This window comes from Cornus florida, unplaced genomic scaffold (assembly GCF_030987335.1).
Source record: "Cornus florida cultivar Cherokee Brave unplaced genomic scaffold, ASM3098733v1 CherokeeBrave_3.0.0_Hap2_Chr04, whole genome shotgun sequence".
NCBI classification, from domain to species: Eukaryota; Viridiplantae; Streptophyta; class Magnoliopsida; order Cornales; family Cornaceae; genus Cornus; species Cornus florida.
The window spans coordinates 19,865,407-20,009,585 of NW_026775574.1; the positions used below are offsets into that span (position 1 = coordinate 19,865,407).

General features: G+C 37.2%; 2 pseudogenes; both read right to left on the reverse strand.

Annotated features, from left to right (window-relative positions):
* Positions 1-20,743: 20,743 nt before the first annotated feature.
* LOC132304806 (pleiotropic drug resistance protein 1-like) lies at positions 20,744-111,652 on the reverse strand (annotated as a pseudogene).
* Positions 94,044-94,142, reverse strand: LOC132305943 (small nucleolar RNA R71; annotated as a pseudogene).
* Positions 111,653-144,179: the final 32,527 nt, after the last annotated feature.

Genomic DNA, 144,179 nt, shown 5'->3' on the forward strand with positions numbered 1-144,179 from the left:
TAGGCATTTGATTTGAGCAATGTCTTCAGGATAAGTGTTGATGTCGCCTTAGAATTACATGATTAGAGAAGATGAATGTGTGATTCCATTGAGGAATAATATGGGTGATTGAATTTGGTTTTGAGATCTCAGGTATGAGATAGTCACATTGTGTGTTCTAAAGAAGTAAGAATTGAAACGAGTGATTTTAGGGAGTTGTTTACATGGTATGGGTTCTATGAAGAGATCATAGATCTTATGCGTTGGTCGATGATTATGGTGCTTGGTGTCGTATTATTTTTAGCTTTTTATAGGTTGTGTGATTGAGGTATCATCAAATTTTAAAGCTGGTGTGACTGTATAGTTGTTGAGGTTATGTAGAGCGATGGATTGATTAGAGAGTGGATCTCATGGTTGTTTTGTGGACTGTGTGGGGCTGTGTTTGAGGTTTAGACCAGAAGACAGGAACGACGTCTGTGTTGAGATCAGATTGATGATGAGAATGGCTTGGCCAACCATTTCTCCTGAATTACTCCCTCTTTAGCACGATATCTAGTCAAAGGTCTCTGATTGTTTCGATTTATCAATAACAGTGAGAGTACGGTATTGCGCGATGTGTCGGCGTGACAGTGTGGATTCAAATGATTTGTCTCGGGTGACGAGGTGTGTTAGGTAGGACCAATTGTTCGATAAAGGTTGTGGTTCAATTATTTGATCGTTAAAGATCTTATTTTGAGAATTTGTGTCCGGGGCATAGGATTGTGCATTTCATTATTCTAGTGGTTCATGATTATGTAGTTGTTGGGAAATCTATTGATTAGTCATCTTGAAGTTATTTAGTATGATGATTGTCGTATAGTGTAGTTGGTAGTCATTGGAGCGGTTATGCGATGGTGTAGCTATGCGGTGGATAGTGAGTGTTTGGTCTAACACGGACATGTAGATTTGAGTTTTTTCTTGATTGTGAGATGGATGGGGAGGAGGTTTTGTGTGTCATTTAGAGGATGAGTGGAGTTTGGATGTTGGTTTGCTCAGTGGTCTTGTGACCATTCTTCTTTCGGGCTCTGAAGCCTTGTGTAGCAGTGTAGAGGAGACCAGTGTTGGTTTTGAGACGAGTGTAGAATCTAGCGGGTTTTATGTATTTTCACGACCTAAAAATTCTAATAAAATTCTCGATTTATTTAAATCCAAATACATCAAAATACACCCATTATCATAAAAAATGCCCTCTTTTATACAAATTAATTTCCTCAAATATACACAAAATTCTCCAAATAAATGAATTAAATCTTGTAACGCCAACTCTTCCACCTAAACACGAAACTAGCAATCCCCGTTCGTCTTCGGTACCTAAAACTAGAGGGTGGTGAGATGAAAAGTCCCAGTAAGAAAAACCATAACAAAAATTTCATGGAGGTTTAATAAAAACAGCTTCACAAAATATACATATTCATATGAGTATATAAACAAAATACATATGCATTTAATTAAAACATTTAATAAAAACTATTGAAGCAAAACCACTCCAAGCCATTCAAGGTATAGAGAACCCTACACTGAAAAAGAATTTTTGTCACTGGATCACCAAGACCTCAAACCTCCGGCCTCCTCTGCAACCTCTCGGCTCTCTCTCTGCACTCAAACTCTGTGTGTCTTCTCTCGACTCACTCTATGTGTCTCTCTAATTTTTTTTTCTTTTCTGTCTCTTAGTCCATACACACATGAAATATATAAGGCAAATCTACCGACCTCACACAAATACTCACCACGCAAACAAAGTATCAAATTCAAAGGACAGTGGACCCCGCCATTAACTTTATTTTCTTTACTTATCTTATTAGTATCATCATTCTATCTGATATCTCTTAAGCAACAGCCCACGTGAAATTTCTGAGCCAAGGAAAATTGGCCAAAAAATCACTTCATGGGTCCCGCCAAAACACCTTTCCAATCTTTTCTTTCTTTTCTTTTTCTTCCTTTTTCCTTTCTCTTTAATTTTGCCACCTAACTCATTCTCATCTCTATCTTCTCTTTTCCCAATTCGACTAACATCTCATCTCTTCCATCGGATGCACCTAATATGTGTGTATATATATACATATATATATACACGGGACAAATATCAAAACCCATAAAAACTCTTTTACATCATTCAAGTGGACCCCATTAAATTACCATTTCCATTAACTTTTTCTCTTTCCTTAGGCCGACCACCTTCCATTCATTCAACACACCAATATATATATATATATAAAACCAAACTAAACCAAACCCATTAAATGGGACCCGCCAATAACAAAACCCATCTCCATTTCATATATATATATATAATAACAACAACCACACCTCCACTAAAACAAACTCAAAAATAAAATTATAAATTAAAAACAAAAAAAATCGGGTTATCACATTCTCCACCACTTAAAAAGAATTTCATCCCCGAAATTCAGATCTAACAGTTTTTGTATACCCGGAAACACCAATAACTACACAACAAAATTCATACCCCAGGTGATGTGAGATACCGTGATATGTAAGACGTTGTGGTACCTGCCAGTGCTAGTCACCCGCCCAAACACTCTATAACCATTGTGGTAGCTAGTCGATACGTCACCCACCCACTAAAAAAAACAATAACAAACCCGGGCTACCTCCCCAAATCACACTAACCAACCATCCCAGTAGCTACCAGTGAACGCCATCCGCCCACACACACTCGGCTATGAGTGGTAGCTAACCAGTATTACACACTCACCCACTCACACCCGTTTATATCATCACTACACTCACACTTCCGGCTGGGTATAGGCTCTGATACCATTTTGTCACGACCTAAAAATTATAATAAAATCATCTATTTATTCAAATCCAAATACATCAAAATACACCCATTATCATAAATAAATAAAAAATGCCCTCTTTTATACAAAATCAATTTCCTCAAATATACACAAAATTCTCCAAATAAATAAATTAAATCTTGCAACGCCAACTCTTCCACCTAAACCCGAAACTAGGAATCCCCGTATGTCTTTGGTACCTGAAACTGGAGGGTGGTGAGACAAAAAGTCCCAGCGGGAAAAACCATAACAAGAATTTTATGGAGGTTTAATAAAAATAGCTTCACAAAATATACATATTCATGTGAGTATATAAACAAAATACATATGCATTTAATTAAAACATTTAATAAAAACCATTGAAGTAAAACCACTCCAAGCCATTCAAGGTATAGAGAACCCTACATTGAAAAAGAATTTTTGTCACTAGATCATTAAGACCTCAAACCTCCGGCCTCCTCTGCAACCTCTCTGCACTCAAACTCTATGTGTCTTCTCTCAGCTCACTCTATGTGTCTCTCTAATTTTTTTTTTTCTCTTCTGTCTTTGTATTCACTCAGTCCACACACACATGAAATATATAAGGCAAATCCACCGACCTCACACAAATACTTACCACAAAAACAAAATCTCAAATTCAAAGGACAATGGACAATGGACCCCGCCATTAACTTTCTTTTCCTTACTTATCTTATCAGTATCATTATTCCATCTGATATCTCTCAAGCAACAGCCCACGTGAAATTTCATAGCCAAGGAAAATTGGCCAAAAAATCACTTTGTGGGTCCCGCCAAAACACCTTTCCAATCTTTTCTTTCTTTTCTCTTTCTTCCTTTTTCCTTTCTCTTAATTTTGCCACCTAACCCATTCTTGTCTCTATCTTCTCTTTCCCCAATTCGGCTAACATCTCATCTTTTCCATTAGATGCACCTAATGTGTATATATATATATATATATATATATATATATAAACATGGGACAAATATCAAAACCCATAAAAACTCTTTTGCATTATTCAAGTGGACCCCACTAAATTACCATTTCCATTTACTTTTTCTCTTTCCTTAGGCCGACTACCTTTCATTCATCCAACACACCTATATATATATATATATATATATATAATCAAACTAAACGAAACCCATTAAATGGACCCGCTAATAACAAAACCCATCTCTATTTCATTTTCCTTTAGTCTCTTCAGCAGACAAAACAAACAATTTTAAATAACAACAATCACACCTTCATTAAAACAAACTCAATAATAAAATTTAAATTAAAAACTTAAAAAAATTGAGTTATCACATGTATGATGTTGTGAGTGATGAGTACCCTCATAGGGTGGTGAGCATTGGATTTTTCTGGCGGCAGTGTGTGATTGCTTATTGGCGTGTGAAGGCAATAAGGTTGGAGACCTCATAGTCTTGGGTTTTTGTGAAGTGTTCTCGGGAAACTGTATGGTTGTGGGCCTCCTTTATTAAGGAGGGTAGATTTCGAGGATGAAATCTCTTAAGGAGGTTAGAATGTAATGTTTTCAATTTTTACCATTTTCTATTTTCTGATTTTTATGAGGGTATTTTCGTCTTTTCTCATTTTATGTGCTGAACCTCATGGGGTGTGCCGGGTGTGTCTGAGAGTTGGTCGAGGCATTCCATTGAGTTCAAAACTCTTAAAAATGCACTAACTACCATTTTGGCATTTTTCTATTTTTTTGGGCCGGACGGTTTTAGGTGGAACCCGCTACCGGAATTGTTGTGTACGGGGGGTTGTGCCTCGGGTCCATTGCATTCATGCATAATTTTTTTGTGCATACTTAAATTTTGTGACTTAAAAATTTTATGGTTGGAAATTGAATTATATATATATATAGAAAAAGGTGGGATATTTTAATTTTGGTGGGGCCCACCATTATTTCCCTTTTAATGGCCAAGAGGCCATCATTTGGCCTCATTTTCTTTCTCTCCCGTCAAAGCTCTCCCTCCCTCTCTTTTCTTATTTTTTCTTTTTCTTTTCATCAAAGTTTTGAGCCAAGATCTCTTTCTTATCTTTTGGAATTTGATAGTGCCATGAGATACCCATCGGATCCGAGACACGGGTTGATTAGGCCCAAGCCCAAACCCGAGGGAATATCAAACAATTAATATTTTATAATGAACACGGAATACAAAATAAATTAAGAAATGAAATTAAAGCTGGAAGGAACTAAAAAATAGAATCCGCAAAATATTATAATTATTAAAATCCATCAAACCCAAACTCCAAAACTCCATCAGTTTACAACTTGGGAATCCATCTCTAGTGGACCCTTATTAAACATCTAAACGGAAGATAGAACAACTGTAATAAACGTCCAGAAATAAAACTATAGAGAAAGCCCTACATCGTCGGAAGAGTGAATAGAGACCTCTGCTCAGCACGAGCACGTCTAAGCCTGGAACTGTCGTGTACCTGAAAAATAGAAGTGGGTCAGGCCCACGCGCAAGTTCTATACTACTACAATCCAAACAGAGGCTCGATACGCATGTACATCCTAAACAATTCAACAATAGCTAATAGTCCGTAAATATATATATAGTCACACTAAAGGACTGTCACTGGACTACAGGCCGGTCTCAACCTGAATAGAGGTAACATGCTAAAACGCACACGAAGTGGGCATATGTACCTATACCTAAACAGGGTACACCTCTAACCATCGTAGCCAGCTACACATCCCGATGCATATACGCTCCCTAGCCATCGGTCCTGAGGCTCAAGCTCATACCGAGGCACCATAACAGTACATATATAAAATCAATCCAAAATCCCTGGTATTGCCGCTCAACAAGTAGTTGCCATGACAATACAAATCCACGGGACTTAACTTTTAGTTAATCCCATCCTTATTCCAAGTAGGTGGGTAATGGTATTGTTTTAAAAACCAAACCCATCCTTAGTATGCCACCGTCCCATACCGGTGCCTACTTTCCAATCCTCCAGTAGTCAATAATACCAATAAATCAAGTATATATCAACTAAATTCTAACATCCAACATTCAATGTTAGCAGTGATAAAATAAGCATTGATAAACAGGGTCACAACAACAACATATACATGCCCAATTTAAGTTGTTCCCTTTAGTCTGATATAAAGACAGAATTAATAAAAACTTCCATTTAACACCTTACAAATACCAATAAATCAAGTATATATCAACTAAATTCCAACATCCAACATTCAATGTTAGCAGTGATAAAATAAGCGTTGATAAACAGGGTCACAACAACAACATATACATGCCCAATTTAAGTTATTCCCTTTAGTCTGATATAAAGACAGAATTAATTAAAACTTCCATTTAACACCTTACAAATGACATACAGATATGTAGGGTATGTATCACAAAATCCTAACCTCCACAGTTGATACTAACTGTGATAATGTAAGCATCAAAACAATATTCACAGTATGTATGTAGACATGCTCAAATTATAGTGTTCCACAAAACTGATCTAGTGTTAAACTCAAATCCTCCTAGTATTTAAGTTCCAACAGTTGCTATTACAGAAGTTAAGATAGCTATCATCTAGACCCATCCTTCCAATAATTTATACTAGCAGTGGTAAGGAAAAACGTGAACCACGGAACCACAATGCATCCACAAACATGCTTAGTCTAGGTTGAACAAGCATACAACACTACTGTAACTACCAGTTTCATAGCAAAACAGATATCATTTTAGTTTGGTTTAATCTTCATTAATCCTGGAATCATTTAAGAGTGCAAAAAGTATGAAGCCTAAGGGAAAGAGTAAGGCTAAAATCTTACCTCAGAAACTTTTGTTCAAAGTTTCAACGTCGTCTTCTTAAAAAATCCCGGCGAGTTCCAAAACCTGGTTACTGTTCACGGGTACGAAACACTATTCCCAAACTCAAAATCTAATCTCCACCGTTCAGATTGTGCGACACTGAGTCATGAACCTATCCTCCAAATTTCAGCTCGATCGGACCACGGACGATGCAGGATCGGATGTTTGATGAAATCTGGGCAGAATGGAAAAAAACCTGTGCGACCCAGTTACTGTTCATGAGTACGAATCACTGTTCCCGAGGTCAAACTCTGATCTTCACCGTTCAGATTGTGTGTCACTGAGTCGTGAACCTCTCCTCCAAAATTCAGCTCGATCGGACCACGGACGAAGTGGGATCAGAGCTTTGATCAAACCTTGGCAGAATGTGAAACACTGCGTTTTTCCTTCTCCACTTCCACAAAACGTGTGCTTTGTTTAAAAAAACCCTACACAGACGTCTACCTTATACTTATAGAGTTTTCAAAAACCCTAGGTTCATTTAAGTCCAACTCACAATCCTAACCGGCCCATCCAATTAATATAGAAACCTACAACGGCTATAATATAAAACCCTAATTTATACTGTAATTAAAACCCTAGTTAGATGTATTTACCTAATTACCCTATTCACCATTAAATACTTAACAAATAATCTAATTGAACAAAATAATAATTAGTAAACCCAATTAAACCCAAATAAGACACATAAAATAAGACACACATAGAATAATTAAACCAATTACACTTAAACCATTAATGGCAATTAAATAATTAAAACATTAACAAGTAATTCCAATCAAATAACTAAACCAATTACACTTAAACCATTAATGCCACTTAAATAATTAAAACACTACAAAAGAAATAAATTAAATCACCACAAAAGAAAACAATTAAGCACCTAATAAAAAAAAATAATGACATATAATCAAATAAAATGCACTTAAATAATAAATTAAATACCATTAAATACCAGGAATATCCTTTTTAAAATTAGGGGTATTACATTCTTCCCCCCTAACAAAAGGAATTCCGTCCTCGGAATTCACTTTTACCTTCTTCCAATATTTCAGGAAACCGTGAGCGAATGACATCCTCTCGTTCCCAAGTGGACTCAGACTCATTGTGATGACTCCACTGAACACGAACCAAAGGAATAACCTTATTACGAAGAATCTGATCTCGTCGGTTGACAATACGACACGGTGGCTCTAAATAAGTTGCATCCGGCTGCAACGCATCTCCCCAACATCGATATGCTGATACCGATCCTCATCTCGAAGAAATTTCCGCAACATGGAAACATGAAACACGTTGTGGACGCGATCCAAAGTATCCGGAAGTGCCAACCGATAAGCAACAGCTCCAATGCGATCCGTAATCATGAATGGACCAACAAATCGCGGTGACAACTTCCCTTTCTTCCCAAAGCGCATAACACCCTTCATAGGAGACACTTTGAGTAGAACCTGATCCCCAACCTGAAACTCCAAAGCCCGAGTACGACGATCAGCATAGCTCTTCTGCCTACTTTGGGCAGTATGCATGCGATCTCAAATAAGAGCAATCTTTTCAGAGGTATCCTTGATGAATTCAGGACCTAAGAATCGATTCTCTCCAACCTCCATCCAACAAACAGGTGACCGACACGGTCGACCGTACAATGCCTCAAATGGTGCCATACCAATAGTCTTCTGGAAACTATTGTTATAAGCAAACTCTACAAGTGGCAAATATTCCTCCCAGTGGCCCTTGAAATCCAGAACACACGACCGAAGCATATCTTCCATAATCTGATTCACCCTCTCAGTCTGTCCGTCAGTCTGAGGATGATAAGCAGTACTAAGGTGTAACTCCGTACCTAAAGCCTACTGAAAACTCTTCCGAAATCCAGATACAAAGCTCGAATCCCTGTCCGATATAATAGACAATGGAATGCCATGTAGCTTCACAATCTCTGAAATGTAAAGCCTCGCCAACTGCTCCAAAGTGTAGTCAGTGCAAATAGGTAAGAAATGAGCTGACTTGGTCAACCTATCCACAATGACCCATATGGAATTATGCCCCTTGAAAGAATTTGGCAACCCTTCCACAAAATCCATAGATATGCTCTCCCATTTCCACTCCGAATTTGGTAGTGGCTGTAGAGCTCCTGGCGGCCTTTGATTATCAATCTTAACCATCTGACAAGTACTACATTGAGAAACAAAAAGAGCAATGTCCCTCTTCATACCTGGCCACCAAAATTGCCGCTTCATATCTTGATACATCTTATCGCCTCCTAGATGAACAGAGAACTCAGAGTGATGAGTCTCAGTCATCATATCCTTCCTCAAATTATCAGCAGAAGGTACCACTAACCGTCCCTTGTACCTTAAACCTTCATCAGCCCCAACATAGTAGAATGGAACCTCTCCGGAAGCTATCTCTACGACCTTGTCGACACACTGCTGATCGGTGAGTTGTGCTTGTAAAACCTTGCAAATGATGGAAGGTGTAACCACCATGCAAGCCATAAAAGCATCCAATAACTCATCCACACTCTTTAAAGTATTCCACTCAGTAGTGAATAGAGTAGAAAGACTACCAACAGGTCGGCGACTGAGTGCATCCGCCACTACATTCGCTTTCCCTGGATGGTACTGTATAGAAAAATGATAGTCTTTTACAAACTCCAACCACCTGCGCTGTCTCATATTTAGCTCCCGCTGAGTGAACAAGTACTGCAGACTCTTGTGATCACTGAATAATCTGAAGGACTCACCCAACAGATAATGCCTCCAAATACGCAAGGCAAAGACCACTGCTGCCAACTCCAAATCATGTGTTGGATAATTAAGCTCATGAGGCTTAAGTTTTCGAGATCCATAAGAAATCGGTCGCTCCTCCTGCATCAATACACATCCAAGACCCTGCAACGAAGCATCCGTGTAAACAAGATACTCTATCCCGCTCTGCGGAGTAGCCAGAACCGGTGCAGAAGTCAGCTTCCTTTTCAGCTCATCAAAAGCTCGCTAATAGTGTTCATCCCACACGAACTGTACACCCTTCTTGGTCAGATGTGTGAGTGGTCCTGCTATCTTGGAGAACCCCTGGATGAATCTCCTGTAATATCCTGCCAGACCGAGAAAACTCCGAATCTCAGTAGGTAATGTAGGCTGTCCCCACTCAACCACCGCTGAAACCTTGGCTGGATCCACTGCTATCCCCTTTTCTGACACCACGTGACCCAGAAATTTCACCTCCCGCTGCCAAAATTCACACTTCTAGAACTTGGCATATAACTGGTGCTCACGAAGCGTCTGCAAGATTATGCAAAGATGTCTAGCATGATCGTCCTCCGACCGAGAATAGATCAAGATATCATCAATAAAGACAATAACAAACTGATCCAAATAAGCCCGGAAGACTCTACTCATTAAGTCTATGAATACTGCAGGTGCATTAGTCGTCCCAAACGGCATAACTCGAAACTTATAAGAACCATATCGCGTGAGAAATGCTGTCTTAGGAACATCTTGCTCCCTGACCCTCAGCTGATGATACCCAGAACACAGATCAATCTTGGAGAAATACGTGGCTCCCCTTAACTGATCAAACAAGTCATCAATCCTGGGCAAAGGATACTTGTTACGAATCGTAACCTTGTTCAACTCCCTGTAATCTATACACCGAAGATGACGCTCAATGTCCTATTTCCACTGGTGAGCTGCTCTCGTATCGGTTGAGCCTGAGAACACAGGTGGACTCCCCTTTGTGAAAGAGCTCCTAGCCTTTCCCCAAGAATCCGTCTGAACCACTGGTGCTGGTACAGGTGCCGGCTGTACCTGAGGCTGATTCCGAAGTGCAGCTGTTACCCCAGCCTCTATAGCCCGAGCAACGAGGTCATTGAGGTGAGGAGGAATCTCTGGATCTCTGACCTGGTCCAGAGTCTGTTGAACATTCTCATGTTCCTCCTGAAACTGATCCATGTCATCTTGAAACCCAAGCCTTTGCTGCTCTTCCTCCATTTGCTGACGCCGTAGGAGATATTGTTGCCTACGTGCCGTTCTCCTTTCCTTCCTAGTTCCTTGCATGTTCTGTCAATTTCTAGCGTTAACCATCTATTAACACGAAAAGACAGACGTCAGTACCCTTTCTATACGAACCATAAGGAATATAATGAATCCTAACTTAAGCTCTATTCAAGAGAAAACGCTACGCGGAAGACTTAATACGAAACATCCTAGAGACACTTGAACCTGGAGTGCTCTGATACCAACTGAGATACCCCTCGGATCCGAGACACGGGTTGATCAAGCCCAGGCCCAAACGCGAGGGAATATCAAACAATTAATATTTTATAATGAACACGGAATACAAAATAAATTAAGAAATGAAATTAAAGCTGGAAGGAACTAAAACATAGAATCCGCAAAATATTATAATTATTAAAATCCATCAAACCCAAACTCCAAAACTCCATCAGTTTACAACTTGGGAATCCATCTCTAGTGGACCCCTATTAAACATCCAAACGGAAGATAGAACAACTGTAATAAACGTCCAGAAATAAAACTATAGAGAAAGCCCTACATCGTCGGAAGAGTGAATAGAGACCTCTGCTCAGCACGAGCACGTCTAAGCCTGGAACTGTCGTGTACCTGAAAAATAGAAGTGGGTCAGGCCCACGCGCAAGTTCTATACTACTACAATCCAAACAGAGGCCCGATACGCATGTACATCCTAAACAATTCAACAAAAGCTAATAGTCCGTAAATATATATATAGTCACACTAAAGGACTGTCACTGGACTACAGGCCGGTCTCAACCTGAATAGAGGTAACATGCTAAAACGCACACGAAGTGGGCATATGTACCTATACCAAAACAGGGTACACCTTTAACCATCGTAGCCAGCTACACATCCCGATGCATATACGCTCCCTAGCCATCGGTCCTGAGGCTCAAGCTCATACCGAGGCACCATAACAGTACATATATAAAATCCATCCAAAATCCCTAGTATTCCAGCTCAACAAGTAGTTGCCATGACAATACAAATCCACGGGACTTAACTTTTAGTTAATCCCATCCTTATTCCAAGTAGGTGGGTAATGGTATTGTTTTAAAAACCAAACCCATCCTTAGCATGCCACCGTCCCATACCGGTGCTTACTTTCCAATCCTCCAGTAGTCAATAATACCAATAAATTTAGTATATATCAACTAAATTCCAACATCCAACATTCAATGGTAGCAGTGATAAAATAAGCATTGATAAACAGGGTCACAATAACAACATATACATGCCCAATTTAAGTTGTTCCCTTTAGTCTGATATAAAGACAGAATTAATTAAAACTTCCATTTAACACCTTACAAATGACATACAGATATGTAGGGTATGTATCACAAAATCCTAACCTCTACAATTGATACTAACTATGATAATGTAAGCATCAAAACAATATTCACAGTATGTATGTGGACATGCTCAAATTATAGTGTTCCACAAAACCGATCTAGTGTTAAACTCCAATCCTCCTAATATTTAAGTTCCAACAGTTGCTATTACAGAAGTTAAGATAGCTATTATCTAGACCCATCCTTCCAATAATTTATACTAGCAGTGGTAAGGAAAAACGTGAACCACAGAACCACAATGTATTCACAAACATGCTTAGTCTAGGTTGAACAAGCATACAACACTACTGTAACTACCAGTTTCATAGCCAAACAAATATCATTTTAGTTTGGTTTAATCTTCATTAATCCTGGAATCATTTAAGAGTGCAAAGAGTATGAAGCCTAAGGGAAAGAGTAAGGATAGAATCTTGCCTCAGAAACTTTTGTTCAAAGTTTCAACGTCGTCTTCTTAAAAAATCCCGGCGAGTTCCAAAACCCGGTTACTGTTTACGGGTACGAAACATTATTCCCAAACTCAAAATCTGATCTCCACCGTTCAGATTGTGCGACACTGAGTCATGAACCTATCCTCCAAATTTCAGCTCGATCGGACTACGGACAAAGCAGGATCGGATGTTTGATGAAATCTGGGCAGAATGGAAAAAACCTGTGTGACCCAGTTACTGTTCACGAGTACAAATCACTGTTCCCGAGGTCAAACTCTGATCTCCACCATTCAGATTGTGCGTCCCTAAGTCATGAACCTCCCCTCCAAAATTCAGCTCGATTGGACCACGGACGAAGCAAGATCGGATGTTTGATGAAATCTGGGCAGAATGAAAAAAACCTGTGCGACCCAGTTACTGTTTACGAGTACGAATCACTGTTCCCGAGGTGAAACTCTGATCTCCACCGTTCAGATTGTGCGTCACTGAGTCGTGAACCTCTCCTCCAAAATTCAGCTCGATCGGACCACGGACGAAGCAGGATCGGAGCTTTGATTAAACCTTAGCAGAATGTGAAAAACTGCGTTTTTCCTTCTCCACTTCCACAAAACGTGTGCTTTGTTTAAAAAAACCCTAGACAGACGTCTACCTTATACTTATAGAGTTTTCCTAAACCCTAGGTTCATTTAAGTCCAACTCACAATCTTAACCGGCCCATCCAATTAACGTAGAAACTTACGACGGCTATAATATAAAACCCTAATTTATACTGTAATTAAAACCCTAGTTAAATGTATTTACCTAATTACCCTATTCGCCATTAAATACTTAACAAATAATCTAATTGAACAAAATAATAATTAGTAAACCCAATTAAACCAAAATAAGACACACATAGAATAATTAAACCAATTACACTTAAACCATTAATGCCAATTAAATAATTAAAACACTAACAAGTAATTCCAATCAAATAACTAAACCAATTACACTTAAACCATTAATGCCACTTAAATAATTAAAACGCTACAAAAGAAATAAATTAAATCACCACAAAAGAAAACAATTAAGCACCTAATAAAAAAAAATAATGACACATAATCAAATAAAATGTACTTAAATAATAAATTAAATACCATTAAATACCAGGAATATCCTTTTTAAAATTAGGGGTATTACATGCCACTTAAGGCAAATTTAGAGAGCTTGTTGAGCTCTTCATTTTGATCAGAGCAAATCACCATTTGGCTAACCTTGGGATTTTCAAAAATTAGGGCTTTTGTCTTCAAAGAGATAGAGTTGTCTAACTTGCATAGTCCTTAAATTTTGTAGTTGAATCCATGTTTTTTTCCCAATTTGTACATGCCAATTTGATGTCAATTTGGTAATTGCATGTTAAGGTTTTATTAAATTAATGATATATGATGATTATGTGATAAGAAATTTCAATTGTTGAATGGACTATGTGGCTAATTGTGAGCAAGCATGCTACTTGATATTAAATTGACATTTTTAGTGTTCTTGAAATGCACTATATGTTTATAAATTTGCCAATGTGAATGTTTAATTGTAAAATTCATACTATTGTGGTTTTAGTGATCATATGTTGACCTGTAGAATAATTATATCATTGTCAATGCCATGTATATTCATAATTTGATGATTGTGTAACAATTCATGTGGAGGTAAAAATTACAGCTATAAGTGGGCAATGATGACTGTTGAAGTTCAGGGATAATTGTGAGCATTGCATTAACATTGTTGCATTGGCATTGAGCATTGGGTGTGTTGTGAAGGAAAATTTTGGTGATGTGAATTGGAAAAGTTTGAAAAAAGTTTTTGAAGAAAGGTTTTCCAAAACCCGGTTTTGGGGAGGTACCCCCTTTAATCGGCAGTGCTAGTTAGCTAATAAGGATACGGGAGGTACTCGTGAGTAATTTAGCTACCTTGGGCCCCAAATGGTACTTAGGAGTCACCCTTTTCCATGGACGACTAGCAAATTCTCCCTAAGGACGGCGGGGGTACCAAAGTCCGACTAGTTAGTATGTTTTCGGTGTGTGAGAGTGTGTGTGTGGAATGTATTGCATAAGCCTCATGCATTGTATTATTTCAAATGGTTGATAGTAGATTGCTTGTCAATTATTGATGATGTGTGATCCCAGCATAATCCTTATTCTCTTACTCTATTTATTGACGTGTTGTGATACCCCTCGGATCCGAGACACGGGTTGATCAGGCCCACGCCCAAACCCGAGGAATCTCAAACAATTAAAGTATTTTAAAGCGAACACAGATGACAAAATGAATTTAATAAATAAAGTTTAAGCTGGAAGAAACTAAAAGTAAAATCCTTTATAATTAAATACTTAGAATCTGATAATCCAAAACTCCATCAGTTTAACAACTCGGGAATCTATCTCTAGTGGACCCCTAATAAAAATCCCAAACTAAATGAAAGTAAAAACTGAAAATAAAATCCAAATCTAATATTTGGAAAGAAGTCCTACGTCGTCGGTAGAATGGAAGATCGTCTCTACTCAGCACGAACAAGCTCTAGACTGGAAATGTCCGATACCTGAAAAAATGATGAGTGGGTCAGGCCCACATGCAAGTTCTATACTACTACTACCTAAGCAGAGACCCAATACGCATGTACATCCTAACCAATCCAACAATAGCTAATAGTCCGTAGATAAATATATATATATAATCACACTACAGGACTCTCACTGGATTACAGGCCTGTCTCAACCTGACTAGTAGGCACCATGCGAAAACGCACCCAAAGGTGGGGATGACTACCTAGTCCTAGCAGGGTACACATCCAACCATCATAGCCAGCTATGCATCCCAATGCATATACGCTCCCTAACCAACGACTCTGAGACTCAGGCTCATATCGTGGCATCATAAAAATATATTTAAATTCCATTCCAAACCAAAGTGTCACTCAATTATTTATTAATCTGACACAGAAGACAGGTAGGACTTAACTTTTGTAGTTAATCCATTCCTTAATCCAGAGTAGGTAGGACTTAGCATTTTTGAGCTAATCCCCCTAGTATGACACCGTCCCATACCGGTGCATACAAACCATCCATCCAGTATTGATAATATATATATGATAGCATAACATATCAATATCAACATATCCAATCATAAGCATAACAAGAATGTTTAATTAGCATGCTTGTTCCATACATCTAGTACCTGATTCTCTAACAAATTTTTAAATGCAGAGAAGAAATATAACCATCCTGTAACTCACAATAAGCATAATAATAATAACAATAGTATATACATGCTTACTTGTAATTATTCCACAACATCCCATAAGTTGACATAAATAAATTCTTGGTAACATCAACTGGTTTCATATTAAGTATTAACTGAATTTATATTAGTTAATAGGCTTAATCCCATACCACTGATATATGATTTACATATCAAACTCCTAATTCAATTGCTAAATTAAAATTAAACAACTTGAATCATCCGCACAAGGCAACCATGTAAACTTTCTTAACAGTTTCATAACGTCCCTTCTACTAACCTTCTATGGTATAATATGTATTTTCATGCCTTCTGAAGTTTTAGAATAATTTAAACATCACTGAGAACCTCTAATTAAACTCTCAGTTGCCCCTGGAAACCCATTAACCCAAGCACAGTAGCTAGCAGTCTCGCAGAAAACCAAAAAAATGAAAACCCACAAAGGAGCCGGCTCCACCCAAAGTGGAGCCGCCTCCATCTCCAAGTAGAGCCGGCTCTACTACAAAGTAGAGCCTGCTCCACTTTTTAATTGAGCCTGCTCTACTTGAAATAGAGCAGGCTCCTTCCCCTGTGCGTCGTTTTTCCAATTCCGGCGGTGTCCGGCTGTGTTGATCCTCCATACCAAATTTCTTGCTGATTAAAATTAAGTCCTTGGGTGTTCAAAAGTTAATTAACTTCCTTGATTAATAATCACATTCAGTGGGAACAAAAATTAAACAAAATAATTTAAAAACGATTAACATGCACCTAAAAGAAAACATGCTGTTCAACTTCTTCTCCAACTCCAGCAACTTTGTTCCTCCAACCCAAGTTTCTTGTTGATTTAAAACTAAGTCCTAGGGTATTCTAGAGTAATTTAAATTCATCATTCATTAATTGAATTCAATTGGAACAAGAGTTACACAAAACAGCTCCTAAGTGGATTAAAACCCATACAAGAACACATGTTGTTTCAGGTATCTAGCCCTGCTTCCCAGATTAATTTTAAGATTTCCCATTATGTTTTAGAACTATTAAAATTCTTAATCAATCAATTGACATCATTAAAATCATGAATTTAGTAAAGCAAAACAGTAAAACAACAACACTGTAAAACAAACAATTTAACAGATCATAAACATATGTTTATTAAACAATGCAAGCATGCGAACCAGATTTGTTTTAATCCTTATTTCATCCTGAGATTGTGTTAGGGATGCAAAGAACACAGGTCAAAGAGGTAGAGCTAGTTATAAAACTTGCCTGTGAGACTCGGTTCAGAAATCTCAACGTCTTTCTTCTAAGTTTTCCCGGCGCCCCTTTGGTTTTCCTCCTCTCTGTTTCTTCTGTCTCCACAACGTGGTTAGGGTTCTAAACCCTTGACAGCCTTATACAGATATATTTATAGGTTTATAAGTTTGCACAAAACCCTAGTTTAATTTAAACCCTACACTAAATCCTTAGTCGGCCCATATGAAACCTAATTAATGCTTAATTATGTCGGCTACATACGTGACGTCTAAAACCAAAACCCTTAATTAATCCTACTAACATAAAACTCTATTTAAAGAAAATCCATTTATACTAAAATAAATCATTTAACAATTAATTCAATTTTAAGAAAAATAATTAATTCTATTTAAAGAAAACAATTACATCCAATAATTAAAACCCTATTAAATAAACAATTAAATAAAACAATCAAACAAAAACAAGTCATTTAAATAATTCACAATTAAATCAACAAATTCACCACTAAATCAATAAAACACAATTTAAATAATTAAATAAATTCCAGAATTATCCTTGTTAAATTAGGGGTATTACACGTGTCTAAGCATGCGTTTCGTCTATAATTTTAGGAGATGCCCTTTATGCAATCTCTAATGGGCCTTGTGCTCATTCTTGTACATTTTTGAAGACACAAAAAGGAAGTGGCGAACGACAATCCACCACAAGCTTAGTCAATTTGAAAGAGACTTGAACTTATTTGATGCTTGGTGTGTATATTACCCTTTTGTTGTAAATTGTATTAGGTGCCATTTTGTATCTCATAGTCTAATTAAAATTCCAAAACTCATGCAAGGCCTTAAGGCCATATTTTGATGTATGATGGACTTATTAACTTTAAATGGTGTAATGGACTCATGTATGGTTTTATTTGAATGTAATCTCACCTAGTTATTTTAATTTCACCATCAAATGAAAGTTTTAGGACAGGTTTAAACTTTAAGTAAGGTCACAAAGGGACAAAAGGAGTGCCTATATACACAAGTTCAAAATTTTAAGCTTTCTGGGGCATTTTCAGGGTTCTGGTCATCTTGAACCGGTTCAGCCCTATTGAAACGGTTCAAGGTTGTGCATTTGGTTCACAGTTGGGCACACTACCCATCTTCAATAGGTTCAGCCCCATTGAACCGGTTCAAGTCCCCCAGTGCACCCTTTTGGCTTCCTCAATTTGACAGCTTGGATCATGTGACTTTGGGCGATCATAACTTCTTCATTTCAAACCCAAATTAGGTCATTCTTGAGTCCATTTTCAAGGATTTCGAGTTAGCTTTCTAATGAGACCAACCTCATCTTCAAATTCCATTCATGTTGAGAGTTATTATTGTTTTATTGGAGTAGTGTCAGAATTTTTCTTATATTATAAAATGACCATTTTATCCCTAGTATGTCTTCGGGTTTGATTAAGGACCTAGTTAGTGATTCGGACCCCCGGTTCGGGTCATTACACAACATATCCCTTTAATAAGGGCATGAGTTTTACAAGCTTCACTCAGTTCACCCCTCTGATAAGGGGAGTAATAATTTCAAGCTTCTCCTAGCCCGCCCTTTTAATATAGATTTAATTTTTATGAGCTTCACCCAACTCGCCCTTTTAATAAAGGGTTTAATTTTTACCAGCTTCACCTAACTAGCCCCTTTAATATGGGGATGTTGTGTCCGAGCTCGCCCTTTAATAAGAGAATGGACCTTTTTTTTTTTTTTTTTTTTTTTTTCATGAGCTCGCCCTTTAATAAGGGTGTTGTTTATGTTTGAGGTTGCCTTTGTGAGGTCGTAAATTAATTCTTCTGTCATGTTTCTCTGGAGTAAAGTAGTAATAATCTCTGATACTAATAACATAGGTCAGATATGGGCATTAACTCATCTACAACTATCTCTGAGATATTAGTCATACTATTCGACGAGGTTGAGCGCACCTCTCTACATAGTTGACCAATATTAACCTGGCCGAATGGCCTTGCAAGGTTATGGCCTCCCCCGGACCAGCCCAATTCTGAGAACATGTTCTGAAATCTCCTGGCCTCGTGGCTTTAGATCTTCTTGGGCATTGGTCTTGGATAACCAAATCTTAGTACTTCTTGGAAAACTAAACCTTGGTTGCATGAGGAATTGGTGAAAGAGATTAGACTTTGACTGGCTTTGTGTACTGAGGTTGATGCGCCAGGCTTTTTAATCCTATTATCATATATAGATTGTTATCATATTGATTGTTATCACACGATTTATTGCTCTGCCCCCAATATGATAAATTGGGAGATCTTGAATAGGGACCATTCTTTAGGTACACAACTTGGCATCCTAGACGGATGATGGCCTGGAGACTTCTAAATGAGTACCTCATTGGATGTGGGAATCACTCTGGACTTAGAGAATTTCTCGAGCATAAAGACCTCCTTAGACATGGGGATCTTGAGAAACATTATTGGGTGTACAAACCACCTTGATGGCACAGATGAACGGAGTAATAGGACTTCACTGTTGGTAGAAACCTCCTTGCTGGTAGAAGCCTCATTGGTTGGTAACAGTCTTTTTGGTAGATAGAGACATACTTGTTAGTGGAGACCTTGTTTTTTGGTAGAGGCCTTGTGGCGGATAGAGATCTTCTTATCTTAGTTGAATCTTGCCATAGGAGACTTGACGGCTGTGATACCCCTAAATTTTCACGTGTTGGTTGGCCAGGCACACACCCGAAAACACTGGGATATAAAAAATAATATGGCAATAAACGAATATGAAATACAAGAAGAATAAAAAGAATAAATAATTTACTAAAAGAAACTCTATTTCTAAAATAAAACCTTCTTTACAAAATTAAAATCAATAAATGTAGATCTCTAAAATACAACTCGAGAATCCATTAAGTCAAGGACCCCTAAACCAAAACTATTAATCCATCAGTTCATACATAAATAAATTAAGCCATAAAAATAAAGCGTGGGTTAGACCTACGAGCAAGCTGCCTATATCAAGCCTTCGAAAACTGATAAATAAAACATCTCTAACCAAAATCATTCTAATTAAAGTTTTAACCCTTAATGTAAGATGATACATACATATATAAATAAATTTACAATATAAAGGTCAAGTCCATTTAATATCTTTCCTAAATTCCAAAACCACTAAACAATTATTTATCACATCGATCCATACCTAAATCGAACCATTAAGTACATTCCCTTTTAAGAGAAACTCCTTTAATTTCCAAATTCCCCTTTTAAACAGTTAATTATCCATTATATAATAAATAACAATTTAAGATTTTATTTATAAAATCTCATAGCAATAACTTATGCTTTGGAAACTCATCCATACCGCCACAAATATTATTTTATTCATACTATAAAATAATATATTATCATTTAAACATTAGTTTATTCTAATGTAAGAATGTATATCACCTCTAACTTATAAACACAATATGTATAGATGTATATTTAATCATCTAACTTCTCATGGCCAAGACATATTTAGCATTGTTTACATTAATAACTATTTATTGGTTGGAATGTCGGAATTTACACCACTATATGTCTCCATTCTTCCAAAATTCAGGTGTAGAAAATCTAAAGCTTTAACAAACTATAGCGTTGACTTTATTTCAGTTTTCATATAATAGGAATTTAGGTAAGAAGAAATGGAAGAACCTTACAAATTAATAAGATGACTAAATAGGAAGCACTGCGATTTAAAGTGCTTATAATATTCTTAAACATCCTATGCATAAAAATTTGAACCACTTCCTCAAGATTATCATATCTAATGCTTTCTGTACTCAAATGCTGAGAGGAAGAGGCTGATTTGGAGTAATTCCCTATCGTCGTTGGAAATTGAACGCCTTTATGGATATAACAAAGATGAAAGCAAAAAGAACTGTAAGACCAACATGCACGCCTGCTACCACACCTACAAAATCCTCTTTGAATCCGAATTATCTATCCAAGTACTGTTTCACTGTTTCACCTGTGTTTGTATCGATCACATCGTTTATATCTCCAAACTGCGACGCAACCAATCCATACAAGGTCCAAGCAATGGGACATGCCCAATAGTACCATCTCCACCATATAGGAATCCTCTGTTATTGGCGAGGAAAATGAGAGACTAGTTAATGTCTTGTTCTCACTACTTGTATAATTATTTATCACAAAGAATAATGAGATTGGCAGAACTTACAGGTCGCAGGATTATAAATCCTTAAAAGAGGTTCCACATTTCATAAAATGCAGCAGCAATGATGGCAGCGACGTGTTGGTTTGGAGTCACAGCCACAGGCATCATGCCATAAAAGGTGAAGTATAATAGTGTGAAGTACATGAAGAATAAGTACCAAAAGAATTTGGCAACTGTCCATTCAAATCCAATCATTGCATAAACTATAAGACCATATACCACAGCTTGTGCAAATATATAAGGAAGCTCAATAAGAACCTGCAACGGAAGAAGAAACTTCATTAAGAAACATGAGCATATAATTTAATAATACAAGAGTTTATGGTAAGAGAATTATTGTCACCTGAGCAAAGGCATATGGTAACTGTAAAAGACTGTTCGTTCAATAGCCACCACTGGCTGCACCGATGAGGCATTATGGAACCCAAGGAAGAGAACGGCAGCATACATAGAACCCATAGCATTGCTCAGATCTTGTTTCCTTGACCTGAAATGTACAACCTACATTAAAATTAAATTGAAATGGAGATAAGAGAAGTTCGAAGTTGTAAAACTGAGTTTCAATTCTCTATTTGTGGCTCTCCTCTTGGATCCAAGGTCCCAGAAAATCATCTCAAACATCAATGCAATGAAGGTTGTGAAGAGAAATCTCACCGCAGTATATGACGGGTTGCGCCAGTATGACCAGTGTTGTTTCCACAGGCAAGCCATACATTGGTCGAAGAAAGGCTGTGAATACTGAGTGGGAAAATAAAGGTCCTTAGAATCCGGACGAGGGGCGCTTAATTCTTTGATCAGGGCTTTGTTCCTCCTGCAATGTGTAGTTCATACATCAGAAGAAGATCTAACCACAAACTTGAGATGTGCAAAACATTCTTCAAAAAGAAGCATACATGTATAAATATCTCAATCTCGATCATCATGCATATTTATATTAGCCGAACCTGTACAATTCTGAATTTTTGTAAACTTCCGTGAAATCGATCCCCAGAGCTGTTTCCTGTGCTGAAGCAGTAATTCCAACATCCAAGTTGCTGGATTATAACCATCTTTAATTTTACTTACTCCCCCATTTCCTTAGTTAAAAGAGTATGTCATTTGTCAGTAAGTACATTATTTCTAACCAATTAAAGACTATTAGTATAATGTATTACTGCTTGTAATTATATATTGATTCTTCATTTCATCTAACCTCGAAGTACTTGATTAGATGACGAGAATGGTGACCCAATGGCCCCACATATATCTTTTGTCCTCCTCGCTTCATTAGGAAAAGCTGAAATCCAATGATTTGTGTTTCAATAGCTTGTAAATAGAAGGCATGCAATTCATAGAGAAGCTAACTCTAATAGTGAAGTAACAGTTCTTACCTCATCAAAAGCTTCAAATATGTCAATGCTTGGCTGATGGATGGTGCATACAACTGTTCTTCCCGTGTCTACAGTGTTCCTGACTGTTCTCATCACAATAGCAGCAGCTCTTGCATCCAACCCTGAAGTTGGCTCATCCATAAATATTATGGAGGGGTTTGCCACCAGCTCAACTGCAATGGTTAGTCTCTTGCGCTACTCGGTTGAGAGACCACTCACACCTGGCAAACCAACTAGTGCTCCCCTTAATGGGGCCAGTTCCACAAGTTCCATGACCTCCTCAACGAACATCTGCAAAAATTTACGATTAGAGATTTTTTCTTCATCCATTCTCCACCAACTTAACTCCTAAAATATTTGAGAAATTGTAAGAATGAATTTTTATTTCTTCATTTAGGAAAGTCCTCAGATATGCCTACCTTTCTTGTTTCAGAATTGACATCAGGAGATAACCACAGCCACGCTGAGTAAAGCAATGACTCGTGGACAGTAACATGAGGAGAGTGGATATTGTTTTGGACATGAAGTTCAGTGAATAGAATGTTTGTTCTAACCAACAAGACCATTTCTGGCAACAATTCAAAAGAATGGTCTTCTTGTTTCTGCTACAAAATTCAAGTTATTTCAAACCAATATTAGGTTTCTAGGTAACCATATCTATCAAGGCCAGATTCGTCCTAGGTCTCTTCAATTTGCAGATAAATTCCCAGACCAGATTTTAGAAAAATCACAACTCCAGCACTTCTTAGGGTCTCTAAATTACATTGCTGATTTTTACAAAGATCTCGCAAGTAATGCAAGCCCCTCTTTGATCGTCTTCAAAGTAACCCTCCTCCATGGACCTCTGTCCATACTGATGTAGTCAAATCCATTAAGCATTATGTCAAGTCATTGCCTTGTCTTGGCATTCCAACTACTGATTCTTTCAAAATAATTGAAACTGATACCTCTAACATTGGTTATGGTGGCATCCTCAAGCAACGAGTCAGTCCAAATGCACCTGAACAATTAGTTCGATTTCTTTCCGGTGTTTGGACAAAAGCACAAAGTAATTATAGTACTATTAAAAAAGAAATTTTATCTATTGTTTTATGTACAAGTAAATTTCAAGATGATATTTTAAATCAAAAGTTTTTTATCAGAGTTGATTGTCAAAGTATAAAATATGTTTTAGAAAAAGACGTTGAAAATATTGCTTCTAAACAGATTTTTGCCCGATGGCAAGCTATTTTAAGTATATTTGATTTTGATATACAACATATCAAGGGAAGTAACAATTCTATTCCAGATTTTCTTACAAGAGAATTCTTGCAGAAATCTGATGGTAGACCAGCAGCCTCCCCCGAGGCCCCAACTAGTTAAACCATTTGATATTTGTTCCAGCAAAGCCCCAGTCACCAGATCCTAGACACAAGCTCAATCTTCTGCACTAGCAGTCACCAACAGATTTTAGCCTCTTGCCTCCCTATCAACCTTTAAGTCAGCCCTGGTCAATCCTCCACCAGACCCCTTTCAAGTTCAAGTAAAATATCAAACCCAATTCCAAGTTCAAGTCACAACTACAAATAAACCTCCAAGTCCCTATGTAGAAAAAAACCCCTAATTCCTTGTTCTATATTGAGCCACACCTAAGTCACGTCAAAGACCCAATTGAATTAGCTCGTTCCTATTTCCCAAGTAACCTACACTATGCTCCAAGCCATCCTCTTAAAACTCTTTGGTTTTACAGAGATATCCTGTACAATACCAACTCCATCACAGTCAAAACTACTTTTGATAAACATGATTCTACCAAAGTCATTTACCATTCCCTGTACATCTGTCGAATAATTTCCATGGAAGAATGGGGTAGTCATCCTTCCCTACCACAACCATTACCTGATTATACTATCCAATTTACCTATTATGATTATATGACAGCCTGGTCATCTGTGCTCCTATACCAAAATGAGTCATTTACTCATTCATGGTTTTTTAAATTTTGATAGTCAATTCAAAATTCAAATCCCTACCTAGTTCCTGAGATGGTGGTCTCTTTATGGTGCTATTCATGAGATCCTCCCTCTTGCCCTTGCAGAAGAAGTCAAATACTTTTCCACTATCCACAAAGTTAGCAAACATGGTTCCCAATTTCCAGTCCTTCTGTTATTTTGCAGCAAATACAAAGTTCCATAGATATTCAAATGGCAATACAATATCCAGGACAACATAGTTATCCGTCGCCACTGTGTCAAATGGTGGGACATTTTCAAATTTGACAGGATTATTGGGTATGTTGAAGGTGATTACCCCAAGCAATCCTCAGTCCAAGTTACTTCACAAACACAAGTCATTCCTCCTACAAAGCCAGTTATTCAACAGAAACAGCCTTCCCCTACTAGTTCTGCTGTTTCCACAAAGTCACGGGGCTGGCTCCCAAGTACGAACAGTCTGGTCTGGGATCGCACCCATCTATGGGATGGGTGTGATCCCAGACCAGACTATTCCTATTTGGGTGCCAGAAATGATTTCAAATGTTTCTAGTGTTCATCAATTGACTTGGAATAGATAAGAACATCATCAATATAAACAATGGAAAAATGACTATAAGGATTGAAAATATCATTCATGATATTTTGGAATTCACTAGGAGCATTTTTCAATCCAAAGGGCATTACTTTCCATTCATAATGACCAAATGGAGTAGTGAAGGCAGTTTTATACCTATCTTTCTTTCGAAGGCGAATCTGCCAAAATCCTGACTTTATATCAAATTTGGAGAAAATAACTGCTTGACTGAGGCGACTAATAAGATCTTTTTTATTGGGAATAGGATACCTAATCCATTCTAAGACCTTATTTAGAGGCTTGTAATTGATAACTAGACGAGGAACACCTCTTTCTATTTCAGAGTTTTTCTGGACATAGAAAGCTGGACATGACCAAGGGTACTTGCTCTTTCTAATAATCTTTTTACGTAAAAGATCAGAGATTTCCTTTTTGCAAAATTCCATGACTTCAGGGCTCATTTGGATAGGCCTTGCTTTAGTGGGAATGTGTCTTCTCCTAAAGCCTTTAATGTAAGGTAACTTCTCAGAATGTCTTTTTTTGTGCCAAAAAGCAGTTGGAGATTAGAACAAACTGTATTTTTAATTTGTTGTTCAAAATTTTAAATTTTTGTTTAGAGCATTGGATGAGCTAACTGATCATCAATGCGTTTGTAATTAACTTCTTCCTTTAAAAATGCTAACTGCTGAGTTTTACTTTGAAGTAGGTTTATAGACTTGGTCACAGAGGAATCAATTACAGATTTTAATTCTTTTCTGGACTGAGGACTGAGGAACTTAAATTGAACTTCACGTCCAAAAGGTCGAGTAACTAATCCTTCATTGTTAGTAGTAAAGGGATAGAGGAGGTAGATGAATGGAACTCCTAAAATTAGTTTATCAATCATATTTTTTACCAAGACAAAGGATGTCTTAAAACATACATTGTTTTGGCAAATATGAGCTTTAGATAACCTGTATTTTATGTCCATTTTACTTCCATTAGCTGAGCTTAGCCTTTCAGAGATTTTCTCATAGTATTTAGTTGGTATGAGACCTTCCTGAATGCAATTAAGATCAGCTCCTGTATCAATCAAAGCAACGACTTCAAGTTTGAAATCTTTGTTGATGATAAGGGTAACTTTAACATACCATTTTTGAAATGAAATGTGACTTAAAGTTTGGAGTTTTTTAGAAGATTCTGAACATCCTGAATTTTTAGAGTCTTCTGAATGATCAGAGGCTTCTTCATCAGATGATTCTTTTCCTGTGAGGGAAAAGGCAGGATTCACGTTTAACTCCTGAAAATTGTTCTTCATAACTTGGTATTCTGACTTGAGATTTTTAATCTCAGTTTTAATTATCTTAATTTCTGCTTGAAGGTCTTGAATAGTGACTACTTTAGGCTTATTATTAAACCTTTCTAAAGTTTTATATAGACTAAAATTGGGTTTACTGACAGTCGGGGGTTCAGGTTTTGAGTTGCCTAATAATACCTTAAGTTTTTTAAGATATAAGGTTTTTAACTCAGGGTCATCTACCTTACTGATTAAATCAATAAGTAGATGTTCTTGTTCATCATTTTTTGTAAGAACATTAAGTGACTTATTCGGATTACAACAACTAACTTTACATCCTAAAGTAATGTTGGGAGAACTAAGGGAATTATCAGATGATTGAGAGGAAGAACTAACTTTTGGGTCACTACTACTATCATCAGTTTCTTTTAACTGGAGAATTTGGAAAATGGATTCTTTAACTTGATTGGAGATTTGTAGCTGACTGATCTTTTGCTTTGCATAGCAATCTTTTTCAAAGTGACCTAGTCGACCACATTTGTAACATTTGACTTGATTAACATCTGTGGTAGCGGGGTTATTCTTTTTCTTAAAAGTCTTTTTACTAAATTTCTTTTTAGGTTTAGACTTTTGAGAATAATATTCATTTTTTGGAAAGACTAGTTTCCTGTTTTTGTAATGTTTATGATAACCTTTGTAACTCTTCCTCCGAGGTTTAGGATTTTGTCTGGAGGGAGCTATGGGTGGAAGACCATATTGTTCACAAAAGGTTCCAATTTCATAATTAGCTCTTTTCCTATCATCCTGTAACTAGTTACTAATTTTCATGTCAATACACATCCTTAATCCTTCCTTTTAGATTAAGCTGATGATATTGCCATAAGTAAGGTTTTCATAATCAATACAACCTGTGGCTTTACTTAGAGTATCTCGAATCTTATGGGCAAAGAGATTGGGTAAACCATTAATGAATTTTTCTTTCTAGAATGGTTTGTTACTATCATCTCTAACATGACTCTGGATAAGAATACATCTTTATACCACCTAAAATCACTCATGGTTGGACAAGTGAGATTGGTAAGTTGGTCATGTATTCTGGAGGTGATGTTGCTTGGAGTACCTATAAAATGGTCAACTATCTTGCATATTAATGTGTTAACTCCCTCAGGGATACCACATCCTATAACTTCATCAAAGATGGGAAAACCATTATCATCTCTTTGAACAGCATTTTTAATGTTATTGCGAGATTCTTCAGTGTGATGTTTTTCCCACCAGGACTTTAACACTCCTGAGAATCTCGAAGTGAACAAATCAACAATTTCTGGTTAACTTAGGTTATGGGTAGTGACATAGTTATTGGCTACCATAGATATATGACTAAGTTTATTAAGAATCTCTTGTTCAGATAATCCATCTATATTCCATTCATAGAGTTTATCTGAAGAGACAGAGAACTGATTTTAAATATTCTTTTCCTCAAATTGGAGGTCTGGAGGAGTGGGTCTTAGATACCAGTTTTTGGTAAGACTAGTAGGGTTGACTCTTTTGTTGGTAAGACGATTGAGTTCAAAATTGGAGAAAGCAGTTTCAATTTTCTGAATATCAGAAGGGTAACTGGTATTATTAGAAGAAGAACTATCAGAACTGTTAGGATAATTCATGACAGTGAGAATTTTCTCATCTTTTTCTTCTTTGACTGTAGTTTTAACTTTTTCAAGGGACTTGAGAATAGATTCAATTTGATTGATAACAGAAGGGTCTGGTATCCAAGACCCAATATAGAACAACGAAGTAAGAAACAGTGAATAGTTGGGTAGAACTGGATCAACAGATCAATATGAGGAAGAGAAAATGAACATTATAAATTACTTAAATAACCACTAAATGGCTCTGATACCAAAGGGGGAAACGCACATTAACTTAAATAAGTAATAGCATTAAATAATATAAGGCGGTGTATAACCGACCAAGATATATATAGTAATAACAATTAAAATAACTGAATATTAAACTTGGATTACAAATAATAATTTCAAAAGAGAATAACTGAAAATAACTTACAAATTAATGTAACTGATATATGTTTGAAGTATACAGCATACTGATGTTGCATTAAATTATATAAGGCGGTGTGTAATTGACCAAGATATATATAGTAATAACAATTAAAATAACTGAGCAAAATAATTGAATATTAAACTTGGATTACAAATAATAATTTTAAAAGAGAATAACTGAAAATAACTTACAAATTAATGTAACTGATATATGTTTGAACTATGCAGCATACTAATGTTGTATTACACTCAGAAAATAAAACTAAAATTGAACTGAATATTACAACTGAATATTTGGAAAATGTAATGAAGCCTAAAATCTCTCGAATGAAGCCTGATCTGCACTGAGACTGGGAATTGCTTTTATAACCGAGCTTTGTCACTGTTCGAGGATGCTTCAGCGCGAATCTTAGCTTTTAAAAAGTGACTTTTTGCTTTTGACTGTAGATGAATAGTAACTTTTACTGTGGATGAACAGTATCTTGTCGGGGTACTGTAGAAACAGTGATTCTGCCGACATTTACTGTTGAAATAGTGACTTTGACTGGTTACGTGGCTTTCTTAACTTTAACTGTAGCAAATAGTAATTTTGACCGAATAGTAACTTTGACTTTTCTTCATGAATCCTTATAAAGGTTCTTCAAAAGGATTTTGACTGTCTTGAAAAATAGAGTTATCATATAAGTTTACTTGCTAACTGGGAGTAGCAGCAGAGGAAAATTCTTCTTCTACTTCCTCATCCCTGGATAGCACTTGAATGCGATCTGTTAATGAAGTTGCGATCTTCTTGAGTTCTTCAAGTTTGGACTTGGATGTATTTTTTCGTGACTTTGTGCAAACAGCAGAACTAGTAGGGGAAGGCTGTTTCTGTTGAATAACTAGCTTTGCAGGAGGAGTGACTTGTGTTTGTCAAGTAACTTGGACTGAGGATTACTTGGGGTAATAACCTTCAACATACCCAATAATCCTGTCAAATTTGAAAGTGTCCCACTATTTGACATAGTGACGACGGATGACTATGTTATCTTGGATATCATATTGCCATTTGAATATCCATAGAACTTTGTATTTGCTGCAAAATAACAGAAGGACTGGAAATTGGGAACCATGTTTGCTAACTTTGTGGACAGTGGAAAAGTATTTGACTTCTTCTGCAAGGGAGAGAGGGAGGATCTCAGGAATAGCACCATGAAGAAACCACCATCTCAGGAACCAGGTAGGAATCTGACTTTTGAATTGACTATCAAAATTAAAAAAACCATGAATGAGTAAATGACTCATTTTGGTATAAGAGCACAAATGACCAGGCTGTCATATAATCATAGTAGGTAAATTGGATAGAATGATTAGGTACTGGCTGTGCTAGGGAAGGATGACTGCCCCATTCTTCCATGGAAATTATCCTACAGATGCACAGGGAATGGTAAATGACTTTGGTGGAATCATGTTTATCATAAGTAGTTTTGACTGTGATGGAGTTGGTATTGTACATGATATCTCTGTAAAACCGAAGAGTTTTAAGAGGATGGCTTAGGGCATAGTGTAGGTTACTTGGGAAATAGGAACGAGCCTCGAATATGACGAGAGCAACCGTCACGCCTGACATCAGCATCAATGAAGCGTTCATCTATCTGATCACCTCATGGTCTGTCTGACTTCCTTCCCTGCGCTCATCCGCTCATGCCGCACTGCTCATGCCCATTGCAGGTCTTACTGTTTGGATCTTGGACTTACTGTTTGGATCCGGACTCACGGGAGGTGGTCTGACGCCACCACTTTCTCAGCAACCATAAAACTCATCATCTTCACAGCTGAAATGGGCGTTGACTGATCGCCACTTGGCTCTGATACCATTTAACAAACAGAAGATCGTCGGCACACAAGATGATGACATTTAACAAAAAGAAGATCGTCGGCAAACAAGATGATAATCTAGCCATCCGGAACAGGATCTGGTCATCTTGTGCTCGGAAGAGAAATGACTGGTTTCGGCCTACCTTGGCCTCATTAGTGGAATGGCTCCAGTTCCCGACCAGTGTTGCAGAAAAAGAGAAAGTTACGGGGTTGGCACCCAAGTAGGAACAGTCTGGTCTGGGATCGGACCCATCCCATACTATCCCCTCTCGAAATTTTTCCCCTAACCCAAACCCATTCCCTCCGCAAGACACTGAAGGAAGGGAGCATCCCCATTATAGGACGTGGCAGGTCACATCAAGAAAAAGCTTTCACCACGTGGGCAAAAGCTGTTTGTCTTTTTTCTCCACCGACAGCAAAAAGCATCTAAAAAAAGAAAGATGCTCTGCTGACATCTTCTTTGCTCTGTCATCTATCAATGATGAATGTGACAAGAGCAACCGTCACGCCTGACATCAGAATCGATGAAGCATTCATCTATCCGATCACCTCATGGTTTGTCTGACTTCCTTTCCTGCGCTCATCCGTTCATGCCGCACCGTTCATGCTCATTACAGGTCTTATTGTTTGGATCTTGGACTTAATATTTTAATCCGGACTCACGGGAGGTGGTCTGACGCCACCACTTTCTCGATAACCATAAAACTCATCATCTTCACAATTGAAATGGGCGTTGACTGATCGCCACTTGGCTCTAATACCATTTAACAAAAAGAACATCGTCGGCACACAAGATGATGATCTAGCCATCCGGAACAAGATCTGGTCATCTTATGCTCAGAAGAGAAATGACTAGTTTCGGCCTGCCTTGGCCTCATCAGACAGACCATGAGGTGATCGGATAGATGAACGCTTCATCGATGCTGATGTCAGGCGTGATGGTTGCTCTTGTCACATTCATCATCGATAGATGACAGAGCAAAGAAGATGTCGGCTGAGCACCTTTCTTTTTTCAGATGTCTTTTGCTGTCGGTGGAGAAAAAAGACAAACAGCTTTTGCCCATGTGGTGAAAGCTTTTTCTTGATGTGACCTGCCGCGTCCTATAAAGGGGATGCTCCCTTCCTTCAACATTATTTCAAATTATTGGTAGTACCAAATCTATTCACTGTTTCTTTTCTCTTCCCTATATTGATTTGTTGATTCAGTTCTAACATTCTATTCACTGTTTCTCACCTTGTTGTTCTATTTCCCTTCCTGTGAGTCCGGATCCAAACAGTTAGTCCTAGATCCAAACAGTAAGACCCGAGAGAGGCCTGAGCGTTGCGGCATGAACGGATGAGCGCGTGGATAGGATTTAGATACCACTAAGAGAGAACCACAAAGATAGTCTGTTTTAACTAGTCAACCTATCAAGCATAATGTGAGTTAAGCAAACATGAATAGGTTATTTAGATCTTCCTCTTTTGTGAGCTCCAGATCCAGAGCCAGTACTAGTCTTCCTCTAATTCCAAACATAGTTAATGAAGAAGATTACCGAGTTGAAGATGTTACTTTAGATTTTAGTGATTGGAACATCCCTAGGATTCCAACCAGAGAAATCTACAAAACCAGTTTCTTTAAGTCAACCTTCCTTAGTGATTACGCAATCAAAATCATAGAATAAAGTTATTCATTGTCTAAGGAACATGAAAAATGTCAGTTATTCACAGCTCAAGCAATCAAAAGTCACAAAGATCGTGGATACAACTTTATACACATAGGTCTAGTCTAAGTTGCAGTCAACCCATTCACTTGGTCTTAATACCTCAGTCCTCTTAGCCCTTCGTGATGCTAGATTCCTAGTTTACAATGATAGTCTTCTGGGAATAGTTGAAACAAGTCTCTGTAATGGTCCGGTTCATTTCAATTGTTACCCTGATCTTACTCTCAGTCTCACTGACCCTCATCTACTAAAAGCTTTAACCCTTAATGTTAAAACTTCTGGTTATAGGATGCTCCCTGGATCACAACCCTTAGGTCTGATCTACAGGATCTATTACAAAACCAGAAAAACAAACCTTAATGTCAACTCCCTTAAGAAAGATATCAAAGGTCATACCCTACTCATTGAAAGTAACACTCCAGATGCTAATATTCAACTTAAGAAAACTATAGCCTGGAAAGACATTTCTTTACCCAATGAATGGTTTCTTGAAAATGAAAACCATCCGGTTAAAATACAAAATGATATTAGTCACCTTGATAGAGTTCAGGAATTTATTGACGGAACAGTCAGAATAAGTTTTGATGAACAACGCCTTCTGACTAGATCTCGTCCCTTTACTTCTTCCATTAGATCTGATGCACATCTAATGGACAGAGAAAGTGAAATTCCTTCTCTAGAAAGAAAAAATTCTAGATTCCATCCGCAACCACAGGACACCAAGTTAAAAGGAATTCAAATCAACGAACAAGTTGCTCAACCTTGCTATGTTCCTCCTAACCATAAATCTGAGCCTACCTCTCCTACTCCTTCTGATCTTATAGGTGAATTTAACACAATAAACCCTCAGTTAACTACTATTAGTAAACCTTTTAGACATAATCTTTCAAAATTACATGATGAATACTCTTCCCCCAGTAATAAAGAAAAGCGAAAATCCTTTCACAAAAATCATATTGTCAAAGAGCAACAACGGCTCCGTCATTGGCAAAGATTTATGACAGAACATCAACTAGAAATCAAAATTTTTGATTATCTAGAAAACTGTTATAACTAAGTCAATGTCCTCACAAAAGTTACCTAGAAAACCTCTGATACAACCATAATCTCCTCTCCCCACCCTCCTTTGGAGAATGTCATTCTTAATCGTATGGGAACTGAAATCACTGCTTCTCCTTTAAAAACCAGTTCCTCAGCTAATTCCAATACCAGAAAAATAATTGAACAAAATAATTATACCAACCAATATTTACACACTATTGGTAACCAACTTAACAAGATTGAGCTCTTTCTAACTCAGTCTCCAAAACCTGCAGTCAAGCCTCCTATTACTCATCCCATAGAAACACCCATTCTTTTTATGCCCACAAACAGGAAAGGTCTTCCACCAGCCTTGCCAGACCCTTCTGTTATCAATCAAATTGAATCCATTCTCAAGTCTCTTGAAAAAGGTAAAGCTAAAGTCAAAGAAGAAAAAGATGAGAAAGTTCTCACTGTCATCAATTATCCTAATAGTTCTGATAGTTCTTCTTCCAATAACACCAGTTACCCTTCTGATATTCAGAAAATTGAAACTGCTTTTTCCAATCTAGAACTCAATTGTCTTACCAACAAAAGAGTCAACCCTACCAGTCTTACCAAAAATTGGTATCCTAGACCCACTCCTCCAGACCTCCAATTTGAGGAAAATAATATTCAAAATCAGTTCTCAGTTTCTTCAGATAAACTCTATGAATGGAATATAGATGGCTTATCTGAACAAGAGATTTTGAATAAATTAAGCCATATTTCTATGGTCGCCAATAATTATGTCACCACCCATAATCTAAGTCAACCAAAAATTGTTGATTTACTCACTTCGGGATTCTCAGGAATGCTAAAATCTTGGTGGGAAAAACATCTCACTGAAGAATCTCGCAATCACATTAAAAATGTTGTTCAAAGAGATAATAATAGTCTTCCTATCTTTGATGAAGCTATAGGACAGGGTATCCCTGATGGAGTTAACACATTAGTATACACCATAGTTGACCATTTCATAGGTACTCCCAGTAACATCACCTCCCAAATACATGATTAACTTACCAATCTCATTTGTCCAACCATGAGTGATTTTAGGTGGTATAAAGATGTATTCTTATCCAGAGTCATGCTTAGAGATGATAGTAACAAACCATTGTGGAAAGAGAAATTCATTAATGGTTTACCCAATCTCTTTGCCCATAAGATTAGAGATACTCTAAGTAAATCCACAGGTAGTATTGATTATGATAACCTTACTTATGGCAATATCATCAGCTTAATCCAAAAGGAAGGATTAAAAATGTGTATTAACATGAAGATTAGTAACCAGTTACAAGATGATAGGAAAAGAGCTAAATATGAAATGGGAACCTTTTGTGAACAATATGGTCTTCCACCTATCGGTCCCTCAGAACAAAACCCCATACCTCAAATGAAAAGTTACAAAGGTTACCGAAAACATTACAAAAATAAAAAACCAGTATTCCCCAAAAATGAATATTATTCTCAAAAGTCTAAACATAAGAAGAAATTTAGCAGTAAAAAGACTCCTAAGAAAAAGATAACACAAATACCACAGATGTTAGCAAAGTTAAATGCTACAAATGTGGTTAGTTAGGTCACTTTGTAAAAGATTGTTATGCAAAACAGAAAATCAATCAGTTACAAATTTCTGATGAAATTAAAGATTCTATTTATCACATACTCCAGTTAAGAGATACTGAGGATAATAGGGTGACCCTAAAGCTAATTCTTCCTCACAGTCATCTGAAGCTTCCCCCAGCTCTCCTACTATTACATTAGGATGTAAAGATTGTTGCTGTAATCCTACAAAGTCCCTTAATGTTCTCACCAAAAATGATGAACAAGAACACCTACTTATTGATTTAATCAGTAAAGTAGATGATCCTGAGTTAAAAATCTTGTATCTTAAAAAACTTAAGGTATTATTAGGCAACTCAGACCCTGAACCCCCAACAGTCAGTAAACCCAATTTTAGTCTATATAAAACTTTAGAAATGTTTAATAATAAGCCTAGAGAAGTCACAATTCATGACCTTCAAGCAGAAATTCACGTAATTAAAACTGAGATTAAAAATCTCAAGTCAGAACACCAAGTTGTGAAAAATAATATTTAGGAGTTAAACGTAAATCCTGCCTTTTCCCTCACAGGAAAAGAATCATCTAATGAAGAAGCCTCTAAACATTCAAGACGTTCAGAATCTTCTAAAAAACCTCCAAACTTTAAGTCACATTTCATTTCAAAAATGGTATGCTAAAGTTACCCTTATCATCAATAAAGATTTCAAACTTTAAGTCGTTGCTTTGATTGATACAGGAGTTGATCTTAATTGCATTCAGGAAGGTCTCATACCAACTAAATCCTATGAGAAAACCTCTAAAAGACTAAGCTCAGCTAACGGGAGTAAAATGGACATAAAATATAAGTTGTCTAAAGCTCATATTTGCCAAAACAATGTATGTTTTAAGATATCCTTTGTCTTGGTAAAAAATATGACTGATAAGCTAATTTTAGGAGTTCCATTCATCTACCTCCTCTATTCCTTTACTACTGATAAAGAAAGATTAGTTGCTCGACCTTTTGGACAAGAAGTTCAGTTCAAGTTCCTTAGTCCTCCTTCCAAAAAAGAATTAAAATCCGTAATTGATTCCTCTATGTCCAAGTCCATAAATCTGCTTCAAAGTAAAACTTATCAGTTAGCATTTTTAAAAGAAGAAGTTAATTACAAACGCACTGATGACCAGTTAGCTGATCTAGTGCTCCAAACAAAAATTCAAAATTTTGAACAACAAATTAAAAATACAGTTTGTTCTGATCTTCCGACTGCCTTTTGGCACAGAAAAAGACATTCTGTGAAGTTACCTTACATTAAAGGCTTTAAAAGAAGGTACATTCCCACTAAAGCAAGGCCTATTCAAATGAGCCCTGAAGTCATGGAATTTTGCAAACAGGAAATCTCTGATCTTTTACATAAAAAGATCATTGGAAAAAGCAAGTCTCCTTGGTCATGACCAGCTTTCTATGTTCAGAAAAACTCCGAAATAGAAAGAGGTGTTCCTCGCCTAGTTATCAATTACAAGCCTCTAAACAAAGTCTTAGAATGGATTATGTATCCTATTCCTAATAAAAAAAGATCTTATTAGTCACCTCAGTCAAGCAGTTATTTTCTCCAAATTTGATATGAAGTCAGGATTTTGGTAAATTCGTCTTCGAAAGAAAGATAGGTACAAAACTGCCTTCAATACTCCATTTGGTCATTATGAATGGAAAGTAATGCCCTTTGGATTGAAAAATGCTCCTAGTGAATTCCAAAATATCATGAATGATATTTTCAATCCTTATAGTCATTTTTCCATTGTTTATATTGATCATGTTCTTATCTATTCCAAGTTAATTGATGAACACTGGAAACATTTGAAATCGTTTCTAGCAACAATTCAAAAGAATGGTCTCGTCATTTTTGCTACAAAAATCAAGTTATTTCAAACCAATATCAAGTTTTTAGGTTACCATATTTATCAAGGCCAGATTCGTCCTATTGATAGGTCTCTTTAATTTGCAGATAAATTTCCTGACCAGATTTTAGAAAAGTCACAACTCCAGCGATTCTTAGGGTCTCTAAATTACATTGCTGACTTTTACAAAGATCTTCGCAAGCAATGTAAGCCCCTCTTTGATTGTCTTCAAAGTAACCCACCTCCATGGACCTCTGTCCATACTGATATAGTCAAATCCATTAAGCATTATGTCAAGTCATTGCCTTGTCTTGGCATTCCAACTACTGATTCTTTCAAATTAATTGAAACAGATGCCTCTGACATTGGTTATGGTGGCATCCTCAAGCAACGAGTCAGTCCAAATGCACCTGAACAATTAGTTCGATTCCATTCTGGTGTTTAGACAAAAACACAAAGTAATTATAGTACCATTAAAAAAGAAATTTTATCTATTGTTTTATGTATTAGTAAATTTCAAGATGATATTTTAAATCAAAAGTTTTTAGTCAGAGTTGATTGTCAAAGTGCAAAATATGTTTTAGAAAAAGATGTTGAAAATATTGCTTCTAAATAGATTTTTGCCCGATGGCAAGCTATTTTAAGTATATTTGATTTTGATATAGAATATATCAAGGGAAGTAACAATTCTATTCCAGATTTTCTAATTAGGGAATTCTTGCAGAAAACTAATGACAGACCAACAGCCTCCCCTAAGGCCCAAACTAGTTAAACCATTTGATATTTGCTTCGGCAAAGCCCTAGTCACCAGATCCCAGTCACAAGCACAATCTTCTGCACTAGCAGTCACTAATAGATTTCAACCTCTTGCCACCCCATCAACCTTTAAGTCAGCCCTGGTCAATCCTCCACCAGACCCCTTTCAAGTTCAAATAAAATACCAAATTTGAGTAATTTATGCTGTTCGTTTTCTCTTCCTCATATTGATCGGTTGATCTAGTTCTAACCAACTATTCACTGTTTCTTACTTCATTGTTCTATTTCCCTTCCTATGAGTCCAGATCCAAACAGTAAGACCTGAGAGAGGCATGAGCGGTGCGGCATGAGCGGATGAGCGCGTGGATAGGATTTAGATACCACTAAGTGAGAACCATGAGGATAGTTTGTTTTAACCAGTCAACCTATCAAGCATAGTAAGAGTTAAACAAACATGAATAAGTTATTCAGATCTTCCTCTTCTATGAGCTCTAGATCCAGAGCAAGTACTAGCTTTCCTCCAATCCCAAACATAGTTAATGAAGAAGATTTTCGAGTTGAAGATGTTAGCCTAGATTTTAGTGATTGGAACATCCCTAGGATTCCACCCAGAGAAATCTACAAAACTAGTTTCTTTAAGTCAACCTTCCTTAGTGATTAAGCAGTCAAAACTGTAAAACAAATTTATTCACTGTCTAAGGAACATGAAAAATGTCAGTTATTCACAGCTCAAGCAATCAAAAGTCACAAAGATCATGGGTACAACTTTATACACATAGGTCTAGTCCAAGTTGCAGTCAACCCATTCACTAATGTTGGTCTTAATACCTCAGTCTTCTTAGCCCTTCGTGACACTAGATTCCTAGATTACAATGATAGTCTTCTGGGAATAGTTGAAACAAGTCTCTGTAATGGTCCAGTTCATTTCAATTGTTACCCTGATCTTACTCTCAGCCTCATTGACCCCCATCTACTAAATGCTTTAACCCTTAATGTTAAAACTTCTAGTTACAAGATGCTCCCTAGATCACAACCCTTAGGTCTGATCTACAAGATTTATTACAAAACTAGAAAAACCAACCTTAATGTCAATGCCCTTAAGAAAGATATCAAAGGTCATACCCTACTCATTGAAAGTAGCACTCCAGATGTTAATATTCAACTTAAGAAAACTATAGCTTAGAAAGACATTTCTTTACCCAATGAATGGTTTCTTGAAAATGAAAACCATCCAGTTAAAATACAAAATGATGTTAGTCACCTTGATAGAGTTTAGGAATTTATTGACGGAACAGTCAGAATAAGTTTTGATGAACAACGCCTTCTGACTCGATCTCGTCCCTCTACTTCTTCCATTAGATCTAATGCACATCTAATGGACAGAGAAAGTGAAATTCCTCCTCTAGAAAGAAAAAATTCTAGATTTCGTCCGCAACCACAGGACACCAAATTAAAAGTAATTCAAATCGAAGAACGAGTTGCTCACCCTTGCTATATTCCTCCTAAACATAAATCTGAGCCGACCTCTCTTACTCCTTCTGATCTCATAGGCGAATTTAACACAATAAACCCTCAGTTAACTACCATAAGTAAACCTTTTAGATATAATCTTTCAAAATTACATGATGAATCCTCTTCCCCTAGTAATAAAGAAAACAAAAATCTTTTCGCAAAAATCATACTGTCAAAGAGCAACAACGGGTCCTCCATCATTGGCAAAGATTTATGACAGAACAACAACTAGAAATCAAATTTTTTGATTATCTGGAAAACTGTTATAATCAAGTCAATGTCCTCACCAAAGTTAATTGGAAAACTTATGATACAACCACAGTTTCCTCTTCCCATCCTCCTTTGGAGAATGTAATTCTTGATCACATGGGAACTGAAATCACTTCTTCTCCTTTAAAAACCAGTACCTCGGCTGATTCCAATACTAGAAAAATAATTGAACAAAATAATTACACCAACCAATATTTACACACCATTGCTAACTAACTTGACAAGATTGAGCTCTTTCTAACTCAGTCTCCAAAACTTGCAGTCAAGCCTCCTATTACTCATTCCATAGAAAACCCATTATTTCCATGCCCACAAATAGGAAAGGTCTTCCACCTACCTTGCTAGACCCGTCTGTTATCAATCAAATTGAATCTATTCTCAAGTCCCTTGAAAAAGGTAAAGCCAAAGTCAAAGAAAAAAAAAATGAGAAAATTATCACTGTCATGAATTATCCTGATAGTTCTGATAATTCTTCTTCTACTAGTTACCCTTCTGATATTGGTTTGAAATAACTTGATTTCTGTAGCCGAAACAACAAGACCATTCTGTTCACTATTTCTTTTCTCATCTTAACTCTTGTTGTTTCTTGATAGTATTACTCAAGAAACAGTGAATAGTTGGTTAGAACTGGATCAACAGATTAATATGAGGAAGAGGAAACGAACAGTATAAATTACTCAAATAACCACCAAATGGCTCTGATACCAAAGGGGAAAGCACACATTAACTTAAAACAATTAAAATAGATAAGGAGGTGTATAACTGACCAAGCATATATATATATATATATATATATATATATATATATATATATATATATATATATAAAAAATAAAATAACTGAATATTAAACTCGAATTAATAACAAAAATTACAACTGAAAATAAGTTACAAATTAATGTAACTGATATAGGTCTAAAGTATACAGCATACTGATGTTGTATTACACTCAGAAAATAAAACTAGAGCTGAACTGAATATTACAAATGAAATATGTAATGAAGCTTGAAATCTCTCGAATGAAGCCTGATCTTCAATGAGACTGGGCATTGCTTTTATAACCGAGCTTTGTCCCTGTTCGAGGATGCTTCAGCGCGAATCTTGGCTTTTGAAAAGTGACCTTTGCTTTTGATTGTAGATGAATAATAACTTTTACTGTAGATGAACAGTATCTTGTCGGGGTACTATAGAAACAGTGATTCTGCTGACATTTACTGCTGAAATAGTGACTTTGACCGGTTACGTGGCTTTCTTGACTTTAACTATAGCAAATAGTAATTTTGACCAAATAATAACTTTGACTTTTATTGATGAATACTTAGAAAGGGTCTTCAAAAGGATTTTGACTGTCTTGAAAGACAGAGTCATCATATAAGTTTACTTGGTAACTGGGAGTAGCAGCAGAGGAAGCTTCTTCTTCTACTTCCTCATCTCTGGATAGCACTTGAATGCGATCTGTTAATGAAGCTGCCATCTTCTTGAGTTCTTCAAGTTCGGACTTGGATGTATTTTTTCGAGACTTTGTGGAAACAGCAGAACTAGTAGGGGAAGGTTGTTTCTATTGAATAACTAGCTTTGCAGGAGGAGTGACTTGTGTTTGTCAAGTAACTTGGACTGAGGATTGCTTGGGGTAATCACCTTCAACATACCCAATAATCCTGTCAAATTTGAAAATGTCCCAACATTTGACATAGTGACGATGGATGACTATGTTATCCTGGATATCATATTGCCATTTGAATATCCATGGAATTTTGTATTTGTTGCAAAATAACAGATAGACTAGAAATTAGGAACCATGTTTGCTAACTTTGTGGACAATGGAAAAGTATTTGACTTCTTCTGCAAGGGAGAGAGGGAGGATCTCAGGAATAGCACCATGAAGAGACCACAATCTCAGGAACTAGGTAGGAATCTGACTTTTGAATTGACTACCAAAATTAAAAAACCATGAATGAGTAAATGACTCATTTTGGTATAAGAGCACAGGTGACTAGGCTGTCATGTAATCATAGTAGGTAAATTGGATAGTATGATCAGGTAATGGCTATGCTAGGGAAGGTTGACTGCCCCATTCTTCCATGGAAATTATCCTACAGATGTACATGGAATGGTAAATGACTTTGTGGAATCATGTTTATCATAAGTAGTTTTGACTGGGATAGAGTTGGTATTGTACATGATATCTCTGTAAAACCGAAGAGTTTTAAGAAGATGGCTTGGAGCATAGTGTAGGTTACTTGGGAAATAGGAATGAGCTAATTCAATTGGGTCTTTGATGTGACTTAGGTGTGGCTCAATATAAAACAAGGAATTAGGGGTTTTTTTGACGTAGGGACTTGGAGGTTTCTTTGTAGTTGTGACTTGAACTTGGGATTGGGTTAGATATTTTACTTGAACTTGAAAGGGGTCTGGTGGAGGATTGACCATGACTTAAAGGTTGATGGAGAAGCAAGAGGTTAAATTCTGTTGGTAACTACTAGTGCAGAATATTGTGCTTGTGATTGGAATCTGGTGACTGGGGCTTTACCGAAGCAAATGTCAAATGGTTTAACTAGTTGGGGTCTAAGGAGAGGCTACTGGTCTGCCATCAGATTTCAGCAAGAATTCCCTTGTAAGAAAATCTGGAATAGAATTGTTACTTCCTTTGATATATTCTATATTAAAATCAAATATACTTAAAATAGCATGCCGTTGGGCAAAAATCTGTTTAGAAGCAATATTTTCAACCTCTTTTTCTAAAACAAATTTTGCACTTTGACAATCAACTCTGACTAAAAACCTTTGAATTAAAATATCATCTTGAAATTTACTTATACATAAAACAATAGATAAAATTTCTTTTTTAATAGTATTATAATTACTTTGTACTTTTGTCCAAATACCGGAATGGAATCGAACTAATTGTTTAGGTGCATTTTGACTGACTTGTTATTTGAGGATGCCTCCATAACCAATGTCAGAGGCATCAGTTTCAATTACTTTGAAAGAATCAGTAGTAGGAATACCAAGACAAGGCAATGACTTGACATAACGCTTAATGGATTTAACTATATCAGTATACACAGAGGTCCATGGAGGAGGGTTACTTTGAAGACTATCAGAGAGGGGCTTACATTGCTTACGAAGATCTTTGTAAAAATCAGCAATGTAATTTAGAGACCCTAAGAATCGCTGGAGTTGTGACTTTTCTAAAATCTGGTCTGAGAATTTATCTACAAATTGAAGAGACCTATCAATAGGACGAATCTGGCCTTAATAGATATGGTAACCTAAAAACCTGATATTGGTTTGAAATAACTTAATTTTTGTAGCAGAAATGACGAGACCATTCTTTTGAATTGTTGCCAGAAACGATTTCAAATGTTTCCAGTGTTCATCAATTTACTTGGAATAGATAAGAACATGATCAATATAGACAATGGAAAAATGACTATAAGGATTAAAACTATCATTCATGATATTTTGGAATTCACTAGGAGCATTTTTCAATCCAAAGGGCATTACTTTCCATTCATAATGACCAAATGGAGTAGTGAATGCAGTTTTGTACCTATCTTTCTTTCGAAGGCGAATTTGCCAAAATCCTAACTTTATATCAAAATTGGAGAAAATAACTGCTTGACGAAGGCGACTAATAAGATCATTTTTATTGGGAATAGGATACCTAATCCATTCTAAGGCTTTGTTTAGAGGCTTGTAATTGATAACTAGACGAGGAACACCTCTTTCTATTTCAGAGTTTTTCTGGACATAGAAAGCTAAACATAACCAAGGAGACTTGCTTTTTCTGATGATCTTTCTACGTAAAAGATTAGAGATTTCCTGTTTGCAAAATTCCCTAACTTCAGGGCTCATTTGGATCGGCCTTGCTTTAGTGGAATGTGCCTTCTCTTAAAGCCTTTGATGTAAGGTAACTTCACAGAATGTCTTTTTCTGTGCCGAAAAGCAGTTGGAAGATCAGAACAAATTATATTTTTAATTTGTTGTTCAAAATCTTGAATTTTTGTCTGGAGCACTGGATCAGCTAACTGATCATCAGTGCATTTGTAATTAACTTCTTCTTTTAAAAATATTAACTGCTGAGTTTTACTTTGAAGCAGATTTATGGATTTGGACACAGAAGAATCAATTATAGATTTTAATTCTTTCCTGGAGGGAGGACTAAGGAACTTGAACTAAACTTCATGTCCAAAAGGTCGAGTAACTAATCCTTCATTATCAGTAGTAAAGGGATAGAGGAGGTAGATGAATGGAACTCCTAATATTAGCTTATCAGTCATATTTTTTAGCAAGACAAAGGACGTCTTAAAACATACATTGTTTTGGCAAATATGAGCTTTAGATAACTTATATTTTATGTCCATTTTACTTCCATTGGCTGAGCTTAGTCTTTCAGAGGTTTTCTCATAGTATTTAGTTGATATGAGACCTTCTTGAATTCAGTTAAGATCAGGTCCTCTATCAATCAAAGCAATGACTTCAAGTTTGAAATCTTTGTTGATAATAAAGGTAACTTTAGCATACCATTTTTGAAATGAAATGTGACTTAAAGTTTGGAGTTTTTTAGAAGATTCTGAACATCTTAAATGTTTAGAGGCTTCTGAATGATTAGAGGCTTCTTCATCAGATGATTCTTTTCCTGTGAGGGAAAAGGCAGGATTCACGTTTAACTCTTGAATATTATTTTTCATAACTTGGTGTTCTGACTTGAGATTTTTAATCTCAGTTTTAATTACGTTAATTTCTGCTTGAAGGTCTTGAATAGTGACTTCTTTAGGCTTATTATTAAATCTTTCTAAATTTTTATATAGACTAAAATTAGGTTTACCTGCTGTTGGAGGTTCAGGTTCTGAGTTGCCTAATAATACCTTAAGTTTTTTAAGATATAAGGTTTTTAACTCAGGGTCATCTACTTTATTGATTAGATCAATAAATAGATGTTCTTATTCATCATTTTTTGTGAGAATATTAAGTGACTTATTCGGATTGCAACAACTATCTTTACATCCTAAAGTAATGTTAAGAGAACTAAGAGAATTATCAGATGATTGAGAGGAATAACTATTTTCAGGATCACTACTACTATCATCAGTATCTTTTAACTGGAGAATTTGGTAGATGGATTCTTTAACTTCATTCGAGATTTGTAACTGACTGATCTTTTTCTTTGCATAACAATCTTTTGCAAAGTGACCTAGTCGACCACATTTGTAGCATTTGACTTTACTAACATCTGTGGTAGTGGGGGTATTTTTCTTAAAAGTCTTTTTATTAGATTTTTTCTTAGGTTTAGTCCTTTAAGAATAATACTCATTTTTGGGGAATACTGGTTTTCTATTTTTGTAGTGTCTGTGATAACCTTTGTAACCTTTCCTATGAGGTTTGGGGTTTTGTCTTGAGGGAGCTATAGGGGGAAGACCATACTATTCACAAAAGGTTCCCATTTTATATTTGGCTCTTTTCCTATCATCTTGCAACTGGTTACTTATTTTCATGTCAATACACATCTTTAATTGTAACGACCCAGTCATTTGCCTTCCTTTCCTTTTTCCTGAAATTTTATGAATGAATTTTTTTCATTTAAATTTCTTTTCTGAGCTCTGTTTCGTGTCGCTTAGTGTCATCTTGAGTGCTCAGAATTGGTTCCTGGGACTTCTTTCCGTGGATTGACAACTTCCTTTGAGGACCGAGTCATTTTCACATTTTTTGTTTTTCGACACTATGCGCTATTTCGTCCTTTTCCCTATTCTGTCTTATCTCTGTTTGTCAGTTTTTGGCACAACCTCATTTCTCATGCTCGGAGTTGGTTTTTGACTTCACGTGTCTTCATCTTGAGTGGTTTCCATGAAATACGTATCTTTACTTTTGTAAGAAAGTACTTTGGTTGCTCCCGGTGTCCATAGGGGCATGGATGCAAAGTTCTTTGAAATTATTTTCATTTCTTGGGGTATTTTTCATAAATATCTTTTAAAGATATTTTATTTTCGGGGCATCTAAGAAAATATCTTTTGGAAGATATTTTCATTCTGGGGCAGTTTTGCAGTTAACCCTTTTTGTTGGGGCTATTATGCAATTAATGAAAGTTATTACAAAATTTCTTGTTTTGAGCCTGGATCCTCGTACGGGATTCATTTTCATATTTTGTCGAGCTGTGTACTCTTGGAATTTCCTCCCGGTCGATGTTTTCTAATTTCAGGGTTTCTGGCCCCGGTTTTCGCCAAACTTGTTTTAGGCATAACTTTCTGCTCGGGACTCGGTTTTTGACGCCGTTTCTTCGGTTGTTCATATTTTATCATTTTGAATCTTTTTCATTCACAAAGTTTTGCCATTTGAGCGCGTCTGCTGAAATATTACTTTTTCAGACCCAGCGGGGCCCGTTCGAGGCACTTTTTGAGATTTCTATAAAAGGGGGGTGAGATATTTCATTTTTCATCTTCTCCCCTCTTCATGCACGACCTGGAGCTCCCATGGCAGCCCAAGGGGTGCTGCCATCTTCTCTCTCCTCTTTTGGTTCACTTTTCCTTGATGGAAAGTTTTCGGCCTTAACGTTTGTTGTTCCCCTCGCCGTGCTCTACCTTTCCCCCTTATTAGAATTCAATTTTGACAATTTCTTGAGTTTGGTTTTGAAGTCAAGTTATGATTTTGATGGGGCTTTGATGGGGGTTATGTTCACGGTGTTGTCCCCGACAAAACCTCTCGGTATCGTCGAATTCGGAGCACTTTTATTTTGGTGGGCCTTTGGAATTTTCATCTCAAATTGAGGTAGGGGATGTTTTAGGTTTAAATTCTTGGTATATAGCATGCTTGTGATGCTTATACTACTTGTTTGCATGATTAAATATAAAATCTATAGATTTTATTATTTATTTTTCTTGTACGAGATCTAATTTTCCCGGTTGCTCATGACTTAGTTTAAACATGTAGCATGATTTTATATTGCCCCTTGATATACTCATTGTTGTGTATTAAAATTGAAACATTTGAATAAGTATTAAAGATTTTATTTAATATTTATCTTAGGTGAAAGATTAATTCACATGGCCTTAACTAGCTTAAAATCAATATGTGTTAGCATATTAAATTAGGCCTTAGCATGCTCTCCAACATAGTTTAATTTGAAAGTGATTGGAGGTGTTTTGAAAATTAGTAATTATTAATTAATTTAATTAATTAGTTTCCCCGAGTGCACTATTCACTCTATTTAAATTCCGACTTGATATTCTTGATTTACATGCCATATAGCTTCACATATATTTGATTTAGAATATTCAGTTAGGTTTTGAAACCTTTTATTTAATTAAATTCCATGTTTAAGATTTAATCCTCATGGTGATATACAACTTGGAATTATATTGTGGCATTCTAGACAATTAAGTTTTGGTATGGTTGTTCACATGTATTAAATTGGGATTTATTGCATGAGAATTGCAACTTTTGTTTTATATTTAACTTTAGTGAAAGTTTAATTCACATGGTCTTAAATTGAATGAAATAAGCTTGTAATGTGATATTACATCAGTCCTTGGTATGTTCTCTAAGATATGTTAAATTGAGAGCATTTGGTTAAGTTTGAAAATCTAGAGATTTTAATTAAAAGAATTAATTAAAATCTATTTTGTGGTCCCATTAGTTTAATTAAGATTTTAACTTGATATTTGTATTGGCCATGACATGTTTACTAGTATATATTAATTGTGGACCATTTGAAGTTGCTTTAGAACCTTGGTAATTAAATTAGCATGATTTAATTAAAGTTCTACTTTGTTGTTCCAACAACCTAATTGAGTTTTAGAATGGATATAGGTGATGACCATACCATGTCCTTTAACATGTATTAAATTGAGGTTATTTGGAATTGAATCGGAATCTAGAGAATTTAATTGTGTTTATCTATTTAAATTCTTTCAATTTGCTCCATGATCTAGTTGTGTTTTCGAAGTGGTTTCTATATTCAAATAATGGACTTAGACTTGTTGTATATTCATTTGGTTATGTTTTGAACATTGGATAACATAGTTGCTATGTTTGTATTCGTGATAATATGTTTTCCTTATTGAATATATTGTTGCCTTGTGTAATGATTTGCACACTTCGTATTTAACATCATTCATGCATAGCGTGTAACGAATCGCACACTGAAGATTCGACATTCATCACATCATATTAGTTGTGGATTTAAAGCATGTATTGTATAGGTTTCTAAATTTGGTTGTGCTTAGTAGATAGTTGATTATCTTGCATATTCCTGTTGATATATGCATTGTTGCACAACTTGTTGATTTTGGAAACTTGAGGATGTCGTTGATTGACTATGACTAGGACGTGGTTCTAGTACGGGGGATAGTCCCTCTATATGGTCTAATGCGCACATAGGGAGGTTACCCATGGGCTAGTAACCCTAAAGTAACTATGTTGTCGGTCTGATCCGGCGTGATGTCCGAGTATCCACTTTGTTTGATTTCGCATTTCATTTTCAAGTTGATAACTAGATGATGTTGTAACTTGTTGTTTCTTATTTGTAGTTCCATTTTAAGTTACAGGATGTTAACTTTGCGACATTGTGCTTTATGCGTTGTATTGGAAGTTCCAATGTTGGTTAAATTGCATCGATATTGAAAATTGTGTTTTGACATTCTAACATAGCTTAGGAATGATCTTATTGATTCATTTAGAACTTAGATGTTAGGTGGCATGACCCACTACTGTTATTTTGTGCTTCAGATTCTAAGTTGATGGTTTTGAGAACTTATACCTTGTTGCATTGTATAACATGCTCTTTTGTTGTTGAATTGCATGGATAATGTAATTCTTGTTAACTTGTATTCAAATATGCTTTTGTCATGTTGTATGGATTCCTCTAGACTTTGTTCAATTACATTGATAATGTGATCCGTGGTAACTATAAACTCGTTGTATTAATCGGAGTACTCCAACTTTGATTTGTTTCATTCATGTATTTATATCATGATTCTTGTTGCTTTGTATAACATGTTTCTATGTTGTTGAAATGCATGGATGATGTGATTTATGCTAGAAACACTCTAAGGTAGCTTAGGATGCTCCTTGAGTCTCACTTGGACATAGACGTTAGGTGGCATGAGCCCCTTTAACATGTTTCATCTTAAGGTGATAAATTTGTAAAATGCTAGGTCGATGCATGCTCATCTCCTACGAGTAGCTTTATGTTACTCACCCCTACGATACTGGGGCATATTTCAGGTACGAAGACTTGGTTCGTGAAGCCTAGCATTCCTTGGATGTCGTGTAGCTTTCAAGTTTCCATTTCATGCAAATGTTAGCATGAAATGTCATTTTGTAGACTTATATGTCAAAATATGTATATTTGATTCCATGTATGTAATGTGTACATAAGTGCACTCCTTTCAATGTATTTGACATGTATGAGATGAGGCCGGAGGCCAATGACATGTGTATTGTATTCTATACAACTTTTTAACTTCATGAAATATTATGAAAACCTTAAAAAATCGCAAGTCATTGCCTTACCACGGTTGCATCGGGTGTGGGAATTCCATTTTCATTCTTTTATAGTGTCTTATTAATCTTGTATGAAGTGTGGCCAAGGGCCAAACGGTCATTTGATCCCGTTTTGCATTTTTGGATTCCATGTTTTCCATTCCAAGTCCATTTTTGCCTTTTTGCCCGTTGGGGGGTCGGATTTTGCATCGGCTATATTTTTAAGCCATGGACCATTGTAGCGCGTCTAAATAGTTAAGTTACGTTTTCGTGCATAGTCGTTTCCAGGCAAAACCTCATCGTTTGTGTTTTGAGCCTCTTGTGAATTCATTTCGCATTTTTTTTGCATATTCTGATCTAGGGGCATTATGGACCTTTCACCTTAGTTTTATTTTCTTCTTTCAACATGGACGCTTAGAAAACATGATTTTAGGGGGGGGTTTCTTCTTCGTGTTTTTCTAGAAAATGTCGTCCTGGTACCGGAAATCCCTCGTGAAGTTTCAGCTTCCAGTTTTCATTTAGCAGCTTTATTACCCTCTTGTTCAGTTCTGATCTAGGGGCATTTTTGGGATTTCACAGTGAGTTTTTTTCAATTCCGTCCACGAAGTCGGGTAGAAAACTCGATTTTAAGGGGGGTTTCTTCTTCGTGTTTTTCCAGAAAAACTCGTCTTGACCTCCGTTTCAAGCCTCAGTTCTGGGCAGATCAAAAAAAATGTAGTAGCAGCCAAAGGCTGCCACCATGCCATGTCTTTGGGCGCCGGCATGCACACGCCGGTGGGCTCGCGCATGGGCGCTGTGTGTGCCATGGCCCCTCGTCGGGCCGCCGCGACGTCAATTCTTCTTTTGGGCTTTTCTCCTTCGTCCGGACTCCGATTCAAGTGAAATTTTTTTTGAACTTGATTAATTTTTCGCTGTCTTTCCAACGGTGTACTCGGTTACACCCGGTTCTTCCTGGATAATTACCATTTTACCCTTTTTGCCTTAAGTGCTCATTTTTCTTCGTCATGCCGTTTCTCCTTCGTCCGGACTCCAAATCATGCGATTCTTGAGTCCATCTTGATTAGTTTTTCGTTGTCCTTCTAGCGGTGTGCTCGGTGGCACCCGAATCTATAGTTTTCAGAAATGGCTATTTTGCCCTTGGGGGCTTATTTGTCATATTTTCGATCTTTTGCTTCCGCATCAATTCTTGTTGAGTTCCACGACCTCATGGAAGGTCACTTTGACTTCTTAGAGTCTTGTTTTTTGTTTTCGCTTCCGCATTCGGATCCGTTATTGGATCATCCTTACGATTCATCACAGGACACGCTGGCCTAAAAACCAGGGTCGTCACATTAATCCTTCCTTTTGGATTAAGCTGATGATATTGCCATAAGTGAGGTTATTATAATCAATACTACCAGTGGCTTTACTTAGAGTATCTCTAATTTTATGGGCAAAGAGATTGGGTAAACCATTAATGAATTTTACTTTGCAGAATGGTTTGTTACTATCATCTCAAAGCATGACTCTGGATAAGAATACATCTTTATACCACCGAAAATCACTCATGGTTGGACAAGTGAGATTGGTAAGTTGGTCATGTATTCTCGAGATGATATTACTTGGAGTACCAATTGAATGGTCAACTATGGTATATACTAATGGGTTAACTCCATCAGGGATACCAAGTCCTATAGCTTCATCAAAGATAGGAAGACCATTATTATCTCTTTGAACGGCATTTTTAATGTTATTACGAGATTCTTCAGTGAGATGTTTTTCCCACCAAGACTTCAACATTCCTGCGAATCCCGAAGTGAGCAGATCAACAATTTCTGGTTGACTTAGATTATGGGTAGTGACATAATTATTGGCTACCATAGATATATGACTAAGTTTATTAAGTATCTCTTGTTCAGATAATCCATCTATATTCCATTCTTAGAGTTTATCTGAAGAAACAGAGAACTGATTTTGAATATTCTTTTCCTCAAATCGGAGGTCTGGAGGAGTGGGTCTAGGATACCAATTTTTGGTAAGATTGGCAGGGTTGACTCTTTTATTGGTAAGACGATTGAGTTCAAAATTGGAGAAAGCAGTTTTAATTTTCAGAATAGCAGAAGGGTAACTAGTAAAAGAAGAATTATCAGAACTATCAAGATAATTCATGACAATGAGAATTTTCTCATCTTTTTCTTTTTTGACTTTGGCTTTACCTTTCTCAAGGGACTTGAGAATAGATTCAATTTGATTGATAACAAAAGGGTCTGTCAAGGCAGGTGGAAGACCTTTCCTGTTTGTGGGCATGGAAATAATGGGTGTTTCTATGGGATGAGTAATAGGAGGCTTGGCTGTAAGTTTTAGAGACTGAGTTAGAGAGAGCTCAATCTTGTCAAGTTGGTTACCAATGGTGTGTAAATATTGGTTGGTGTAATTATTTGTTCAATTATTTTTCTGGTATTGGAATCAGTTGAGGTACTGGTTTTTAAAGGAGAAGCAGTGATTTCAGTTCCCATGTGATCAAGAATTACATTCTCCAAAGGAGGATGGGAAGAGGAAACTGTGGTTGTATCAGAAGTTTTCCAATTAACTTTAGTGAGGACATTGACTAGATTATAACAGTTTTCCAGATAATCAAAAATTTTGATTTCTAGTTGATGTTCTGTCATAAATCTTTGCCAATGACGGAGGACCCATTGTTGTTCTTTAACAGTATGATTTTTGCGAAAAGATTTTCGTTTTTCTTTATTACGGGGGGAAGAGTATTCATCATGTAATTTTGAAAGATTATATCTAAAAGGTTTACTTATGGTAGTTAACTGAGGGTTTATTGTGTTAAATTCTCCTATGAGATCAGAAGGAGTAGGAGAGGTAGGCTCAGATTTATGTTTAGGAGGAACATAGCAAGGGTGAGCAACTCGTTCTTCGATTTGAATTACTTTTAACTTGGTGTCCTATGGTTGCGGACGAAATCTAGAATTTTTTCTTTCTAGAGGAGGAATTTCATTTTCTCTGTCCATTAGATGTGCATCAAATCTAATGGAAGAAGTAGAGGGACGAGATCGAGTTAGAAGGCATTGTTCATCAAAACTTATTCTGACTATTCTGTCAATAAATTCCTGAACTCTATCAAGGTGACTAACATTATTTTGTATTTTAACCGGATGGTTTTCATTTTCAAGAAACCATTCATTGGGTAAAGAAATTTCTTTCCAGGCTATAGTTTTCTTAAGTTGAATATTAGCATCTGGAGTGCTACTTTCAATTAGTAGGTATGACCTTTGATATCTTTCTTAAGGGCGTTGACATTAAGGTTGGTTCTTCTGGTTTTGTAATAGATCCTGTAGATCAGACCTAAGGGTTGTGATCCAGGGAGCATCTTGTAACCAGAAGTTTTAACATTAAGGGTTAAAGCTTTTAGTAGATGGGGGTCAGTGAGACTGAGAATAAGATCAGGGTAACAATTGAAATGAACTAGACCATTACAGAGACTTGTTTCAATTATTCCCAAAAGACTATCATTGTAATCTAGGAATCTAGTGTCACGAAGGGCTAAGAGGACTGAGGTATTAAAACCAACATTAGTGAATAGGTTGACTGCAACTTGGACTAGACCTATGTGTATAAAGTTGTACCCACGATCTTTGTGACTTTTGATTGCTTGAGCTGTGAATAACTGACATTTTTCATGTTCTTTAGACAGTGAATAAATTTGTTCTACAGTTTTGACTGCGTAATCACTAAGGAAGGTTGACTTAAAGAAACTAGCTTTGTAGATTTCTCTGGTTGGAATCCTAGGGATTTTCCAATCACTAAAATCTAGGCTAACATCTTTAACTCAGAAATCTTCTTCATTAACTATGTTTGGGACTGGAGGAAGACTAGTACTTGCTCTGGATCTAGAGCTCATAGAAGAGGAAGATCTGAATAACCTATTCATATTTGTTTAACTCTCACTATGCTTGATAGGTTGACTGGTTAAAACAGACTATCCTCAAAGTTCTCACTTAGTGGTATCTAAATCCTATCCACGCGCTCATCCGCTCATGCCGCACCGCTCAGGCCTCTCTCAGGTCTTACTGTTTGGATCTAGGACTTACTGTTTAGATTTGGACTCACAGGAAGGGAAATAGAACAATGAAGTAAGAAACAGTGAATGGTTGGTTAGAACTGGATCAACAGATCAATATGAGGAAGAGAAAACGAACAGTATAAATTGCTTAAATAACGACCAAATGGCTCTGATACCAAAGGGGGAAGCGCACATTAACTTAAAACAATTAAAATAGATAAGGCGGTGTATAACCGACCAAGCATATATATATATATATATATATATATATTTGTTAGCTGTAAATATAATATTTGGAGAATATTTTTTGTAAATAGAAGGAGAATATTTTCTATAAATAGAATATTGGTCAAATGCTATAAAATAGGAAATTGTTAATTAGGCCAGCTAGGTATGTACTTGTATTCTCTCCTATAAAGAGAACCTGTGTAAACTCGTGAATTGTGTGCTAATACAGAGAAAACGTTTTTCTATTTTTTTTTTTCCTTTATAGTTTATATGGTATCAGAGCCACGCTCAAGAGAAAAAAAAAAAAAAAAAAAAAAAAAAAAAAAAAAAAAAAAAAAAAACCCTAATTTTTTTTTCTGCACAATTTCTTCACTGATCAGCCATATTTGACTATTCCTCCATGTCATCCTCGCCTATCACAACCCAGTTAACAAATCCGAAAACCCAAGCCCCCAGTACCGATTCTTACTCGGTTCACATCACCAATATTCGCCTTAATGGTAACAATTATTTACAGTGGTCCCAGTCCATTCGGATGTCCATCAGAGGGCGGGGAAAGATCAAGTACCTGACGGCAGACAAGAAGGCACCAGCATCGGAGGACCCAACGTACTTGACTTGGGATGCAGAAAATTCAATGGTGATGACTTGGCTTGTGAACTCCATGGACGAGGATATTAGCTCCAACTATATGTGCAACTCTGTAATACCCCTAATTTTCAAAAGGATAGTCTCGGTATTTTGTTTAATTGTTTTCTGTTCATTAATTGTTTTGAATTATGTTTTAATTGACTTTTTAATTATTTGACTTACTTGACTTATTTGTGTTATTTGAATTAATTAATTGGTTTATTTGTTTTCTTTGGTTTAATTAATTATTTGAATTATTTACATTAATTGTGATTATTTAAGTTAATTGTTTTAATTATTTATTTGGCTTTAATTTTCTGTAAATTGTATGTTATTTTCTGTTTTACGTTAACTTGGAATTTTATTGTTTCTTTAATTGAATTAGTAATTACATGTTTTAATTAATGACTAGGTATAAAAGTGTGGTTAGGGTTTTAGTTCTGCTTAGGTTTAATTTAATGAGCCGACAGGGTTTATAAACTAGGTTGTGTTTATGGGCCGCGTTTCAGACTTTAGATATAATTGGACTTAGGGTTTTGGTTGCCTATAAATATATAAGATAAGTCTGCTTAGGGTTTAAAAAAAAATAAAACCAAAACACGTCTGTGGAAATAGAGACGAGGAACAGAGGAAGTTGTAGTAGGAATCGCCGGAGATCGTAGAAGACAACGTAGAGATTTTTAACAAAAATCTCAAAAGGCAAGTTCTATCCTTACTCTCTCCCTTAGGCTTCGTGTTCTTTGCATTCCTAAACTGTTCCAGGATTAATTGTATCTTAAAACGTTTCTCTGTTCGTGCTTAAGTTTGATATGTGTTGCATGGTTATTAAACTGTTAAAACTTGATAGTTGTGTGCATAATTCTTGATTTAAGTTCATGATTAATAATGGTATAAGGACTTAAACATGGACTGGGAACACAATAGGGTTAGGTTACAGGTTTTGGAAGTCAGAACAGTGAGGCGTAGAGGCTGCAGAGTCCATCGGAGGAGGGAACGACGAAGTAGAGAGGGAGGGAGCCGGCTCCCCTTAATGTGGAGGCGGCTCCAAGAAACTGGAGCCGGCTCCAATGTTTAAAGGAGGCGGCTCCAATTTTTGGAGACGTCTCCTTGCTCAGTTTTTTAATTTTTCTTCGTTTCTAGTTGGTTTTTCATGCAGTGGATGATTCTGGAACTTTTCAGATGAGGTTAGAACTGAATATGTAATGTTTATAAGAGCCTCATGTCTGGGTTAAGGTTCCAAAAGGAGTGTTAATTAATCTGTCCACTTGGAATAGCTTGGATAATAAAGAACTTGAACAATAATTATACTATGTTTGGGTTGATAGACTTGCAGTGGTTAGTTCTCTGTATTAGTTTTTCTGAGATGAACAATGGTTTCAGAACATGTTTCACCATATACCATGAGCTTGTATTTGAATTATATATGGGTAGGATGCATTGAACTAAGTTTTAAATTTAGCATCAATTGGATTTTGTGAAACAACCAAAACTAAGCATGTATATATACATACTGTAATTCTATCTTGATGCTTGCACTATTACTGCTAGTATCAATTGTTGGAGGAAATGAACTTGTTGATGGTTATATTAAATGTTTGTTATATCAACTGCTGGATGTGGATTCTACTGAGTCTATGAAACATTAGAGATTAAGCATGCCTATGTATATGCTAAAGTTTTGTTTTGATGCTTTCATTAGTACTGCTAGTATCAATTTTTGGAGCATGGACCTTGTTGATATTAACCCCAAATGTCTGTGATATCAACTACTGGATGTGGAATACTATTAATATTTAAACTTAGTATTATATCGGTTTTTGTGTAACAGTATGTACTGACTATGTTTACTCTACTTATTGATGCTCACATCACTACTGTTGTTATCAATCATTGGATGTATGGAATTAGTTGATATTCGCTTCAGTTGCCGATATTATCAACTACTGGATGGTTGGATAGTATACATCGGTATGGGACGGTGGTATACTAAGGACGGTTTGGTTTCAAAATACCAAAACCTACCTATTCTGGATTAATGAATAGATTAACTAAAAGTTAAATCCTATGGATTTGTAGTGTCATGGCAACAACTAGTTGAGTGGCACTACTATCGATTTTGAATGGATTTTAAATATATTACTACTATGGTACCTCGATATGAGCATGAGTCTCGGGATCGACGGTTAGGAAGCGTATATGCATTGGGATGCATAGCTGGATACGATGGTTAGAGGTGTACCCTGTTTAGGTATAGGTACATATGCCCACTTCGTGTGCGTTTTAGCATGTTACCTCTATTCAGGTTGAGACCAGCCTGTAGTCCAGTGAGAGTCCTTTAGTGTGACTATATATATATTTATGGACTATTAGCTATTGCTGAATTGTTTAGGATGTACATGCGTATCGGGCCTCTGTTTGGATTGTAGTAGTATAGAACTTGCGCGTGGGCCTGACCCACTTCTATTTTTCAGGTACACGACAGTTCCAGGCTTAGACGTGTTCGTGCTGAGCAGAGGTCTCTATTCACTCTTCCGACGATGTAGGTCTCTCTCTATAGTTTTATTTCTGGATGTTTATTATAGTTGTTTTATCTTCCGTTTGGATGTTTAATAGGGGTCCACTAAAGATGGATTCCCGAGTTGTAAATTGATGGAGTTTTGGAGTTTGGGGTTTGATGGATTTTAATAATTATAATACTTTGCGGATTCTATTTTTAGTTCCTTTCAGCTTTAATTTCACTTCTTAATTCATTTTGTATTCTATGTTCATTACAATATATTAATTGTTAGATATTCCCTCGGGTTTGGGGCCTGGGCCTGATCCACCCGCGTTTCGGATCCAAGGGGTATCACATACTCCACGGCTAAGGAGCTCTGGGACAACATAAATCAGATGTACTCTGGTTTGGGAAAGTAATCTCAAATCTACGAATTGACTCTAAAACTTGGTGAGATTCGGCAGGGAGAAGACTTGATCACCAAGTATTTCAATTCATTAAAGCGCATTTGGCAGGACATGGATCTATTCAATGATTATGAATGGAAATCCAATGAAGATGACAATCACTACAAACGGACCTTGGAGGCTCATCGTATTTACAAATTTCTTGCTGGGCTCAACGTGGAAATCGATGAAGTACGAGGACGGATCATTGGCAGGACTTCACTTCCTCCAATTGGTGAAGTGTTTGCTAAGGTTCAAAGAAAAAAGAGCCGCGGACATGTAATGTTGGGGAAGAAGACTACCAGCAGACCTGTTAAAAGTTCTGCTCTTATTGTTGCCAAGACTGCTGCTAATGAAGCAGTCAATTTTTAGCGAAAACCTAAAGAAAAGCCACGGGTTTAGTGCGACTTCTGCAACAAACCGCGCCATACTTGAGAGAATGGAAAATCCACTAAAAACCAGCGAATTGGAAAAGTAGCAAACCTGGTGACAGAAATAGGCGTGCGGTTCCTACTGCCAATGAAGCTGAGACAAGTCCCTTAAGCAAGGAGCAGATGGATCACCTTCCAAAGCTGCTGAAATTTAATTCCTCACCTGGTATTCCTAATGTTTCTCTTGCACAAACAGGTAGTACACTTAATTCCCTTTCTTGTTGTTCAAATTATACTCCATGGATCATCGATTTTGGAGCCTCTGATCATATGACCAGCCTTTCCAATCTTTTTAGCACTTACTCACCATGTTCTGGTCCTGAAAAAATTAGAATCATAGATGGTAGTCTCTCACCTATTCCAGGAAAAAGGTTTGACAAAATTATCCGAGAATATAAATTGTAATGACCCGGTCATTTCCTTCCTTTCCTTTTTCCTCAGAATTTTACGGATGAATTTTTTTTTCGTTCAAAATTCTTTTTTAAGTTCAGTTTCTCGTCACTTAGTGTCGTCCTGAGTGCTCAGAAATGGCTTCTGAGACTCTTTCTTTTGGATTGACAACTTCCTTTGAGGACCGAGTCATTTCCACATTTTTTGTTTTTGGACACTATTCACTTTTCGTCTTTTTCCCGTTTGTCACTTTGTTGGCACAACCTCACTTTTCGTGTTCGGATTTGATTCCTGATGAGCACTGAAAAGTGCGCATTTAAACCCGTTAAGCTTAAGCATTCTAGTACCTTTATCAATCTTACTTTGCCGTTTTAGACTTATTACGTGTTATTTATATTTTCAGGCACTAATCCCAAAATTGAGCTAACTCAGCCAAATAAGAGCTTAATTGAAGCAATCCTGAGATAAACCAAAGGAGGGAGCAAAGTGGAAAAAGAAAGGAGCAAAAAGGAATTAAGTTGTGCAGCTGAAAAGTTCGATCGATCCAACTTAGAGTTCGATCGATCGAACATCTATGATCGATCACAGTACTTCTCGATAGATCCAACCTTGGCCTTTGCTGAAATTCCAAGTTCGATTGATCCAACATCACCTTCGATCGATCGAACCCTATTTTGTCCTATTCAAATGATTGATCTTATCCACAGCTGTACGCCTACCAACCACTTTTGTCCTTTTCCCCATAAATATCTTCGAAATATCTCAGCCTTGTCCTTATCCGGAGGAGTCAGACCACTTCGATCGATCCAAGATGCAGTTCGATCGATCGAACCCACCTTCGATCGATCCAAGTCAAGGTTCGATCGATCGAACTTCCTCCAGCGAGAAAAAGTTAAAGTCCAGCTCATTTATTCCGTCCTTCATCCAATCATTAGAGAATATGCCTTGCACGACCACAGCTCATCATAGGGTGTATTTGACCTACCTATATAAGGAATATGATACACTTTTTGGAGAGGAGTCTAGAGTCTCTTGTCACACATTGAAAATCATCTTGGAGGCTATTCTTGGAGGGAAAGAAGGGAGGAAGCTAGAGCAACCATTGGAGGAGATCTTCACCAACAAGGAGCAGCCATGGAGTTAGCCCTTGAGGGTTGGATCATCACTACCATGAGTGGCTAGACATCTTCTTGGGGCTAGAGTTAGCCCCAAGCATGCTTTCTATACTCTAATCTTGTGTATTATTGAGGGATTAGTGTTGTATGATACATCTTGATATTCATGTATGTATAAATCTTGATTATTTCATGGTTTGTATGGTTTAATGCTTCCAATTGACTATTATATTCTACCCATATGTCTATGTATGCTAGAGTAGGATATTCATGTGCTTATCTCTAGATTTAGTGTTTTTGATGCATGTCTATGTGTATTGATGCTATAGATCTAGAGATTATCAAGATGATATGCTTAATGAATGTTATTTTGGTTCATTTGATGGTTTATGCCTATTCTTGATGGTTTGTGCCTCTCCCCTAGTCTAGATAGCTTTATTTTGATGCTAGTAGTGTAAATTTAGTGTAGTGGTTGTATAATGTTAGATGGGAGGACAATCTACTCTTGATGTTTTATGTTCCATGCTTGTGAGTCCAAATGGCATATTCCTCTAATATTGTGTTGCATGTGGATTGTGAGCTTAATGAAGGATTAATGACTTGTTTTGATCTATTGTGCTATCCCCATGTTGTCTAGACAATATATGCTCTATTATTTAGATATATTGTACTCTTCACATGATGTTTAGACAATACTTGCTTGATTTGTCATCCTTGCCAATTGAATCAACCTAATACACACACACCCTTATCATATTGCAACACATCCATTACCCTCAATTGATCACTTGTTAGTAGTATAGAAAAGTATTGCTTGGTGGTGATCTCTACACCCCAAGACCCCTCTCTCTCTTGTTTACCTCATATTATTTTATTTAGTTGAATTCAATTTAGCTTAATCAACCAACCAACCAATTGTGTGATCACTCGACCTACTAACCCTAATTACCATAGTTTCACAATTCGATACACCATCAAATCCCTTGGGACGATCCCTACTCGCCCTATCTATATTTTATATAGAGAAAGGTAGTAGTGGCTTTCTATAAATGTAAAACTTGGCCACCTCCTAAATTCACACATAACTCTTCAAGCTTGACTTGGTATCGCGACCCTTGTAAAAGAGGACCTGGTCAATTCCGATTTTTACAAGCATCCACGATATTTAAATTTCATGCCATGTGTATTTTTACTTTCTTAGAAAAGCATGCTAAGTGTTTACTTTTCTTGTAAAGGGTATGGATGCATAACTTTTTTGTAATATTCTTAACTTGTGGGGTTTCTGTGTAATTACTATAAGTAATTATTTTTCGTCTTAGGGACCATTTTTTAATTTAATTTGGAAGATATTTTCAAAAAGGACCTTTTTGTAATTTCTGAAAAGTGTGACAAGTGTCACACTCTCTTTGGTCTACTTGTTGACATTTGTGTGGGGCCACTTTGATGCATTGGATGATGACATGTGAGGGTGGATATCCAACCACTTGTTGGCCTAGGATAGGTGCACTGGTTGGCTTGGATGGTTGACAAGTGTAGGCTTGAGATCAAGCCTAGGAGGGAGCCTCGGATTTGTGACAAGTGTAGGCTCACAATTTAGTCTTGCAATTATTTGTAGGCCATTTTTGGATTATGTTGTTAAAGAAGGGTTTTTGTGCAATTGACCAAGACTTGTGTATATTGACCTTAGTGTAAGACCACATAGTGAGTAGAGGATTTCTATTTCCTCCACTCACATTCATTCACACTTGATATTATTATTTCCCTCTCTTGTAAAGAAAACCCTAGCCTCCATGGATGAAGCTTGAAGCCTTAGGCCTTGACCTTGTTTTTTGAGGCCCTTCCACTCACCTTAGACCATGAAGCTTGGAACACTTTTTGTTCCCCTCATCCTCCTCTACATAACTCTTGAAGAGTTTGTCATTTTGTGTTAATTTGCCTTGGATTCTAGAGAGACTCTTCTCTAGTGAGGTAGGGGGTGTTATAATTTACTTTCCAAGTGGTGTTACTTACTCTTGTATGAAATACAAGTCGCATGCATGTCTCTTGTTGATTTGAGAAATTAATGATGTATCATAGCTTGCATAGAACTCATTTTTGACTTGATATATGGCATGGCCTAGACTTGATCTTTGTTATATACTTATTTGGAGCCATTTGAATGAGTTTTCAAATCTAGAGATTTAATGAATTTAATTTGATTTAAATTCTAATTAATTGTACCTTGCTAGTATTCTATTTTTGACTTTATATATGGCATGGCCATGACTTAGTCCTTGTTATATATTTATTTGGGATCATTTGAACAACTTTTGAAAATTAGAGATTTAATTAATTTAAATTAATTAAATTCTACATGATGATGTCTTGCTCATTTTGCTCTTTTGATTTGATATATGTAATGAGCATGCTATGTTGTTTAACATATATTAACTTGAGGTTATTTGGAATTGATTTGAAATCTAGGTACTTTCCACGTTAGGTTAATAATCTCTTGAAATGTAATATGTTTAATTACCTTGTGAGCATGCTACTAACTTGTTGTAGAATTATTACTTGTGGCCTCTTAAGATGGTAATTTGACATAGCATGATATGTGATATCATTGTCTTGAATAGCTTGTTTAGATATGTCTTGTATAGGTATATAGCTTGTTAGAATATTACAATTGTTTACCTTGGAGGCTAGTTACTAAATTGAGACTTATTTAGTACTTGTGGCTTAGGATGGTAATGTGGCTCAATTATTGAGAAATATTATTGTTTTGTGTATAATTGCATATTGAGGACACGACTTATCATATGTTATTTAGACTTCAATTCTAGCTAGGACATGGTTTGTGTGGATTCAATCTTACTTGTGCATGGAATGTGGCAACTTGTATTTGATTTTGTATAAGTTTTGAACTTATTGGTTTTGGGAGGCTTGTAAGGATCATGTCCATGTGATGGCTAGGGTTTGGCCCTAGTACGGATTCGTGAGATTCCTAAGTCATATGAAGTGCGCAGTAGGTAGTACCTTGTGGGTCGTAATTACCCGGAATAACTTATACACGTGCGCACTAGGTAGTACCTTGCGGGCTAGTAACCCGGAATAACTTGATTGGTCTGCAGCCAAGGATCCTAATCTTTCCACTCTTGATTTCGCATTTAATTCCAAGTAGCTAATCATGGATTACTTGTAGCTTATGAATTGGTGCTTGCCTTGTGTATTTGGATCTTATTTAATATACTTGTGACTGTATACTTGTTTTGTGTAATTTGATCTTATTTAGTGTACTTGAGACTATATACCTGCTTCTTGTATTTTGATCTCATTTAGTATACTTGGAACTGTGTACTTGCTTCGTGTATTTTTGACCTCATTTAGTATACTTGGACTAGTGTACTTGTTTGTGTATTCGAGCCTCTTTTAGTGTACTTGAGCTAGTATACTTATTTCGTGTGCATAGGTTTCATTTAGTATACTTATGCTATGTATACTTGTTTCATGTGCAACTCTTCTTGTTTAGTATACTTGTGTATGTATACTTGATTCATGAGCTTTTCATATTAATTGCATACTGTGTAGGTAAGCTTAAACATTGCATGACTTGTCTTAATATGGTTTAGTATACTTGGAAATGTTTGTCTATATGTCGTATACCATGTTTTAACATCATTTAGTATACTTGAGCATGTATACTTGTATGCCGTTGTTCATTTCAATTGTATTAGTAGCTTAGGATGCTCCCTGAGTCTCATCTTCACATAGACGTTAGGTGGCATGGCCGCTTTTGAACTATTTCAAGTAAATGTAAAAATCTTAAAGAAATCGAGTCTATGCATGCTCATTCTCTACGAGTAAATTGTTTACTCACCCCAAAGTTACTGGAGGTTTTGATCAGGTACGAAGACTTGGTTCGTCATATTCATCATTGCTTGGACGATTTTAGATTTGAAGGTTTTAATTCTTGTAAAGGTTGGCTTGAAATGCCACTTGTAGCCTTAATTGTCAAAATGTGTATTTTTTATTCCATTTATGTAATGTGCACATAAGTACATCCTTTACAATGTATTTGACATATATAAGTTGAGGCCAGAGGCCAATGACATGTAATTTGTATCCTATGTAATTTTCGACTTTATGAAATGTTATGAAAATATTGAAAATGTTAAGTTATTGTCTCCCCATGTTGCATCGGGTGGGGGGATTCCATTTTCATTCTTTCATAAGGTCTCGTTAACCATGTATGAAGTATGTCCAAGGGCTAAATGGTACTTTCAAACCATTTCATAATTTTGAATTCTGAGTTTTCATTCTAAATTCCATTTTTGTCATTTTGGCCGTTGGGGGGGTCGGATTTTACGTCGGCGGTATTTTTAAGCTGTGGGTCATTATAACACATCCAAATAGATAAGTTACGTCTACGTTCTTGATCGTTTCTGGGAAAAATCCTTTCGTTTATGTTTTGAACCTCCTATGGACTCATTTCACCTTTTTGTTGAAAAACTCAGCTTAAGGGTATTTTGGGAATTTTCTTTGGGAAACAAATTCTGTTCTTGACATTTTCGCATAGAAAATGTGATTTTAGGGGGAGTTTCTTCACGACATTTTTCTGAAAAATGTCATCTTGATCTCGAAAACCGCACTCCAAACTCAATTTTCTACTATTCTACTGTTTCTGCTGTTTAAGTTCAACTCTGGTCAAGTTGAACTGGTTTAAGAAGGTTGAACCAGTTCAAGATGTGTCTTTTGGTCCAGCATGGGCATACTACCAATGTTGAACTAGTTTAAGGAGACTGAACCGGTTCAAGTCTTGCAGTTACTGTTGCAAGTTCAACTTTGACCTTCCAACTTTGAGTTGTTGTAAATTCTTCGTTTGAAGTCCGAATTGATCCGTTCTTGAGTCTAAATTGACCATGTCGAAATAAGATTTCCAATGGTATGAATTTTAGTTTCAGATTATTTTCTTAGCTCATGATATCCTCATTTTAGTGAGAGGGTGTCGGATTTGGTTCGAATCGGGATATGGTTCTTTTGGGATTTCATTTCCTTTGGCCTTAGGACTTCATGTGAAGTTACCAAAGGACATTTTGGGATGTTTTTTTTTATCTTATTTGACTTGTTTAAAGTTAAATTTCTTCCTCTTAGGGTAAAATGACTATTTTACCCCTGGCTCTTCTCTTGTAGGGTTTTGATGCCCTTCTCTTCATTTTGTTTCTGTTGAGTCTCGAAACTCTTTGAGAGTCCATTCTTGTGCCCTTGGGATGACATGCATCTCTAAGGACTTGTCTTTGTTGTGCTTCAGCATCTTGGATCCGGTTCGGGTCATCACATGACACACTGGGTTGAAAAATCCAGGGTCGTTATAGGTGGTATCAGAGCTCCTAGTTTCGAAAACCTTAGGACGATATCTTGCTTGTGTTGCTATGCTCTATATTTTTATTTACTTCTTGATAACATGTTGAATGTGTACTTATGTGAACATATGTTTAGAAGTTTACTTTAACTATCTCAGTATAATATATATGGTTGTTGCTTTAGTATATTGTATGTGGTAGTATATCTTAGTACATTGAATATACTTGTAGGTCTCAACATGTTGTATGTTCTTATCTGCCTTAGCATACGGTATATGTTTGTCGGTTTCAGTACATTGTATGTGCTTGTCTATTTTAGCATGTTGATTTATGCTTGTCTGCTTAGCATAAGGGTTATGCTTATTTGCTTTAGCGTATTGTATGTACTTGTTATCCTTAGCATGACTGTATGTTGCGTGTATCGACATGCCTTATGTGATCCTTTACTACTTGTGTAGGTATGTAATCCATTGCTGTGTTACATGTTAACTGTTTATTTCTATGTCTTGTTTAGGCATTGTCGGCTGTCTTAGCTTGGTTGGTAGAGATTGATGCTAAGGCATTGTCGCTTGGGGTCTGTTGTATCCATTGGATTCATTTTTCTCTTGCGAAGTTTCTTCCTTGGGTAGGAGAAATTTATTCTGTAAGGACCCTATGTCGGGGGACCCTCTTATCTGTTTTGCCCATCTGGGGTATTGGTATCCTCTTTTGCGGTTTTGTGGTGACCTTGATGTGATGACATCATTGGGGTCTTGTTTCTGGCATCGTAGGACGATGAGTCAGATTGACCTGAGTCCTTCCTTAGGGATTTGAAGTCTTGTTTTTGCGAGCCTCAATGGTGAGGTTTATGTGTCGCCTCTTCGTAGAGTGATAGTTGGAGATTTGATAGGTGCATTGACCTAGGATCCTTCTTGTCTTACCTTAGACAGCTCTTACGAGTTAAGGTTGGGGTGTGAGTGATTCCACGTAATTAATTGCATCGGTGCAATTAATTACTCTCCCTCATCATCGAAGACTTAGGGTTGTGTTTAGGGTTCCGATAGGATCCTATAGAGTTTTCAACGAACTCATCAGCATCTTGAGTTGTGTTCTCTTATTGGCGTCTCGTAATGGCTAGTTTTAGGACTATTTATTACATCGTTATTGTTTTTAGTAGCGTTGGTGCTCCACCTTGGGTTTGAGTCAGTCTTGGGAAAGACTTGTAGGCTCTTTATTTCGGGAACCTTAGTGTTCATTCTGGAAGATGATTCATTTCCTCACGGTGAGAGATTGGAACCATCCGGGTTTTTGGGGCTTCACTTTCAGTGAGTTGGTCATTTTGAGAGGCATTTCATTCCTTCGTGTTTATGATTTTGCGGGATTGTTATTTGCATAGTCACTCTTACATGTTTATATGCCTTGTTGTTTTGAGCATGCCTTAGAAACATGTTTAGGGGATATGACTATTTGGTGGTTATGTGATGATATAGATGATGTGTTTTTCATTTACTACATCTGTTTGTCACGCTAGCATTATAGATGATGTGTAGTGTGTCTTTGATGCTTAACCCTTATGTGGTAGGTAGCATATTTGATTGCCCTTGTACACTATATGTTTAGTTGTTTGGTGCGTGGATTTTTGTTTACGTTTAGTATACTTATACTTAGTATGCTTGCACGTTATATATATTTCAGTTCATTTTGGTTTAGTATACTTGAGCCTGTATATTTGTCTACCATGGATTTTGTACTGCTTAGTATACTTGTAGATGTATACTTATACATACATATATATATATATTGCGTTTCTGTTTCAATTTTGTTTGGTATCCTTATGTATACTTGCATATGTATATATGTTTTATGACTAATTGCCTTATTAGTTTATTTCTTTTATCATTCCGTACTGTGCTAGGGGTTGTATGGCCTTGGTTGTCGGGATTGTGTGTGTGAGCTTGATCTGATGTCTAGATTCCTAGGCGTAACCTTGTAGTAGGTCAGCTTTAGGATGACATAAAGGATTTTGGATGGATTGTCTTGTTGGGAGTCGATGTGACTAGGGTGGTGGTGATGTTGTTTGATTCTATAAAGTCCGATCCATTGGCTTGAGGGTATAAACTTGTTAGGCTTTGGATTCGTGACTGGTGTGGTTAACAATAGTGTTTTGAGACTTGGGGTTGTCAGTTTTTTCAGTATTGAGGATTTAAAGCCTTAAGCATAACGGTGTCTATGACGTTGTTGTCAGAGTTTTGGATTGGCCAGAATGGTCCGGCCAGACATTTTGGACCATATCGCAACTCTCACATAATGCCTAGTTTCCATGGTGCTTTTGGTAACGATTGTTTAACATTAATGTCATTTGTATTGATAGGTTTCACAGGTAAGCTTGTTGGGGGCAGGTGACGAATTAGGGCTTTATACTATCATGCTACCGTATAGGTTGTGTGTGGGCGAGTGCTAGTTGTCGTCGATGCTACCTTGCATTACCTAGCTAGTAATGTGAGTGTGGGCAGGCACTTGACACTGTGGATGCTACCACACCTTGGGTACGTTGTGGGCTAGTTTTAGTTAGTATTTGTGCTGCCATGTTGCTTCTGCTTATGTCCTTTGTTTAGTTATGTAGTTGCCTTGATCTCCCTTGGGGTGGTTGACATTGGGTTCTTATGTTAATTCGTTTGGAGAGGTGTCTCATTGTTTGCGGTTTCGTGTCTTTTCGTTGATCATGAGACCTTTGGAGTTGTCCTTGGATACTTTATAATCTGTTCCTTGGTGTGACCTTGTGTACGGTCCTTCTTCGGTTCTTCTAGGAATGCTCCTGATTTCGGGGATGAAATCTCTTTTAGGAGAGTAGGTTGTAATGACCCGATCATTTCCTTACTTTCCTATTTCCTCAAAATTTTATGGATGAATTTTTTTTTCGTTGAAAATTCTTTTCTGAGTTCAGTTTCTCATCACTTAGTGTCCTCTTGAGTGCTCAGAAATGGCTTCTGAGACTCTTTCCTTTGGATTGACAACTTCCTTTAAGGACCGAGTCATTTCCACATTTTTCGTTTTTGGACACTATTCACTTTTCGTCTTTTTCCCATTTATCACTTTGTTGGCACAACCTCACTTTTCGTGTTCAGATTTGATTCCGATTTTTGCATGCATCCACGATATTTAAATTCCATGCCATGTGTATTTTTACTTTCTTAGAAACGCATGCTAAGTGTTTACTTTTCTTGCAAAGGGTATGGATACATAACCTTTATGTAATATTCTTAACTTGTGGGGTTTTGTGTAATTACTATAAGTAATTATTTTTCGTCTTAGGGACCATTTTTTAATTTAATTTGAAAGATATTTTCAAAAAGGACCTTTTTGTAATTCTGAAAAGTGTGACAAGAGTCACACACTTATTGGTCTACTTGTCGACATTTGTGTGGGGCCACTTTTGATGCCTTGGATGATGACATGTGGAGGGTGGAGATTCAACCACTTGTTGGCCTAGGATAGGTGCACTTGTTGGCTTGGATGGTTGACAAGTGTAGGCTTGAGATCAAGCTTAGGAGGGAGCCTTAGATTTGTGACAAGTGTAGGCTCACAATTTAGTCTTGCAATTATTTTTGGGCCACTTTAGGACTATGTTGTTAAAGAAGGGTTTTTGTGCAATTGACCAAGACTTGTGTATGTTAACCTTGGTGTAAGACCACATAGTAAGTGGATGATTTCTATTTCCTCCACTCACATTCATTCACACTTGATATTATTATTTCCCTCTCTTGTAAAGAAAACCCTAGCCTTCATGGATGGAGCTTGAAGCCTTAGGCCTTGACCTTATTTTTTGAGGCCCTTCCACTCACCTTAGACCATGAAGCTTGGAACACTTTTTGTTCCTCTCATCCTCCTTTACATAACTCTTGAAGGGTTTGCCATTTCGTTGATTTGCCTTGGATTCTAGAGAGATTCTTCTCTAGTGAGGTAGGGGGTGTTATAATTTACTTTCCAAGTGGTTTTACTTACTTTTGTATGAAATACAAGTTGCATGCATGTCATTTGTTGATTTGAGAAATTAATGATGTATCATAGCTTGCATAGAACTCATTTTTGACTTGATATATGGCATGGCCTTGACTTGATCTTTGTTATATACTTATTTGGAGCCATTTGAATGAGTTTTCAAATCTAGAGATTTAATGAATTTAATTTGATTTAAATTCTAGTTAATTGTACCTTGTTTGTATTCCATTTTTGACTTGATATATGGCATGACCATGACTTAGTCCTTGTTATATATTTATTTGGGATCATTTGAACAACCTTTGAAAATTAGAGATTTAATTAATTAAATTCTACATGATGATGTCTTACTCATTTTGCTCTTTTGATTTGATATATGTAATGAGCATGTTATGTTGTTTAACATATATTAACTTAAGGTTATTTGGAATTGATTTGAAATCTAGATACTTTCCATGTTAGGTTGATAGTCTCTTGAAATGTAATATGTTTAATTACCTTGTGAGCATGCTACTAACTTGTTGTAGAATTAGTACTTGTGGCCTCTTAAGATGGTAATTTAACATAGCATGATATGTGATATCATTGTCTTGAATAACTTGTTTAGATATGTTTTGTATAGGTATATAGCTTGTTAGAATATTACAATTGTTTACCTTGGAGACTAGTTACTAAATTGAGGCTTATTTAGTACTTGTGGCTTAGGATGGTAATGTGGCTCAATTATTGAGAAATATTCTTGTTTTGTGTATAAATTGCATATTGAGGACATGACTTATCATACGCTATTTATACTTGAATTCTAGCTAGGACATGGTTTATGTGGATTCAATTTTACTTATGCATGGAATGTGGTAACTTGCATTTGATTTTGTATAAGTTTTGAACTTATTAGTTTTGGGAGGCTTGTAAGGATCATGTCTATGTGATGGCCAGGGTTTGGCCTTAGTACGGATTCGTGAGATTCCTAAGTCATATGAAGTGCGCAGGAGGTAGTACCTTATGGGTCGTAATTACCCGGAATAACTTATATACGTGCGCACTAGGTAGTACCTTGTGGGTTAGTAACCCGGAATAACTTAATTGGTCTACAGCCAAGGATCCTGGTCTTTCCACTCTTGATTTCGCATTTAATTCCAAGTAGCTAATCATGGATTACTTGTAGCTTGTGAATTAGTGCTTGCCTTGTGTATTTGGATCTCAATTAATATAATTTTGATTGTATACTTGTTTTGTGTAATTTGATCTTATTTAGTATACTTGAGACTGTATACCTGCTTCATGTATTTTGATCTCATTTAGTATACTTGGAACTGTATACTTTCTTCGTGTATTTTCGACCTCATTTAGTATACTTAGACTAGTGTACTTGTTTGTGTATTCGAGCCTCTTTTAGTGTACCTGAGTTAGTATACTTATTCCGTGTGCATAGGTTTCATTTAGTATACTTGTGCTATGTATACTTGTTTCATGTACAACTCATCTTGTTTAGTAAACTTGTGTATGTATACTTGATTCATGAGCTTTCCATATTAATTGCATACTTGTGTAGGAATGCTCAGACATTGCATGACTTGTCTTAATATGGTTTAGTATACTTGGAAATGTTTGCCTATATGTCGTATACCATGTTTTAACATCATTTAGTATACTTAAGCATGTATACTTGTATGTCGTTGGTCATTTTAATTGCATGAGTAGCTTATGATGCTCCCTAAGTCTCATCTTGACATAGACGTTAGGTGACATGGCCCCTTTTAAACTGTTTCAAGTAAATTAAAAAATCTTAAAGAAATCAAGTCTATGCATGCTCATTCTCTACGAGTAAACTTGTTTACTTACCCCGAAGTTACTGGGGGTTTTTATCGGGTACGAAGACTTGGTTCGTGATATTCATCATTGCTTGGACAATTTTATATTTGAAGGTTTCAATTCTTGTAAAGGTTGGCTTGAAATGCCACTTGTAGCCTTAATTGTCAAAATGTGTATTTTTTATTCCATTTATGTAATGTGTACGTAAGTACACCCTTTACAATGTATTTGACATGTATAAGATGAGGCCGGAGGCCAATGACATGTAATTTGTATCCTATGTAATTTTCGACTTCATGAAATGTTGTGAAAATATTGAAAAATGTTAAGTTATTGTTTCCCCATGGTTGCATCGGGTGGGGGGATTCCATTTTCATTCTTTCATAGGGTCTCATTAACCATGTATAAAGTGTGGCCAAGGGCCAAATGGTACTTTGAAACCATTTCATAATTTTGAATTCCAAGTTTTCATTCTAAATTCCGTTTTTGTCATTTTGGCCATTGGGGGGGTCGGATTTTGCGTCGGCAGTATTTTTAAGCCGTGGGTCATTATAGCGTGTCCAAATAGATATGTTACGTGTTACGTCTGCATGCTTGATCGTTTCTGGGAAAAATCCTTTCGTTTATGTTTTGAACCTCTTATAGACTCATTTCACCTTTTTATTGAAAAACTCAGCTTAAGGGTATTTTGGGAATTTCTTTTGGGAAATAAATTCCGTTCTTGACTTTGTCATTTAGAAAATATGATTTTAGGGGAAGTTTCTTCACGACATTATTCCAAAAAATGTCATCTTGATCTCGAAAACCGCACTCCAAACTAAATTTTATGTTATTTTACTGTTTCAACTGTTTAAGTTCAACTCTGGTCAAGTTGAACTGGTTCAAGAAGGTTGAACCAGTTCAAGTCTTGCAGTTACTATTGCAGGTTCAGCTTTAACCTTCAAACTTTGAATTGTTGTAAATTTTTCGTTTTAAGTCCGAATTGATCCGTTCTTGAGTCTAAACTGACCACGTCGAAATAAGCTTTCCAATGGTATAAATTTTAGTTTCATATTCTTTTCTTAGCTCATGATATCCTCATTTTAGTGAGAGGGTGTCGGATTTGGTTCGAACCTTGATAGGGTTCTTCTGGGATTTCATTTCCTTTGGCCTTAAGACTTCATGTGAAGTTACCAAAGGATGTTTTTAGATGTTTGTGATCTCATTTGACATGTTGAAAGTTAAATTCCTTCCTCTTAGGGTAAAATAGCCATTTTACCCCTGGCTCTTCTCTTGTAGGGTTTTGATGCCCTTCTCTTCATTTTGTTTCCGTTGAGTCTCGAAACTCTTTGAGAGTCCATTCTTGTGCCCTAGCGATGACGTATATCTCTAAGGACTTGTCTTTGTTGTGCTTCCGCATCTTGGATCCGGTTCGAGTCATCACACTGGATTGAAAAATCCAAGGTCGTTACATAAATCTTAAAAATGTTCTCCATGTCCCTAAACTAGCTTGTAACCTTTTGTCTGTGAGTAAACTAACCAAAGAATCTAATTGTTGTGTAATTTTCTGTGATTCTTACTGTGAATTTCAGGACCGGAGCTCGGGGAAGAAGATTGGCAGTGCTAAAATAATAGATAGACTTTACTACTTTGATGGGGACTTCTCCAGTAATAAAAAGGCTCAGGGCCTTAGTAGTGTTAGTTTTAACTCTGTTTATGAACAAATAATGTTTTAGCATTTAAGACTAGGACATCCTAGCTTTCCATATCTTAAACATTTGTTTCCTACTTTATTTAAAGGTTTGGATTGTTCATCATTCTATTGTGAAAGTTTTTGCTTATCTAAGAGTCATCATACTATTTATTTGCCAAAACCTTATACTTCTTCAAAACCATTTTAGTTAATACATAGTGATGTTTGGGGACCTTCAAGAGTCACTACTATCTCTAGAAAAAAATGGTTTGTTACTTTTATAGATGATCATACCCGTTTATGTTGGGTTTATTTGATGAATGAAAAGTCTGAGGTTGGAAAAAATTTTAAGGATTTTTACACAATGGTTGAAACTCAGTTTCAAGCAAAAATTAGCATTTTTCACAATGATAATGGAACCGAGTATTTTAATAAAATTTTGGGGAGTTTTTTGAAAGAAAATCGGTCTACGTGTGTGGATACCCCTCAACAAAATGGAATTGCTGAAAGAAAAAATAAACATTTACTTGAAGTGGCTCATGCTATAATGTTTTCAATGAATGTTCCAAAATATCTTTGGGGGGGAAGCTATTTTAACAGCTTCGTATTTGATTAATAGAATGCCTTCACGTGTTTTAAAATATAGCACGCCATTAGAATGTTTCAAAAGAACTTTTCCATTATCAAAGATATATTCAGATTTACCTCTAAAGGTTTTTGGCTGCATAGCTTTTGTTCATATACCCAATAATACTCAGTCCAAACTTGATCCTCGAGCTGAAAAATGTGTTTTCATAGGGTATGCTTCTAATCAAAAGGGATTTAAGTGCTATAATCCCCAAACAAGAAAATTTTATGTAAGTATGGATGTCTCTTTCTTTGAAAATAAATCTTACTTTCCTAAAAATTCTCTTCAGGGGGGAGAATGAGGTGATGGAAGAAATTTTTTAAGATTTATCTCCTACTCCTTTACTGAATGTGATTTTGACTCCTTCACCTCATCCTAATGTTATTCCTAAAATTTAAAGTCAGGAACAATGTGATAAAACCAATGAAAACAATGAAGAGAATCCTAGTCATATAGTGCCAAACATTATTGTATCTGAAATGGGGGAAGAATCACTACAACCGGGCACAAACGTTCCCAATACTGAGCCTCTGGTTTATACTCAGAGAATACTTCATCAAAAGAGTCAAAGTCAACCTATTCCTCTTGGAATTAATCAGTCTCAATCTTCGGGAACTGGACTTCCAGATATCATAGGTAATTCTGATCCTAACTCATCTTCAGTTCCTATTGCTTCTCCTACTCAAGAACCATCGGACCTTGATATTCCTATAGCTGTTAGGAAAGGTATTCGAATCAAATATTCAAATCCAAAATATCCCATTGCCAAATACCTTTCTTATGAAAAACTCTCTCATACTCATAGGGCTTTTGCCTCAAAAATCTCACACCTGTTTGTCCCAAGAAACATTCAGGAAGCTCTTGATGATCCGAATTGAAAGTTAGCAGTGATGGAAGAGATGAATGCTCTTAGAAGAAGTGGTACTTGGGAGATAGTTGATTTACCTAAGGAGAAAAGAACAGTAGGCTGCAAGTGGGTCTTTACGGTGAAATGTAAAGCTGATGGTAGCATAGAGAGGTATAAGGCAAGACTAGTAGCAAAAGGGTTCACCCAGACCTATGGAATTGATTATCAAGAAAATTTTGCTCCTGTAGCCAAGATAAACTCAATCAGAATTTTGTTATCTTTAGCTGTGAATTTTAGCTGGCCATTACACCAGTTAGATGTAAAAAATGCCTTTTTAAATGGAGATCTTGAGGAGGAGGTCTTTATGAATCTACCACCTGGGTTTGAGGGAAAATTGGGACCTAATAAAGTCTGTACACTAAAGAAATCTTTATATGGTCTCAAACAGTCTCCTAGAGCTTGGTTTGAGAGATTTGGGAGAGCTGTGAAGAATTGTGGCTACTGTTAGAGCCAAGCAGACCATACCATGTTTTACAAACACAGTAGAGAAGGTAAGGTTGCAGTTTTAATTGTCTATGTGAATGATATAGTCTTGACCGGTAATGACAATGAAGAATTGAAGAGACTGAAAAAGAGACTTGCAGCTGACTTTGAGATCAAGGATTTGGGTGCATTAAAATACTTTCTTGGAATGGAGTTTGCTAGATCCAAAGAAGGTATATTTGTGAATCAACATAAATATGTTCTTGATTTACTTAGTGAGACAGGTCTACTAAGATGTAAACTAGTCAAGACAACCATTGAGCCCAACCTTAAGTTGCAGCATTCTAAAGATGAAGAAGTTCTGAATAGAGAGCAGTATCAAAGACTTGTTGGAAGACTGATCTACTTGTTACATACACGTCCAAATATAGCTTTTGCAGTCAGCATGGTTAGCCAGTTCATGCATTCACCTAGACGAGAACACTTTGATGCAGTCTACAGAATTCTTAGATACCTAAAGGGGACCCCTAGAAGAGGTCTATTGTTAAAAAACCGTGGGCATTTGCAAGTTGAAGCCTATACTGATGCAGATTAGGCTGGGTGTGCTATTGATAAACGGTCAACTTCTGGCTACTGCACCTTTGTTGGAGGTAACCTTGTCACCTGGCAGACTAAAAAACAGAATGTAGTAGCGAGAAGCAGCGCAGAGGCTGAGTTTAGATCAGTTGCTCATGGAATTTGTGAGGTGTTATGGATTAAGAGACTATTAGATGAATTAAAGGTCTCTAATCCATTGCCTATGAAATTATACTATGACAATAAAGCTGCTATTTCGATTGCTCACAATCCAGTGCTTCATGACAAAACAAAGCACGTGGAGGTAGACAAACACTTCATCAAGGAAAAGCTTGAAAATGGATTAATCTATATGCCATACATTCCTACTACCGAGCAAGTTGCAGATGTGCTTACAAAGGGACTTCCTACAAGACAGTTCGACCGACTAATTGGCAAGCTGGCTATGGAGGATATCTTCAAACCAGATTAAGGGGGAGTGTTGAAAGGAAAGATTTGGTAGTAATACTACCAAATATTATTAGCTGTAAATATAATATTTGGAGAATATTTTCTGTAAATAGAATATTGGTCAAATGTTATAAAATAGGAAATTATTAATTAGGCCAGCTAGGTATGTACGTGTATTCTCTCCTATAAAGAGAACCTGTGTAAACTCGTGAATTGTGTGCTAATACAGAGAAAAATGTTTTTCTATTTTTCTTTCCTTTATAGTTTATACTTGTCTTTTTGGATACCCAGAAATTTTAATGTCACCCTCCATGTATCCGCCAGTTTTCCTGCCAACCAGCACATCCATCAAAGTTGTTTTACTGGCACCACTAACACCCATTAGTGCTGTGAGAACCCCAGGCCTAAAAGTTCCACTAACATTATTCAGAAGCACCAATCTATCTTCAGCACCCTGATTTTTCATTTTCCTGCAAGTCACATTTATTAAATAATTACTGTCATGTTTTTTTATAAGAAAAGTAATTTTCCCAATTCATAACATACAACACATCAATTAAGCTTAAAGTTACCTGTGGCATGTCAACAGAGTATTTGATGTTATCAAAGGTGATGAAATGTTGTTCGAATGGAAGAATCATTCCTCTTTTTCTGTTCTGATTGGCATCGACAATGGCTTCTGTCCTCTGGGATGAGGATCCAGATGAGATACTTCTCCTCCTAATTTGATCTCTCTCTGCATATTAATTAAAATCTTATTAGAATATAAATATTAATATAGATTTCAGAGTATGAATAGCATAGTGTAACACAATATCTTAACATAAAAGCTTCATCATCTTCAGGTGCAGTTCGTCCAAGAGAGATGTTTCCTCAGGATGATAACTGAATGGCTCTGCTACTTTGACCACCTTCAGCATTGCTTGGTTTTTCGTCTGGTATAACAGCTTGAGCCTTATCAAAAGCTGCGCGCATAATTTTAAACTATGCTGTTAGTGAATTTGCAGCTTAAAAAAGTCTTGAAGTGGAAAAGTAGAAATTACTCACGGTTTAGATAAGTGAGAGCCAGAGTGAAACAGAAGTTGAATACCAAGACAAATCCAAATAATGCCCCAAGTCCTAGCCAGTACCAGTATGCATCAGGAAATAACCCTTTAGACCTCATAACCGTGACTCCTAGTGGCTCTGTTGCATTTGGGACAACCTTTTTCTTGGAAGTGAATTCAAACATCAGCTGATTTTGATCAAGCCACAAGCATGAATTGAGCTTACAAGGACAGAATATTCATAAACTTACCTTTTTCCAACTATTGCCAAGGAACTCATTTACTAAAATTGCATTCTGCCCATACATCAATGCTGACATCCAATAACCCCATATCCACCAACTCTTCACATCATCTATGGCATCAAATAAAGTAGAAAGAAGCATTAACCAATGTTTCAAGCATGAGAAAAATAGTTCTAATTAAAATCTAATTTTCGCAATATATACCTCTTGATAGGATAAAGCCACCCAATGCAAAAAGTAAGAGCAATGCAAATGATCCAAATGTATTTGCACATCATGTTCCTGCCCATTGCTGCAATAAATCGGAACAATAGAGAAGCACTCTGACTGATAACTAAGAGGAGCATGTACTGTTTAAACAATCTGCACAGATGACATTAGAAATTGTTTATCATTTGGAGCAAAATAGACATGTAAAACAAATCTAACAAGTTTTTGATATATTAATTTTCTCTTAGATTCTTACCTGCCGACATCAAAACCGATGACATAGTAAGTTATAAACACCCAAACAGCAACCTCTATGAATGTAATGGGGATCTTGAGGATCCATGTGGAAAGAGCATATGCCCATTGGGGATAAAAGAGAAGGCTCATTTGCTTGTAGAAGACAGGAAGCTTCGCAATAGTCATGGCAATCTCCGATATTCCATTAAACATGACCATAACCACAGTAAAAAACAAAGCACCAAGGTATATCCCTCCATCAGTTTCATCATCTTTGTGCATCTCAGTTCGATAGAAGATTGTCATTGTCACAAATGCCATTATAGTAAGCTACAGGGAGAGATAAAATTCTTATTAGGGTCTACATTTACAAAATTGAGACCAAAATCATAAATTTATATGTAGCAAAATACTTACTTGTGATCTTGAATATATAGACAAATGAGTTTCTCTTCATCAGCAGGTATTCTCTTGAGCTGCATGCTTTCAGGAGCTCTTTTTTGCTAACACCATACTTACTAGTTGTTAAAGAAGTTGGGTGGCTTTTGGTCTTGTCAAATGGGGTCGCAAGCTCATCTCCTAATTTTTGTCCAACATGGAATGACTGGAATGCCTCAGCAAATTCGGTGATCTGTTACAAAACTATGTGGTTCATCTTTGTTTGCCCAATACTACTGAGGATCTTTCTTTGATGTCACCTGTGACAAATTTATATTTGGTAAGACAAGAAACAAGACTCAAAAACATATAAGATTCAAATTTTATTTTTTTCTCCCCTTTTTAAGAAGAAAAACAATCATAACAAAACAGAAACAAATTAAGATGAATGCAAACCTACTTCTTGCAAGAAGTCAACCACGCCTTTCCTCTCGGGGCATTTGAAACCCATGGATTCAAAAACTCGAGCACTTCCTCACGGGGACCTTGATAGAAAATGTGGCCAGTAGATAGGAAAATAATGTCATCAAACAGATCATAAGTCTCAGGTGCTGGCTGCAGGGGAGAGATGAGAGCAGTTCCTTAGAGAATATGAACATACTTCTTGAGTGACTTCCCAATTTGGAAAGTTACCGAACTATCCAAACCCGTAGAAATCTCATCCATGGAAAGTGCCTTCGCTGGTCCAACCAGCATCTCACCTATAATATATTAGGAGGAAATTTTGTGACATTAAAATCAAAGAAAAATTTAAGAAAATAAAATTCTTCTTTAATGGAATTTTTGAAATTTGAGTTTGCTTCACCAGTTGTAACACGCTTCCTCTGTCCTCCAGAGATACCCCTTAACATTTCATCTCCAACTAGGGTATCTGCACAGACTTCCAGTCCCAAAACCTATAATTTAAGAGGAAATGAATTGAATTAATTTCCTGCATGGTATGTTACCTTTAGAATATACATATCTGTGTGTGTGTGTGTGTGTATTGTGGTTATATTACCATTAGATTATAATCTGTGACTACACTTGCCTCCTGGCTTTCTGTTACTGTTGCCTGAATAAGCATAAAAAAAGAATGAATTTTTTTTTTTTTTTTCCTTTTCACAATAAGAAAAAACAAGTTTCATAAACTAAATCTGGCATTGAAGGTTAATTCTGGTTAAGACTAAATGATAAGCGTCAAATATTGCATATTTAAGCGCCCTTAATTGCATGAGTTAAGCCCATTATTTGATCTTTGTATATAGATTATCTCCATTTTTATGTTTTTTGTGTTTTTGCAGGTCCAATTGCGAAAAATGAATAAAAATAAGGTTTTAAGAGTTTTTGGAGCACAAGTCATATCGGGCCTAAACATCAAGTGGTTTTCAAGAAGAAATAGCCCAAATAGGCAATGGATACAGTTAGCATTGCAGAAGAAAAAAAGAAGTCAAGCATTAGTACCTGGCGTCCGAACGCAGGACCTCACATCCGAACGCCAAGCATCAGCACTTCACGTCCCGACGCGAGTTGTCATCAGCTCTGCGTACCTTCAGTAAAAAGGCCATAACTATCTGCTCCGAACTCCAAATGACGAACCGTTTGATTCTGTGGAAAGATAACTCAGAGCCCTATGTTTGGTTTGTTTTAATAGAAGTCTAATTCCCACGTTTCAGATGTCAAAAATAGAGAGCAAGATGACACCAGCACGCTGTCAGGATGCAGAACTCAGCTTTGCACTCTTATGGTATTTTGACCATATCTCCCGGGTTATAAATCCAATTACTAAATGGTTTAATTATTTGGAAAGCTGACTCAACAAACTATATTTTCTATGTTGAAAGGAAGTCTAATTTAGACAATTGATAGGTCAAAAATATAGAAAAATAATATCCTAATTCTGTCAAAATGCTAAGCTGCCACACTTTGATTTAGTCAAAGTTTGTTTCCTTAACTTTAGGGATGTCTCCAACTCTTTTAGAATTTGAAAGGCTACGAAATATAATCTCTTTAGAGGGCATTTTCAGTTTATTTACAACCACCCAGAGAGAGAAATATTGAGAAAGGGAGAAGAAGAAGAAAGGGGCAGAATTCTGAGCTCATAGAGATGGAGTCTTCATCATCAATGGAGGCTTACACCTTGCACATGAGAGGCTAACTCCCTTCCTAGGGATTTGATGTAACCCTTGCCAAGTAAATATGTCTTGATTGTATCAAAATTTGGGGAACTTTGCATATTTGTGCCAAGTTGTATAATCTAGAAATTACACTTTGATGTATTTGTGCTTCATTCTTATATATAATCTTGTTGAGACTCTTATCTTGTCTTAGAAATTGTTTCTTCATGATTCTGCTACTTACATTCTTAGAGTGACAATAAGGATGAGATTATGCAGTAGTTATATTGGCATGTTAGTTGAGAATTTATATAGATTATACTTAAGGAAGATAGACCATGCTACACCTTTAGATTAATTTAGTTTGGTAGATGGTCCATACCAACTGAAAATAATTTATGATAGATAATTGAATTTCATGTGCTGCAACATACAATTGAAGGACCCTGATAGGCCATGTTTAGGAAAGATGGTTCATACCACAACCTAGTTTAGGTGGATGAACCATGTCAACCATAGATGGGTTATGCTTAGTCCTGAAATGTATGATTTTCTTGAAGATATTGTAGTTGCCTTGCATTTCTACATATCATGATTACATGTATAAGTTGTTCCCCAAGTTAATTGCAATTAGGCATGTTTACAAGGCTTGTGGTGAAGTCATTTCCCTAACCCTTATCTTTATTATCTCATTTATTTGCAATCAAAATTCTGTTTTAGTAATTTAAGTTAAATTCAGTTTATGTATGTGACAAACAAAACAATCCATCAACTATATTTCACAAATCAAACTGGGAATTAATCTTACAATCTTGATTGTCATGAGCTAGCATTCCTTGTGGTTCGACAAACCCTTATAATAGCCCTATTATACATTCATATGTGCCATTACAAGTGGTGATTTTAATTGATAAAAAAATTATTCGCATCACTAAACTGAACATGTAATTGAAAGTAATAATTAGTCATGCGTGAAACTTACTAAAACAAATAAAAAATAAAAAATAAAAATAAAAAAACCCTCTACTACCATGAAGGATTGGAATGTAAAATTCACAGAGGTCTACCTGTATAAAAGCTAGTACCAGCATTGCTTACTTTCTTAAGAAAATTTTCAAAGTAGCTCATTTCTTACCTTCATGTAGATGTCAATATCAGGATCAGGCTTAATATTTGTTGCTTTCTCTCATCTTGATAACTCTGCTAGCATGTCTGCATTTATTTTCGAAAAGAATAATTAACATTCCTAATCTTGCTAAAATTTGAAAGTCTACATTTAGAAGCAAAAAAGAAAAATAAAATAAAATAAACAATTTGTTAACTAACCATATCGGTCTCCAATCCGCTGACATCTAGCAGAGAATGCCAAGGTTTCTCTTACAGTCATTTCTTCTATATGGACATCATTTTGACTGATATAGGCTGTAGTTCTCTGGGGTACAAACTCATGCATGCCATGACCATTGTAAGTCACCCTTCCAGAAAACTAGTGTTGTTCAAAACGACAAATTTTAGTTTTACTTTCTCATTGAAATTTAAAATAGTAATTAGATGAATATGTTTATAACCTAGAATTGAGAACACATGAAAGAATTAATCCAGTGAGATTTCTTTAATTACCTTTAGTTCAGGATCAAGTTTTCCAGCTAAAGCTAACGACAGTGTGGTCTTACCGGAACTAGGAGGACCTAAGAGCAATGTCATTCTACCAAAACCACATTAACAATCAACATGAGAAATGATACCCCACATCTAATCAGAATTCGATCATTTCACAAATAGGACTGTAAAATTTTTTATTTTTCCCATTTTTTATTTTCTGGGATTTTTTTTAAAATTTTTCGGGGTATTTTCATTTCATCTAGTTTTGCGTGTTAGACACCGTGGGATGTGCCGGGTGTGTTGTAAGGGTTGATTGGAGCATTTCCTTGAGTTTCGGATTCTTGGAAATCCATTGGTTGCCATTTCGGAATTTTTCTAGTTTTTTGGATCGGGAGGTCCCAGGTGGGATCCGCTATTGGGGTCGTTGTGTACGGAGGTAGTATTTTGGGTCCATTGCATTTCATATATTATTATTTGATGTACAATTGTGTGGGTAAATGTTTAATTAGGTGGTTGTATTATATCAGTGTATATATATAATAATGTTAAATATATTATTTTGTCACGTGGGACCCGCCAGTGATCATAGTCATTTGTAATGACTAAATGGCCAATTACTAACCCTTCTTTTCTCATCTCCCACCATGCCAGTTTCTCTCCTCTGTATTTCTTTTCTTTTCTTTTCTTTTCTTTTCTTCCACCATAAAAGCTTAGATTTAAGCTTTACCACTTTGAATTAGACTTTGCCACTAAAGGAAAAGTCGACGAGCGCGTCAAGACCATTATTTTGATCCGGGCAATTTCTAGTTTGAAGTACTTTTGAAATTTCAAATTTTGAGACTTTTTGGGGCTTTCTTTAATTGGTTGAGGTAGGGGTTTCTAATACTCACAATCTTTGATTTTTGTGAATTATCCCTTATGAATTTTGTTATTGGCATGCTTAATTTTGTGTATTTATTTTGTTCTTGGCAATTATGGTTAAATGCATAAGATGTGTTAAATGTGCTTCATGGATTAATTGTGTTGCTATATGTGTTTTTATTTGAAATTTGTGAAAGAGCATACTTAGTATTAAATTGTTGTATGCCCTATATTCTCAATTGCCAAGAAATTAAAATATAATTGTGCAAAATTAATGCTTTTAAATTCTTTCAAATATGCAAGTATGATGTAGATGAATACATGGAATCTTATTATTGAATTGGTATTTGGAAGCATAAGGCATCCATGCATTCATTGGGAAAGGAAAAAGGGGAGAATTGATTTAAAAACAAATGAAAATTATTTGGAGAAAATGTTTTTTTAAAAAAAAAAAAAAACAAAAAAAAAAAAATGATTCGCGAAAACCTGGACGCCTAGGAGTCACCTAGTGGTCCATGGCGTTAGTGTGGTCTTGAGGAGACTAGGGAGAGACCTTGGCGTGGTTGAGCTACCTAGGCCCATTAATGACGCCTTGGAGTTGCCATGTCGTCGGGGATAGTTAGCCAATCCTCCTCTCGTGATGCCTTGGAGTCGTTATAGGTCGGATTGCACTGACGGTTTGGAAAGGTGAAATGGTATTGTTTCAGAAACGGGGAGCGACATTGCATGACATTGCACTTCATCGGTAGGGATAGCAAAATCCCCATACCTGGCGGGTCCCCGCCCCACCCCTCCCTGTTTATGGCGAGTTTGGGATTCATTTATGTATATGGGGAAGGAATGGGGATTATATTTAAAACCCCGGTAGGGGATGGGGCGGGGACGGGGGAGGGTAACCCCGCCCCATTTGTAGTGCATTTTTACAAAATTGTCCTTACATCTTATAAAATATTACTAAATTACATAACTATATATATAATATATTCACTTCTGAAAGTGAAACCCTAGATCTATTCACTCGCAGTATAGAGAAAAAACATAGTCGTTGTGCATCAAACATCTAATCATGTTTTAAATTGCTATAATTATGTTGAAGTTTTATTAAGTTATTATGTTAAAAATATTATAGCTGTGATAATTTTGTTAAAGGTGAATTGGAATTTAAAAAATGTTATGCGGGGCGGGGCGGGGCGGGGCGGGGTGGGGATGGGGGAGGGGGTTGAAAATTAAATGGGTATAGAGGCGAGGATGGGGGTAAACAATTTAACCAGAGATTGGGATGGGGAATGAGATCCCCGCCCCACCCCGCCCTATTGCCATCCCTATTCATCGGCATATGTTGTTTACTTGGTGGTCGAATGACTTAAATACATTTTTGTTGTTGTATTGTTGCCTTGCTTCTTTCCCAAGGCATGATTCCGTTTACTTGTACTCTATTCTTTGTGTGGATTCATGAGGTCATAAGAGATGTGTTTTAGACACTTCCTACTAAGCAGTTGGGTCAGCCCATTACTTTAATATTTTTAGGACACGGGAAAGAGGTGACGGACGACAATCCACCACAAGTTTAGATGAGATTGGAGATCTATATTTTGCTATCTTTTGTATTAGAACTTTAATATTTTGTAAATATAATCTTAACTATTTTGTAGAACTTTAGTATAATTTGTATAATGTTGTAAATTATGGACTTTTAAATTTAGCTATATATCATGGACTGTAACTTGAGGTAATTAAAGTGTGTTCCTTGTGAAAGATTATAGGACTAGGTAGTGGACTGGTGTTTCCATGTTTTGAATGAACTGGACGAACAGGACTATTTTAATATTTACGTTGTTACAATGGGCCTGTAACGACCCTGGTTTTTTAGGCCAGCGTGTCCTGTGATGAACCGTAAGGATGATCCGATAATGGATCCGAAATGCGGAAACGAAAATAGAAAACAAGATTCTAAGAAGTCAAAGTGACCTTCTATGAGGTCATGGAACTCAATGAGAACTGATACGGAAGCAAAAGATCAAAAATATGACAAATAAGCCCCCAGGGGCAAAATAATCATTTTAAAAAAATGTGAATTTGGGTCCCACTGGGAACACCGCTGGAAAGACAACAAAAAAATAATGAGGATGGACTCAAGAATCGCATGATTCGGAGTCCGGACGAAGGAGAAATGGCCTGACAAAGAAAAACGAGCACTTAAGGCTAAAAGGGTAAACTGGTAAGTATTCAAGAAGATCTAGGTGCAACTGAGCACACCGTTGGAAAGACAACGAAAAATTAGTCAAGTTAAAAAAAAATTTCACTCGATTTGGAGTCCGGACGAAGGAAAAACGAGGGTTTGAAGTTGAGACGTCGTGGCGGTCCGACGAAGGCCATGGCGCACACGGCGCCCATGCACGAGCCCACCGGCGCCCATGCCGGCACCCGATGGCATGCACATGCTGACAGCAAGAGAAAAAAAATGAGCTACCAGAACTGAGGCTTGAAACGGAGGTCAAGACGAGTTTTTCTAGAAAAACACGAAGAAGAAACCCCCTCTAAAATCGAGTTTTCTACATCACTAGTGAGAGAATTAAAAAAAAAAAAAAAAAAAAAAAAAAAAAAAAAAAAAAAAAAAAAAACTCACTGTAAAATGCCCAAAATGCCCCTAAATCAGAACTGGTCAAGATAGGCAAAAAGCTGCTAAAATGCAAACTGGAAGCTGAAACTTCATGTGGGATTTTCAGTACCAAGACGACATTTTCTAGAAAAACACGAAGAAGAAACACCCCCTAAAATCACATTTTCAATTCGACCATGTTAAAAGAAGAAATTAAAACTGATGTGAAAGGTCTAGAATGCCCCTAGATTAGATTATGCAACAAAATTTCAAAATGAGTCCATAGGAGGCTCATTTCACCAAAGAAGAAGGTTTGCCCGGAAATGACCATGCACGTAAACGTAACTTACCTATTTGGACGCGCTACAATAGTCCACAGCTTAAAAATACCACTGCTACAAAATCCGACCCCCCAATGGGCAAAAAGGCAAAAATGGAACTTGGAATGAAAACTCGGGTCCAAAAATACAAAACGGGGTCAAATGACCGTTCGGCCCTTGGCCACACTTCAAACATGATTTATAAGACCCTATGAAAGAATGAAAACGGAATTCCCACACCCAATGCAACCATGGGGAGACAATGACTTGGCGTTTTTCAATATTTTCATAATATTTCATGAAGTTAAAAGTTACATAAGATATAAATTAGATGTCATTGGCCTATGGCCTTATCTCATACATGTCAAATACATTGTAAAGAGTGTACTTATGTACACATTACAAAAATAGAATCACATTTACACATTTTGACATATAAAGCTATAAATTGCATTTCAAGCCAACATTTACATGAAATGAGAACTTCAAGTCTACAAATCATCCAAGCATGATGTGAATCCCAAATCTTGATCCCGGTACCTGAAAAATGTCCCCACTACGTGGGTGAGTAACATAAAGCTACTCGTAGGAGATGAGCATGCATCGACCTAGCATTTTACAATTATATCACCTTAAGGTGAAACATGTCAAAGGGACTCATGCCACCTAACGTCTATATCAAAATGAGACTCAGGGAGCATCTTATGCTACTCGTACAATTTAAAGTGAACAACGGCATACAAGTATACATGCTCAAGTATACTAAATAATGTTAAACACGTTATACAACATACAAGCATACATTTCCAAGTATACTAAACCACATTAAGACAAGTCATGCAATGTCTAAGCATATTTACACAAGTATGCATTTTATATGAAAATCTCGTAAATCAAATATACGAACACAAGTATACTAAGCTAAAAGAGATACGCCAAAAACAAGTATACACGGCACACGCACACTAAATAAAATCTACACTCACAGAGCAAGCATACAAGTTCAAGTACACTATATGAGATCTAATGCACAAAACAAGTATACAGTTTCAAGTATACTAAGTAAGATTCAAATATCCAAAGCAAGCATTAATTCTCAAGCTATAAGTAATCCATGATTAACAACTTGAAATTGAATGCGAAATCAAAGTAGAAAGACTAGGACATGTGGTCACTAGATCAAGCAATTGTTTCCGGGTAATTACGACCCACAAGGCACTACCTAGTGCGCACATGTATAAGTTATTCCGGGTAATTACGACCCACAAGGTACTACCTAGTGTGCACTTATGACTTAAAAGACTCTTGTCTCCGCACTAAAGCCAAACCCTAGACATCACATGAAATATATCCTTACAAGCTTTCCAAAATCAATAAGTCCAAAACTTATACAAAAATCAATAAGTTCGACCAAACTTATACCAAATCCACTAATGCATAAAGCCATCTTCCATACACAAATAAGGTTGAACCCACACAAACCATGTCCTATAATTCAAGTCTAGATAACATATGACATGTCAAGCCTCCAATATGCAATTTATATACCAAAACAAGAATATTTTACAACAATTGAACCACATTACCACACTAAGCCAAAAGTACTAGATAAGTCCCAATTTAATAACTAGCTTCCAAGGTAAACAATTGTAATATTCTAACAAACTATACACCCACACAAGATATATCTAAACAAGCTATGCAAGTCAATGATATTCTATATCATGTTAAGTCCAATTACCATTTCAAGATGCCTCAAGTACTAATTCTACATCAAATTTGTAATATGCTCACAAGGTGATTAAACGGACTACGTTTCAAGGGATTAATAACCTATTACCTCCGATATCAATTTAAGTGACCAACACACTTAAAATAAAATTAATTAAGCTCATTAATTAATTTTTCTCTAGATTTTCAAACATATCCAAATGTCATCAATTTAATATATGTTAAAGAACTCACCAAGGCCTACTTTAATATCACATTACAAGTTGATTCCATGCTTGATACAACTAGGTGAATTAAACTTTCACAAAAGATAAATATTAAATAAAATTTGCAATTCTTATTCAAATAACCCCAATTTAATATATATCAACCACCATACCAAGGCCTAAATTTCTAGCATGCCACAATTTAATTCTAAGTTGCCTAGCATCATGAGAATTAAATCTTAAACAAAGAAAATAATTAAATTAAATTCTATAACTTCAACAAGGCATGCTCACAAGTTGTATATGATCATAAAACAATCAATACAACATTAATATAACCCTAAAACATCCCCTACCTCAATTTGAGATAAAAATCCCAAATCCCCACCGAATTGAAACGGCTCTGAATCCGACGAAACTCCTAGGTTTTGTCGGGGACAACACGATCTAAATGAATCCCCAAGAAGCCCCATGAAAATCCAAACTTGACCTCAATCCCAAACTCGAAATTTGGTAAGAAATGGTTTCTAATAAGGGGTAATGGTGCGCGTAGTCAACACGAACACAAAACGTAAAGGCACTTCAACTTTTTAACAAATGAATGAAGTTCAAAAGAGGATAGAGGTGGTGGCAGCCTCCCTTGGGCTGCCATGGGAGCTCTGGTCGTGCAAGGTGAGTGGGGAAGATGAAAAATGAAATATTTCACCCACCTTTTAAAGAAATCTCAAAAAGTGCCCCGAACGGGCCCCGCCGAGTCCGGAAAAGTGGAATTTGAGCAAACGAGCTCAAATGGCAAAACTCTGTGAACAAAAAAGATTCAAAATGAGAAAATATGAACAACGGAAGAAACAGCGTCAAAAATTGAGTTCCGAGCAGAGAGATATACCCTGAACAAGTTCGGCGACAACCGGGGCCAAAAACCCTAAAACTGAAGAACAATGACCAGAAGGAAATTCCAATAATTCACGAGTCGACGAAAAGTGAAAATGAATCCTGTACAAGGATCCAGGCTCCAGATGAAGTATTTTACAACAACTTTCATTAATTGCAAAATAGACCCTCCAAAAAGGGTTAATTGCACTAATGCCCCAGAATGAAAATATCTTCCAAAAATATTTTCTTAAAAACCCCTGAAATAAAATATCTTCAAAAGATATTTACGAAAAACACCCCAAGAAAAGAAAATAATTCCAAAGAACTTTGCATCCATGCCCCTATGGACACTAGAAGCAACCAGAGTACTTTTTTGGAAAAGTAAAGATACGTATTTCATGAAAACCACTTAGAATAAAGACACGTGAAGTCAAAAACTAACTCCAAACACAAGGAGAGAGGTTACGCCAACAAAGTGACAAGCGGGGAAAAGACAAAATAGGAAAAAGGACGAAATAGGGAAAAGGACGAAAAGTGAATAATGTCGAAAAACGAAAAATGTAGAAATAACTCGGTCCTCAAAGGAAGTTGTCAATCCAAATAAAAGAGTCTCAGAAACCATTTCCGAGCACTCGAGACGACATTAAGCGACGAGAAACCGAACTCAGAAAAGAAATTTCAACAAAAAAAGTTCATCCGTAAAATTCTGAGGAAAAAGGAAAGGAAGGAAATGACCGGGTGTTTACAGGGCCAGTGGCCTAGCGGTATCAGCCTCTTACTTCCCAAAGGGAGGTTAGAGGTTCAAATCTTAGAAAAGACAAGTGTGTGTGAGTACCAACTAGGAAAAAAAAAATTGTACGTTGTTGAATTTGGGAATGTTTTATAGTATTTGCATTATGCGTTGAGATAGGATAGATTAGTTTCAAGGCCAAGTGCGGCCATTACATTTTATATACATTTCAGCAAGTTATAGTAGGACTTTTTTTGTAGAGGTCATGCTGAATTTTTAGTACAGTCGACTGGTATGTTTTTGGGTTGTTACAAATTTAGTATTAGAGTGGTGGTTTGAATACTATTAGGACGACGAGTAGAGGCCTACCTAGGATTACATTGGGAAGTTGAATTGCATGTTTATATGCTTATGTGCTTAGGTGTTTAAATTGTTTAAAAAATATGTCTAACTTCTTAATTGTTTAACTGCTTATATGATTATGTGCTAAGTGTTTAAAGTTGATGTATATAATTATCATGATTATGTTAATCATTAGTTGGGTATTTCGAGAGTATGCAAGGTGTTTATGTGTTTCCATTCTTGTCAAGCCATTCATGTGAGGACTCCGTTCTCGTGCGTATTTTAGTGTCATCGTTTTGACTCGTTTCCTTTTTCTTATAGCGTCATGCCTCCAAGAAGGGATCCAGGGGAGAGTTCTAGCTCCAATCCCACGAAGAGGATGTCTTGTTGCATGATTTGGTCCCACCAAGAGGAGGACAAGCGAGGGGGATTGTTGAGCTGCCTACTCAAGTGGGCGAGATGGGGTTTTCATGGGAAAGGTATGACCTTAGGAGGTTGGTGTTTGTGACTTAGGTTACGGTTTGGTGCGAAGGTTCTTTTCGAACTGGTTTGTGATAGGTGTGATGGATGTTGCTAGAGTCATGAGTGTAGTCTATAGGTATAGGTTATAAACGTGTATTCTGGGTATTCTAGTACGGTCCACGGAAGCGTGGTGGCTCTGACTGTTGAGGGGATTTGTTGGACTCTATAAGTCTATGATGGCATGGGCATTGACTAGAGTCATGCTAGTGCTGGTGATCGACAGTTAAAGGTGGTTCATTTTGTGATCTTGTTAGAGTTGTTTTAAAAAACTGGTTTGTCGAGGATTAATTCCCATTTTGGATAGCTACAGGAGCGTGTTACAGTTATAGGTTGTCACGGTTGTCGAGAGAGTCCCGAGGTAGGTATGGTGGTCAGTTTTAGCTGTATAGTGCAGGATTGCATGATAAGGTAGGTAATATGGGGTCATTTAAGTACTTGGTCATTTGCGGATGAAGTGATAGATGATGGATACTATATTACTAAATGGATTATGTTTTGAAAATTGAAAGCTGTGTATTGGGGTTATATTTCATATTGCTTCTAGAGTATTGGGAAGTGGTACTTGTTATTTGAGGATCCGAAGAGATAGACTGATGATTAGAATGTTTGGGATAAGGGTGACTTCATAGGTTTAGCTGGTAGCCCCATTTGACTTTTTTCGGGGCCAAGAGTGTTCTGAGGAACGGTGAAGAAGGAAGGTGATGGCGTTGACGCTAAGGCGTAAGGTTTCTTCGACTGAGTATGTAGGTTGTCTTGGGAGGAATGGTCGGAGTAACCAATTAAGTGTTAGTAACTGATTGTGCTGTAGATGGTTTTGAGAAAACAGTTGGGTGTTGAGCATTCTGGTTTTGTGCTCATTTTTTTTCCTTGGAGATTTGTTGGTATGGCATTACCGTATAGAGGTTCTTTTCTAATGGTAAGAAGTGGTTACTGTCGTAAGTATCGAGAATGAGGCATACTTTCTTGTTGGGATAGTGTTACCCTAGGGATGCTTGTGGGGAGATCGCTTGGCAATAACATGTTGAGTCGGTGGGACGTGAGTTAGAGTTGTTATTCGAGGATGATGGTAGTAGAGGTGTTATGGCATGATGTTTAGTACCGATGAGCAGAATGGTTTAAGGTATGAATCGAGGATGGTTTAGTGATTATGAGTTGTTTGTTGTGTGTTGTCAAGTAAGTGATGGGATTGTGCGCCAATTGAAGCGATTACGAGCAGTTTAGTCTTTAAAGTCAGTAAGGATGATGTTGCCAGATAGGCACCTTTTTCTTTTGATGAGTTAGTGGGTTGCTATGACTGAGGTCATGAGTCTTGTGTGCATGCCGTTCGAGGCAGTGTTGCCTGTAAAGGTAGAGATAGAATGGATGGTCAAATGTTATCGTTTAGTATAGATGTTGTCATTTGGGAATGACTGGTTGTAGATGGAGCGGGACGCGTTGTCCGAAGGGCTGTGATTTTTTTTAGTGATAGTATGTTGTGAGCATTAGTACTCTTGTCTGATGGTTATGTTGTGAGTTATATCCTAGTACTCGATGAATAGGTGGTGTGAATCTGATTTGTTTTGTCTAGTATGGGTATCACGGTATAGCGTTTGCGAGGTTTTGGTATTGATAGCGTATAACGGTTCGTTAGTGACGAGATCGCCTAGAATTGAGTTCATAGTTCTGTACGGGTATCCAGTTGGTTTTTCTCTTTGTGTGTAAGGAGTTCAGTTCTTCTCAGGTGAGATTAGGTGTTTATAATTAGACGATTGGTGAGTGGCGTGTGACAAGGTGTCAAGTGCATTCAGGTACGAGTCATTAGTCTCTTGTGAGAGCGGGGTTCGTTACCCTTTTAGTTTCTTTTAGTCCTGGCAAGGACATTGTTTGTCACAAGTCTTGTCCTTTATTTAGGAGTTGTGCGCGTTTGCGGATGGGCAGACCTGTGTGTGGTTTGTTATGCTGTTAGAGTTTACTGGTAAAGGTTTAGTTGTATTGGTCAACTCATTCCCACGGAAGGAGATAAAGTCTTTGGTTTTAGTGGTGCTTGTTCCAAGAGTGGTTCTGACTGGTGGTGTGTGAGGCACGAGTTGCCAAATATGGATTGTGTGTTTTCGGTGTCTGGTACTAACGGTGAGGGCTAGGGGATGTATCGTGAATTGTACGTTTGAGGATGATTAGGTGATGTGATGTGAGTCATGTACTTGGGTGATTTTATAGACATTTGATTTGAGCAATTTTTTTAGGACTAGTGTCGGTATCGTCTCAGGATTTTATGATTTGAAATATGACTGTATGATTCCTTTGAAGAGTAATCGTAGTAATTGACTCTGGTTTCGAGATTTCAGGCATGAGATAGCCTTATGAAGTATTTTAATGAGACATGAATTGAATCGAATGATGTTATGATATTGTCTACTTGGTGTGGATGTTATGAGGTGACCGGAGAGCTTTTAGGTTGGTCGATGATTGTGGTATTTTGTGTCATGTTGCTTTTAACTTGTTATGATTAAGGCATGATTGGGATTTTTAGAGAATGTATGTGACTGTATAGTCATTGTCGTTACGTAAAGTGATGGATTAATAGTGAGTGGATCTCATGGTTGTCTTGTGGACTGTGTGAGACTGTGTTTGAGGTTTGAACCTGAGGATAGGAACGATGTTTGTGTTGAGACAGGATCGATGATGAGAATGGACTGGCCAACTATCTTTCCTGAATCAGTCCCTCTTTAATACAATGTGGGGTCAAAGGTCAATGATTGTCTCGATTTGTTAGGGATAATAAGGGCATTGTATTGCGTGTTATGTTGGTGTGACAGTGTGGAAATGGGAAGTTTCTCTCGGGTGACAAGGTGTGTTAGGTAGGACTAAGAGTCCGATAAAGTTTGTCTTGTACGCTTTATTGATTTGGTGTTATATGATTATATAGTCGTTGGGAGAATCAGTGTTTAGTCATCTTGAAGTTGCTAACTATGATGTTTGCCGTATAGTGTGGTTGTTAGTCGCTGGTGTGGATATGCGATCGTATAGCTATATGTTAGATAGCGAGTGATTGGTCTAACAGGGATGTGTAGATTTGAGTTTGAGCTTAATTGTGAGATGGACGGGGTTCTTAGTCTGGGGTTTTGTGTGTCCTTTAAAGGATGAATGGAGTTTCGATGTTGTCATGTTAGGTAGTCTGATGATCGTTCTTCTTTCGGGTCTTGGAGCCTTTCGTGGCAGTGTAGAGTGGACTGATATCCGTTTTGAGTCGGGTATTGAATCCAGTGCAATTGGATTGATCCAGCCTCAGTTCGATGGATCTCAGCAAGTTCGATCGATCCAAGTCCAAGGTTCGATCGATCGAACTTCCTCCAGTGCGAAAAAGTTAAATTTCCAGCTTATTCAATCCGTCCTCTATCCAATCATTAGAGAATATTCTTTGCACGACCCCAGCCCATTTTGTGTGTCACTTGACTTACCTATAAAAGGAATATGATGCACTTTTTGAGACATATACAATTCTAGGGTTTATTCTCTTGGAGAGCAAGCTTAAAGGAGGAGGAGCCTGGAGACACCATTGGAGACTCTTCATCATCCCAGGGAGCAGATTTCTTCCATGGAGTTAGCCCTTGAGGGTTGGAGTAACATCACCATGAGTGGCTAAACATCCTCTTGGGGCTAGAGTTAGCCCCAAGCATGCTTTCTATATCTTAATCTTGTGTATTATTGAGGGATTAATATTGTAATTAATGTTTTGACACTTTGATATATATAGATCTTGTTTATTCAATGATTTATGTGGTTTAATGCTTTCAATTGATCATTTCATTCTATCTATATGTCTTATGTATGCTAGAATAGATGTTCATGTGCTTGTCTCTAGATTTTGTGTTATTGATGCATGTCTATGTGTATTGATGCTATAGATTTAGAGATTGTCAAAACATAGTGCTTAATGGAATGCTCTTGTGATTTTCTTAATGGTTCATACTTATTCCTTGATGGATTGTGCCTCTCCCCTAGTTTATTTTCATGCTAGTAGTGTAGATGTAGTGCAGTTGTAGTGTAGCGTTAAATGGGAGGACAATCTATGCTTGTTGTTTGACGATCCAAGCTTTTGAATGCAAGTAGCATATGTCTCTAACCTTGTGTTATATTTGGATTGTGAGCTTAATGAAAGGATTAATGACTTGTTTTGATCTATTGTGCCTTTCACATGTTGTTTAGACAATATATGCTTCATTGCTTAGATATATTGTGCCTTTCGCATGATGTTTAGACAATACATGCTTAACTAGTCATCCTTGTTTGTTGAATCAACCAAACACACACACACACCAATATTGCAACACACCATTTGCCCTCATTAGTCACTTGGCAATGGTATAGAAATGCATTGCTTGGTGGTGATCTCTAAACCCCAAGATCTCTCTCTCTCTCTTATATTTACTCTTAATTGCATTCTTTTTTTATCACTTAGTTTAATTTAGTTGCTCTTTAGTCTAATCAACCAACCAACCAATTGTTTGATCACTCGACCTAGTAGCCCTAATAGCGATTCCACGACCTTATTCGATCCTCACAATCCCTTGGGACGATCCCTACTCGCCCTAACTATATTTATAGTGAAGGTAGTAGTGGCTTTTATAAATATAAAACTCTTGGCCTTTGCCTTAATGCACACACTACAAGCTTGATGGTTGTGGTGCGACATACCGGTCCCACCAGTTTTTAGCGCCGTTGCCAGGGATTGATTGATTTGATTTGGTAACGTCGGATTTGTGGAATCGATTAGGATTAGTACTCTTTTGATCATGTCTTTACTTTATTTTTATTTTTCTTTTTGGTTACTTATTGTGTTATTCTTACTTGACTAGGTATATTGTTGGGAGGAAGCAAGCAAAGGAGCATTCAGGCAAAGTAAAGAAAGTAAAAAGCTAAAAATTTATAATAAAAAAATTGCTAAGCTAAGATTTAAATTTGGAGTTGAAGTGCTAAAGGACCTTTGTGAGACTTTCTTTACTCAATCCCTTAGTTAAATCGTCGGCCCGCGTAGAGGCTTGTTTTTAATTGTTCTTTGCATCATTGTCGTTAAAGCATGGGAGTATGAATTAAGTGTTTGTGGAAGAAGTCTAACTGCATTGTTGTGAAGGCATAGTGTTTGTCATTCTTTGTGCTTATTGTGTTTTGCATTTTGCATGCATGGATGTCGTTCATTGAGACCTACTCTTGTCCCTTTAGATTTACATCTTGAATCCATCGTTAGAAATCCTAGGGGAAGAGGAAGTTCAAGTAGAACCAATCTATCAATGGATGACCATAATGATGATCATGTTGAGGACCTTGGTCACATAGACCAACAAGGTATTCTTCATCATAATGTGCACAATGAGAACATACAAGTACCATTAGGCATGCCTAGGCCATTCATTCACCAACCACCACAACAACAAGGCCAAGTTCCATATGGAACGCCAAGGCCAATGTATGCTCCGCAACTTCCCATCATCAATCAAGGAATTAAAAACCAAGGTGTTCATGTTGCACCTCAAGTAGCTAATCCACCTTTTGCTCTAAGAGACCATTATGTGCCTAATGAGTATAATGCACCTACATGCATCCAATTGCCTCCATTTAGAGCACATCATTATGAAATTAAGCCACAAACCATTCAAATGCTTCCTAACTATCATGGACTTCTAAGTGAAAAACCTTACAAGCATTTGGATGAGTTTCTTGAAGTATGTTCTACCATAAAATATACGGACATGCCGAAAGAGGTTTTAAGACTCAAACTTTTTCCATTCACCTTAAAAGGCAAGGCAAAGTATTGGTTTAACAATCTTAGGCCTTTTTTAATCACTTCTTGGGTAGAAATGTAACAAGAGTTCTTGAAGAAGTACTATCCGGTTTCAAAGACCAATGCCATGAGAACCTCAATTCGAGAATTTTCACATGGGGATGGAGAAACGTTTCATGAGGCATGGGAACGCTTCAATGAGTTGCTTAGGAAGTGTCCATATCATGACATGCCCAAATGGCAATTAGTTCAATATTTCTTTGAGAGCTTATCGGACAATTATAAGGGTATAGTTGATGCTTCCATGGGTGGCTTATATATTGATAGGCTCATGGATGACGTGTGGCGTCTTTACGAGAGTATGAGTGAAAATTCTTTGCATAGAACTGTGACGGCCCTGGTTTTTCAAGCCAGTGCGTCCTGTGATGAACCAAAGATTGACCCGATAACGGATCCAAATGCGGAAATGAAAATAGAAAACAAGAATCTAAGAAGTCAAAGTGACCTTCCATGAGGTCGTGGAACTCAATGAGGACTGATGCGGGAACGAATGATCAGAAAAAGACCGAACAGACCCCCAAGGGCAAAATGGTTATTTCTGAAAATATAAAATTGGGTCCTACGAGCACACCACCAGAAAGACAGCAAAATTTAGTCAAATTAGACCCAAGAAGCACTTGATTCGAAGTCTGGATGAAGAAGATATGAAACTCCAAGGTTTCATAAAAATCACATTTTTGGGTTTGAAATCAATGCAGCAAAGGTACTTCGCAAGGGGTAAAATGGTCTTTTTAGACAAAATTGGATGCAACTGATCATATTGTTAGATAGACCAAGAAAAATTAATGAATCTAAACTCAAGAATCACTTGATTCGGAGTCTGGATGAAAAAGATATGAAACGTCAAAGTTTCAAAAAAAACCAACTTTTGGGTTTAAAATCAATGCGGCAAGCGTATTTGACAAGAGGTAAAATGGTCTTTTCAGATAGAATTGGATGCAACCGTACATACCGTTGTATAGACCAGCAAAAACTAATAAACTTAGACTCAAAAATCACTTGATTTGGAGTCGGGACGAAGAAGATATGAAGTCTCAAAGTTTAAAAAAAATATCAACTTTCCAGGTTCAAAAATCTGGGCAGGAATAGTGTTTTGACAGCAAGCACCATTTGAATTTTTTTCTCGGAACTGAGGCTAAAAACGAATCCCTAAACGAGGTTTTCTGGAAAAACACAAAGAAGAAACCCCCTTAAAATCACATTTTCTACCCAGCTATGTGGAAGGAAAACAAAAAAAAAATGTTACAAAGTCCCTAAAATGCCCCTTGAATAGCATAGGTCAAGAGGGTCCAAAAAAGCTGCTGAAGCTAAAAGGAAGTTCTGCTGTCCAGAACTGAGAGCAGAAACGGGCATGAAGATGACATTTTCTGGAAAAACACGAAAAAGAAACCCCTTCCGAAATCGAGTTTTCTACCCGGCACGTGAAAGAAAATGAAAAAAACACACTATAAGATACCCAAAATGCCCCTAGTTCAGTAAAGGGTCAAAAACTCAGAAAATGCAACTTTGCACCAAGTATGCATTTGGCCCTAAATGCATTTCTAGGTTGAAACGAATGTGCACGCAAGTGTAATAAATGATTCTAAGTGCGTGGGAATGGTCCGCAGCTCCCGAGAAGCCCCGACTCAAAATCTGACCCCCCGACGGCTAAAAATGAGAAAAATGGACTTGAAATGGGAAATTTGAAATCTAAATATATAAAATGGAGTCAAATTACCATTTTGCCCTTGGCCACACTTCAAACATGATTAATAAGACCCTATGAAAGAATAAAAATGGAATTCCCACATCCGATGCAAACATGGTAAGACAATGACTTAGCTTTTTTCAATATTTTCATAATATTTCATGAAGTTAAAAGTTACATGAGGTACAAATTGGATGTCATTGGCCTATGGCCTCATCTCATACATGTCAAATATATTGGAAAGAGTGTACTTATGTACACATTACATAAATAGAATTAAGTTTACACATTTTAACATGTAAAGGTATAAATGGCATTTCAAGCCAACATTTACAATTCAAGCATGATGTGAATCCCAAATCTTGATCCCGGTACCTGAAAAATATCCCCACTACATGGGTGAGTAACATAAAGCTACTCGTAGGAGATGAGCATGCATCGACCTAGCATTTTACAATTATATCACCTTAAGGTCAAATATGTCAAAGGGCTCATGCCACCTAACGTCTATTTCAAAATGAGACTCAGGGATCATCCTAAACTACTCATGCAATTTAAAGTGAACAACGGCACACAAGGATACATGCTCAAGTCTACTAAGCATTGTTAAAACATGCTACACAACATACAAGCATACATTTCCAAGTATACTAAACCATATTAAGACAAGTCATGCAATGTCTAAGCATATGTACACAAGTATACATTTTATATGGAAATCTCGTAAATCAAGTATACGAACACAAGTATACTAAGCTAAAAGAGATACGCCTAAAACAAGTATACACGGCGCAAGCACACTAAATGAAATTTAAACTCATGGAGCAAGTATACAAGTTCAAGTATACTAAATAGGATTCAAATATCTAAAGCAAGCATCAATTCTCAAGCTACAAGTAATCCATGATTAACAACTTGAAATTGAATGCGAAATCAAATAGTGGAAAGACTAGAACATGCGGTCGCTAGACCAAACAAGTGTTTCCGGGCAATTACGACCCACAAGGCACTACCTAGTGCGCACATGCATAAGTTATTCCGGGCAATTACGATCTACAAGGTACTACCTAGTGCGCACTTATGACTTAAAAGACTCTTATTTGCGTACTAGAGCCAAACCCTAGCCATCACGTGAAATATGTCCTTACAAGCTTCCCAAAATCAATAAGTTCAAAACTTATACCAAAATCAATAAGTTAGACCAAACTTATATCAAAATCAATAATGCATAAAACCATCTTCCATGCACAAATAAGGTTGAATCTACACAAACCATGTCCTAGGATTCAAGTCTAAATAGCATATGACATGACAAGTCTCCAATATGCAATTATACACAAAGTAAGAATATTTTACAACAATTGAATCACATTACCATCCTAAGCCACAAGTACTAAATAAGTTTCAATTTAGTAACAAACTTTCAAGATAAACAATTATAATATTCTAACAAGCTATATACCTACACAAGATATATTTAAACAAGCTTTACAAATCAATGATATTCTATATCAGGCTAAGTCCAATTACCATTTTAAGAGGCCCCAAGTACTAATTCTACATCCAATTAGTAATATGCTCACAAGGTAATTAATTTCACTACATTAAAAGGGATTTTCAACCTAGCATGAAAAGTCTCTAGATTTCATATTAATCCCAAATAAACTCAAATTAATATATGTTAAGGGACATAACATAACCTTCACATATATTATACCCAAAATCAATTTAAGTGACTACAACACTTAAAAAATAAAATTAATTAAGCTAATTAATTAATTTTCTCTAGATTTTCAAACATATCTAAATGTCCTCAATTTAATATATGTTGAAGAACTCACCAAGGCCTACTTTAATATCACATTACAAGTTGATTCCATGCTTGATACAACTAGGTGAATTAAACTTTTACAAAAGATAAATATTAAATAAAATTTGCAATTCTTATTCAAATAATCCCAATTTAATATATATCAACCACCATACCAATGCCTAAATTTCTAGCATGCCACAATTTAATTCTAAGTTGCCTAGCATCATGAGAATTAAATCTTAAACAAAGAAAATAATTAAATTAAATTCTATAACTTGAACAAGGCATGCTCATAAGTTGTATATGCTCATATAACAATCAATACAACATTAATATAACCCTAAAACGTCCCCTACCTCAATTTGAGATGAAAATCTCAAAAGCCCACCGAAAAAAAAGTGCTCCGAACCCGACGATACCGAAGGGTTTTGTCGGGGACAACACGATCTACATGAACCCACAAGAAGCCCCATCAAAATCACAAATTGACTTCAAACCTGAACTCAAAATTTGGCCAAAAACAGGTTCTAATAAGGGGGAAAGATGCGCGTGGTCAAGACAAACACAAAACGCAAAGGCACTTCGACTTTTTAACAATGGGAAGAAGGTTCAAATGAAAGAAGAAGGGTGGCAGCCCCCTTGGGCTGCCATAACAGGTTCTGGTCGTGCATGGAGAGGGGAGAAGATAACTTTTAAATTTTAAGTCCCCCTATTTATAGAAAATCTCAAAAAGTGCCCCGAACAGGTCTCGCCGGGTTTGAAAAAGTGAATTTTGAGCAAACACACTCAAACGGAAAAACTCCGTGAACGAAAAAGGTTCAAAATGAGAAAATATGAATAAGGGAAGAAACAACATCAAAAATCGAGTCCCGACCAGAAAGATATGCCCCGAACAAGTTCAGCGGCAACTTGGGCCAGAAACCCTGAAATTGGAGAAAAACGACCATAAGGAATTTCTAAGAGTACACGACTCGATGAAATGTAAAAATCAATCTCGTACGAGAATCCAGGCTCCAGACGAGGTATTTTGCAATAACTTTCATTAATTGCATAATGGCCCCTCCAAAAAGTGAAAACTGCACTAATGACCCAGAATGAAAATATCTTCCAAAAATATTTTCTTAAAAACCCCTGAAATAAAATATCTTCAAAAGATATTTACAAAAAACACCCTAAGAAAAGAAAAAGATTCTGAAAAACTATGCATCCACGCCCTTATGGACACCGGGAGCAACCAAAGTACTTTTCTGCAAAAGTAAAGATACGTATTTTGTGGAAACCACTTAGAATGAAAATACGTGAAGTCAAAAACCAACTCTGAACACAAGGAGTGAGGTTTTGCCAACAAAGTGACAAACTGGGAAAAGACAAAATAAGGAAAAGGACAAAACAGGGAAAAAGACGAAAACTGAATAATGTAAAAAAATGAAAAATGTGAAAATGACTTGGTCCTCAAAGGAAGTTGTCAATCCAAAGGAAAGAGTCTCAGAAATCATTTCTTAGCACTCGAGACGACACTAAACAATGAGAAACCGAACTTAGAAAAGGAATTTCAACGAAAAAAATTCATCTGTAAAATTTTAAGGAAAAAGGAAAGGAAGGAAATGACCGTGTCATTACAAGAACACTATCATCCAAGAATGGTAGGAATTCACAAGGTAGGAAGAGTGTTGGCTTACATCAAGTCGACCATTCAAATGAAATAGCCGTCGAAATGAAGTTTTTAGCTCAAAGGTTTGATCAATTTTTGATTAACCAAAACTCGGCAAACCAAGTATCTTCCTTCCCTAACCATTCTCATCGTGCGTCAAATGAAACATGTATGACTTGTTCTAGTGTTCTTCATTCTACTTCTCATTGTCCTCACGGACAAGTGCAAAATGAACCTAATGAACAAGTCAATGCAGCTTTTGTGAACCAAGGGAACAATCCTTATAGTACTCACTATAATCCAAGTTGGAGGAATCATCCGAATTTCTCTTAGAAAACCAAGGAGAGGGCTCAAACCCTTCCCAAGGCGATTTTCAAGGGAAGTACATTCCACCTCCACTTTAAAACCAAGGATCCCAAGGTTATAGACCTTATCAATCACAAGGGAATCAATTTGCTAATTCTCATTTTCCCAACCAATCTTATTCCCAAGGAAATACTAGAAGTCCCGCCTTTGAAGAAAAAGTTTTGAATGTTTTGGGCACTTTAGAGGCTAACACACAATTGTTTCATTCTCACTCTCAATCTATTACGAAGTTAGAAACCCAAGTAAGGCAAATAGCAAGCACTCTCAATGCAAGAGAGAATGGAAAGATGCCTATTAATGCCCCACCTAAGCAACAATGTGTTGTGGAAACCCATTCCTCATCGGAAGGCCACACCATTGAACGTGTTAATGCGGTGACTACCTTGCGGAGTGGTAGGATTGTGGACAATCAAGTTGAAATGTCCAATGAAGAGAGTGAACCAGTGCAACCTCAAGTTGTCACCCATCCCGTTTCACATCCCATTCCTCCTTCATTGCATATACATGATCTTGTAAATGAGAAAGTTTTAAAAAATGTGTTTGAAAAAGAAGTTTTGAAAAATGATATTGAAAAAGTTTTGTTAAAAAATGATTTGAAACAAAATGATTTAAAAACTTCTTGTGTTGAAGAGAGTTCAAAAGAAAATTCTGAAAAAGTGTTTGAACCAAAAGTTCCATTTCCGGATGCCTTAAAAGGATACATTTCAGAAAACAAGCAAAAGGCAAAAACCAATGAAATCATGGAAATGTTTAGGCAAGTAAAAGTCAATCTTCCACTATTGGATGCAATCAAGCAAATTCCGGCTTATGCCAAATTCTTGAAAGACTTGTGCACCCAAAAACGGAAAAACAAGAGCCAAGCACCAAGAAAAGTGGTTTTGACCGAGCAAGTAAGCTCAATTTTGTAACATAACACTCTTCCAAAGTTTAAGGACCCCGGTTCACCCACTACATCATGCATTATTGGTGATCATATCATTAATAGGGCGCTTCTTGACTTAGGAGCAAGTGTTAACCTTCTTCCATACTCGGTTTATGTCAAATTGGGCCTAGGTGAATTGAAACCGACGTCGGTAGTTTTGCAACTTGCCAACTGATCCATTAAAAAGCCTAGGGGTATAATCGAGGATGTCTTGATTAAGATTGACAAATTCTTCTTTCCCGTTGATTTCGTTGTCATTGACACGGAACCGGTCCCCAATCCTAAGAGCCAAATTCCCATTATCCTTGGTCGTCCCTTCTTGGCACCCGCTAATGCCAACATCAATTGTAGGATGGGGATAATGAAGATCTCATTTGGCCACATGAAGGTGAAGTTGAATATCTTTAATCCCACACCTAATTCATTTGACAAATATGAAGAAGGGGTTAATGTTGTAGATAAATGTCATGATCTTTAATGTCAAGGAAATGAGCTTTTGTGTAAGACCAAAACTTTAAAGGAATCATCTTCAACCTTGCATTCTAAAAGTCTTGTTTCAAATTCTTGCTTTGAAAGGGCATGGAAGCCCAAAGGTTGTGATTACATAGACAAATGATCCAAAGTTTCTTTTGAGCTTAATCCAACAAGTTCATCAAAGAACCATTTGTTGGGTGGAGTTCAAAGCATCTATCACCCCAACAAGGAGGGGATGCATTACAAGATCTTTAATCCGGGCTAAAAGAACCCAACGTCTTGCTAAAGACGTTAAAGACTAGCAAAAGCATTCGTAGGGTTTCAAAACCCTATTCATCCCCCATTTTATCTTAAATTTCGTTTCTTGCAAAGTCTAGATACTTGTTTTTGGTTTATATACATTGAAAGGAACTTTGGTGAGGATTGCATGAGCTTTCATGTCATTATTGAGCATTCTGCATAGTTCGATCGATCAAACTCCATTCTACATCGAACACGTAGAAAAATTTTCGACCTGCAGAAACCTATATCCAAATCACCTCTCTATCCCATCGTTCGAACTAATTCTTAGATCGATCAGGAGACCTTCAATCGATCTAACTTCAAAGTTCGATCGATCTCATGATCCAACACTTAGAGAAATTTTGAGCCTACATCAACCTGCATATTTCACCTCTCTATCTCATCGATCGAAACATTCCAAGATCGATCTGAAGTTCTTTGATCGATCCAACTTTCAAGTTCGATCGATCTTTAAGTTCCAACACTTAGCTAATTTTCTGAACCAAAAATTGGCATATTCTTGCTCTCTGTCTGATCAATCGAACGCTTGTTTCGATCGATCTCAATTCTTCATTTCATTATTTTGACTTTGTTTTGACTTTTCGAATTTTAAAAAATCCAAAAATATTTTCACTTTTATTTTAATTTATTTTCATTTCATTTCATTTTCATTTTATTTTATTTCTCAAAAATATTTCAAAAATACAAAAACATTTTGTTTTAATTATTATTGATTATTCAATTAAAAAAAAAACCTAAAAATATTTTATTCTATTTTTTTTAATTTTATTTTACAATTTTTAATTTAAATTCTAATTTTTAATTTTAGTTTTACATTTTTCAAAAATTTCGAAAATCCAAAAATACTTTGAGGAGAGTTCATCAAAGTTCGATCGATCTCAGTTGAAGTTCGATCGATCGAACTCTGTCGGGAATGTTTTTAAAATAGACCTGGAGGGTCTCAAGATCGATCATTTAGATCGATCCAACCCTCCAAACCCTTGCTTCCCTCATCGCCGCTGCATCCACACTCCATCTCCCCCATCTCTGGTGACATCTCCAGCGAAATCCAAGCTACACTCCCTCTCTCATCTCAGATTTCTCATCCAATCTTCGCATCCACTTCTCTCCCTTCGATTTGAGGTAAGATCCGAGCATCTTATGTTCATTTAAGCTTCAATCTCATCCATAAATGTTTTATATGTTACATCCATGCCATTTTCATGATTGAATCTCCATTTTTGAAGCTTTGAAGCACCAAGTTTCCATGTTTATATATATGTGCATATGCTTCGTATGTATATATATGTTTGGGAGGATAGGCCATGATTGGGTGATAATATTTGATGTTTTGTTATGTTGATGGGCCCACGAACATGTTCGTGTGGGCCCCATGCTTCCAAAGTCACAGATCTATGACTGTTTACATTCGTCGCACAGTTCGATCGACCGAACTTGTACCTCAGATCGATCATGAGAGATCGATCAAACTCATGTCTCAGATCGATCGAAGTGGTGAGATCGATCGAACTTATTTTTGATCGATCCAACTTTTGTGATCGATCTCACTTCTTTTTCTGATCGATCGAACTTCACAGATCTCACACATACACTTCATTCTTCATATCTTATGTTCATGCTATCTTATATTTGCCCAATGCTTATGATATTCCACATTGGATACATTTCATACTTACATTGTTTAGCATGCTTCACATCCTGCCACTTGCATAGATTAATGTCATATCTATTTTGTCTATTTTACTTGACATACATGTTTCTATATTGTGCTTAAAATTTCTTATTCTGGCACTAACTCCCATTACAAGTTTTTCTTTTTCTTTTTTGCAGACCATGATTAAAAGGAAGACCGTTGCCAACAGGCAACACGGGCCTCAGCGCCATATCAGACCGAGGATAGAGGAGCCAGCAGAGCCCTCTCATGCACAGCAGGACCCAGCATAGGCTACCCCACCTCAATCACCATCTTATGAGGCTGAGGATGACCATATGCCATCCACCTCCGCGGCTCATCCTGCATTTACACCATCACCATCTCCACCACATGCTGGCATTGAGTATTCACCAGTACCACGCCAGCCAGCTCAACCAGCTCAGGAGCGTGATAGGCCCGTGCTTAGATATGCGCATATGGCGGTCGACCATGAGTCAGTATTTGACACATCCTTTTTCTCTAGATCGGTGCTGACCCGATCAGCTTACCATGATATCATTCAGAGGGGCCTGGCAGCTATTCTTGCCCCAGTCATAGAGTCAGTCTACCCGCGGCTGGTACGGTTGTTCTATCAGAACCTCCGACCATCCCCACGTATCACAGCAGAGCTGGTCACTTCTGTAGATGGCCATCAGATCACCATCACAGAGGACTCACTAGCCCACCCTTGGCACTGCCCACACCGCTATCCTCCAAAGCTTCAGGAGACATATCCTAGGCTATACTGGCCTTCATATGCCGACATGGCGGTCTTTCTTACAGGTCATCATGTCGCTGGTGAGACCTTCGCCACCCGGACATTCCTTCCAGATAACCTGTGGTTTATTGTTTTTGTGCTCTTTCGGAACATCTATATGGCAGGGCACAAGATTCAGAAGAGGGGGGATTATTTGAAAGCCCTCTACGCCTTCTACATAGGGCACTGGGTGTCTATTCCCGCACTCATCTGGAGTATAATGAGGAAGTTATATGATGAGTACATTAGCAAGGAGACGCCCGGACGGGCTAAGTCTCTTCCATTCAACCACTTCATCACCCAAATTTTGATCGACCAGCGCTACCCTATTCATCCTCAGGAGCACCCCGAGAGAGGTTCTTGTCACTTTCTGAAGAAGGACTGGACCAAGAGCTATAACGCCATTATTACTAGACTGCAGAACCATACAGTAGTGGCTGCAGAGGAGCTAGAGGCTGAGGAGGAGGCAGAGGCAGCAGCTCAAGCAGCAGCAGCAGATCCCGCAGTGGACAACGTACCAGTCGATCCAACTGTCGAGCATATAGATATTGACTTAGAGCGCCCTGCAGATGCCACAGAGCAGTACTCTCCAACTGGGTCGCCCATTCACGACCAGGAGCAGACTCATGAGCTTTCTTCTGATTCATCTATACCTAAGGCTCCAAATCTAACACCCGGCTTTGGAGTACGCCTGTAGACTCTTGAGGATTGTGTTATTGCCATATGAGCTGATCTTACAGCCCACAAAGCTAATTTTGCTGCCTTCCGTACGGATGTCGCGACTATGTTCCGAGATCTATCCAGAGATATCCGCGGAGCCCGACCTGCCTGTCCTACCTCATCCTCCTGAGTTCCCAGTCCTTCTATCTCATGATCCCTCTCTACTATTGATACTTTAGTTTTGTCACTGTACAGTACTATTATTTTTACAGCCGGTCTGTCGGCTTTGAATTTTTTGTTGTACCTATACTTTATCTATTTTTGCTATGGATGTCATATGATTATATTCTCATATCTGTAAGTTTGACTCCATCAGGTGCATCATAGTGACTTCAGTGAGAGAGTGCTACCCAATTTTCAGGACCACCCTTATACCTCTCTTATTTCTTTATCTGTTTATCCCATTTACACTTGCATGTCCACTGTACACTGATTATCCCATTTTGTTATCTGATGAGTTTATCCAAGTGCCAATTTTCAGGACCACAGTTCATCCCAAGTTTAGGGGGGCCATGCCACCCACTTCGGATACTTCAGTCCCGATCATTCTTGCTTAGTTGCACTGGTATACTCTTTCATTTGTTCTCTTTGCACATTGAGGACATTATGCCATTTAAGTTTGGGGGGAATGGTGCTTTGCAGTATTAGCTTTAAATTTCAAGATTTTGAGCATGACTTGTGTATTTGAGGGATATTTCTATGATTAGTCCATATTTAGCTATGATTTTGATCTTTTAAGGACTATATTGCTTAAAATTTAAAAATTGCTTGACTTGAGAGTCCAATTCTCCTTGTATGCCTTAGGGATGCCATTTAGGAGTAAATTTTTCGAAAGATTGATATCTTGCTTGCACTTGTGGTCCACATCATCTTGATTTGTGATTGTTTTGAGATTCACTTTAGAATTCTACACTAGCACAGGCGCGCAATAGCATTCATTTGTAGGGTACATGCTTTGTTAATTATTGAATTGGTTATATCCCATTTGGACTAGTAATGCATTGAAAGCTTTCATTATTGATAAAGGTGGATAATAACCCCTTTTCACTAATTAGCCGGGATTCTAGCCTCATCAAGCACTGAACTTCTAGCGCCGAAAGGTGGAGGGCCCAAACTCTAGGTTAATAATTGAACTTGCTTAACAAAAAAAAAAAAAAAAAAAACAAACAAACAAACAAAAAGAAAAAGAAGTTGCAAAAGCAATAAAAAGTGAAGACTTCTCCCAAAAGGTGAGAAGTGGGAAATGATTAGATGGAGGATGTCTTAATTTGTAGCCTAGTTGATTTGAGCTTGTAAGTCTGTAGGGGTGTTTGAACACCTAGTGCCCTAAATCCGTCTGGTTTGGGAGTCATTGACCTAACGCTCGACCTCATGAATCACTAGAAAGCTAAATAGATCAACAAATTGCACCATACTTCCATCTTTGATCCTAAAAAAAAAAATAAAAAAAATAAAAATAAAAAAATCGAGTGAAAAGAATAAACGCACCTAGAACAATAAAGCTTTAATAAAATGTCTACTTTTGTCTTGATGATCGGTACTAGATTTGTGAGCTAATTTGAGGGTAAGGATGTGATTAATTCTTTAGTTGGCTTAGATAGCAACACATTTGATGCCGGTCCACTCAAAAGAATTCTAGAGTTGTTTTGATTTGCATGATCATTTTCTTGATATGTGGAGAACCATACTTGTTTACTTGATGTTGAGATTTTGGGAGATTGCTTGGAAATGTTTGAAAATTTGCATACTTGAGGTAGTTTTCTCCCAATGCTTGTTTACAAAATTAGCGCCTCTTTTGAAAGAATGAGCTTAATGTTTGTGGGTACCATTTTTGGAAACCCTTACGAGACTTCACTCGCCCACTAGGGGTAACCTAGGGGTTTAAAAGGCTTGTTCCATATGCTAAGTGCAATCGTATTCCCTACGAAAGTGGCGTTATCCATTTATTGTTTTCTAGATTCATTCTTGTATAGTTATTCATTTCATTCCTTTACTTTTTAGTTCATTGCTAGGGACTAGCAATATTTAAGTTTGAGGGTGTGATGAGCGCTGAAAAGTGCGTATTTAAACCCCTTAAGCTTAGGCATTCTGGTACCTTTATGTATCTTACTTTACTGTTTTAGATTAATTTCGTATTATTTCCATTTTTAGGCACTTATTCTGAAAATAAGCTAACTTAGCCAAATAAGAGCTTAATTGAAGCAATTCTGGGATTAAACAAAGAAATGAGCAAAGTGGAGAAAGAAAGAAGCAAATGAAGCCAAATGTGGGAAGCAGCAAAGTTCGATCGATCAAACTTCATGGTTCGATCGATCGAACACCGATCGATCTCAGCACTTAAAGATAGATCCAAGCCTTGACCCAAAGCAAAAAGTCCAAAGTTCGATCGATCCAACACCACCATTCGATCGATTGAACACTTTTGCCTTTATTCAAATGATTGATCTTATCCACAGCTGTACCACCCACTAACCACTTTTGTCCTTTTCCCAAAAATAACTCGGATTTGTCTTTTCCCAAAAAAGCTCAACCAGTTGGATCGATCCAGCCTCAGTTCGATGGATCTCAGTAAGTTCGATCGATCCAAGTCCAAAGTTCGATCGATCAAAATTCCTCCAGTGCGAAAAAGTTAAATTTTCAGCTTGTTCAATCCGTCCTCTATCCAATCATTAGAGAATATTCTTTGCACGACCCCAGCTCATTTTGTGTGTCACTTGACCTACCTATAAAAGGAATATGATGCACTTTTTGAGACATATACAATTCTAGGGTTTATTCTCTTGGAGAGCAAGTTTAGAGGAAGAAGAGGCTAGAGACACCATTGGAGACTCTTCATCATCCCAGGGAGCAGATTTCTTCCATGGAGTTAGCCCTTGAGGGTTGGAGCAACATCACCATGAGTGGCTAGACATCCTCTTGGGGCTAGAGTTAGCCCCAAGCATGTTTTCTATATCTTAATCTTGTGCATTATTAAGGGATTAGTGTTGTAATTAATGTTTTGACACTTTGATATATATAGATCTTGTTTATTCAATGATTTATGTGGTTTAATACTTCCAATTGATTATTTCATTCTATTCAAATGTCTATGTATGCTAGAATAGATGTTCATGTGCTTGTCTCTAGATTTTGTGTTATTGATGCATGTCTATGTGTATTGATACTATAGATTTAGAGATTGTCAAAACATAATGCTTAATGGAATGCTCTTGTGATTTTTTTGATGGTTCATACTTATTCCTTGATGGATTGTGCCTCTCTCCTAGTTTATTTTCATGCTAGTAGTGTAGATGTAGTGTAGTTATAGTGTAGTGTTAAATGGGAGGACAATCCATGCTTGTTGTTTGATGATCCAAGATTTTGAATGCAAGTAGCATATGTCTCTAACCTTGTGTTATATTTGGATTGTGAACTTAATGAAAGGATTAATGACTTGTTTTGATCTATTGTGCCTTTCACATGTTGTTTAGACAATATATGCTTCATTACTTAGATATATTGTGCCTTTCACATGATGTTTAGACAATACATGCTTAACTAGTCATCCTTGCTTGTTGAATCAACCAAACACACACACACACACTAATATTGTAACACACCATTTGCCCTCATTAGTCACTTGTCAATGGTATAGAAATGCATTGCTTGGTGGTGATCTCTAAACCCCAAGATCTCTCTCTCTCTCTCTTATTTACTCTTAATTGCATTCTTTTGTTATCACTTAGTTTACTTTAGTTGCTCTCAAGTCTAATCAACCAACCAATCAATTGTTTGATCACTCGACCTACTAGCCCTAATAGCGATTCAACGACCTTGTTCGATCCTCACAATCCCTTGGGACGATCCCTACTCGCCCAAGCTATATTTATAGTGAAGGTAGTAGTGGCTTTTATAAATGTAAAACTCTTAGCCCTCGCCTTAATGCACACACTCCAAGCTTGATGGTGGTGGTGCGACATACCGGAACCATCACTTAAAATTAGACTTTGCCACTGAAGGAAAAGTCGACGAGCGCGTCGAGACCATCGTTTTGATCCGAGCAATTTCTGGTTTGGAGCACTTTTAAATTTTCAAATTTTGGGGCTTTTTGGGGCTTTCTTCAATTGGTTGAGGTAGGGGTTTCTAGTACTCACAATCTTTGATTTTTGTGAATTATCCTTTATGAATTTTATTATTGGCATGCTTAATTTTATATATTTTGTTCTTCGCAATTATGGTTAAATGCATAAGATGTGTTAAATGTGCTTCATGGATTAATTGTGTTACTATATGTGTTTTTATTTAAAATTTGTGAAAGAGCATGCTTAGTATTAAATTGTTGTATGCCCTATATTCTCAATTGGCAAGAAATTGAAATATAATTGTGCAAAATTAATGCTTTGAAATTCTTCCAAATATGCAAGTATGGTGTAGATGAATGCATGGAAATTTATTGTTGAGTTGGTATTTGGAAGCATGAAGCATTCATGCATTCATTGGGAAAGAAAAAGGGGGAGAATTGATTTAAAAGCAAATGAAAATTTTTTGGGGAAAATGTTTTTTTAAAAAAAAAGGTTTGTGAAAACTCAGACGCCTAGGAATCGCCTAGTGGTCCATGGCGTTAGTGTGGTCTAGAGGGGACTAGGGAGAGACCCTAGCGTGGTTGAGCTACCTAGGCCCTTTAACGACGCCTTGGAGTTGCCATGTGGTCGGGGATAGTTAGCCAATCCTCCTCTCGTGCCATGGAGTCGCCATGGGTCGAATTGCACTAATGGTTTGAAAAGGTGAAACGGTATTGTTTTGGAAACGGGGAGCGACATTGCATGACATTGTATATCATCAGCATATGTTATATACTTGGTGATCGAATGACTTATATACGTTCTTGTTGTTGTATTGTTGTTTTGCTTGTTTTCCCGAGGCATGATTCCATTTACTTGTACTATATTCTTTGTATGGATTCACGGGGTCATAAGCGGTGTATCTTACACACTTCGTACTGAGTGGTTGGCTCACCCATTTACTTTAATATTTTCAGAATACAGAAAAGAGGTGGCGGACGACAATCCACAACAAGTTTAGATGGGATTGGAGATCTATATTTTGCTATCTTTTATATTAGAACTTTAATATTTTGTAAATGTAATCTTGACTATTTTGTAAAACTTTAGTATAATTTGTTTAATGTTGTAAACTATGGATTTTTGATTTCAACTATTCTTCGTGGACTGTAACTTGAGATAATTTAAGTGTGTTTCTTGTGAAGGATTATGGGACTTGGTAGTGAACTGGTGTTTCCATGTTTTGAATGAACTGGAGGAACGAGACTATTTTTATATGTACGTTGTTGATTTTGGGAATGTTGTATAGTATTTGCATTGTACATTGAGATAGGATAGATTAGTTTTAAGGCCAAGTGAGGTCATTACATTTTATATGGATTTCAACAAGTTGTAGTAGGACTTTTTCTGTAGAGGTCATGTCGAATTTTTGGTACCATCCACTGATATCTTTTTAGGTCGTTACAAGGACCGAGCCGGATTCCCACCTGCATGGCTTGATGATTCCGCTAACGTCATGGAGGATTGATAGCTTCCTCCTTCTGTTTGGAAGTAAATGGAGATAGTTCACAAACCCCTATAGGACATAAAACAAAATTAGAATGAAGAAGCACTTGGCTAAAAACAGAATTAATGAAAACAAAAAAATGAGTAGAATAATAGCTAGTGATTATGTTGCTGATTGTAATTACCTCCGGTATGTTAGCGACGAAGTTAATGAAAGTGGGCAAAGCTCTGCCTCCTGCATAAGCTTCTGCATCAACTTTTAGATGCCCAAATCTAACTTCAATTGTGGGCAAATCAAGTCCAACTCTGAGAAATCCCATGCAAAAGTAACACAACTCATTATTCAATATCCAGAAATTTTGCATTTTCTTAAGGAGTGACGGAGACAAGAGTTTAATTTATTTAGGATATATACATCTATATGTTTTTAAACTAACATGACAATAATAGTGCAACAAGACAACAAGTTAAAAATTAGAAGCACAATAACGTTGTACATTCAAATAATATGTCACAGTTTAGAAAAAGGTTGCAATAAAGAAAAATACATAAATATAAATCAAAGACATTAAGGATCCATTTGGTAATAGTTTCTATTTTGCATATTTAATTTCATATGAAGCGGAAGGAATACTACTTTGTTTAATTATGATTTATTTTGAAAAAATAAATAAAATAAAATAATAAAACATGTTTGGATGATTTTTAAAAAGATGTTAGTTACATTATATTGATTTTTTTTAAAATAAATTCTCATTAGGATTGTATTTCATTACTAAGAAACTCATACAACTATTTGTCTCCACGGGTATCGAATCTTTACCATTCCCTTTGGAAAGTAGTAGAGATACCACTAGCTTACAAAACCTTTGGTTATATGATAAATGTTATGTTTTTCACTTATTTGACAGCAAAAACACAAAACAAACCACCATCAAACTCTAAGTTTATATAATTGTAGTAATAATAAATTTAAAGAACAAGAATATGAATATGAATAAATAAATAAAAACATACATCAAGAAGGTATTTAAAAAAAAAAAAAAAAAAATGAGAGAACTTGAAAGGGAAAAAATTAGGGCTTGATTGATGAAGGGAGAATGTAATTTTTTTTTTTTTTTGGAAGAATAAGAAAAGTAAATAGGGAAAAAAAATATATATGCAGATTTTAGAGAAATTTTTAGAAAGGAGCATTTTGTAAAATTTTACAAAATTACATAAACAAAGTTAAAAAAATTTAGGTAGGGGCCAACAACTCGTGCAAATGGTGTGAACAAGGGTGTATACAGACAGCGTGAACCCCACATAAATGAGAGTGAACTCGACCCTCCTTTGTGCACAACAAAAGATCATAGGCAAAAAGTCTACTATATTTATATATGAAACAAAAATGAAAAAAAAAAAAAAAAAAAAATCAGGAGAAATCTTACCTATCAATTCGATTCTTGAGCTTCAACAAGAACTTCTCATTATCTTCATCTGCAATTTTGATCAACCTCTCCATTAAGTGCTGCCTTTCATTAAGTCCGAGATTGTTAATATCGACTTCATTGGTTGCACCTTTGAACCAAATAGAAGCCCTTTCTTCAACCGATTGTAAGTGGGAAGTTTCTCAATGGCAGCCCATTTCAGAGCTTCTTCATCATCTTCTTCCCGCGAAGATCGCGAGAAAACTTCCACAGTACTGTTCCTGAGTATACTGTTTGTTCTCAAGCTACTACTTGCTTTATAAAGATCACTACCATCCATCATAATACAACTCACAAAACAAAACCCACAATTTTTCTTCAAGATTTAAGCCAAGAAATGTAACTCTCTATAATAAAAATTGTAATGCTATATATATTTCTCCTCTGCACGTACCAAAGCTATGTCTTTTCCTTTTGTTAGACAGTTTCAATTTTCTAGGCTACCCCAAGGCATATATATAGAGAGAGAGAGAGAGAGGAGATACAGATGTAACAAAGAAGGTTGGATTTTTAATGTTGTGGAAATTGGCGGGGAAGTTTCATTATTGAAAAGTAATATACACATACTTCAATTTTCTTTATGCAGCGTCTCCAAATTCTTGTTTACCAAGGCAATGGGATTGAATTGAAATTTTTTTTTATTTTATATATATATATAATATATGGTATGAAATGACAAAAGTGTTCACATTCCCAACTGTTCAATCCCAACAATCATTAATTATGGTGCACAAGCGAGCTCATTTATACGGCGTTACTAGAAGGTCAACATTTCAATATAATAATTGGGTGGTGGGCCTGGTGGCTGGAAATTAATTAGACAAAATATTTTACATTAGTTTATACCAAAAATTAAAGTTTATATATCTTTTATTCTCAATATCTATTTATTATTGAATAATAGCAGCCACCAAAGATTTAATGGTTGTGTAGGAGGCTGAGAGTTGAGGTTTAAAAAGTAAGGCACTTCATCCGGCATGTGGACATGATTAGAATTGATTTAAAATTAAAATATATATATATATTTTTTAGAAATGATAAGAACACATTTTGGATATTTCAAGACACAGCGGGGTGATTTTGTAATTATTCTCTTTAGAATAATGAAATTCAATACAATTTAAAATATATTATTAATTAATTAAAAAAATAATATAATATTTAAGTTACAGAACATGTAGTTTTAAACTATAAATTAGTAATTTCAAGCATGATTGTAAGGATTATATTAAAAAATTATTATTATAGGGTGAACTATATTAAACTCTCTTTTTCTATCTGTGCTTTTCACTAAACCCCCCTTTTTCTATTTTTTTGTCAATAAACCCCCCTCAACTATTCGAGGGAGGTGATTTAACTGGTTGTCATTCTTTCGGGCTACGATTGACTGTTTCCGCGAGAGGGTGTCTGTTTGCACTCTTGAGGAAAATTGTTTTCACTTTGTGGGAGATTGGAGCGATTCCCACCTGGTGATGATTTTTAGTATTGGTGATTGGAGTCTCCACAGGTCCTACTTGGCTAGTCTACTAGTCGACGAGGACAAGGGTTTGGGCCGTGTTCTTTGGTTAGTTGTTAAGGAGTTTGTTGATGTCTTTCCAGAGGAACTAACATAGCTACCTTCTTTAAGGGAAGTTATTTTCGCCATTGATGTCATTCCTAGTACAGCACCCATCTCTATGGTACCGTACCGTACCGTACCGTATGTTATTAGCAAAGTTGGATGAATTAAAAGGTCAGTTGGATGATTTGAACGCTAAGGGCTTTATTCATTCTAGTGTTTCACTATGGGGAACACCGGTTCTCTTTGCCAAAAAGAATGACGGGTCTTTGAGACTTTATATCGATTATCACAAATTGAATCACGCTACGATCAAGAATAGGTATCCTTTGCCTAGGATTGATGACTTGTTTGATCAATTGAAGAGGACCGCTTTCTTTTCGAAGATTAATTTGAGGTCGAGTTACTATCAGTTGAGGGTTAAGGATGAGGACATATCCAAGACTGTTTTTCGCACACGGTATGGCTATTATGAGTTCCTGGTGATGCCATTTGGTTTGACCAATACTCCAGCAGCTTTAATGGACTTGATGAACCGTGTATTTAGTGATTATCTTGATAGATTCGTGGTGGTGTTCGTTGATGACATTCTTGGTACTTGGCTTTGAGGGAGGAGCATGAGTATCACTTGAAAGTAATTTTGCAAATCCTTAGGGATAATCGGCTATACGCCAAATACAAGAAGTGTGAGTTTTGGCGACCGGAAGTGAAGTTTCGTGGTCATGTTGTATCAGGGGATGGTGTTTTAGTTGATCTGTCAAAGATTGAGTCTGTGATGGATTGGGAACGTCCGAAGACTGTGTTTGAGATCTGTAGTTTTCTTAGCCTAGCTGGCTATTACCAGAGATTTGTTCGGGATTTTTTTGGTCTAGCGACACCTATGACTCGACTTACCTGCAAGGGAGTCAAGTTTGTATAGAATGAGGCTTGTGAGATTACTTTTCAGAAGTTGAAGGTCAGGTTGACATCAGTTCCAGTTTTGATCATACCTGAACGTGGTTTGGGTTACGTGGTCTATTGTGATGCTTCGCAAGAAGGTTTGGGTTGTGTTTTGATGAAGACAGAATGGGTAGTCGTTTATTGGTCTAGACAGTTGAAGACTTACGAGTTGAATTATCCGACACATGACTTGGAATTAGCAGCAGTGATCTTTGCCCTGAAATAATGCAGACATTACTTGTATGGGGAAAAGTTTGAGGTTTTCTCTGATCACAAGAGTCTCAAGTACCTTTTCTCACAAAAGGACTTAAACTTAAGACAGCGCAGATAGGTGGAATTCATAAAGGACCACGACTTTGACTTGTAGTATCATCTAGAGAAGGCCAATGTTGTGGCAGATGCTTTGAGTAGGAAATCACGGGGTATTCTTACTAGCATTTCCATTCATAGATGGAAAATGTTAGAATAACTTAAAGATCTTGGTTTACGGTTATGTGAGGATGTTACACCGGCTATTTTATTTAGTCTTGTGGCTCAAATAGCTCTTGTCAGTAGGGTTATTAAGGCGCAACAGAAGGATGGGAAGCTGAATTTTAGGCGGCGAGAATGTAGAGGGTTGGACCTTGCACTCAGATAGTGGTCTCAAGTACAGGGAGATGATATTCGTTCCTTTGTCTTATCGTGATGTTGTTCTTCGGGATTTTCACTATTCTCAACTCGCAGTTCATCCAGGTGGTACGAAGATGTACCACAATTTGAGACAACAGTTTTGGTGTAAAGGTATGAAGCAAGATGTTTCACAATTTATGACTAAATGCCTTACTTGTCAGCAAGTGAAAGCAGAACATCAGAGATCGGCAGGATTGTTGCAACCACTACCAGTGGCAGAGTGGAAGTGGGAGCACATCACTATGGACTTTGTTACGGGACTTCCGAGGTCCCAGGCAGGGAAAGATGCCGTTTGGGTCATAGTTGACAGGTTGACTAAAACGACACACTTTTTGCCTATGGCAGTGACAGATGACGCAGAGAGACTTAGTGGACTGTATGTGAGGCAGATTGTCAAGCTTCACAGGGTTCTGGTATCCATTATTTCGGATAGGGATCCTCGGTTCACGTCTCACTTTTGGCAGGATTTTTAGGAGGCTCGTGACATGGGGCTTCATTTCAATACGACATTCCATCCTTAGACTATTGGTCAGTCAGAGTGTACCATTCAGATTTTGGAGGATATGCTACGGGCTTGGATCTGGGATTTTGGGGGTAGTTCAGAGGACTGATGAGCGCTGAATATTTGTATATTTGAACCCCTAAATATACGTTTGTTAAGGCCTAAAGTGATACTTCTATCCATAGTTAGACTGATTTATGTTTAATGTGTGTTTATAGGTACTTTCCTAGAGAAATGGTTAAAATCGAGACTTTATAATGATATCGAAACTTTCAGAGTCATTGTCGGTCATCCAGAGCAAGCCGAGAGCTTAATAGCGAAGTGTGGAAAAATTTAACCCCAAGAGCTCGAGCCCAAGTCTTAAGGCTCGAATCTTGCAACAAAGAAAAGAAGAAAAGTCAACAAGGCATTAAAGCTCGAGCCTTATACCTTGGAGCTCGAGCCCTAACAGAGGGTGCTCGAGCCTTACCTAAGGGTGCTCGAGCCTTAACCCTCAGGCTCGAGCACAAGGCATCAGAATTTCAAAAGTTGATTTTAATTGAAGAACCATGCTTCCAGACCTCATGTCACACCTCAAGGATCAAGTACCATCACTTAAGGCTCGAGCCTTGAGTACCTAAAGCTCGAGCCTGGTACCTAATGCTCTAGCCTGGTACCTAAAGCTTGGATCGAGCAACGTTAAAAGATTTCCATCCCAAAAATATTCTAAGTGTTAAAGAAAAGACGCTTCAGAAAATAGTTGAAGAAAGTTGGCTAAGTGTCAAAGTGAAGATCGAGCACCATTCTTTGAAGCTCGAGCATGAATACAGAGAAGCTCGAGCCTTGTTCCCCAAGCTCGAGCCTGAACCTTAAGGCTCGAGCCTAACTTCTTAAAGCCCGAGCTTTCTATGGCAGATTAGATTTCAAGTTACGGGATTATTCATTTTTGAGGCGTATTTCACTGCAAATAGGCCAGAAGACCTAAAAGCCCACCAGATCCTTATTTTCTTATATAAAAGAAGGCGTAAGTCTTGATAGAAGAGGTCCAAAATTCCAAGTCCTTTTTACGGTGTTATTCAGAAGGGTGATAGTGTAGTGGCTTTTAAGGTTTCCACAACTTTAGAAAGTTCCTGAGAAGAGAATTGTCGTCCGTGACGATGAAGATGTTGGGAAACGTGCAAGTTTTAAAAACTTTATGAGGGTTTTACAAACATAGATCTTGATTCATCACATAGAGACAAGTTTTATGCAAAAATAAAATATGATGTATCATTTAATTAATAGATTGAATACTTACATCAAGGTTTGAGTAAACCTTAGATCTCTCCTCTAAAGTGAATGTTCTCACTTATTGCAGATCCCTTTGCTAGATGCCTTCTCTTTGGATCTCCATCTTCTTAGTAATGATTTTGCCTTCAGGAATCACCCATAAGCCTCCATGAATGACCTTGAAAAACTAGGCTTGTGGGAGCCTTTATTAGATGAGAACACGAACCCTAAAATTCTAGAGAGAGAAAATATTCTTTTTTCTTCTAAAAGTCACCCATAAAATATACATGGACCATGTATATATAGGTAACATAAAGATAAGGTAAGGAAATAATAAATCCTTTGCAATCTCAAATTACTATATCTCAAATCTAATAGGATTCCAATATCAAGTTGGGTAATGAGTGAGAATCCTTTAAGCTTATTATTTTCTAGGTTACAATGAATTAATAATTGGCCTGATGAAATGGACCCAATTCAATTAATTCATAAATTAATTTCTACTCCATTAAAAGAAATTAATTGAACTCCAATTAAATAATAAATAACCTCTAAGTCAATGTTGCACTTTGACCTCTTTATACATAATTAGTTATTGGATAAATAAAGCCATTAATCCGACTACTTAATTAATATATTTATTTTGATACCTTTGATTATTTTCGGCTCGATCACAATAAAATATTTGTTTGACAAAAATAATAATTTAAATAAATAAATATATAATAAATTATTTTGTCTAAAAACACACGAAGTCCTTTGAAACTACTTTGTGATCAATCATAATCAATACAAAATAAATACAAGTAGCAATGATGCAAATATTGAAAATATAACCCTCTAACTATTAAAATGATGCAAATAATCCAAAGTGCCGGTCTAAGGATTCCAAAGATTCCGCCGAATAAATCAAAGTAATTAATAATTAATAAAAGAGTCTATACTTCTCTCATACTTAAAAGCCAAATGCCATGATGGTGATAGGGAGCAATTGCATAAGATGGCTCTCGCAATATATCTCAACCTAACGCGGATCCAGTTCAAATCTTAATTAATAATGAGTCTATCCATAATTACTGACTATGAACAATTTATGATTACTATTTACATTCATGTATTGATTACCATCACATTATAAATATATCTTGTAACCAAGTGGATACTGTCAATTCCATAATGAATAGAAACATAATATATTGAATTCACAAATTATATAAATCATAAATATTACAGATATGTCAGGAACATATGTCACTATAATCCAAATAGGAATTTGCTATGCCAGGGCATATAAGTCCCAACAGCTCCCATTAGCCCTCATAGCCAATTCAAATTTCATCTAACTCCAATGTTATCTAGGTGACAATCAAAGCTATTAATTGATGACACCTTTGTTAATGGATCAACAAAGTTGTGTTCCAATACAATGTTCTTGCCATAAGTACATTTTCTTGCCGAACAATATTATGTAAGACATGATACTTCCTCTCAATATACCTTGTTCTTCTATAGAGCCTTAGGTCATTGGTTTGGACTACTTCTACACTATTGTCATAATATAGCTCGATAGGTAAGCTAGTATACTCCACAACCTCTAAATCAGTGAGATCAAACCAAAAGGCTTCCTTTGCTACCTTTAAGGCTACAAATGTACTCCACCTTCAGGTTTGAGTAAGCAGTTGAAATCTATTTAACACTCTACCAACTTATTCCCTTTCATTGAGTGAACATACACTAAGTCATGAACCTCATAGTATCTACATCTGATTTAAAATCAGAACTAGCATACCCGACTGGAACCACATTATCACATCCATAAATGAGCATGAGATCATTGGTTCTCCTAAGATACTTTATGATATTTTTCACAACTGACCAGTTATCAAGTCCGGGATTGGACTGATATCCACTGACAATCCCTATAATGTAGTGGATTTCCCGTCTGGTATAGACCATGGCATAAATGATACTCCCACATGCCCAAGCATATTATTCCAGTCTCATTTGCTCAATCTTCTCTACTAGTCTTGTAAAACTACTTACTAGAGAACAATCCATGTCAATAAAGTAAGCACTCATTCTTTGAGTTTTGTATACCAAACTTGGTCAAAACTTTATCAATGTAGGATTATTAAAATAAGCTTATTTTCCTTTTAACCTGATCTTGCAAAAGCTTGATCCTAGGAAAATAGCATATATCTGTAAGATCCTTCATTTCAAAATAATTGAACAACTACCTCTTTACTGATGACAAAATTTCCGCATCATTATAAATGAGTAGGATGTCATCAATGTATAGAATTAGAAAAATAATGACATTTCCCTGTACACACGTGGTTTATTCACTAAGAAATCTTCTGGTATCTTTTTGTAGATTAACTTGTCTTCCATAGGTATCATCCTACTAGAAAGTTCTACAAGATCCCAGATTTTATTAGAATACATAGATTCCAACTCTGATTTCATAGCAACTTACCAAAACGATCTATATCCATATCGGTTCACGCTTCCGTGTAGCTTACTGGGTCCAACTCATGTTTAGGGATGTCCATAAAGGTCTTACCTAAAAACATGATTCTGTTAGATTGGATGATAATCCTCCTACTACAACAATGTACCGATGCAAGAATCTGTATACTAGATGATGCTGACGCATCAATAGGGAATTCATATATAATTCTTAACCTCTATAATAAGTGTGTTCATTTATGGTACAACTGGTACTCTGACCATATTCTCTAACATTATGCTACTAGGTATATGATTCATAATATGATCCTCCTATAGATAAACAGTGAGTGAAAACAATCAAATTTTGTCATTGAGATCATAAAATAATCCATCCTAGTGCCTTTAGAGTAGCTATCAAATCTATCATGCATATGATCTGCTTCCAACTTACTTGTCTATATCAAGCGCATATGTACAAGACTATCCCATATGTGCATGTGTTTCAAACTAAAATTTAGTCAAAAACACAGCTCAAAAGATATCTTTGAAATAAACTAAGATGGAATGCAATTCATAATGTGCATCGATATCGTTATAGCTAAACTCTAAAATGAAAAACATAATGAAGCATAGCTGATCATAGATCTAACCATGTTAAGCATAATTCTGTTATTCCTACTTGACACCTCAATTCACTGAGCATCAATTGTGGAAAAACTGGTACACAACACCTTCATTAACCGTATAGTCTTTGGACTATCCTAAGAAATACTCAAATCCACTATCAAATCGAAGTGTTTTGATAAGTTTACCTAATCTGTGCTCCACATCAGTCTTGACACTCTCAGAATATACTAAAATTTTAAGACTTGTGTCGCATCAAGTAAATGTATCCAAAACATGAGTAATCTTGCTTGGATATTCAGAAGATCACACATGTCAGTGTGTACCAACTCCAATTGTTCTCTATGTCTATTTCATTTGGCTGATTAAAACCCTTAGGGTTATCTATCCTTCAAAACAAGATTCACAAGTTGGTTTAGGCTCCCCTGCCTCACTAGGTTATAAAGCTTCTTTAACCAATCTTTGAATCTCAGTTTAACTGATTAAAACCCAAAAATAGACACTAAAAATACAATGAGTCAGGAATAACAATTTTTCTCTTAACATTCAATTTAGAAGATGCAACATTAGTTTCTACATCATGCAAATTTTAAGAGCTTGTGATTATAATATATTAACCATCTTTTAATGCACCAGAAACAATCGCACATCTATTCAATTTTATAAAACCAGTTTTACAAAATAACAACTCAGTTTTTATAAACCAAAAGTGAAACAAGAATAAGATTGCGTCTAACATCTATGCATAAAGATAGTTCTCTAATACTAATCTCCTTATACTCTCTAATATCAGATGTACTACTCTCACTGACTTAGCTACAACCTTGGCATCAGGTCAAAAGACAAACATATATCCATATCATTGAGACTACTGGATTCCTGAAATCCTTGCAATGAATTGCAAACATGTTTAGTGGCTCCAGAATCTATCCATCAAGAATTAATAGATACAACCACATAACATGGCTCAATGCTTAAATATATATTTTCCTATGCCACGTCGTTGCTTAGACAGTTCATCATTTAGTGTCTTAGTTAGCCACAAAAGAAACAGTTTCCTTTGCCCTCAACTTACACTGCATTTCTTCCTTTAACCTTTTAGATACCCATGTTTTGTGCTAGCCTAGTGCTATTATCATCCTTCTTTTTTCCTTTGCCCTTCAACTTGGGCCAAGAAGAAGATGGTATAGACTAGGTTAGATTGATAGGAACGCCCATACTTTTGATTATCTCTTCATATGTTTCCAATTCTATAAGAATATCTGCGAGTGTGAACTCAAACTGGTTCCTTATTTAGTTCACTCTAAAAGAGTCAAACGAGTTTGGTAATAAGGCAATAATCATGTCAACTTGAAACTTACCACCCAAGTCAACCCTATTGACCTCCAATTCAATTTTTAAATAATAAATAATCATTTTCCAAAATTCTATCTTTTACTGGAGATCCTTAGCTATCTTGGTGGTATTTAAATCTGACATAATACTTAGGCATATACTCTATCTAATCTCACCAAAACATCTTATTGAAGTATAATATGATGCTTGAAGCAAATAATACAAATATTAGCTTTGGAGCATATTCAAGATAAACTCTAGAATGTTGCACTGAGCAATATCATTTGTCTTATTTCACTTTTTAAAAGCATTAACGTTCTCTTGGGTATCTTAAAGTAAAAAGGAATTAGGTATGGGAGTAATAAACACATACCCTTACGTTGTGAGTAAAATATCTAAGTTCCTTAGCCAGTCTGTATATAATAAAGTCCAATTACATAGAATATGTAAGCAAGCAGATTAAATGGATTAGACATAATTAATCTGAATATAAATGCATTCATACAATAAATAATGTGAATTATTAATACTATCCTGCATATTTAAAATTAAAATGAGTTTATCAACCACATAGTCTAATAAATCTCAATAGAATAAGAACTAATATCACTATTGGTGAACAATCCCTTTTAATTAATGCGGGTCTCTCAACTTCGTAGCATAATAAATCACACAATCAATACGTCAATAACTTATCCTGATAGAGGAGTTCATTATTACTATTGTTAAGATTCATTTGCTATTAGGCGAGCACTTTCATTAAAATAATATATGGGTCCCTTAACCACTGCACATGAAATATCGGATAACCAATATGCCAATAACTTATTCGGTTGGCGAAGTTCATTATTGCTATTGGCGGGCAAATCCCATCATTTCCATATCTCATAAGACAATGCCTTGTCTATATATATAAAATGATTCCCGATTATGTTTAGCCTTTCTAAAATCACCTAGTGTAGACCACTCCGTTTGGGAGCTAACACTATTAAATTTAGATTGAGTGTATAACGTTATTACTACTCCAACGAAAAATAAAACATTAAATATCTTGTCATTATAATCTAGACTCTTTAAATCATGCGTAAGGCCTTATTTTTAAAGATATAATTAAAATGAATATTTAATAGTTTTATTTTCTTGAGACAACCATTCTTGTAATTTTTAGACTCTTCAAATCATGTGTGGGGCCTTATTTTTGAAGATCTAATTACAATGGTTATAATAACGAAGGCTATTCTAGCTTCCGCTTCCAGTTATTTCTTTGAGTTTCGTGACTTCATGGAAGGTCACATTGGTGTCTTGAGGATGATCTATATCTCTAAAGACTTTGGTTTATCTTTCACTTCCACATTTCAAATCCGTTATCGGGTCAACTTTCGGTTCATCACTGATGCACCGGGTTACAAAACTTAGGCCATCACAGCTACCTGTTAAACCTACGAGATCGCCCTCGTCCCAAATCATTTCTATCAATAATTTATCATTTTTGGATCCTCAACAACGATTAATACCTCCTGATACTCCAAACACATCCAGGATACAACCTTAACTCATAGCTCTACGATTTCTAAAATACGATCCATATGGTAACACCATTCCTACTATCTACTACCTCATTCGTAGATGACTGAATACTTCAAAAATCACATACTATCCACCTTATGCAATTTCACATGCATCACCCAGCTAAAACTAACCACCATACACAACCTTGAGACTCTCTCGATGATCGGTTGGTCAATCATACATCAACCTTCGCAATAGCACGAATTATTGTAAAATAGGGCTATTGGTCGGGTAAGTCGAACCACTGGGACTGCGCTAATCTATGGCAACCTAAGTGTCTAGAGACATTTTAGAGTGATAAGGGGTGTTCATAGAGGGTTTGTTTTGTTTGTCACTAAACTACAAATTCAGAATGCATAAAACAATAATTTGCAAGGAATTTAGGATGAAAAGATTAAGAAGAGGAGACTAGGGAATTGAATCCGCCTCCATCCCTATACATATGCTAGATTAGACCTAAATTGGGGGAAAAACAACATATGATGGTCAAGACTTACATAGCAACACATGGTTGCCATGTAAATAATCAAGAGGTACATTAGGTCTCAAACAAGTATAATCCATCAAAAGACAAACATGCTTAGACTACCTAACTAAGGTGTAGCTTATACACATTTACTTAAATGAGAGACTATCAAGTTCTTGACAAAATGATAAAGCACATGGAGTTAGAGATTAAGCATACACCATCAAAGGATTTCCTAAGCAATGGTCTATCAAAGTCACCTATCAACATGCCATGAAACCATTTCATAACCTTGCTTCCACTCTCACCATGAAAACTCAAGCAATATGATTACTCTAAGACATCATCTAAAACAAGATAATCAACTTAAAGGAATCATCCATACATGTATCAACATTCATTACAACAAATGAGGTGCTCCTGTTTATGAAAAGACCATAAAATATACATGGCAAATCCCCAAAATAGACTATCCTAGGACATGCTTACAAGGGAGGGACTTCATCACCTCCCTAGAGAAAGAGTTAGTTACCCATTGCTAAGCTAGAAGAAGGAAGAAGCTCCATCCAAGACTCTATTTTCGTGCTCCTACTGTAGCACTCAAGAACACCCTCTTCCTTGCTCTCTTCTCTCTCCTCTATCTTGCTAGCATATCTGATAATGATATTGTGTGGTCCTCCCTCTCTCTTATCAAGCTCAAGTCAAGGCTCTCTCTCCTCCAAGGAACACCTCCAACCACTTCATAAAGAAGGAAGATGGCATTGAGGAAACCAATGTGCAAGTGGCTGAAATTGAGCCATTTCCGAGTGCAATCTGCCAGAATTTCGAGCACTCGAAGGGTGGTCTCGAGCACTCTAAATTAGTGCAATGCGCAACATGCTCTCCTTGCTCAGCACCGACCTACTTTGGTAAAACGGCTATAACTGTGTGCCCCAAACTCCGAATGATGATCTGTTTGAAGCTTTAAAAACTTCATGTTTTGATGAAGACCCAATTCTCAAGTCTGGTTGGTCAAAAATGGGGAGAAAGGCAGTACTTCAGTGCTGCCAGGCAGTTCTGCGCACCTCTGTTAAGAAGATCATAACTTTCTGCTCCGAACTCCGAATGACAAACCGCTTGAAGATTTGGAAAGCTGATTCAGAGCTCTAAATCTTTCATGTTATGATGGAAGTCCAGTTCTTGAGTTTCCTAGGTCGAAAATGGCGACAAAAGTCAGGTTCTACTGCTGCCAGAAATTCAGAATTGGCACCCTTTTTGTTCAAAATACCACAAGGCATCATTTTTGCTTCCTTTTTGCACTTTAACCTGAAAATGTACGAAAACATGCAAATGGAGTTAATCTACATAAAATAATCAATTAATGGACTTTGTTAATGTAATTTAGGGCGCTTGAATATACAGTGTTCAGCGCTTATCACACCCCCAAACTTACATTTTGCTAGTCCCTTAGCAAAACCAAAATGCAAAGCTCAATGGAATGAAAAACATGGGAATGCTATTACAAAAATATCCACCATGGCAAAAATAAACATAAACATAGCTCAAATACAACTTGAAACAGATAAAGAGCTGAAGACGGGATCATTAGGAAGACTACCTTACATATATGAAGCATTGATACAAAAATTGGCAAAAACCATTTCAACATGCATGCATCAACATTATAGTCCATATAAATAATTCAATTGTCATCTCTTAAATGGAAATAACTCAAACTCCAGTGAAAGTGAATTGAATTCTCAACATGCGGCTTTTACTTTCTTTTCCAATTCCAAGGCACAAGTTTTCAAATCAATGAATTCCCCTTTACATGAAGTCCCTAAGGCATGATTTTATTTTCAAGACAACTTTTGTTGCCTGTTGACAATTTATTGTAACTCATTAGCGAAACATAGAATGGTTGTGCAATGTTAAAGTCCCTTAAGCTTTCTAACCAACCTATGTAGCAAGCGTTAGGCCAACAACTCCCAAACCAGATGGCTTTAGGGTGTTAAGTGTAGAGACACTCCAAAGGGCTTAATAGCTCAAGTTAGAAAGGCTACGAACTCTAGCGAACCATGTTTATTATAATTTTTTTGAATGACCGTGCAATGTTTAAGTCCTTTAAGCTTTCTAACCAACCCTTGTAGCAAGCGTTAGGCCAACAACTCCCAAACTAGATGGCTTTAGGGTGCTAAGTGTAGAGACACTCCTAGGGCTTAATAGCTTGAGTTGGAAAGGCTACGAACGTCAACTGGTCATTTTTTTCTTTCTTTCTCAGTTTTTTTTTTTTTGTTTTTTTTTTTTTTAGGTCCAACTTAAATCATGCCAAAGATATTCATCTATCAGGTTCATCAAATCAGATTAACTAGGCCAAGGTCAAGGTTGATCAAGTTGCATGCCTCACAGTTAAGTTTCCAATATGCATCTGTGCATTGTGAAGCTTATAAGAGTGTAAATCCAGCAAGTTTCTAATTGAGACATTTATACAGACTACATTGTATTTGCATGATCACTTCAAATTCAAATTTCTTTATTTTCAAAATTTTCTCAATTGCTTCTATACACAAGGTATTAAACATATGCTTTGTCTCCGACAAGTTCTAAGCTACACTATCATTGCTTTACAAAAATATGATACCAAAACTATGCCAAGAATGCTTTGATGCACCCCCAAACTTGAACGACACAGTGTCCTCAATGTGGGACATGGATGTAAGTTAGAGACAAAAATGACAAAGAGTAAAAAAAAAGGAACAAAAATACCCAGGGGGAGGAAACGGCATGGTGAAACAAAACCCCCAAACTTGAATTGGACTGCGCAACCTGGAGAGCATCACGAAGAACAAAAAGAAACAACCACAAAAAGCATTAATAGCACAAGCATAAATACAAAAAAATAATGTACATAAAGTTAACAGAAAAGAGAGAATTTGCATTTCAAAAAGAGTTTTTACATGATTACAAAAGAGCTGTACATAGATCATGTCTACTAGAGCAACCTATACATAGCAAATTCTGAAAGTTCAAAAGGAAAACAAAAGATACAAGAGAAATATGTACATATGAAACAAAAAGATAAGGTCCAACACTCGCAACAAGCTACGGGCCAGAGGGTAAACGGGCGAGGATGGAATGGAGGAGAGATTGAGTCTTACGCCGTTCGGCGGAAGCCAAATGATGTTCCTCAGCTGCGGCACGGCGGTCTTCAGCAGCAAGACGACGATCTTCTTCGGCACGTGAAGAAGTCTCACACATAGTCCGAGTGTACGCGGACAAAGAATTTTCAAAACGATCCATCCGCTCATGAATACCGGCAATGCTAGCCCGGATGAAAGCCTGGTCCTGCTGAGAGTCGACCGGAGGCTCTACCCTTGCAGCGGCTGCTGCTGTGGAAGCATCCTCAGAAGGAGGGGGAGGTGGAGCTTGGATGAACAGGGGGGCAGCAGGCTGAGGGGTACTAGAATGGCTAAGAACATTGATCCACCGGCGCTTGGTAAAAATTTTAATCTTTTCGCCTTTTGGTTCATGGGGAGGAACAATGAAACCTTTGTGCTTTAGGAGCCGAATGATGAAAAACGGCAAAGGCAATTTCCGATTTTCAACTCGCAGAGCCCGCGCATTATGAGCGTCATGCCAAAACTTCATAAATGTTGTCCAAATGAGCTCCGGGATGGAGAACCATTGGCCTTGGTCCATGGCATATAAGGCTTACAAAAGGAGGCCCCTACGCTCGGTGCTATGCACCAAAAGGCAAACATTGTGCTTGAAAACAGTGTCAATGAACCAGAGGCGTTCCGGAAGATTGGTTTTGCGGATAAAAGACCGGGGCCTATTAGGATCGTCAACATTGCAAATGGCAGCGACAATCTGCTCCACAGTTAATGTATCTGGCTCCTCATATAAAGGGAGATTCTCACGATTGACAATGTCATTGGGGCACTCAATGGGGCAACCAAAAACCTGAATGATGTCAGTCATAGTGAAAGCATAGGTGGTGCCATCAATGGATGTAGTGAGAGAAATGGGTGGCTCTTCAGGGCATTGGAGATTCTGGTAGAAGAGGCGCACTACACGGGGGTAGGCAACCCTGGCAATGGGCGCGCAAATGTGCTGCAGACGCCGGTTAGTCAATTCAGCTACAGCCCACGAAGTAGTGGGTAGAATGTCAAAGGCATCCGTGAGCGGAAAAAAAAAAGCTCGTAGTTGAGTTGTTTGCGATCCCAAGGATCACGTGGTCGCTCACGATTGACAGCACGGGCACCCGCAGAGGGTCTAGGAGGGCGAGAAGGACCGGCATGAGACATTTAGAGAGGTGGACTTGGTTGAGGAATTTCAACGAGCACCTGGCGTGTACCACAAAAGAGAGAATGTGAAGAGGAGTGGGATGGAGGATCAAAACCCAAAAATTTTGTGCACAAACAAGGCTCTAGCATAGAGCAACATCAACAGCACAACAAAACAAGCATCAACAAAATCGCCAACATGCAATCCCATCCTCCTTATGATGAAAATAAAGACAAGGAAATGAGAATAATAGGAAGCTCACATACCTTGGGAAAGAATGGGAAATGGGGAAATGCAGACATGCATGGGTGGTGGAATGTTGGTTGGCTGGTGGTGGATGAGAGAGGAAGGTTGGGTTGGGTGAGTGAGAGTTGGATTGGTTTTGTTTGGTTTGGATGGAGAGAATGTGGGGATGGTGTAGTGCCGAGGGCGAAGTGGTGAGGTGAAGAGGTTGATGGCATGCATGGGTGTGCATGGGTTTATGGGTTGGTTGGGTTGATTCATGGTGTATGGTTTATGGGTTGCAAGGTTGTGGGTTGCATTGAGAGTGGGTTGATGGAGGGATGAAGAAGATGAGGGAAGGTTGTGAGATGGGTGTGTTGGAGCCGAGAGGGGTGACTGAGAGTGAGGTGGGTTGGTTTTAAAAGAGAGAGAGAGAGGCTTGGTTCGAGCACTCGAAGTGTGTCTTCGAGTGCTTGAAAATCCGGCAGTGGGCTCAGCTGTTGGGTGTGTGAGAGCTCGAGCATTTGCGAGCACTCGAAGCTTGGCTTTGAGTGCTCGAAAATATTACAAAGAGGTGAGGGTGATGTGTTGTTTGTGCATGGGTTTGAGGGTTGGTTTGGTTGGAGTTGGTGGGGAGAAGAGGGAAGCCGAGAGCTTGAGAGTGCTAGGGTGAGGTTGAGATGGTTGCATGGGAAGCCGAGAGGGAGAGAGGGAAGGTGATGAGGTTGGGAGGGTGCATGCATGAGAGGGTGGTTTGGTTGATGGGTGAGGCTCGGTTGGATGCATGGTGATTCATGCATTGTGGGCTTGAAGATGGGGTTGCTTGAGAGTGCTCGAGCACCCAGCAGTGAGGTGGTGGAGAGGGTTGGGTTTGGTTATGTTAGTTTGTGGGGGCATGCATGTTGAGGAAGGTTGGTTATTGTTGTGAGAGAGAGATAGTTGTGTTGGTGGGATTTGAATGGTCATGCATGGTTTGCATGCTGCATGGGGTGGGTTGAAGTGTGTATGAGTGTGGCTCGGGTTTATGAGGTTGTGGGTGCACGCTGCAGTTGAGAGTTGGGGTTGAGAAAGGAGGTGCCGAGAGGTGGGAGAGTGGGAAGGTTTGAGGTGGTTGTTGGGATGGTAAGTTGGGAAGAGAGATGGTTGTGTTTGGGAGAGAGAGACTGAGAGGGATGGTTGGCTGGTTGGTGTTGCTTGAGAGTGCTCGAGCACTCGGCAGGTGGCTGCATGGGAAGGGTTGTGGAGGCATACATGGGTATGCATGGTTGAGGAAGTGGGTTGCAGAGAGGCTCATGCATGGTTTGCATGATGTATGAGATGTGTGTGTGAGGTTGATGCCGAGAGTGATGGTTTGATGGAGAGAGAGATTGGTTAGGAAGGAAGTTGGAGCAAAATTCGAGCACTCCAAAGTGGGAGCTGGAGTGCTCGAGCTTGGGGCAGAGAGCAAGATGGTTGGCGCAAGGAAGTTGGAGCACTCGAAATGGCCTTTCCGAGTGCTCGACATTTTGGCAAAGAGGTCGGGCGAAGGGCATGAAGAGGTCGAGCACTCGAAGCTTGGGCTTCAAGTGCTCGAAATTTGAGCACTGGGTGAGGTTGAAAGATGGAAGGGTGAGAATGCTTGAGTGAGGGCTCGGCTAGCAGTTTGAGCACTCGGATGGGTGGTTGGAGTGCTTGAGAGTGTGGCAGTGAGCTGGGCTGTGAGGACTGAAATGGTAGCAAAGGGAGAGTATGGCATGAGGATGAAGCAGGTTCTTGATACCATGGAACCAAGGAGGGACAGTGAGCATGCCAGTGAGCAACTGACAACAGTGGGCATGCCATGTAACATTGAGTCCTATGCGCACACTTGGCACTACATTTGCATGAATGGAAACATTGGGAAAACGTGGCAAAAGCATTCCATGCAATTTCCATGCAATTGCAATTCATCAGCAGTCTTGCATGCTCATTGAAAATCAATGCATTTGATTATGTGATGAAAGTTGAATGCATGGATCATGATGCATGAATGCAATGTATGCAAGAAAACTTTGAACTGGAACCTTAAAAATTTTGCATTATTATTATTATTATTAACAATAATAATAATAATAAGTTGACATGAACGTAAAAAAAAAAATAAAAAAAATAAAATAAAAAAAAATAAAAATTAAACTTGAAACATTGCAACAAAATTTAAACTTTGCAACATCATGTCATTCGAATGCAAGGATGAAAAATTCAACTCTATACCTCATTGCAATGCATGGAAAAATTAGAAATTTTTGCAAACTGTGCAATTTTCCACCAATGAATGTATGAATGAAATTTGGGAAAATTTTGAGACCTTGCAACTTTTTGCAACATCAATGTAATGTATGGATGATTTTTAGGAATCATGATCCAACAATGCAGGAAGAGAAGAGGCTATGCATGTGAGGGCCAAGTCGAAAGTCCGAGAAAATTGCCTGATAGAGCCGGAAACTTGCGGGAATGAAAATAGGAGTTGAGAAGGTCTAATAAGCCGGTCTAAAATTGTGAAACACAATTGAAGAGCATTCCAGAAAAATCAAATTTTTGGCTTTTCGAAACCATTTCCCGGAAAATTTCAAGGCTCATGCAATTGAAAGGAGAGAAGCTTGGAAATTGAAAGAATTTATTCCCTTGCTTTGCTAAATTTAATGTCGATAGCTAGACGAAATTAGAGTTGGCACTAATCCTCAAAAATTGGGTCCGTCAAGAGGACTTCCTCAACTTTTCGGGTTGAGATTGTGCCATCAATGCAAGGCTTAAGCCGTTGGCCATTAACCTTGAAGAGTGATCCTTTTGCAGGATCATGAAGTTCGATTGCTCCATGAGGAAAGACAGTAGTGACAATGTATGGACCATCCCATTTTGACCGGAGTTTACCGGGAAAGAGTTTCAAGCGGGAATTGAAAAGCCAAACCTTTTGTCTGGGGGCAAAAGACTTCTTGATGATGTATTTGTCATGAAAAGCTTTAGCCTTTGCCTTGTAGATTTTTGTACTTTCATACGCGTCATTACGCAATTCCTCAAGTTCATTTAATTGCAACGCACGATTAGAGCCGGCTTGTTTAAGATCAAAATTGAACCTTTTTATGGCCCAATAAGCACGGTGCTCTAATTCTACCGGGAGATGACATGCTTTGCCAAAGACAAGTCGATATGGTGACATGCCAATGGGTGTCTTATAAGCTGTCTGGTAAGCCCAAAGCGCATCGTTTAGCCTTAATGACCAATCTTTGCGGTCCGGTCTAACCGTTTTTTCCAAAATATGCTTAATCTCCCGGTTAGAAATCTCTACTTGACCACACGTTTGAGGGTGGTAAGGTGTAGCAACCTTATGAATGACGGAATACTTGGCAAGGACGGATTTGAGATAACGATTTCGGAAATGAGATCCGCCATCACTAATGATTGCTCGGGGCGTACCAAAACGACTAAAGATATGGGACTGAATGAATTGGATCACGACTTTATGATCATCGGTTTTGGTAGCCTCGGCTTCAACCCATTTAGACATAATCCACCGCTACAAGGATGTACTCATAGCCATAAGAAGATGGAAATGGTTCCATGAAGTCAATCCCCCATACATCAAAATTTTCAACAATTAAAATGTTAGTGAGGGGCATCATGTCTCTTCGGGACATGGATCCAAGTTTTTGACATCGTTCACACGATTTGCAAAAATTGTATGCATCCCGAAACAAGGTAGGCCAAAAGAATCCGCTTTGAAGAACTTTATTAGCGGTCTTTTTGGCACTGAAATGGCCTCCATAAGCAAGAGTATGGCAAAAATTTAGAATGCTTGTGGCCTCGGTTTCAGGAATGCATCGCCGGATGATTTGGTCCGGGCAATACTTGAATAGTTCCGGATCTTCCCAAAAGAAATGCTTGAATTGGGAGAAAAACCGGTCCCTCTCTTGTTTGGACCAATGAGCTGGAATTTTGCCAACCGCAAGATAATTGACAATATCCACAAACCATGGAAGAGTAGAATGTGAAACTTGAAGAAGTTGCTCATCCGGAAAGGAATCACGGATGGCTGCGAATTCTGAAGATTTCTCAATAAGTAAGCGAGAGAGATGATCGGCGACAACATTTTCGGTCCCTTTTTTGTCCCGGATTTCAATGTCAAACTCTTGAAGTAAGAGGATCCATTGAATTAAACGGGGTTTTGTCTCTTTTTTCGCTAACAAATGCCTAAGAGCGGCATGATCCGAAAAGACGATGACCTTGGAGCCAAGAAGATAAGAGCAAAATTTATCCAAGGCGTACACCACATCTAGCAATTCTTTTTCAGTGGTGGTGTAGTTCAATTGGGCATCGCAGAGAGTTTTGCTAGCATAATAAATGACATGCGGAAGTTTATCCACACGTTGGCCCAAAACCGCCCCTAATGCATAGTCGGATGCATCACACATGATCTCAAAGGGAAGAGACCAATTAGGGGGTTTCATGATTGGGGCGGATAAGAGGAGAGTGCGAAATTTGATGAAAGCTTCCATGCAAGCGTCATCAAAATTGAACGGAACATCCTTGGCTAAGAGATTACACAAGAGCCATGAGATTTTGCTAAAATCTTTGATGAAGCGACGATAGAATCCGGCATGGCCAAGAAAAGAACGAATTTGACGGACTGAATTCGGAGGTGGAAGATTAGAGATTAACTCAACTTTCGCCTTGTCTACCTCGATTCCCTGCTTAGAAATGGCATGTCCTAAAACAATGCCTTCTTGGACCATGAAGTGGCTTTTCTCCCAACTTAGAATGAGATTCGTCTCTTTGCATCTTTGGAGCACAAGAGATAAATTTTTGAGACACGAGTCAAAGAAGGAGCCAAATACGGAAAAATCGTCCATGAAAACTTCCAAGAACTTTTCAACCATATCGGAGAATATGGACATCATGCACCTTTGGAACGTTGCCGGTGCATTGCATAGACCAAAAGGCATGCGTCGATAGGCAAAAGTACCAAAGGGACATGTGAATGTTGTTTTCTCTTGATCTTAGGGGGCGATTGCCACTTGGTTATAGCCTGAATAACCATCAAGAAAACAATAGAAGCTTTGGCCAGCTAACCTTTCTAGGATTTGATCTATGAATGGAAGTGGAAAATGATCCTTCCTAGTTGACGAATTGAGTTTCCGGTAATCAATGCACACACGCCACCCGGTGGTAATCCGTTGTGGCACGAGCTCACCCGCTGAATTTTCAACAACGATGAGATCGGATTTCTTGGGCACAACTTGTGTGGGGCTCACCCACTTGCTATCAGAGATAGGGTAGATGATTCCTGCATCTAGCAATTTGATCACCACTTTCATGACCACTTCCTTCATATTCGGATTTAACCGGCGCTGGACCTCTCTAGTAGGCTTTGCGTCATCCTCCATATGAATGCGGTGCATACAAATGGAGGGGTCAATTCCTTTCAAATCTGCCACTGTCCAACCAATAGCTTCTTTATGCTCTTGGAGCATCGCTAAAAGGTTGGTCTCTTGGTCTTTTTGAAGGTCCGAGGCAATGATGACCGGAAGGGTTTATTTTGGACCAAGGAACACATACTTGAGATGGGCCGAGAGCGGCTTAAGCTCAAGTTGTGGCAGAGATAGCAATGATGGGACCGGAGGAGTAGTGGAAAGTTGGAGAAATGGTTCTTTTGGAATTTTCCAAGGAGGTACATCCATGATAGCATTAATATCAAGCAAGGAATTGACTTCTTGAATGGCTTGATCAACATCAAAGTTTGAGAAGTCAAAATGGGACATGCAAGTTTCAAGAGGATCTTTGCTTAGAATGAAGGGGAGAAATTCTTCGACCACTTCATCAATGACATCCACAAGAAAACAATCATTCTCATTGGAGGGATGTTGAGTTGCATGAAAGATGTGGAGTTTGACTTGCATGTTTCTAAAAGCAATGTCCATCACCCCGGTTCGGCAATTAATTGATGCATTAGCCATGGCTAAAAATGGCCTACCAAGGATCACGGGAATGTGCTTTTTTGGGTCATGGACCGGTTCCGTATCAAGAACCACAAAGTCTACTGGGAAGTAGAATTTATCCACTTTGATGATAACATCCTCAAGAATGCCTCGTGGATGCTTGACCGATCTATCGGCAAGTTACAAAACCACGGAAGTTGGCTTAAGATCTCCCAAACTAAGTTGTAGGTAGACTGAATATGGAATCAAATTCACACTAGCTCCTAAGTCAAGGAGGGCCCTCTCAATTTTTCTGTCACCAATGACGCAAGAGATTGTGGGGGCACCTGGATCCTTATACTTCGGAGGAGTGCTGTGCTGAATGATAGCACTAACATTTTCAGTCAACCTCACCTTTTTTGGCAAATGATTTTTAGAAGTGCGCTTTTGAGTGCACAAATCTTTGAGAAATTTTGCATAGGGAGGGATTTGCTTGATAGCATCCAAGAGGGGCAAGTTAATCTTCACTTGCTTAAAAACTTCCCACATGTCTTGAATTTTACAATTCTTGTTCCCAAAATGTGTCGACTCTTGAAGACGTTGAGGAAACGGAGCTTTTGGCTCATAAGTAGTTTCCACATTTGGGGTGACATGTGTGGGATTTCCGTGAATGGTATTTGGACAAGAATGTGGATTGGAAGAGCTTGGATTTCGATTAGAAGAGCTTGGATTTGGATTAGAAGAGCGTGGATTTGGATTTTTCAAAGGAGAAACTTCCTCACTTTTGTCTCCATCGACCTTGTTGTCAACCACTCTACCACTCCGAAGGGTGGTGATAGCTTGAACTTGTTCATGAGTCGGCCCACTCGGAGGAGGGGTTTCATCAATCACATGCATTCCTTTAGGATTTTCAAAAGGTTGAGAGGGAAGCTTGCCCTTGTCCTTTCGAAGCAATTGATTCACCGAGTTAGCTATTTGGCCCACTTGATTTTCGAGATTAGCTATGGATTGAGTATGAGAGTGAACCATTTGGAGAGTAAGCTGCAAGGATGTCAAGAGTTGCTTGTTGGCATCCATTATTTGCTTATTTAATGATTCCATCATTTGCTTGTTTGCAGTTACTATCTCGTCAGTTGGACACACAGGAGGTTGATTGGAGACATTTGGATTGTAAGAAGGACGGTAGCTTGAAGAGGCTTGGAAAGGTCTACCTTGATATTGAGAAGAGGGCTGATTTTACCGCCCTTGGTTTTCGAATTGGGAATTTTGTGGGGCTTGTTGCCGCCACGAGAAATTCGGATGATCTCGCCAACCCAGATTGTAGGTGTTGGAATATGGATTATTCCTGGGCCGCGAGAACATGGCATTAGCTTGCTCTTGGTTGGGATTGGGAAATTGCTCCGGTGTGGGGCAATCTTCCGAGAGATGGAATGGACTAGTATATGAAGCACAAACTGAACTTGCCGAATTTTGAGACAATGAAGGAGGAAGATGTGGTGCCATCAATTGGTAGAATTTATGAGCGATGGTATCCACTTGAGATGATTCCTCCCTTATTGATTTTGGTTGACAAGGGTTGGTGTTCTTTGCAATGGTTGAGGTCGGGGCCCTACAAGAATTATGTTAAAGTGAATTTTCGTTTAAATTCTCAAGTAGGGTCCAAGCCTTATCCGCATTCTTGGACATGAACATCCCACCACAAGAAGAATCAACCATGAATCTATGGGTTTCGGTCAAGCCGGCATAGAAGGCTTGCACTAATTGCCATTTTGGGATCAAATGATGAGGACATTTCCGAAGAAGATCTTGTAGCCTTTCCCAAGTCTCATGGAGTTGTTCTCCATCAACTTGAGAAAAGCTTAGAATGGAACGCCTCATTTGGTTGGTTTTACTCACCGGATAACACTTCTTAAGGAATTCTTGTTGTAATTGAGCCCAAGAAGTAATGGAATTGGGAGCAAGGGAGTTCAACCAATATTTTGCCCTATCCTTTAGGGAGAATAGGAAAAGATGGAGATGGAGTGCATTATCCGGAAAACCTCTCAATCGGATGGTCGAACAGATTTCAAGGAACTCATCAAGATGCTTATATGGATCTTCATTATCAAAGCCATGAAATGATGGAAGCATTTGGATGGTGCTTGATTTGATCTCATATTGAGCTGCATCGATGTTTGGCATTACTATGCAAGAAGGAGAAGCATAGGTGGTAAGGATGAAATGATCTCTAAGAGTCATTGATTCTACATTAGGAATTTCAGCCCTTTCATTCCCCGAATTTCCTACGTTATCTCCCATTGTATTAAATTCAGTTTCAAGATCCCTTGTAAGAGTGGGTTCCCTAAGGTTCCGTCTAAGAGTTCTTTCAAGTGAATTTATATCAATAGGCGAGTCAAGTGTGGGTAGAGAGAGTGACCTACGGCCAAACATCAACAACAAAGCATATATTCAACAACATAATTCATCATCAATACTCCACATACGATGTTCCCTTTCTCCTCAATTATCAAGACAAAAATTAAATTGGCCACGACAAGGACCGATGCTTGAACACGAAATTAAAACAGGATAAGAGCCTCAACAAGGGCTTCACAACTAAACTAAAACTAGATTTAACACATGCACAATATTCACAACTCGAAACTAGAAGTCACGAGACTTACCTGGGGTCCTCTAGACTTACAATTTGCTAGCATTCCCACGGCGAGCTTCGAGTCCCTAGAATCTTACAACACTTAAAAACATAAAGATAGTCAAAACACACAAGGAATATTCACAAGACACAATATTCACAATCAAACTAAAATTAATCCTAAACTTTGGTTGCTAAACCGTTTGCAGTCCCCGGCAATGGCGCCAAAAATTGATCGGTTGGTCAATCATACATCAACCTTTGCAATAGCACGAATCATTGTAAAATAGGGCTATTGGTCGGGTAAGTCGAACCACTGAGACTGCGTTAATCTATGGCAACCTAAGTGTCTAAAGTCATTTTAGAGTGATAAGGGGTGTTCATAGAGGGTTTGTTTTGTTTGTCACTAAACTACAAATTCAGAGTGCATAAAACAATAATTTGCAAGGAATTTAGGATGAAAAGATTAAGAAGAGGAGACTAGGGAAGTGAATCTGCCTCCATCCCTATACATATGCTAGATTAGACCTAAATTGGGGGAAAAATAACATATGATGGTCAAGACTTACATAGCAACACATGGTTGCCATGTAAGTAATCAAGAGGTACATTAGGTCTCAAACAAGTATAATCCATCAAAAGACAAACATGCTTAGACTACCTAACTAAGGTGTAGCTTATACACATTTACTTAAATGAGAGACTATCAAGTTCTTGACAAAATGATAAAGCACATGGAGTTAGAGATTAAGCATACACCATCAAAGGATTTCCTAAGCAATGGTCTATCAAAGTCACCTATCAACATGCCATGAAACCATTTCATAACCTTGCTTCCACTCTCACCATGAAAACTCAAGCAATATGATTACTCTAAGACATCATCTAAAACAAGATAATCAACTTAAAGGAATCATCCATACATGTATCAACATTCATTACAACAAATGAGGTGCTCCTATTTATGAAAAGACCATAAAATATACATGGAAAATCCCCAAAATAGACTATCCTAGGACATGCTTACAAGGGAGGGACTTCATCACCTCCCTAGAGAAAGAGTTAGTTACCCATTGCTAAGCTAGAAGAAGGAAAAAGCTCCATCCAAGACTCCATTTTCGTGCTCCTACTGTAGCACTCAAGAACACCCTCTTCCTTACTCTCTTCTCTCTCCTCTATATTGCTAGCATATCTGATAATGATATTGTGTGGTCCTCCCTCTCTCTTATCAAGCTCAAGTCAAGGCTCTCTCTCCTCCAAGGAACACCTCCAACCACTTCATAAAGAAGGAAGATGGCATTGAGGAAACCAATGTGCAAGTGGCTGAAATTGAGCCATTTTCGAGTGCAATCTGCCAAAATTTCGGGCACTCGAAGGGTGGTCTCAAGCACTCTAAATTAGTGTAATGTGTAACATGCTCTCCTTGCTCAGCGCTGACCTACTTTGGTAAAACGGCTATAACTTTGTGTCCCAAACTCCGAATGATGATCTGTTTGAAGCTTTAAAAACTTCATATTTTGATGAAGACCCAATTCTCAAGTCTGGTTGGTCAAAAATGGGGAGAAAGGCAGTACTTCAGTGCTGCCAGGCAGTTCTGTGTACCTCTGTTAAGAAGATCATAACTCTCTGCTCCGAACTCCGAATGACGAACCGCTTAAAGATTTGGAAAGCTGATTCAGAACTCTAAATCTTTCATGTTATGATGGAAGTGTAGTTCTTGAGTTTCCTAGGTCGAAAATGGTGACAAATTTCAGGTTCTACTGTTGCCAGAAATTCAGAATTGGCACCCTTTTTGTTCAAAATTTCACAAGGCATCACTTTTGCTTCCTTTTTGCACTTTAACCTGAAAATGTACAAAAACATGCAAATGGAGTTAATCTACATAAAATAATCAATTAATGGACTTTGTTAATGTAATTTAGGGCGCTTGAATATATAGTATTCAGCGCTTATCACTCGACAACCATGCCAACCAACAAACCCGCTCATCAATTGAGCCATATAATCAACTCATCGAGAGTCAATTACCCATAACACACTCTTATAGCTTTCTAAAATGGAAATCACCCCTTAACCGATTAGTCTCTGGAATAAACTCTTACAAGACCGCCAAAGATTACATCTACTAGTCGGTCACCTGCCACTGGCATGACTCTATCCAATACCTACTTCAACCTATACTTACTGGATCAAACAAGTTTCCTTAACTACCATAACTGATTTGTCTCATCGGACCGTACTAAAGTATCCAAAATATACATCTATAACCTCTAGATCACACTCATGACTCCACTGATCTCCATCACACCAACCACAAACCGATTCGAAGTGAACCTCCACTCCCAATCGTGATCTACATCACAAACACCAAAATCACAAAAATGCAAGTCCTTCGCAAAGATCTCACATCATAAACTCGACCTCCATGGTCACAAGACCCGATTCACTGTTGCATGAAACTCACACACAGCATGAACATCGTGCCATGAAATATGAACCCGTTCTAAAGTCATGCCCTAAGCACAACACCATGAAAGCAATAAGAAAATTAATATGAAAACTCATCAAGTAGCTTAATCCATGAGCTATAGAATACGCCATTCATTCGATAAGAACTGTACCCAAACAACTTTAGAGCAACCATGTTCCCCGTCTACTCAAGTCAAAGTCCACACAATAAACTACCTCATGTCAAGTATTCTACCATACTTGTAACTATCACATGCTCAACTGCATCTACGTATGTACATACGTCTACACACGTATTCCTACATGATAGACCATATATATATAAACCTATATACATATAATAATCTGCAAAACACACTATGACATAACCGTGTCCCTTCATTTAAAATTTAAACAACTCGTCTTTCTATGATCATCACTCTTTCATAAAAAAATACTTGAATAAACCATGCCTAAATACCCGTCACAATACTATACGAAACATGCTTACATATATCATGCTTTAAATCACATACACTTTTCATTTACAAGGCCATGCATTTAACATATATCGACACTTAAACACGTAAGCACTTAGCAATTAAGCATGTTTCTCAAAAATGAACAATATTTTAACACGAAAAATGTAGTCAATGCAAGTCAACTCTCTACCCTGTCTAGGTAAGCCACTACCAATCATCCGAAAGGTATTCAAACCAGGCTCTGATACCATTTCTGTAATGACCCGAACCCGGGGGTCCAAATCACTAACCGAGTCTTTACCTGAACCCGAGAACATGTAAGGGTATTAAGGTTATTTCATAATAAATTAATACTTTAAGGCCCAATAAGGGAAAAATGGCTATTTAACTAAATTATAATATATTGTAATCCAAAAAGGGTAAGACCATTATTTGCTAAGGTCATACAATAATTAGAATGAAATCTAGGGGGTAATATAGTCATTTTCACATCTAAAGCATTATTATTACATCATTTTAGAGTCCATGGTACAATAAAATAACTTTAAGTGAGTAGGAAGGGGCAAAAATGGAAAAAAAAAATAACATGGGAAGAAGAAGCAGGAAACGGTCGACGTGTAATACCCACACGTCGACTGAAATGGGGAACTCGGTCGACGTGTGGTTACTTCACATCAACCGGTTTGGCCTTTAACAATGTAATTATACACTGCCTAATACCGGTCGACGTGTGGTAATTTCACGTTGACTGAAACTTACCAGGTTTGTATTTCTTTACTCCTTATTTGACCAATTAATATACACTCAAGTATACCCACTTATACAACCACTAAAACACCAATCACTAAAACAACACTCATTTACCACCATTGCACGTATATATATATATATATATATATATATATATATATATATATATATATATATATATATATATATATATTCACTTACATAAAACAACCCAAATAACTCTTTGATTCTTACATAGTCAAACAATAGCCACGTTAATATAATTATAGGCTTATCCACACACACGTAATATAAAATATACAATCTATATCCACATGTAAAGATGTAATAAAATATTATCTAATTACATCCCGTAATATACAAAACGTGTCCAAAAGAATAAAATTATAATCCCAAGGCCTCCACATGACCAAAAATACATTGTGAAATAAATTGACATAAAAACTCCTTTTTGAATTGAATTTCATTCTCAAATATTTCACTCCATTCATTAATTTACAAAAGAATGTTTAAAATTAAAATTTTACAAACCCAAAGGAGTAAGGCTATGCTGTTATGATTACAATTAAAAACAAGATTGTGACCAAACTGTACAAAGGATTAGCATAGATTACAAAATACTGACTAATTCCCTAACCACACACTAGCGTATGAAGGGTGTCATCCGCGTAGTTACTTCCAAGACCTGAAATTTATTTAAAATAAGGGGTAAGCACCACCGCTCAATAGAGGATGCCTAAGGCACCAACTTTGGACTCCCTTGAGCCACACATCACATATTGGGGATAAAAGAAAGCCGGGATCATATTTAGGGGATTTTATGGAATTTAAACCATATCTCAATAATAATAAAAAATAGCATGGATACAACTTTGTATGCTATGAATGCGAAGGCAATGCAATATAAGTCCGTTCCCACACTTGGTCTCAAACCTGCCCAATTTCCACCTACGCTAACCGACTTTACAAAGATAAGATTGATACTATGCATAGCCTCATGGCCATTTGGGGCTTAGTATCAACTTTCTCACGTCCTACACTGGACCGTGCTCCTTCTAGGTCGAGTTAGCACCGGGCTTGCGATACTCGGTCCATTTCCAATTTCGTCTTTCCCACCCCATCCTAAGATGGCTAACTTATCAATCTCTTCCAACTTTTTCCCACCAATCTAAAATGGCTCAAATATCTTTCTCATTCAATATTTCCACCATGCCATGCACATGAATGTAATTGCATCAAATTAACCTCAAATTCACTTACAAGATAACCATGGCATAACATGACATTTCTCACAAAAAAAAAAAAAAAACTAAATAATTAACACAAGTATAGCATTGTTTATACATTAGTTTCAAGCATGCTCATCACAAATCTCCTATCATTGCAACCATGCTATATTCATCATTTAAACAACTTTGCACCAATGCCATGTTATACACATACTTAACATGAAATTAATCACATTTTTATCCACATACTAGCATGTTTTGTACATAAATCAAACAAGTCTTCCCTAGAACAATGTCACACATGTCTTTAACATAAAAAGGAACACAACTACACATCATTTATTAGCATATCTCTTCACACTAATACATAGTCACTTTAATTTAACAATTTCACACTGATAGAAAATTTCAAGGAAAACAAGAACTGATACTCAATGAAAGGCAAAACTTTGAAGCATTAGGAAAACCCCTACCTCAATTAGCTTAACCAAACAAGCCCTTAATGCATGCCCTAATTTGAAATCCTACGAAGCCCTTACAATATTGGTCTCAAATGGAAGCCCTTGTGATGCTCTTCATTTTCTCCTTCTTTGGCTTCACCAAAATTCTAGCTTAACCCTTTCAAAATAAAGCTTTTATCATGGAAGACATTTATGTGTATAGACATGTATAGATGTAGTGAGAGAAAGAGAAGAGATGGAGAGAGGAAGATGATGCCTGAAAATGAAGAGGAAAAGAATGGGTTAGCTTGTCTTGCAATTGTCTCCATGGACCACCTCATGTCATGTGTCACCTTGTGGGTGATCCCACCTTTTTGCAAAGTTACCCCATTGTCCCCTCACTAATAAACAATGTATATCCATGTCCCACAAATTATCTCCACTAATACATAGATACGTGTATATGTATAAGTATGTGAAAAGACCACAGTGCCCCTTAATGTAAATGGCAAAACCAACAGAAGTTCTCGAGCCCGGAAATCGTCCCGATTTCCAAAAAAATCTAAAAATAAACCAATCACCTCTAATTTACCTAAAATAAATAAAAATGCATTCTAGAACCCTCAGCTCAAAAAATGACCAAAACGGCTCTCGGGACCCTTGTGGCACGTAAAATAAGGTACAAAAAATAATTAAAATAAAATTTCAAAAAAAAATATAGAAAAATTTGGGACGTTACAGTTTATGCAAACATGTATTATATAATGTTATGACGTTTATTTGAGCATGATAGATATGATCTCATTTTGGGATTTGGTTATATCAAGTTATCTGCCAAAGAAGTTATTAAAAAAGAGCTAAAATGGCGCATTAGAGATGACTCAAAGGTCGACTACTGGAAGGATAACTGGCTTCTTGTTGTTCCCAATCCTTCAGTTTCCTCTAAACCTTTGCAGGCCACGTTCTCATCAATGGTTGACTTAATTTCTCTCTCTTTTTATAATACGAATAAGGCTTTGATGCTTCAATATTTTAATCAGAGGGATAGTGATCTCATTTTTCAAATTCCCATCAGTTATAGGGAAGGGGTTGATTGCAAAGTCTAGGGAGCGTCTAATAATGGTCTTTTCTCAGTCAAAAGTGCATACCAAGTTGCTTTGTCCATTATTAACGGAACACTCGACTCTGAATGAGATGATGGATGTAGTTTTGATACTGCCAAAATTAGTATGTGGAAACAAGTTTGGTCTATACAAACTCAAAGAAAGATTCAACTATTTCTTTGGCAGAGCCTTTACGAGAGAATTTCTGTGAATAATATGTTGTCCTTGCGAGGTATTATTGTGAATCCTTTATGCCCTATTGTGTTTCTTATCTTGAAATAGTTGATTATTTACTCTACACCTACCCTTTTGCATTTGTAGTTTGGAAACTTAGTCCTCTTAGGATGGACTTTTGGGGGTCATGTCCCACCTTTTGGTCAAAACGTTAGGTTGAACAATAGAGCAAAAACGGAAAACATGGCGGAGTGTCTAAGCTTGGCGGTTTTTACTGTTAGGGATATTAGTTTCCAAATTGTAAAATACTTTTATTTAGGGAATGGAAAAGATGTTTTAAAATAAGAGAATAATTATAATAAAAAAATTAATATTTAGAAATAATTAAACAACAAATATCATTATATCAGAACATAAAATATATCAGAACAAAGAAAGATAATTCTGGCCTGTTAGATGGAGAGGCACGCAATAGGTTGACCTAAAGCCTTTGAAGTCTCTCTTACGTGCAGGTAATTACGATTAATGCTATCTTGCTGTGTGCCACAAAAGATGTGATCTAGAAATGTGCTAAGTGCGCATCAAGGATTAATATTTATAAACCATTTAACACTTATACAATTAAGTATAGTGAGAAAGGGTCGTCCACAGGGATTTGAAGGTACTTGGAATTAAACTTGGATTAGTAGGTCAAGGGATTGAAAAGAGTTTGGTTTGGTTTGTTACTCTAATGATGAATCAAAAATATGCAAAGTAAAACAAATTAAAGCTAGAAGAGTAGAGTTTAGAAAATAGTACAGAAGTCTTAGAGCATAAGATTCACCACTAAGCTCATTTTCTAAATTACAAGCCTTCAACAATTTGGGGAAAAATTAATGTTGTAAACACAATGTGGCTATAAGTACACATTAATCTAGAGAATCATACAACTTGCAACAATAATCATGGATTATTAAAATCAAGCATGGATTGTCTACCTAACTATGAATTGAAATGCAATTAAACTACAACTAAGCTAAAACAATGAAATTAAAGCAATTAAACTAAAGGTGTAGTACAATCCATCAAGTCTAAGCAGAATCCATCAAATTAATTAACAATTGTATCCAATAATAACCATGCATAACCATCACTAAATCCTCAATTAATCACGCATAGACATGCAACAAATATAGAGAAACTAGTGTAGAGACATTACCCTCAATTAATCACACATAGACATGTAATCAATCTAGAGAATTAATGGGAAGAATTTAACCGTAGAAATCATAGGAGAAACCAAGATTTAGAAATTCACAAGGTTATAGCATTCATTACAACAATGAAATCCCCAAAAAGTTGAAGAACAAGAGTTTAGATTACAAGCCTAGGGCTCATCCAAGCCCTAAGAAGATGTCTAGCCATTCATGGAGGAGATGGATATGGTCATGGAACCTTCAAGGACTATTCCCAAACATGGCTTCATCTTCTTCCTCTTGATCTTCTTGCTTGAAACCCTAGAGATATAGATTTGTTCTTGCCTCTTTTCTCCAAAATCCTAATTCTAGAGAGAGAAAACTATGTAACAAAAGTCTATCTAATGAAATATTATCTAACCCTTTACAAAGTGGTTCAATTCCCCTTTTATACAGGACCTTTGGAGCCCAAAACAAGTCACAAATATGCCCAAAAATGGTGCAATCCCGCAGCCCCTTTGGTAGGTGAAGATCCGGCAAACTGAGCAAAAAATATCTTACCAGCACAAGTTGCGATCGATCGCAACTTGGCTGC